This window comes from Bolinopsis microptera, chromosome 2, assembly GCF_026151205.1.
Source record: "Bolinopsis microptera isolate Bmic1 chromosome 2, MBARI_Bmic_1.0, whole genome shotgun sequence".
NCBI lineage: Eukaryota > Metazoa > Ctenophora > Tentaculata > Lobata > Bolinopsidae > Bolinopsis > Bolinopsis microptera.
Genome location: NC_087073.1, coordinates 3,232,391 through 3,376,569, shown reverse-complemented (window position 1 = coordinate 3,376,569; position 144,179 = coordinate 3,232,391). Strand labels below are relative to the sequence as shown.

Sequence of the window (144,179 nt, the reverse complement as noted above, 5' to 3'; positions counted from 1 at the left end):
GCTACCCGGTACTCCCGCCCTAGCTGCCCTTTCACCCTTTGTAGCATATCAGCCCACAACAAGCTTAGTAAGGATGTTAACAGGAAACTAACACCCCCTAAAAGTATAAATGTTGTTTATTTACAAATATACCAACCCTGTTCTGACAAAAGTCTTTAAAGACGGGGATAAACGCTTGTTTCATAGTTTTACTAAAGTGTAACCCTCTGTAAAGCAGTATCACACTCTCCCATCTAATAAACCATTCCCTCATCAGACATATCATCATTTAGTGCTGCTCCATACTTTACTAATACATATATCTACTACTATTGTTCTTGATGGTGTAACTTCAAAGACCGAATGTACTGGAACATATTATTTAAGAGGTCGAACTATCCATTTTCACACTGTTTTAAATGCGTTCAAACGTGACGAATGACGCAGTAATGAGCTTTGTCTAACGTTGTAGTGTCCGTTTAAATAGAGTACGGAACAAAGTATATTACATCATTACATCATTACTAGACATAAGAGTAGACACTGTCTCTTTACAATTCAGATATATTTGGATTTTGAACATATAGCATACTTAAAGTTGGAGCGAAATTCAGGTTAAGTAATTCATACTACAGAAAGAAACTGGCGAATAAAAATCGTCGCTAAGTCCCTGGCTTAAAGCAACTAACCTGTAAGATAAGAAGTAGTTGCTGAAGTATTCCTGGCCACTCCCAATATCATTTTTACAAATCCTGGCCACTCGGCTGTAGACCTGTTCCGTCCTCACTTCTATAGCAGTCTCGTAGAACAAGAAGTAGACATATTCACCCTCTTCAAACGAGTAAACGAAAGTGGGTCTGTTCAACCAGTCTGGAGGAGGATTAGGTGAAATCACGTGACTAACTACCGACCAACCACAGATCAGATAGAGTGGTGATAAGGAGGAGAGGGCTATAAAAGAGGTGAGAGTTTTAAACCTCATGAAAACCAGTGAGACCAGGTTTTGGTGAGCATGTCACTGGCCGGTGTGAAATATGAGGAACACGTACAGTAGTGAGGTTATGCGCTCTTCAAGTGGGGTTAAAGTTAGGAAAATGAGACGTATCTAATATTTATAGCTTATTGTAGTATCATAGAGCGGGATTTTGGAAGTTAAGTTTAACTTCGATTTTAATATTTTTAAGAATTTGATCTGAGAACAAATTTAGGAGGTTTTTCAAACTTTGGCCTGAATTTAACTGATCAGTGTTCTTGACTGTATTAGATATAGAGAAGTTGTCAGCTGCTTAGTAGTAAGCTAAAATACTGTCAGTGTTCGCAGTGAGTAAATACTCGAAACCACGTGATACACTCTCAACCAATCAGAGGACAGCACGAGCAAATCCTACCAATCAGAGATTGCATCAGTTAACACAGTTAACAAGGTTAGTGATTAACAATGATGCAATGTGTCCAATGACTGGTGGTCTACATGATTCAGTGTGAATTAGTACAGTGATCAATTTTTACCACATTCTTTTTAATACTGTGCCCGGTAGTAGTGCAGAAAAACCACGTATTTAAAGAATCTTGTTCGACAACAGAAGTTCTTGGCTTTCTAAAGATATTTTAAAAATTGTAGCTTTCCAAAGTCACGCCACATCTTATTTATCAGTAAAAAAAGTAAATTGATAGTGAAAGTGGAAGTAAAGAATAACGAAAGTGAAACTAACCAGTAGTTCTCATAGTCCTGCCGTTGAAAGATAAGGAGCCAGCAAGAAGGTTAATTCTGGAGATTTGGTAATCGTTACACTCGTCAATACACGTGGCGCTAAAGCCCACAGTCCGATCTGTGAGAGACACAGTTATTAGTGACATTGTCTGCTGAAATTGGGCTGAAAGTGGAGGTGATTTGTGGTTTTGTTTCGGCTAATTTGCTACGATCCTGGGCAGGAGCTCTGAGCATCTAGTTTACACTGTGCGTATAAAACTATGTGTTGTAATATAAAATATTATAAAACACTGAAACCATGAAACGCATGATGGTATTCCAAATATCTCATTTGGACGCTGTCAGACCTGACTAAAATTCCATTGCCACTAAAGGCACAGTGATTGGATTTTAATGGAAAACCACTCTGTTGTTTCTATAAATTTCATTAAACGCAGTTTTAATTAGGAACTTAAAGAGATCAAGGTGGTACATAATTTATGGGTTATTACGAAATAGCCTGAGGAGTTTTAAATTTAAATATGTTTACTTAAATATAGTCGGAGATGGATGGATTATTGCAAGATCAGCAACAAATCACGTCCCTTAAACCACCTTACAATATTATAATAACAGATACTGAAGGGCTATCAGTCGCTTCAAAATCACACCATTAAAATAGTAAGGCTTGACGGTATCTATTTTTGCTCAAAATAGAAGAGCAATTTCGTAATAAAATAAAACCACGTGAACTTGAAACACACCAGATTGGAGGACGATGACAGAGGTAGCGGTGTTTGGATCAGATGGGCAGATCGTGTCTCCTGACAACACGTGATCGCGTGACTTGTAGTTCAGATCGGACAGCTGAAAATATAAATAGTTACCAGGTTATTGGAATCTTTATAGTTTAATCATAAAACTCTGACGGTCGTTGCTTTGATATTTTGCGCGAACGTTTAAGTTACCATTTAACCAGAAGCCAAATCTGTGGTGCGTACTTAAATGCATTATGTAATCCCACATTGCAAAATTGAAATACTGGGATAAGATGGTTATAAGTTTCATTAAACTCTGATATGTGAGATCATTATTGAAGGTAGGCTCCCTCTCACGAGTGTGGTTAAACCTTGACACACACAGTGAAACACCACTAATAGCAATTACACTGCTACCACCATCTAACCAACCAGTGTTAAGACGCCAGCTTAGAGCTGTCATCCTGACCAAGCTAACCACCACCAAGTCCACCAACTCAACCATTATTTGTCATTAGGATCAGATCAGAGTCCAATACATTCTGATAACCAATATCAGGGGAAGTGGCACACATCAGGGGAACTAATGTGGGACAGTGTGTTTACTTGTTAAGCGGTGCTTGGGACAAACGGGAGGTCAAACCACGCGTGGTATGTCAGTGGTCGGAGATAATGGAGGCCCAGAACCGCGCCTCATTTTCTTGAGATTTGAGAAGTAGCTGTGAAATGAGCGAGACAGTGTGACATTGGCCGGATAGTAAGCAGAAACAAAGAGCTGTTGTGGTCATCTCCCACACCACATTTGAGAGGGAATGAGGGAATGAGGGAGGGGAGGCTTGCATGTATTTTAACAATTACATTTAGTAATTTCACATGAGTTGTACACAATAGAATTGAAAATTACAAAGTATTATAACAAAGTAGAACGAGAGGTGGTGGTTCTGTTTACTCTCACATCATATTAATTACATCATATTAATAATGTTATTATTAGGGGACCTGAAATTCGTGGTAGAAATCACCATGTGTAGGACTCAGTGATATTGAGAGAAATCTTAGCGGTTTTTGTAGTAAATATTTGAGAGTTGTGGTGGAGTGATAACTTGTATTTTGAAAAGAACGCTGATTGGCTCAAGGTGTCATGGTAGTTGCTCCTACAGTAATGCTACTAAACAAACAGTTGAGGAGGTGCGTGGTGTAATGTTTTGATAGACAGGGTAAACAGTACTGAATACCGATGTAGACTCTTTAGGGAGAGTAGATATTGAGGGGGGGGGAGATTGAGGGGGGGGGGGTTAGATATTGAGGGAGGAGGGGACCCGGGACAAGGTAAACTAACGGTACATTACCTACAAGGAACAGCATAATGTTCGGCTGAATTATTTTAAAGAATTCGACAAGAAAATACTCTCTAAAATGAGGAAGAATTATTTCGCCAGCAAGGGTGATTTCACCATATTAGCTGAACTGTCAAACAAAAGAAAGAGTTCTCTCTAGATTTAAGTTTGAGTGATAAAATGTGGTGAGTTATTCAGGGATAAAAAATGTGGAGGACTTACGTGTCTGATATCGCACATGGGTTGGAATGAGCTAGTTCCACACAACATCAGATCATTTTCTGTTATTTTAACCAGGACTTTGTAATAGTTCTGGCAGTCCTGTTCCGTCCTGCCACTGTCTATGCAGTTCTGGTACGCACTGTTACTGTTCACTGGTACCTGTATAGAGATATTGGTTATGAGATGTAGATATTATCCCTATTTTCCCTGTACGAGGGGATTGAAGATCCGGATACTAATAATTGTTATGGTGGAATTCCATCAGGCTTCTTGGATATTCTGCGGAAATTCCCGCTAAAAGTACAGTGTGTTTTGTGGTAGTTGGCAGTGTAGAGAAAATATGTACATACAAAATGGAGGGTACTACAGATGTTTGGTACTACAGATATGCGCGGCTTTTACAGATCCTGCTCTTTGAAGGAGCAAGTGCCGCTCGTTAACACAACAAGAGAACTGACCAATCAGAGCAGAGTATTCTCTGCACATGTTCAGTCAGGATATCACGTGGTTTGAGGTGAGAATTAACCAGTAGCCCAGGTAACGGATCAGCTGTGAACGCCGGGAATTGTGGGAGAAAGAGAGCTGACTGCCAAACATATCATTATCCCTCCCTAGTTCCTACCGAACAGAAATTAGAATTTAAAGATTGGTAGTTTTCTGGTAACTGTGCTCTCCGTTCACCACACATTTCACTAAGCAGGTTTTGCAGAGAAAGGCAGAAAGTTCCAGAACTCACTACGTAAAGTCACGTGCAGGACAACTAAAACAAGCAATGCTCACTCGCTCTCGTATACGCAGTGTCTGAAACTCGCTGAAGAATGTAAACATGCGTTTGTTTGGCGGGAAATGGCACTTCTTGGCGACAAATTAAAGAATGCGAGGAATGAGAAGAAGAACCCGGAAAGTACGGGTGAACCTGGCCGAGGTTTAGGAGTTACACGTGACATCCTGCACGCCATGTGTACGAGAAGTTAAGAAAGAGAAGGTTTACTGAGCGGAGGAGAGACTGTTTAACTTGTAACACAGATGGAGTGTATTCAAAATATATGTTCTTGCTAAATGTTGTATAGCTCGTGAGTGTGTGTAAAGAATTTTCCGGTGAGATATGGAGCATTTCAATCATGTAGCATCAGGAAATGTGGAAATTTCGAATTAAAGTACGTTAAATATAATCATATATAATCATGTATTTTATTGTAGACACTTTACTTAATTAACTGAATTAAGAATATGTCTCTCTAATTAGCCCAGAGGGTATAGTTTGGCTTGGTTCCATGTAAATTGCCAATAAATGGACTTTAAAAACTGCCGCGCGGTAGAGGAAAGACTCTACATCACCCTCTTGAATTGCGGTATCTTTGATGCTCTCAAAGAGGAAAATTGCTTTTTTCAAGAAAAATATCAAAGTCTGGCCATTATACATTATATTATACTCATGTCTAGTGAACCTACTTAGTTTTTATTTTGACAGTATTCGAACAGACGAGAGTTAGCACAGGTCTGAAGATTGATGAACTGTGTCTCGCACACTCTCTCAAGTAGAACAATGTCATTGTTCACTCTAATGGCACTACTAACGATACTAAGTTGGACATTATCGGATAAGTGAACAATTGTTAGAACACCTGCTGCCATGCTCCTGTACTCTGATCCCACCTCTAATAGTCCTGACTCTAATACCCCTGAAACAGGGCTCCTGTACTCTGATCCCACCTCTAATAGTCCTGACTCTGATACTCGCCCTGAAACAGGGCTCCTGTACTCTGATCCCACCTCTAAAAGTCCTGACTCTAATACCCCTGAAACAGGGCTCCTGTACTCTGATCCCACCTCTAATAGTCCTGACTCTGATACTCGCCCTGAAACAGGGCTCCTGTACTCTGATCCCACCTCTAATAGTCCTGACTCTGATACTCGCCCTGAAACAGGGCTCCTGTACTCTGATCCCACCTCTAATAGTCCTGACTCTGATACTCGCCCTGAAACAGGGCTCCTGTACTCTGATCCCACCTCTAATAGTCCTGACTCTGATACTCGCCCTGAAACAGGGCTCCTGTACTCTGATCCCACCTCTAATAGTCCTGACTCTGATACTCGCCCTGAAACAGGGCTCCTGTACTCTGATCCCACCTCTAATAGTCCTGACTCTGATACCCCTGAAACAGGGCTCCAGTACTCTGATCCCACCTCTAATAGTCCTGACTCTGATACTCGCCCTGAAACAGGGCTCCTGTACTCTGATCCCACCTCTAATAGTCCTGACTCTGATACTCGCCCTGAAACAGGGCTCCTGTACTCTGATCCCACCTCTAATAGTCCTGACTCTGATACTCGCCCTGAAACAGGGTTATCTAACCTGTTTCAACACCTTCAGGATCAGCCTGCAATCTTTACTATTGCGACAAGAGCTGAAGAGGCCCGCTTACATTTCCAGCTGTATCGAAGTGGAATTAAAGGAACTATAATTCTGATGAGGTTCTGTGGTTTAGAACGACTCTGCAATGTGCTAATTACTTAATACCTGAACGTTCATCTATCAAACCATTTAAATAACAAGACGAACGTTAAATCAAGTGTTAAACTCATTGGACCATGAAATAAATTGACCGGTATATTGTTCTTCGGTGTGTTCACTTCCCATATTCCAAGAGGAAGTCTTTTAAAGCGGAACGAACGACCAGTTCCTATGAGCCCTAGGGCATCGTAATTTGCAGACCAACTGACGACAGGACGGTCACAGTAGTGCTATTTTAATACAGCATGACTATTACAACTGGTTTGTTGGGTTGAGTGGTTTAGTATACAATTTAAAGACGCATTCTTCAGAATTTGAGCCCAGATTTCGACACCAGCAAAGATGAAATCTCTCGAATCACGTTGGTTAAATGGTTATCCTCACCAAGTAATAACAGTAAAACAAAATTTTAAGTAAAACAATAGTCTGTCAGAATGTATTGTAGAAGATAATGTAATTGTGGCGTTGGTCTTACCTCGTCGACAAAAGGAGTGACTTTCTGATACTCGAACTCTATCTTGTAAACTGTGTTTCTGAAAAATAATTAATGGTGAATGACGGAATTGCAGTCCACCACATGATCGTCTGGCGTTTTAATAACTTTTAGTGACGAAATGGTAAATTATATGCTTCAGTTCAGTTCAACAATGTTGTGAGAGCTTAGTGTTTAGTTAGCGTATGAGCGTGAACAAAACGTCAGAATTAGCAAAGTCGTATGTAGGAACGGTGGAATCCCTGCTGGAAAAATGCAAGAATGCAGAACATGTAAACAAACAATCATTAACTCATTCTAGTGAAACTGCAGATGTTGTCATGCAGATAAATACGCCGTAAAATCAGTTTAAGATGATTCATTAATAAATGATTATCAAATTGTTCTAGTATAATTAATATTATTACTAACTTGGCTCCGATGACGATTTCATCTTGTGAGACGGAGACAAGGGAGGAGAAATTAGCGTTATCGTAATCGTATCTAGAACATCTGTAGCAATCTGAAATACAGGAGTCAGCTAATAGCTAAAATACTGCAGCAATCTGAAATACAGGAGTCAGCTAATAGCTAAAATACTGTAGCAATCTGACATACAGGAGTCAGCTAATAGCTAAAATACTGTAGCAATCTGAAATACAGGAGTCAGCTAATAGCTAAAATACTGTAGCAATCTGAAATACAGGAGTCAGCTAATAGCTAAAATACTGGTCCTTTTAAACCCAAAAACAATATTTAAGAAGGTAATAAGAGGGAACAGTTTCTAGCTATGATCAGTAGAATAGTCATTGAGACCCAGTACCACTCCAAAGACCTCATAATTCTTTAATTCTCCAGACGCCCCCAGAATGACTGTTATACGCCACAACTTCAACATGCTCATTATTCATTGCACATAATTAAACACTCTCCCGATGGTTGACAGCCCAGTACAGTTATTGGCTCGTGACCCGGGACAGTGTTTTCATTGGCTAGCCAGGATTCCATCTGAGATCCTGATTGGAGGGATTTCGCAAAGGAGTGTAATATTGTCACTTTCTCAGCTAGAGGGTATATTGCCCCACAATGCGGGACTTTAGTAAGTCCTTCCAGCTTTACAAATACCAAGAAATGAGGATAGAGTGGTAGACTCACTAGATTACATTCCACTAAATACAATACTATGAAGGATTTTCATTCAAGGTTTAATTGAATAAGTGACAATAAGGATAATTTCCCATGGCAATACGTGCAATTATGTAATTGAGTAGTTCTATGGGATATGACAGATACAGGAATATTGTAATCGTTATTTTCGATAGTGTAATGATTATTATGAGAGAGGGAGGAAGGGAATTTCCAAAAGGAGCTTTGCCTCAGAATATTCCACTTTCGAACAAGTTTCGTTGGTCTGACAAGCAGAGACGACGATCTGAATATCATTCCGCTTACGTCAACCGTATTTTTAATTCCCAACTTCATAAACGATGATTTCGTTCGGCTCGGAAATCTTGTGACTCAAGGCGGTTAAATAAAATAAAGTTCGGTGAACCTTCAACTACTCACGCTATACTTTATACTCCTAAAATATTTAATATTTCACCGAAAATCAGTTTTAAAATTTAAAGAAAATGAGAGAAAATGTGACCGTCAAGCTGGTGCCAGTTTTCCCACGTAGTGGCCTGGAAAGAATATAAAAATAAGCTTGATACACACCACACACACACACACACACACACATACACACTTTGTCTTTGTGTGCGGTGAGCGCAACACTGGATGCTACATGTTAGTTGAGTGTGCATTAGCAACTGTAGTAGCCACACTCTTCACAGCGACAGGATATCACCTCGTCTTAACGTGTAACAGCGGAACTTGCTTTACATGGCACTAAAATACTGGCACACTCGCTGGCAAACTGGCACACTCACTATGAAGACTTTAGATCATTTTTATATGGAAAAAGATCCAAAATAAACGAAACACACTCCAGTATGGCTGATTCCCCCTCTGACTGATTTTTAGTCACTATACGAAGTTGGTGCCAACAAACTAGTCCCACCAATATTTCTAGATATAAACATCAGAAGAGCTCAATAGATTCTACGTAATGAGATGAGCCGTATCAATCAATTAGTGTCATAGTCTATAATATGCACGAATAGATTGAGGTTCTAGACAGTGCAAATTAACGTGAAACTACCTTTACATTCCTCAGCACATTACTCCACAGAACCCAAATTGATTTAATAAAATGGTGCTCTACTTCTCCAGAACCTGTTCCGGCAACAGAATGACATTTCCAGATTAAATCTAATGAAACGTAAATGTATAGTTTAATGTACTCATGAGTCAGGAGAAACCCCCTAATGAGTGTGGGAACGTTATATTTCAATTCTTTTAGCACTTTGATGTGTCCACCATAAAAACAACAAAAGGCCTAGTCATCAACGTATGTATTCAGTAGACAATAAGATGAAAGGATGACAGGTAAAACAAAAGGATGTAAAAGAAAGTACGCCAGTGAAGGGCTAGCATCTTGGCTGTCTAGACATTTGTATAAAAGGCTATGTAGACGTGTTGACTTGCAGAACAGTCTTAGTGAGAACGATTTCAATCAGCGCTAAATTTCGCCAACACAGTGACGATAGTTTTCTTACATCTTTTTTATTATCTCATAGGACATAAAGAAGGAATACTACTTACAAATCAGATGAAAGGTAAATCTGAACTAACATTGAAAATGAGAAATTTTAGTTACACAAAGACAATTTGTAAAAGTAACATACCTTTTTCTTTAAATTTGGAGACCCAATGATCTCCGACAACAACAGTTATCATCTGTAGCCATAATATTAACATATCTGAGATGTAATTGTTTATCAATTCAATTCTAGGTACAAACAATCCGGATGACATAAATTATCAATGAATAAAGTAACATCTCATAGGTGAATGCATCTCAAATTATCACAAATTCTATACAATTTTATCATTCATATCTTCAATTATTCATATAACTCATCGAACAGAGCTATCATGTCTTTCAAAAAGTACTCGAGCTCTTCAAGAAGTTTATTCATCTCATTTACATATGAAACTTTTGCTGTTTTCTGTGAAACACACACACAAGATGAAAGCTATGGTGATGGTGACAAACAGCTGGTGACAAACAGGGTCTAATCATGACAAGAAAATAATAATTGCACAATACGTGGTTGTGCTCAGAAGTCAAACATCTCATCCTTCTTTAACAGACCAGTCAACAAGAAGGAGAACGCTCTCTTGATATTTCAAGTTCAGAATGGTCCCTTTTAAAAATTCCTATGTGATTGCTATGTGATCATAATGCTCTTGTTTGTGAAAGGTGCGTCAACTACCAGCCAAAGGCACTATGGATATTCATATTTGGCCGGAATCACATTCTCAAGACAAATATCATAGTTTGAATACAGGAAACTAACAACAATGTTGGTCACAGTAACTCATGTGGACACCATAAAAACGGAGTATTGGAATAACTCCTTCTTAAAAGTAGGTTGTATGGCATACAAAGAAAGAGCTTTTATTTGGATCTTATGAATTGTTTATCTTAAGTATAATACAATATAAATACAAGAGTAAACATTTTCAGGTGCCACCCTGCCATACCCAGGAAAGCTTACCTGCTCGGGTCAATCTCCGGAAGTAAAAGAGATAGGAACATCCTATTTCAAAATGTCCGTCTCATAAAAATAGCATTTCCTCCCCGTGAGGAAAATTGGCGATTATAGAATCAGAGAACAGGAATCAGAGGAATATATCACATGTGCGATGAGTTACAAAATAATAGACGTAAATTTAGTTATGTGGAACAGAAGGGTAGAGGTAATATTGATAAAAGGTTAAAAAAATCAAGATGTAATTCCCATAATTCTTTCAGAATCAACGGCACTGTTTTAGAATAAATGATATTATTTTAGAATAATCAGAACTGTTATATGACGAAATCCCTTTGATGAATGAATGAAAACTTCCACGATAAGGTCATGAAGTGATAAGTGTATTTGTAGGGACGATGACAAATTATATCAGCAGGAGTGAACTTAGGTATGAAGGTGTACAGATAAAATAAGACACATGACTTGTTTGTAAAAGATACTCATGGTCGACTATGTTTATGAGTAAAACTATTGGTGGGTGTGAATTGCGTCTAAGATAGTTAATGACAGGTATGAAACCAGTGAACGACAATCAAGATTTAGCCGGGCCATAGCCGGGTTAACGGGTGATACTTGTAAAATAGTCTAACTCGGCGTGCGTCTTCATAGGTTATAAACCTACAATAGCCGGGATGACCTTTTTTTGGCCAGGAATGGTTGTTGGCCAGGGCCGGTATATTTTGCCGGGATTTCAAGTATTTCTGGAAACATTTAATCGAGTAAAACAATAATATCAAGTAAAATGATATCAAAATAACTGATATCAAGTTAAATGATCTAATGATCTAATAATATCAGTAAAAACAAATTTAAGGACCAAATCGATGGTAAGCATTAAAAATTGGACGGGTCCAGGATTAAAATTATGATTCCAGTTGCTACCTGCATGAAACTGTAGTAAGGAAAAAACTATCCCATGATTCTGTCAATTCAGACGTCCATACAATGACAGATTTTATAAACTATGTCTATATTATATGAGGAACTTTGTTCTGCAGTATTGTCTTGAATGGTTACTATCCACTAGGTTCAGTAAGCAGCATACCAAGTGCTTTGCCAAAATTACCATTATGCTGGGAACAACAATTTCTTTCAAATTCCGTGAACTTGTTACCAGCTACTTATATCACGAACTTGATTAAACTTGTATCACGTTGTGACACCCACGGTCGTTTCACTAGGTCGTCCAGACGATACAGGGGGAGCCGCGCACTCGTGCGTGGCGGGTCATGCAACGTATGACAAGATTAAACTCAGTTGTCAATAAAAGCCAAATAATAGTAAGTTGAAGTAGCAAGTATGCCGTATGGCATTTGGAAGACCACGATGCCGCAACTAATGAAGGAACCTTCGCGTGTCACATTTTTGAGATCCTAGAGGTCTCATTGCATATGCAAAAAAATGGTGCGGCTGCGGTGATGATAAGCATTATTTGATGACCTGTGCAGCTCAGTAGTCAATAGTGCTATATTGTATTCAGTATTGATATTTAGATTAATCAGTATTCGACATGCTATTTGATATATATGCAGCGCATTTCATATTTAAAAATTAGCCAAAGCAAAAGAATAAAATAATATAATATATGTAATTACTGAAACTGAAAAACTGGTTAAGAAGCTGGCCAGTAATATAAAATGGAGTACCACACTGGCCAGAGGTACTCGGATGCTGTAGGATACATTAGAAAGCGCCTTCGCTTTGAAATCCTAAGAACAACAGTGATTTCTCTCCGTGGAGACAGAGGTGCGAGAAAAAACATTGTTGATATAAACAGTCTAGATCTTAACTTGGAGCCACAAGGCCAAGGGTAATTTTTGATTGTTTAGGAAACTTTTTTAATTCTTAAAGGGTAGATTTTATATAGGGTCATTGCTATATTTTGACATACGTTGCATGCCACTTTTCGCGCGCGAAGCGCGCGCCGCCGAAGATCTCTGATATTTGGATACGAAACATGTATCAAGCTATATTATGTGTATATTGTTTGAATAATTTTTATTATATTTTTTTATATATGTTATTACGTTAAAAAAACCTGCTAGTCTAACATCTAAGCTACATTGTATGTTCAATGTTGCGTACACAGTACAGTGCGTCAGTGCAGTTTTATAATTTTTATAAATGCAAATGGTTTAGTAAAACTTATATTAAGTTTTTATGTTGAACCTTGCAGCAACTGTGTCAGCCCAATATACTCTAGAAGTATGATCACACTTATTTTAATGAACAAGAGACCCATAATTAATATAATCAGATACTCGTCAACTCAGCAGCAGTTTCCGTCCGTGTGATGTGTTGTTCCTCTCCTTTCTTATCTGTGTGCTGTGTCTCCGTCGTTTTGTTTTATAAACCCAGGAAAAGTTACCGGCTGGTGGTGGTACTAGAGTTGGTTTAATTTAAACAGACGGCTTGACCTCGCGCGCAACAACAAGCATGATTTGCACGCGTGGCGCTTTCCAATGTTCAAGCAGCTACCACGTGACACAATTCAGCCAACCAGAGTACAGGAATCCGCAAAGTTAAAGTTGCAAACTTTTGATCGGCCCGAAAGGGGACTTTTCTGGAGATTTTGAGATAACTCAACAATTACGTTGTCTTGAATTTTCCTCCTGGAGAGGTAACGTTACTTTTAAAAGAGGAACATGTTACAAAAAACCGGATAAGTCTCCAACTCTTTTACTTTCAAAGTTAAGCCCCATCCGGTCAGGGTTCCTGGGTGCAGCTGGTTGACGCCGAGTAGGGTGTTTTGGCCGTTCTAACTTAAGACTTTTAAGAATTAAAGCAGCCGTATTGATCTTCCAAACCTACAATTTTCAAGGGCTAGAATTCGCTGTATTTTGCCGTTAAAACACAACTTGTACTGTTTAACTTCATGATTGGGCCGTAATTCAAAAGCAAATTGGCAAGAAGTGGTGCTCACGGTCTCACTTAACGTCACTTACCGCTCAGTTAAGAGCGACCATGGTCTTAAGCGACAGACAGCCTGCAGGCATATGATCCGAATACGAAATATCCTTGTGTTCGGCACTTAGTAGCCCTAATTGGTTACTTCTTACCCAGGAAAAGTTACCGGCTGGTGGTGGTACTAGAGTTGGTTTAATTTAAACAGACGGCTTGACCTCGCGCGCAACAACAAGCATGATTTGCACGCGTGGCGCTTTCCAATGTTCAAGCAGCTACCACGTGACACAATTCAGCCAACCAGAGTACAGGAATCCGCAAAGTTAAAGTTGCAAACTTTTGATCGGCCCGAAAGGGGACTTTTCTGGAGATTTTGAGATAACTCAACAATTACGTTGTCTTGAATTTTCCTCCTGGAGAGGTAACGTTACTTTTAAAAGAGGAACATGTTACAAAAAACCGGAAGTCTCCAACTCTTTTACTTTCAAAGTTAAGCCCCATCCGGTCAGGGTTCCTGGGTGCAGCTGGTTGACGCCGAGTAGGGTGTTTTGGCCGTTCTAACTTAAGACTTTTAAGAATTAAAGCAGCCGTATTGATCTTCCAAACCTACAATTTTCAAGGGCTAGAATTCGCTGTATTTTGCCGTTAAAACACAACTTGTACTGTTTAACTTCATGATTGGGCCGTAATTCAAAAGCAAATTGGCAAGAAGTGGTGCTCACGGTCTCACTTAACGTCACTTACCGCTCAGTTAAGAGCGACCATGGTCTTAAGCGACAGACAGCCTGCAGGCATATGATCCGAATACGAAATATCCTTGTGTTCGGCACTTAGTAGCCCTAATTGGTTACTTCTTACCCAGGAAAAGTTACCGGCTGGTGGTGGTACTAGAGTTGGTTTAATTTAAACAGACGGCTTGACCTCGCGCGCAACAACAAGCATGATTTGCACGCGTGGCGCTTTCCAATGTTCAAGCAGCTACCACGTGACACAATTCAGCCAACCAGAGTACAGGAATCCGCAAAGTTAAAGTTGCAAACTTTTGATCGGCCCGAAAGGGGACTTTTCTGGAGATTTTGAGATAACTCAACAATTACGTTGTCTTGAATTTTCCTCCTGGAGAGGTAACGTTACTTTTAAAAGAGGAACATGTTACAAAAAACCGGAAGTCTCCAACTCTTTTACTTTCAAAGTTAAGCCCCATCCGGTCAGGGTTCCTGGGAATATTTAAAAACAACATTTAGTAGTGTTTTAAGCAAATATTTCAACCTAACGTAACTTAATTAATAGTTAATAATAACAATCAACACAAATACTACTAGCAGTTTGTAGCAGTCGCGCTCGTGTCTTTACTGCGCAACGCACGCCGCGCGCAACTGCTACAAACTGCCGCAAACTGGCACTAACTGCTACAAACTGGCACTGACTGCTATACTACAAACTGCTACTAACTGCTGCAAACGGCGCGCGAATGCTTGTAGGTTTATAACCTACCAGGACGTGCGCCGAGTTGGACTCGTCGACGGTTCCAATATATGGAACAGATCCCAGGAAAAGTTACCGGCTGGTGGTGGTACTAGAGTTGGTTTAATTTAAACAGACGGCTTGACCTCGCGCGCAACAACAAGCATGATTTGCACGCGTGGCGCTTTCCAATGTTCAAGCAGCTACCACGTGACACAATTCAGCCAACCAGAGTACAGGAATCCGCAAAGTTAAAGTTGCAAACTTTTGATCGGCCCGAAAGGGGACTTTTCTGGAGATTTTGAGATAACTCAACAATTACGTTGTCTTGAATTTTCCTCCTGGAGAGGTAACGTTACTTTTAAAAGAGGAACATGTTACAAAAAACCGGAAGTCTCCAACTCTTTTACTTTCAAAGTTAAGCCCCATCCGGTCAGGGTTCCTGGGTGCAGCTGGTTGACGCCGAGTAGGGTGTTTTGGCCGTTCTAACTTAAGACTTTTAAGAATTAAAGCAGCCGTATTGATCTTCCAAACCTACAACTTTCAAGGGCTAGAATTCGCTGTATTTTGCCGTTAAAACACAACTTGTACTGTTTAACTTCATGATTGGGCCGTAATTCAAAAGCAAATTGGCAAGAAGTGGTGCTCACGGTCTCACTTAACGTCACTTACCGCTCAGTTAAGAGCGACCATGGTCTTAAGCGACAGACAGCCTGCAGGCATATGATCCGAATACGAAATATCCTTGTGTTCGGCACTTAGTAGCTCTAATTGGTTACTTCTTACCCAGGAAAAGTTACCGGCTGGTGGTGGTACTAGAGTTGGTTTAATTTAAACAGACGGCTTGACCTCGCGCGCAACAACAAGCATGATTTGCACGCGTGGCGCTTTCCAATGTTCAAGCAGCTACCACGTGACACAATTCAGCCAACCAGAGTACAGGAATCCGCAAAGTTAAAGTTGCAAACTTTTGATCGGCCCGAAAGGGGACTTTTCTGGAGATTTTGAGATAACTCAACAATTACGTTGTCTTGAATTTTCCTCCTGGAGAGGTAACGTTACTTTTAAAAGAGGAACATGTTACAAAAAACCGGAAGTCTCCAACTCTTTTACTTTCAAAGTTAAGCCCCATCCGGTCAGGGTTCCTGGGTGCAGCTGGTTGACGCCGAGTAGGGTGTTTTGGCCGTTCTAACTTAAGACTTTTAAGAATTAAAGCAGCCGTATTGATCTTCCAAACCTACAATTTTCAAGGGCTAGAATTCGCTGTATTTTGCCGTTAAAACACAACTTGTACTGTTTAACTTCATGATTGGGCCGTAATTCAAAAGCAAATTGGCAAGAAGTGGTGCTCACGGTCTCACTTAACGTCACTTACCGCTCAGTTAAGAGCGACCATGGTCTTAAGCGACAGACAGCCTGCAGGCATATGATCCGAATACGAAATATCCTTGTGTTCGGCACTTAGTAGCCCTAATTGGTTACTTCTTACCCAGGAAAAGTTACCGGCTGGTGGTGGTACTAGAGTTGGTTTAATTTAAACAGACGGCTTGACCTCGCGCGCAACAACAAGCATGATTTGCACGCGTGGCGCTTTCCAATGTTCAAGCAGCTACCACGTGACACAATTCAGCCAACCAGAGTACAGGAATCCGCAAAGTTAAAGTTGCAAACTTTTGATCGGCCCGAAAGGGGACTTTTCTGGAGATTTTGAGATAACTCAACAATTACGTTGTCTTGAATTTTCCTCCTGGAGAGGTAACGTTACTTTTAAAAGAGGAACATGTTACAAAAAACCGGAAGTCTCCAACTCTTTTACTTTCAAAGTTAAGCCCCATCCGGTCAGGGTTCCTGGGTGCAGCTGGCTGACGCCGAGTAGGGTGTTTTGGCCGTTCTAACTTAAGACTTTTAAGAATTAAAGCAGCCGTATTGATCTTCCAAACCTACAACTTTCAAGGGCTAGAATTCGCTGTATTTTGCCGTTAAAACACAACTTGTACTGTTTAACTTCATGATTGGGCCGTAATTCAAAAGCAAATTGGCAAGAAGTGGTGCTCACGGTCTCACTTAACGTCACTTATCGCTCAGTTAAGAGCGACCATGGTCTTAAGCGACAGACAGCCTGCAGGCATATGATCCGAATACGAAATATCCTTGTGTTCGGCACTTAGTAGCCCTAATTGGTTACTTCTTACCCAGGAAAAGTTACCGGCTGGTGGTGGTACTAGAGTTGGTTTAATTTAAACAGACGGCTTGACCTCGCGCGCAACAACAAGCATGATTTGCACGCGTGGCGCTTTCCAATGTTCAAGCAGCTACCACGTGACACAATTCAGCCAACCAGAGTACAGGAATCCGCAAAGTTAAAGTTGCAAACTTTTGATCGGCCCGAAAGGGGACTTTTCTGGAGATTTTGAGATAACTCAACAATTACGTTGTCTTGAATTTTCCTCCTGGAGAGGTAACGTTACTTTTAAAAGAGGAACATGTTACAAAAAACCGGAAGTCTCCAACTCTTTTACTTTCAAAGTTAAGCCCCATCCGGTCAGGGTTCCTGGGTGCAGCTGGCTGACGCCGAGTAGGGTGTTTTGGCCGTTCTAACTTAAGACTTTTAAGAATTAAAGCAGCCGTATTGATCTTCCAAACCTACAACTTTCAAGGGCTAGAATTCGCTGTATTTTGCCGTTAAAACACAACTTGTACTGTTTAACTTCATGATTGGGCCGTAATTCAAAAGCAAATTGGCAAGAAGTGGTGCTCACGGTCTCACTTAACGTCACTTACCGCTCAGTTAAGAGCGACCATGGTCTTAAGCGACAGACAGCCTGCAGGCATATGATCCGAATACGAAATATCCTTGTGTTCGGCACTTAGTAGCCCTAATTGGTTACTTCTTACCCAGGAAAAGTTACCGGCTGGTGGTGGTACTAGAGTTGGTTTAATTTAAACAGACGGCTTGACCTCGCGCGCAACAACAAGCATGATTTGCACGCGTGGCGCTTTCCAATGTTCAAGCAGCTACCACGTGACACAATTCAGCCAACCAGAGTACAGGAATCCGCAAAGTTAAAGTTGCAAACTTTTGATCGGCCCGAAAGGGGACTTTTCTGGAGATTTTGAGATAACTCAACAATTACGTTGTCTTGAATTTTCCTCCTGGAGAGGTAACGTTACTTTTAAAAGAGGAACATGTTACAAAAAACCGGAAGTCTCCAACTCTTTTACTTTCAAAGTTAAGCCCCATCCGGTCAGGGTTCCTGGGTGCAGCTGGCTGACGCCGAGTAGGGTGTTTTGGCCGTTCTAACTTAAGACTTTTAAGAATTAAAGCAGCCGTATTGATCTTCCAAACCTACAACTTTCAAGGGCTAGAATTCGCTGTATTTTGCCGTTAAAACACAACTTGTACTGTTTAACTTCATGATTGGGCCGTAATTCAAAAGCAAATTGGCAAGAAGTGGTGCTCACGGTCTCACTTAACGTCACTTATCGCTCAGTTAAGAGCGACCATGGTCTTAAGCGACAGACAGCCTGCAGGCATATGATCCGAATACGAAATATCCTTGTGTTCGGCACTTAGTAGCCCTAATTGGTTACTTCTTACCCAGGAAAAGTTACCGGCTGGTGGTGGTACTAGAGTTGGTTTAATTTAAACAGACGGCTTGACCTCGCGCGCAACAACAAGCATGATTTGCACGCGTGGCGCTTTCCAATGTTCAAGCAGCTACCACGTGACACAATTCAGCCAACCAGAGTACAGGAATCCGCAAAGTTAAAGTTGCAAACTTTTGATCGGCCCGAAAGGGGACTTTTCTGGAGATTTTGAGATAACTCAACAATTACGTTGTCTTGAATTTTCCTCCTGGAGAGGTAACGTTACTTTTAAAAGAGGAACATGTTACAAAAAACCGGAAGTCTCCAACTCTTTTACTTTCAAAGTTAAGCCCCATCCGGTCAGGGTTCCTGGGGACGCCGAGTAGGGTGTTTTGGCCGTTCTAACTTAAGACTTTTAAGAATTAAAGCAGCCGTATTGATCTTCCAAACCTACAACTTTCAAGGGCTAGAATTCGCTGTATTTTGCCGTTAAAACACAACTTGTACTGTTTAACTTCATGATTGGGCCGTAATTCAAAAGCAAATTGGCAAGAAGTGGTGCTCACGGTCTCACTTAACGTCACTTACCGCTCAGTTAAGAGCGACCATGGTCTTAAGCGACAGACAGCCTGCAGGCATATGATCCGAATACGAAATATCCTTGTGTTCGGCACTTAGTAGCCCTAATTGGTTACTTCTTACCCAGGAAAAGTTACCGGCTGGTGGTGGTACTAGAGTTGGTTTAATTTAAACAGACGGCTTGACCTCGCGCGCAACAACAAGCATGATTTGCACGCGTGGCGCTTTCCAATGTTCAAGCAGCTACCACGTGACACAATTCAGCCAACCAGAGTACAGGAATCCGCAAAGTTAAAGTTGCAAACTTTTGATCGGCCCGAAAGGGGACTTTTCTGGAGATTTTGAGATAACTCAACAATTACGTTGTCTTGAATTTTCCTCCTGGAGAGGTAACGTTACTTTTAAAAGAGGAACATGTTACAAAAAACCGGAAGTCTCCAACTCTTTTACTTTCAAAGTTAAGCCCCATCCGGTCAGGGTTCCTGGGATATTTTACGAGTATCACCCGTTAAGCGAATGCGTGGGCGAGATTGCAGCAGTTAGTAGCAGTTTGTGGCAGTTAGTGCCAGTTTGTAGCAGTTAGTAGCAGTTTGTAGCAGTTTGTGGCAGTTTCTTTGCAATTTGCTCCTCGATCCTGTGTAGTACTAGCAAAATGCGCGTTTTGCTCTAAAATACACTCAAACAAATATTTTACAACCGTATTGTCTAAGCTAAAGTCTAAAATGAAGATATTTAAAAAAATTGAGGAGGGGGGCGTGGTTGACGGATGTTACTTGTTTAAATTTCATCGAATTATAGCGCGGCGCGCGCCGCTTTCTTCTCGAAATATTATAGGTAAGTGCTACGAAGTAGCGCGCGCTGAGTTATGATATTAAATATGGACACTGGACAGGGGGCTGCAAAAATATAGCGAGGGGCGGCCCACAGTTACGTACGTTTCGCTACTGCACTGTGCGCGAGCGGACTCGTTTACAAGTTACACACTTCCTCTTAATTAAATTTAAATTTCGTGACTGAAAATATGCCAATTATTGTTGCCAAACCAGTGTAGACCTGATAGGTCGCTACACTATATAAAAGTTAATATGTACTAGCGACCTTTTAGTTAGCTATGCATTGTAGCTCGATGCATTACTGTGCCGCGCCGCGCACTCAATGAGGCTTCTCTTGCTAGATCGGCGAGATGCGCTACTGTGCCGCGCCGAGCTGCGATGAATTGATCTTGTAAATTAAGCTATGTATAACATATAACACGCCATTATATTGTGAAATGTTTTTGCTCTTTTCACATTTGTTTCTCCATCGACACCTGTTCGTTTTCCTTAGATACTAATGGCAGTGCTAAGGTCAAAACACTTTACTGATCGTTATTTTTTAATCCGTGAGAAGGAACTCTGGTCAAAGATGTGGTATTTTGTAAGGGCATTCTTCAGTGCAGCTGCATGTATTGAAAACAGAATCATCATTGTTGTTGGTAGAGTTCATCTCGTTGGTCTTCTTGGATTGAGAATGTGTCAATATGAACACGAGCTATTGTTTCTTTTTATACAAACTATACAAACTGGCTCGTCATAACAAGGTTTTCGTTTCGGCAAGGACCATAACATCACTGACAAGGTTAATGAGATCCATTGTTTTTCTCAAGAAAAAATTGTCTTTTCTCATTGATTTCTCCACATCACTGACAAGGCCAGATTAATGAGATCAACATATGTTTAAGATGATCATGTGACACGTCAGAGGCGGCTCGTGGGAGCTGGCTGGCAGTTGTGTTTGGTGTCCAATCGACGGACTCAGGGGGCTTGGGGATGGCCCCCACTCCAAATGCCGACGGCTTTGTACCCGTTTGCAATTAACTGTGTGTTAAAACTGCGCGGCTGAGTTGTCCAAATAAGGATTGGACACCCAACAACACAATTGATCATGCGTGCGCTTACATTCGAACGTTTGAGTAGAATAAAGAGCTTTATATCGTGATTAGATATTTCCGAATACTATTACTAATTACTATTTCTATTTTCAAGCAAGGGCCACCGCCCACAGATACTAATTTTAGGGTTTCCACGGACGCCTGGAAGCAATAGCCGCCTCTGTGACAGGTCATGACTCATGTACTGTCTAGCTAGGATCAAAGACTGGCTCATGTTACGCGTCATGTCACATCTAGCTACAACAAATACTCAATCACGCAACGCATCATGTGACGCTCCACGTACTGTCTAGCTAGGGTCTTAGGATCTATTAGGGATTATGATATTCTTTAGCATGTCATTGTTTTTTAATTTGTTCAATGATTGTACTTTATATTTTTTAGGAAACTCCAATAATTTGAGTTTCAAAAAGATAATGATGTTAAAACTTGGAACTTTATTCTCTCATTATATACAACTGTTCTCTCTACAGTCTACTGTGAAATAAAATCAGTTTAATGATATTTTTAGAATGGTAGTTCTAGGTCAACGGGTTCAAGTGGGTGATTTCTATGCTGTGGTCAAATACATGGGCCCTGTAACAGGAACTGATGGTAAGTTCAAAATTTATATGATCTTGAAATATTAAACATTATGGTCATTAATATATTGATCATAACAATTATTATTATATGTATCTATAATTACACTAGTCTAGCCCTAAGGAATTGCATGTACCCTGTTCAACGGAAAGTTATGATAGAAATGAGTTGACAGGAATAGTAGAAAATTGGCCAAACAACCTCACATTCATCAACAAAATCGTTTTTTGTTTATGTATAATAACAAGTTTGAGTTAGAGTTAGAAAGCAACATCACAATCTAGGTAAACTATAGGTAAAAATATAATATTAATCATAAGCTAAAATGTACTAATCTTTGTATTCTAAATGGGGAAAAAGAAGAAACATTGTCAGTCAGTCGAGAAAATTGTCAGTCAGGCTATATGGCAGCTTTGTAGATGTTGTGACTATGCTAGTAGTGGTCCCAGGCTTGCGACTGGAATTGCGGTGTTAAATCGATTTAGTTGAAGTTGAAGTAACAGAACGTTTTAGTCAAAACATCATTTGCTATTCTTTCTGCATCAATGATGAAATAATTGGATTCACAGTTTCTACATTTAAAGATCTGTATTTATAAAAGAAAAATAGCAATTAATTGTCTCAACTGTCGATATATAGTACCTATCGTCCATAAGATTCAGTTTGATATAAAGCAAAAAATTGGCAAACCCATCTTTTATGTATCTTTTGATAATTGAAAACAAGCAATATTAGGTATTTTGGTTTATCAGATTTCAATTACTGCTGCAACATGATCTGGAGTTGTGGTGTACTGAAGTCTGACTATCTAACGTGATGCTACCATCTGAAGTTCCTGTCTTTGGCGGTCTTGGGATCGTCACCCCCATCAACTGAAATTTTTCTAATAAAAATTCTGTGATGAACTCTTTGAAATTTCACGATACTTTCAAAATAATCTTCAAGTTAGACATATGATCGAAAACACAACATAACTAACATGAATTTGTACCACTCACAATTTTTTCTACAAGCTGCATGCTCTGCTTAACTTGATAACCAGTTTTTGCGCTGACATGGAACACTTCAGTTGCTTTTATCGTATCTTTGAGAATGTCTAGATCCATGTCATCAACACAAGCTTTCCTTGGATTAGAGATGTCGTCAACTAGATCTTGCTGAAATACAATCTTTTAGATAATGACTTGTTCTGAATCTTGTTTGTATCTTTATTGGTTTCTAATATTATAGTGAATGATTGGTTTTTGCAATCCTACAAAACTTTCCTCGATACAATTTTTATCAACTGTTCTTTTATCAATTGTTCGAACTCCCTACCTTATTTGCAAGTACAATCGTAGGAATCTGTCCCAACTTAGTATCTACCTCAGCTTTCCACTCCTTAACATCTTCATACGACTTGGTATTAGTGATATCAAACACGATGATACAAGCGCTCGCTCCATTATAAAAGTTTCTTGACAACACTTTCTGCCGTTCTTGTCCTGCTATATCCCAAAACTGCATTCGCAATGTACAATGTTCGTACTTTATGACTTTCGGCTGAAAGTCCACTGAGGAATATAACTATAATTTGTATTAATTCCGAAAATTTAATTTAAAATGCTCCAGAAAATAATCATGGTAAAATGATATTTGACATTAATGTTCGATTAAATTCGGATTATTCATTTGTTTCCAAACCTCCTAGAGTGGTTTTATACTGAGCACTGAAGTTGTTGTTGATATATCTTTCTAGAAATGCTGTTTTCCCGACCCTGTTGTTTCCAAGTACCAAAACTTTGTACAAGTACTCTGTCATTACTTAGTTCTACTTAGACTGCAGAATATAATTGACTTGAAACAATTCGGAGCGTAATCTTACTTTTAATTTTCGAATGATAACGAAGATATGTATGAGTAGTTATCATAAATATTCCGAATAATGTTGGATCGTAGAATTCCAAATCGAGGTAAATGGGTGCAATCCAATTGCATCAAGAATCATGTCAACATGGTTTATAATAGGAAAAACATGTTTATTATAGATAACTCTGTACTAGGTTCAGTTAACGGATGCATGCCTTCTAAGTATGGTAGATTCTCACGTGATGGCACACCATTGGTCAATGATGTTGTACATCTCGGAAGAGAAGGCCTGAAAATATTTTGCATGAATATAAAACGATGTATTGTACAACGTGGTGGAAGTCAGTCCACGGAAAGATTTAAAGGTGGAAATGGTGACTATAGGAGTGCCATGCCCTAAGTAGGGGTAGTAGGGGTGATATCTTACCGATATGACCTCAATAAACTTTAATATTACAAGAGAGAGATGTCCAGGTTGTGATAGCAATGTACTAAGCCATCATAAAGTCATAATATGTGAGTGTTGCGATACAATATATCATGCCAAATGTTCTGAACAGAGCTTTAAATTTGACCATGTTAAACAAATGTGGCACTGCAGTCAATGTTTCGCCTTCAAATCCCAAAGGTACAATCCTTTCAACTCAATTATTTATGACAAATATGATCCCAACACTGTAGAAAGAGACGACGATATGGAGACTATTTCAAACATTCTAAAAGACTGTAGGTCTTATAACATGACAAATTTCAACCGGCTGTCAAAAAACATACTTAACCATAACAAGCCGTTTATATCTATTGTGTTTAACAACATTGATGGGAACGCATCTAACTTTGACAGCTTTATTACTGATATGAGTCAATATGATGAGAAATTTGCAGTTATTGCGCTAGCTGAAACAAACATTGATGAGGAAAATAAAGATTTATACAAAATTGATGGTTACAGCAGTGAGTACAACTCCAAAACTGATGGGAAAAAGAAAGGTAGTGGCCTTGGTGTATATATTGACAATAAGTACCAATACAGCCGAATCGAAAAGTTATGTAAATGCTCTGACAATCTTGAAACACTTTTTGTTGAGATCACTAACACAGAGGTTCCACAGATTGCTGGTGTTGTTTACAGGCCCCCTAGTGGTGATATTCTAGATGCACTTGCTGAGCTTGATGTGTTGATGAAATTCCTACCGTCTAATAATGTAGCCTTGACAGGTGACTCCAATGTTGATCTTTTGGCCCAGGGACGAAACATAGCTGAATTTGAACAAACTATCTACAGTAACAATTTAATCCCTTTGATATCGATTGCCAGCCATGCCAAGCCGGGTTGCAACGAAAGCTTAATTGATAATATTGTTTGCTGATGATACAAATATTTTTGTGATAGGTAGTTCAGCACAGGAAGCTTTTGAAAAAGCTAATCATGTAATGAAACAAGTCAGTAACTATATGGAATCTAACAAGTTACATATAAATGCAGGGAAAAGTTGTTATATGCATTTTCAGCCAGGTTTGTCAAGAGCAACACAGACCTGTGCCAGAACACGGCCCTTTAACAGAAATCTAACGATTTTAATAGATGGCAAAAAGCTAGAAAAAGTTCAATGTACAAAGTTTTTTGGGGTGATAATAGACGAACAGCTAAGCTGGGAACCACATCTTAATCATTTATCTTTAAAGCTGAACTCCAGTATTGTATCGATTAAGAGATTTTGCAAATTCATTCCCAAATCTGAATATTTGAAACTATACGATGCTCTTTTTATGTCACATCTTAGCTAAATTGTATAAGTTGCTGGGGTGGGATCCCTAAACATAAGCTGAATAAAATCTTTGCAATTCAAAAGCGATGTATAAGACTGCTATTTGGTAACATTCCCAATTTTGATCATAAAGAATACTATTTAACCTGTGCACGTTCAAGATCTTATAACGAACATATGGCTAGCAAGAACTACTGTCTTGAACACACTAAACCGCTATTCACCGAGCAGAAAATTATGAACCTGGAGAATCTGCACATGTACCATACATTTATGGAACTATTCAAAATTCTTAAATTTGATGTCCCCCAGTCGATTAAAGATCTTTTCAAGTTCTGTCCTAGAAATGAAAAAATTCGTCTGATTGTCCCATTACTGAGGTTAGATATCTCCCAACAGAACTTTTTGTACACCTCTACGAAAATTTGGAATGACCTCAGCCCCTATGTATTCGAAATATGTGATGCTAATGTAGATGGGATAATAATCCCGGGTTCTTCCAAGAATTCAGACTTATCAGCTTCGTCAGGTGTTATTAAATCTAACCTTAAAAAGCACTTGCTATCCCTCCAAAATCGAGATGACCCTAATACATGGTAACTAATCTATATTATATCTCAAACTCTACATCCGGTACGGCTATGCACACATGATATCTCTCTCTGCCATGAAACATGGCTAACCCTTTAAACTGTGATTCAAAACCTAAAGCTAAACTAAAACTCAACTGGGCTCTCCTTTGTCACCAAACTAAACCAATAAGTAATTTTAGATTATTATATTTTTCTATATTTGTATAATAAGTATATTGACGTAGTGGATGGTTGAGGGGGTTTCAAGCACAGGTCACTCTCAAATCCTAAAGATAAGCAGTGGCCTTCGGCACTTGAAACCTCTTCAAACCTCCCCTGATTTATTTATTATTGATATTGTTTGATTGTGCCGTAAAAATAAATATTTGTTTTATTAAATATTTGTTTTATTAAGAATCGTTTCACTTGTTATGGAAATTTCACGGTAGGGAAAGAAAGCAAAACTGAAAAGTGGTATGAAAGTCTAGAGCAATGTATGAAAATGAGTAACAAGTATCTGGACATTGCCTTAACAGTACGGAATCTTACTTATCTGAGGTAGGAGTATCGGGTTACTGCTGCTGTGATAACAAAATGTGAAGGAAGCTGAAAAGTTACCATGAAGTATGTCTGAAGTATGTCTGATCCGTCATGCTCACAATTATCTGTGAGAAACTGCGAGTACCTAACGGGCTAACATCAGTTGAAATAAAATCACTGCAATGACCGGGATTAGTTTCTTTTGTCGATGAGAATCTTATCAGTATAGTGATCTAATAGTATTTTCTAAGATTTCAGCACTTTAGCCATTATAAGTTAGCTGGATCTTTCCCAACTTGTAAGGCTGTAATCTAATATTAACTTTACCGGTGATAATGTGTTCAAAATGGAACACGAAAGTCAAAACTCAAAACTCTAACCGGGTCATGTGTAAACTTACGTCACTATTTGCCCAGTAAGTCTTGTCCTTTTACATTTATTTTAGTTTAAACAGTTTCAATTTAAGTGTTAAAGGCTTCAATTTTTAGATCAGAAAAAAAATTACAGAAAAACTATGGACTATAATTATAATTGATATACGAAAGGTTGGTAAAATAATCAAATACACGATTTTCTGTGAAATTCTTGAAATAAAATTTGTTTAAAGAAAAAACAAAAACAAACAAAAAGGTCTGGGCTCCAGTCAAACTCTTATAAGTTTGGTTTAACTATAAACATCTCATTAAACTGAGATTTAAATAACTAGGGCAAAAAACGAATTTTTTCAATTGCGTTCTGAAGATTAAGAGTCAGTTTCAGTTACAACAGAATCTAGAGGCTCCAAGTCCAGGAGGTGCAACGCTCCCTTTCCTCTGAACATTGATGTTTTTAGGAGGGCGTGGTTCAGTAGGGCGTGGTATCGTGACTCCCATCAACTGAAATGTTGGTCACTTAGAATTGAGGACCTGTGACTGATCTGCTAAATCATAATAGAGGAATGTTAGCTTGTAAAATCGAAGTAACTTTAAAGGCCGAGTAAGATAAGTACAAAGAATATATGTAAGTTAATTTGCTATCAGCCAAATTCAAGATTATTGCTTATCGAAGGACACTCAGTCACAATTCCTTCCGTTCTGAAAGTTCTATAAAAACTTACGATTTTCTCTAATAACTTCATGCTCGATTTCACTTGATAACCAGTCTTCGCGCTTACATGAAACACCTCGGTAGCTTGGATTGATGTTTTTAACGTTTCTAAGTCCATATCATCAACACACGCGTTCTTTGGTTCCAGTGAACTATTATCCACCAAATCGTGCTGTAAACAGAGTACACTAAGATCCTAAGTAGAATTGCCATGATGCAGCAAGCAACTTGGAAATTCAGTAATTCAGGACGAGAATGTTGTTATTGTTGCCGTTACCCACCTTATTCGCAATCTTATCATTAACTATTCAAACTCCCTACCTTATTTGCAAGTACAATCGTAGGAATCTGTCCCAACTTAGTATCTACCTCAGCTTTCCACTCCTTAACATCTTCATACGACTTGGTATTAGTGATATCAAACACGATGATACAAGCGCTTGCAGCATTATAGTAATTTCTAGTCAGGACCTTAGTGTACTCCTGACCAGCAATGTCCCAGAACTGCATGCGGAGGGTACACTTCTCCCACTGTATCACTTTCAGCTGGTAATCAACTGGTGGGGTTTAGTAGTTTAAGTAGTGTGAATATTACATATTAATCTTATTGATAGGGAGATCAGTTCATGGAATCTAAAATTAATTGTGACGTTGGTTCCATCCCAAAAATCTTGCACGAAACAAAAATTGAAATAAGATTTTTCCGGTAAGTAAACGCTCATCATTGTCGTGAAGATTGTTGAGCTTTTGTGAAAATGAAGTTTTACCTCCTAAAGTTTTTTTGTAATTTGCATTGAACGTATTGTTTACGTATCTGTCTAGGAAAGCTGTCTTGCCCACGTCTTGGTTTCCAATAACAATCACCTTGTACAAATACTCCGTCATCCCTCTTCTCTAGGATATAGGACTGAGTCAGACTCATATAATAATATATCATTTTCAAATAAGAGGAATCGGTGTAGTCAGTAAAAGTCAATAAGCCGGTAAAAAGGGACATGGTTAAGTTACTATTTTTTTTCAACACCGATATCCGATGTTATGTGTTGAAACTGTTGTAGCTAGCAAATACAATCCTCCTTAAAGTTAAGAGAACTGTCATAGAGTATGAACCTTCGTGTTGCATACTAATTACAACACTACAGATCTATTACATTTACTGAGAATTATGTAACGTGATGGAAATATTTTAAACGGGTAAAATCCTGTCCAAACCCAGGATACATAACATGAAGACTTTGTTGTAACTTGTATGAAAAGCATTAATACCAAATAAAATTTTTAAATTAGACTTTAAGCCAAATATCTTATCAGCAACTAGACCGCAAGGAACAAAATCGTATAATTGTAAAGTTAATTGCGAAACAAATAACTGAATGAATCATGAAATTGAAGTACGCTCGAGATTTAGATCATAACACCCTGAGAGAAGGTACCAAATGTTCTTTCAGAGTTGTAACGCGATATTTATGGATATTTATTATTTGTCTCGAGTTTCAATGGTGACAGTGGTTCTGTTATTAAGTTACTACTCAATGTCACGTTCTATGTATATTGTATAACACATATGGTACTAAATCTCCGTATACATGTTTGATGAGGTGTAGTTGTTGGAAACTGGACGGAAGGTATACTAAATATTATACTAAGTATTGCTGAGTATTGCTGAGTATTTCAATGTTTACTGAGTAGTAATACTGTTCCGAGAACTCCGTAACTCCTGTCTCTCCGAATTAAGTGTAACATGATATGATTCACTTGGCGAGTCCCCCCAACAGAACCCTAAGGGCGTGCCTTCAACAAGCATACAAAGTGGGCACATTTTGAACTCCTTCCATACTCTTTCATGACTAAATTGACGATTTAGAGAATTTTACTTGTTAAAAATTGGTGAAAAATATGGGCGTGGCCCAAGTCAATATTATCCGACACCGTAGAGTCAAAACTTTTTTTGGTTGTTGCTGACCCTATAGAGCAACTAATAAGATATGATCTCTAATTATTTGAACAGCTAATGGTAATTTGAACCGCTCTAAGCATGTATAAGATTATTTAACTTATATATTGGGAAAAAGTTTATTATATCAATAAAACAAACCTCAAATGTAACGAACTAATTGAACTGGGGAGACAAATGAAGAGTCCGAGATTAGACTATGCACTAGGAACTCAAATGAACCTACCTATAATTGAGCCTAATGTCAGAAAACAATTCTTCTTCCTAGTTTCTGTCCATGCGGCATGCAGTATAAACAGTCTGCTTCTTGTTCGACGATTTTAGCAATTGTTGAAATAGTATTTGATTTATTTATTATTTATTGTAAATTCTGTCTAATGATCGTTACTGTCGTGTCTTGTCTGTCAACAATTTACTTCCGCTTTTCTTCATAGATTCTGAGCCACAAAATTATGCACAACCTAAGGGAAAGCCCTGATAAAGGAAGCACTAATTAATGTACTAATCAAATGTATGAAAGAAGACCTGTACTCAGTAAATTAACTTATATGTAGCAGGTCAGTTTTCCTGCCAATTGATTTATTCTATTACCTTTAAAAATATAATCTTGTGTTTCAGGAGAGTGGTTGGGAGTAGAGTGGGAAGACGAGGGGCGTGGTAAACATGATGGTTCTTATAGAGACGTCAAGTGAGAAATTTGTATTTTTTGAACTCAGGTGTTGTTCAAATAGAGCTATTGCTTCTGATTAAGCTATTTTAAAAACTTCACAGTGTGATAGTTTCGAAAGTATTGTTGATAAAGGGCTATACCCTGATTTGCTGCATTCCCAAGAGTTTCTGACACAGTTATGTCCATTTCCAGGTACTTTGAAGCAAAGCCCCTACACGGTAGCTTTGTACGATCACACAAACTGAATCCTGGCTTGAGTTTTAGTGAAGTTCTCCGACAAAGATACGCTGACGTTACTGGTGTTGTGAGTAATACTTACCAGGAGGTGACCGGGAATCCCGGTACCGGGAATCCCGGTACCGGGATTGGCAATTTTGAGCTATCCCGGTCCCGGTCCCGGTCCCGGTCAACCGGGTCAAGTCACATTTTTCATCCCGGTCGCGGTCCCGGTCGCGGTCAAATGCTGATTTATGATCCCGGTCCCGGTCCCGGTTAATTCAGGATTCTTGGTCCCGGTCCCGGTCCCGGTCCCGGTCAATCACTCAAATTTGCCGGGATTTTGACCGGGATCTTTTACATAATTTCATTCACTGTGATTTTAAGTTTTTACTTTCATTCATTGTGAATTTCATCTTTAAACAACCTCTGAGCCAAATAAAACAATGTTTAAAATTGCTAAACAAGTTTAGGTAACTAATATCGTTACATAACTCATAAGTGCAAACTAACATCAAGTTTTCAACTCGGGCTACGCCCAATTGTCAATTGGAATTGGAGAATGAAACTGTTGAATAATTTGAGGGATCATTGATTGAGGAATGAGGAATGAGGGTGAACTTGAGTAATCAGTACATGAACATTATTGGTGTAGTACATTAGGCCCATGCCCCATATTGACGGTTTTTTAAAAGTTTTTTCTAATTTAATATTCTAGTTATTACTTATTCAAATTGTTCAATTATAATGTAAATGAAAGTTGCAGCTTTCAATATGAGAATACCAGTTTTGGTCCCGGTCATCCCGGTCATCCCGGTCAAATCCCGGTCATCCCGGTCAAATCCCGGTCATCCCGGTCATCCCGGTAAAATTGGATTGTTGGTCCCGGTCCCGGTCCCGGTAAGATAGAAATCCCAGAAATTATTGGTCCCGGTCCCGGTCCCGGTCACGGTAAATTGATAATCTCAGTCCCGGTCCCGGTCCCGGTCCCGGTCAAGTCACATTTTGTATCCCGGTCCCGGTCCCGGTCCCGGTCAGGCCTAAAATCATGTCCCGGTCACCTCCTGATACTTACCAATAAGTTTCTAGTAATGTTTATCTAAAAACCAGAAACACTGGCAGTTGGCACGTGTCCAAAGAAATTTGGTTCACCTTTTCACCAGTATCTAGATATATACGGCATTTTACGTTAATATAGTTCCAGTGGAGGACAGGACAACTGCTTTAGGTCCATTTAATTTTGTGGTGTTTTTCAGTTAGCTGAAAATAGAAGAGAAACAACTAAACTTATTAATTTCAGGGTGATGAAATGTCTATTGTAAACAAAGATAACTCCAAAACAAATGTTGAACTGGTCGGTTTATCAGATGCTGATATTAACAGAGCAGCTCAACTCACCAATCTTGTGATGAGGTAAGGATTTACTCGAATTCGAACTCAAACTTGAACTCAAACTCACAATCCCAATCTCCCAATCTCCCAATATTTCAATCTCCCAATCTTTCAATCTTTCAATCTTTGGATCCCCCAATCCCAATCTCCCAAATCCTATCTCACAATCTCACAATCTCACAATGAACTTGTTATCGGTTTTAAGAAGTGATTTAAATAGTAGAAATTTGCAAATGGACAACTTGTATGAATTGAACGAAATTAGAGATATAGCTGCATGCAACAGATGTTGGGAAAATCTTTTTCAAGGGTACAGTTTACCGCATTAAGGTATTTTTAAGAATCATTTTTGTCGGTAAGATCCTGTTTTATAATAATAATATAACCTAGAATGAAAAACTTTTGTAACTGTTTCAGAGAACAGAGTATAATATCAGTTGGTGATGATAGCTTCATAGAAGAGAAATGTGTAAATGCTGAAAACATGGATATGTCATTGAACTTATTCCACGATATTAATACCATACTTCAAATCTTACATCTCATGCCCAAATTGAGAAGCGTACATCTGAAAGGTAATTAATAATTATAAACTTGCTTGTCTTTGAATGAACTGAAAAAGTGCATTTATCTCCACTTCCAATTTCTGACTGAGAAACTTTATCCCAATAATCTTTCGAAATTGCCTCAAATGGCCGAAAAAAGCACCTTCGTAAGATGAATGTTTGCATCTCTAAATACTAACGCTTTATCAGGTAATGTACTGTTGAATAAAGATGTATCAGATGTCGAACAGCCCCACCCCTATTTGGAAAGGATTTATCTTGCCGGCACAGGTTAGACAAGAGTTAGTTCCAGTAGTCTGTTCGTTAAATTGCTCTTAAAATATTGTTCGGTATACGATACATTGTTCTACCTACCTATTGAACCTATTGATAGGTTTAGAAGTAGGCATCTTCACGGCCATCACGCAATCTGCGGACCACCTCCTTGACTGCACCAGTCTATTATCGAGTTAGAGTTTTCTGCACTGTATCCAGGAGTAGGGGGCTTGTCTGGAAGGGTGTCTAGGAAGTTTCCAAGAGATGTCTTGAAGCTTGTCAAAGTCCTTTGAGTATTGACAATTTTGGGGAGAACATTCCAGAGTCTTCCAGCTCTCACTGCGAATGAGTGGTCGTAGGTGGAGCGTGCAGCAGCTGATGCTTTTTTTGTGAGAGAAGGGAGTATAACTTTAACTCCCAGTCTGGCATTCTCTCTGAACTGTACATCTAGGTCATTTGGACATATACCCTGGAGAACTTTCCACAGATGTATGATGGTGTAGCGTTCTCGGCGTCTTTGCAGTGATGTAAGTTTCAGTTCCTTCAGTCTATTCCAATAATCGGTGTCTCTGAGCCCTAGAATTCGTCTAGTGAACTGGCGTTGTATGCTCTCGATAGACTGGATATCATAGATCTTGTTTGGATTCCAAAGCGGGCAGCAGTACTCCACTCTGGACCTTATCAGGGATTTGTAGAGCTGGAGCATAACAGGTGTTGTCCTGTCTTTGAATACTCCAAGAACCCAAGATGCCATCTGACGTGCCTTGTCAACCATGATATTGATATGTGGTGTCCAGGAGTAATCATCGGACATGTTGACTCCTAGGTCACGCACTAATGGGCTTCTTTCTATGACTGATCCATTTGGAGTGGTGTAGTTTGTGATGTCACTCATAAATGGCAGCTCCTCTGAAAGTGATTTAGAGGCCGGTGTTCTATAGCAAACAAGTTCAAACTTGTTTTCGTGCAGTTTCATGTTGTTGTCCTCGGACCAACGTATGATTCTGTTTAGATCTTCTTGAAGAAGATTGCAGTCGTTTAAGGTCGATATTTTTCTGCCTATTCGGGTATCATCGGCAAAGCTGCTCAGTTTGGAATCTTTCACGTACTGATCTAGATCGTTGACGTAAAGAAGAAAGAGGATTGGACCAAGTACAGTCCCCTGCGGTACTCCACTGATAACCGGCATTGGCCTAGAATGTTTTCCATCAACAATGACCGTTTGAGTCCTATCAAGGAGGAATTGCTCAATCCATTTGTACAGATTACCTTGTATTCCATACGACTTAACCTTTTTAAGAAGTAGGGAATGATCCACCTTGTCGAAGGCTTTAGCATAATCAAGGTATATCACGTCTGTTTCGGAGCTGTCTAGGTAGTTGTTTAGGATGTAGTCCATGTGTTGTAATAACTGTGTAAGACAGCTTCTACCTTTCCGGAAGCCGTGTTGCTTCTTAGAGAATATGTGATTCGACTCCAAGTGCTCTACCATGTTCTTTCTTAGTACTCTCTCAAACACTTTTATCATATGGGAAGTTAACGAGACAGGTCTATAATTTCCCGGGTCTGTTTTGTTTCCTTTTTTAAACACTGGTGTGATATATTGTTCCTTATAGACTGAAGGAACTTGACCATTTCTGAAGGAGTTCTCCCAAATGATCATCAGGGCTTCTGAAAGCGGTTGTTTGCAAGCTTTCAGTATCCTTGCTGGAATGTCCCCATCAGATGTTGCTGAGTCAGCATCAATTTCATCAATAGCTGTGATGAGGTCCTCTTTACTAAAGTTGAATGATGTTAACTTTTCTGAGGGCGATGTTATATTGCTGGTTGTGTCTTTTTTCTTCTCGTTGTCAGGGTCACTAAACACTGAAGAATATTGGTCTTGAAGGATTTCCGCCATTTTCTTAGCATCATGTTGTAGTGTTCCTGTGGAGCTGCTTCTTAGCGGACCGATATTTGATTTCAGCTTAGAAAATCTTTTTGCATAGCTGAAGAAATATTTCGGGTTTTTCTTAACGCATTGTACAGCTTTGCGCTCTCTTCCGTGAATCTCCATACTTATGTTTTGTTGAATTTCATAAGCCATCAGATTCACTTTATGTTCTAGGGTAGGTAAGGAGAGGGAGTCTGGGTTTAATATCTTAAGACATTTGATGCGTGCCTTGAGTTTTCTCTTTTTTCTGTATAATATCCTTCTGGGTCGGCTTATTTTGGGCCTGGCATTAGCTGCTGGAGTTTCCTTGAGAGGGGTATGGGCATAGCAGATCTGTAGTGTTGTCAGTCGGACGATTTCTGCAAACATCGATCCGTCATCTTCTTGTGGGCACAGATTATGAAGTGTGTTCCATTCAACATCTATGAGTTTTCTGTTTATGGCATCAAGATCTGCTTTGTGGAGGTTGAGGCTAAAGTATGTGAAATCCTCTGCTTCTTTCACATTGTGATAGTAGTTTTCATTTCTTCTGGCGTCGTAGCCTAGAACTACGGACACAAGATTATGGTCAGATAAACTAGTTTCTGTGGACTGTGTCTCACAAACATATTGCACACGGTTGGTTAAGACCAGGTCAATGGTGTTGTTACCACGTGTCGGCTGGTTAATGATTTGTGAGAGAAGATTTTTCGACATGAAGTCAAGTAGAAGGGTCGCCGACTCTGTTCCTCTCTTCCTAGAGAGCTGTCTGCAGTTAATATTTTCCAATCTATATTGGGTAAGTTGAAATCTCCTGTTACGTAGAGCTCCTGATTTTCTTCAGGTCTTGAGTCAATGAATAATTGAATCTGCTCTAATATATATCTGAACGAAGCCACCGGGCAGTCAGGTGGTCTATACACTGTTGCGGTAACACAGTTCAGTTCCTCTATCCTGAGGATTACACAATTACAGAATTTGTCGCCAAAACTTTTGTAGTCAGACACAATATACGAGCTGTGAACGTATAACAATGCACCTCCATTGTTTCTCAGGTCTCTATCTGATCTGAAGACTGAATAGTTTTTTACCTGTAATTGTGCATCGGTAATGTAGCTCTTCAGCCACGTTTCTGTTATCCCCATGAATGGCACGAAAGTATTTTTGTTGTTGAGAATGGTATCGGAAATGAAGGGTATTTTCCACTTTGTCGTGCTGGTGGCTTTAGGGGATAGACACTGCGCATTTAGTAGATGGAACACTGATTCTGGCCGTTGTTCCACGGGGCAGTTGGGGGTTGTACCATTTGGTTGGGTAGTTGGTACTGGTGGAATGTTGGTGGTTGGGGAAGGCTGAGTTGGTTGATGGAGCTCAGTTGTTTCCAGAGGGCTTCTATCTGTGTGTCTATGCCCTGTTTCATAATTCCTATCTCTGCTCGTTGTTGACTGAAGCCCTGCTTCATGTTCTCCATAAGTTTTTCTAAAAAATCATTTGGAGTGCAGTGGATCTCTGTTGGTCACTGTTCATTCGTCTTCTAGTGAAGGGGGTTCTGAATGCTTCACTACTATGGCTTTCCACAGATGTGGTGCTATCTCTTCTCAATCTAGATGGCCTTGTGTCCATCCTAGATGTGTCAGCTGTAGGGCGGAATCTTTGTGGGTTGTATTGACGGGTATCTTTATCTCTATCCTCGTCATAATTTTGTCTCTTTGTACCTACCAAGTGTGTATAGGTACAGTCTGGGTTCAGGCATTTGCCAGATTTGAGGGAAAACTTACACAGTACTGGGTGGTACTGTTTGCAGGAATTTCCTTTGGTGCAACCGCCTCTTCTTTTTCCAAAGCGACAGAACTTAACGCATCTTCTGGGGTGTGCATGCTCACAGGTCTTGCCTTGCACTTCGGTTTGACCACTTGCACCATAGGGGCATTGGTGCTTTTTGTACAGTGGACATATAATTTGTACTTGAGACTTCTCCTCACTCCTCGCTTCGTGTGTGTCTCGACGAGGGCTGGGTCTATCTTCTTCAGAAGTTAGATTATCGTTCTCAGTCTCAGTTTTCTGGACAACAACAAAATCATTTTTGTCGTTATCTTTTATCTCGCTAGTATCTTTTTCTTCTTCTTTTTCCTTTTCTTCTTCTTCGAAAGATACTGTTCGTCTTTGTAGTTTAGTAGAGCCCGACAGTTTGTTCTTAAGCCTACATCCCCTACAAAGCCAAACTGACCCAGTCAGGTGGGTGGTCGAATCTTGACTAAGTCTCTCAAACCTTGCAGAAACTGCTTCACAGTCGTGACTTCCTTGTATGCAGAGATAGCAAGATATATAGGGAATCTCTCCATCGAGCTTGTTCTGGTACTTCTCGTTACATTCGTCGCACTGTTCTGCAAAGTGTGATTCTATCTTCAGGATTATCCTGTCAGTAAGGATGTCTTTGTTCTTAAATATCTTTGTGTCGTCTTCATTCCTCACCTTCAATTTAAGGAAAACGGCACAATCTTCTAGCTCGGCCACAGGGAAAACTTTGATCTTCTTGAAGTTTGCCTGGTACTTTACGAAATAACTATAAGCACCGATGACTTTCTTTATGTTGGGTGTTTTAGCTAGTTCGAGTAGTTCTCCGATGGCTGATTTGTACATTTCGACATCTTCTGGGGAGTGTGTCAGTATACTCATTTTATGGCAGTGTTAAGTCTTACCAACCAATGAGGAGAACAGAAGATGAAGATATCAGTAACAGCGACACACAACACTTACAGCACGGTCTACCTGGTCTGATGATAGGAACGTTGATACCTGGTATACCGCGTGCATATTAGGGCTACTGAAATCTGATACATCTTAAACCCCATAAATGAGATACCTATATATTATGGTCTCTGGATTAATTTATAATCGATGATAGTTATCACCATTTATATGCGGCGTCGATCAGCTCACACTGTTTACGTCCGCTGTGGGCTATAGTTGTTCGAACCTTTTGATGCAATATGTTAGGGAGTAGGGACCTGCTTTTCATTTTCGTCATTCTCCCATTCCCTAAAACCCCTTGGCAACGCAATATTTCCCTTTTTCTGTTTATGAAACCTTTCAAGTGGATATGAGCGCGAACGACAAACGAATTTTATCGTGATATTCTGGCGCGAAAATTACGCGCACTCCGGCGCGCCAGTCGTTCAATTATGTAATTGATCGAGTTGGTTCTAATTATTGATAGTAGTTCAATTAAAGTTAGGTGGAGTTGACCGCACTCCAGGACCATCAGCCAGATCAGATCCGCGGCAGTGGGACCCCTAGTTCTGTTAGACCCAGTCACACGGCAGGATCTAGCAGAGTTATGAGGCTGGCACGAAGAGCAGGTCCTACGTTGCTCCCCCCACTGTGGCACAAGCACGACGTGTTGCTTGGCCGACTAAAGTCATTAAAATGGTTGCTAAAATCCGATTTGTGGTTACTAAAATCCGATTTGTAGCTTTAAAATCCGTTGTGTGGTTGTAAAATCACGTCTGTTGTAGTTCCGAGTTCCATCATCCAATCATTCCGTTTCCGTGAAGGGGTTTCCAAGATCTGTCAAGTCCATTGTAATCACCATGATGTGAGTCTCACTCATCGATGGGGATGACTACATCAGAGGAGAGTGCTGGTCGGACCAGCAGGGGTGGGAGGCTGCTTACTCGGCTCATATCTGCCTGGAGAGCTACATCCTGCTTTTCCATTTCTAGAACGACGTCCGTCTGTACTCCTTGTTCTGATATCCTGTGCGCGATTCTTTGGGCGAAAACTGTCTTTAGTTTCCTATTGATCATCATCTCGAACTCTTTGAACGTTCGATCGTTCACAATGTCCAATTCTCGTATCTTGATGATCGTAGATTGGAGTCGAGTACAAGCCTGACGGCTGTCCGCTCTCATAGTCTTTACTAAGTATATGAAGAGTCCTAGAAGAGCACTTCCTATCATGAGAATGAAAATCGCAATGATCAGGAGGCTCGATTCTTCCATTCTTGAAAATGTGATTTTCTTTGAAATGTGGGTTTGCTGGATCAAACGATCTAGCAGATTCAAGCGTAATGTAAAAGTTACTAACGAATCTGGGACGATCATCTGTCGCTAGGATATTTAAAGCAGCCCACGTGCAGGTTTTCAATTTTTGCTAAACTTCGTCGGATCTGTATTCCGCATGTGTAGTTTGTTGCGAGCCTTTGTTGCGAGCCTTGTTCGACTCTAGTGAAAATGTAAATAAATAGAATTCATCCAAAAATGTCAAATCAGTCGAATCAGTGTTTTGACATTTTTATTGAAATCTCGGATCTTTTTTATTACGTAGCGTGTGAAATATATTTTGATGCACGAATGGAATTGTGGTAACTTTGCATAATATTTGCACATTATCTAGCAATTCAACTATTTGTAATCATAAATAATAATAAACGATCATTTTTTAGAGCGTTTTGTTTTTGCTAATGAAAATTGAAAATGACTAATCAATAATATGCGACGAAACCTTCGGCACCTAGCTTCGGCACCTAGCTTTAAAATTTACTTACTTTGGTTACTTTGGTTGTGTTTATCCTCGTAGCAGGAAGGGTCATCAGATTTCTGACCACCTCGATGGCGAGTTAATAGGAACCGACCGGATTGGGGTTTTGGCTGCCGGACCGGATTCAGCCGGATTTGGATCTCAAATCCGGCAAGCCGGATTTTGCCGGACCGGAACCGGTGGTTTCAGAGTGAAATAAAAGGCAGCCGGATTTTGCCGGATTTTGCCGGATTTTGCCGGTTTTTGCCGGATGTTGCCGGAAAATTTCCTTCCTTTCCACGCCTAATCTTCATCGAGCACTTCTTGCAGCTTGCATAAGGGATCCCATTTTCTTCTGAGTAGAACAACCAGACGGACGATGTTTTAGATTTACTACTACTCGACTCGACTTAGGGCGGCTTCAACGTCCGAACAGATATAGTTTTTTTACAAATCTTCCTATCTACTACTAGACATTGCTTAAACAAGCAGTATGTAGCAGACATAATGTAACACGAGTCACGACACTAGACGAGTAATAATCAGAAATGATATCTAATTGGCATATGCTGCCAGACCCCTGATTGAGCGCGTTTGTGCGAATTCCCTTTTTTTCATGCAAGTCTGAGTATCATTGGGTCACGTGACTTACAACCAGAGGTGTTTAATAAGGTTGTTCGTAAGCAGGCACTGTCTAGTACAGTACTAATCACCGTCTGGCGTCTAGAGCGGAGTCACATGATTGCAGTAATGAGCTAATTAAGTAGCTACCCAGACCCTGAACACGTGACCTTCATATTTCGTATTTCATAATCAGAAGATTAAATACTGCCAATTTTGCGATTATAGCCGGGGGCTAGCCCAGGGAGGTGGCCCAAAATATTTTTCGGTTTTTTCTAAGTCCGCACCTACCCCTCGATACACTATTCTGTATTCTGGACTCAAGGTTTCCCCTGGTAATGTGATCTCGGAAGGCAGGCCTCCCCTTTGCAAAACGAGCTCGGAAGCGGGAGCTCTCGATACAGGAGGTACGTCTCGAGAACGACTCGGACCGAAAACTGTTAAGTTAATATTTTTCGAAGTTTTTCTGAAAACCACTTTTTTCCACGATTCAGGCTACCCTGTTCATTATTAGCTGAAAATATTTTTTCGGTTTTTCGAAGTCCCCACCTACCCCTCGATACACAATTCTGGACTCGAGGTTTCCCCTGGTAATGTGATCTCGAAAGGCAGGCCTCCCCTTTGCAATACGAGCTCGGAAGCGGGAGCTCTCGATACAGGAGGTACGTCTCGAGAACGACTCGGACCGAAAAACTTCTAAGTCAAAAATTTTCAAAGTTTTTCTGAAAACCAATTTTTTCCACGATTCAGGCTACCCTGTTCATTATTAGCCGTAAATATTTTTTCGGTTTTTCGAAGTCCGCACCTACCCATCGATACACAATTCTGGACTCGAGGTTTCCCCTGGTAATGTGATCTCGAAAGGCAGGCCTCCCCTTTGCAACACGAGCTCGGAAGCGGGAGCTCTCGATACAGGAGGTACGTCTCGAGAACGACTCGGACCGAAAAACTTCTAAGTCAAAATTTTTCAAAGTTTTTCTGAAAACCACTTTTTTCCACGATTCAGGCTACCCTGTTCATTATTAGCCGAAAATATTTTTTTGGTTTTTCGAAGTCCGCACCTACCCATCGATACACAATTCTGGACTCGAGGTTTCCCCTGGTAATGTGATCTCGAAAGGCAGGCCTCCCCTTTGCAATACGAGCTCGGAAGCGGGAGCTCTCGATACAGGAGGTACGTCTCGAGAACGACTCGGACCGAAAAACTTCTAAGTCAAAAATTTTCAAAGTTTTTCTGAAAACCAATTTTTTCCACGATTCAGGCTACCCTGTTCATTATTAGCCGTAAATATTTTTTCGGTTTTTCGAAGTCCGCACCTACCCATCGATACACAATTCTGGACTCGAGGTTTCCCCTGGTAATGTGATCTCGAAAGGCAGGCCTCCCCTTTGCAACACGAGCTCGGAAGCGGGAGCTCTCGATACAGGAGGTACGTCTCGAGAACAACTCGGACCGAAAAACTTCTAAGTCAAAATTTTTCAAAGTTTTCTGAAAACCACTTTTTTCCACGATTCAGGCTACCCTGTTCATTATTAGCCGAAAATATTTTTTTGGTTTTTCGAAGTCCGCACCTACCCATCGATACACAATTCTGGACTCGAGGTTTCCCCCGGTAATGTGATCTTGAAAGGCAGGCCTCCCCTTTGCAACACGAGCTCGGAAGCGGGAGCTCTTGATACAGGAGGTACGTCTCGAGAACGACTCGGACCGGAAAACTTCTAAGTCAAAATTTTTTTTTTTCTTAAAACCACTTATTTTCCACGATTCAGGCTACCCTGTTCATTATTAGCCGAAAATATTTTTTTGATTTTTTTTCGGTAAAAAAAACTGAAATCCGGCAAAAATCCGGCAAATTTTTTTCCAGCCGGAGCCGGAACCGGAACCGGATTTTGAAGCCGGATATCCGGCCGGAACCGGATTCAGCCGGATTTCCGGTCGGTTCCTAGGCGAGTAGTCTACCAGGGAATTAGACCAGCTGCAGCTATAACCGGAAGTCGGAGGGTTGTCCGGTATCAAAGCAATAAACTTGGACAAACTAACTTTAAACGACTCAAACGTAGCTTCAGCTTTAATATTATCAGGCACTTTGTTCCACAGTTTTGGTCCTCTTACAGCAAATGAGCTGTCATAGAGTGTCTGGTTGCTCGAGGATTTCAGGAAGTTAACGCAAATAAAATTTTCAGGATTATCGTGGGGAGAGTTCTGTAAACTAGCGGAACACTTTCCAAACATTCACGAAGTCTACATATCCGGCTCAACACTGAACATCTGCGACACTCCCGCACACATTCTACAGCAAATGACAGTGCTTGACGTCCAGCACTCTGACATAGTCAACTGGAGCACGCTAAACGATGTGTCCGCGTTACCGAACCTCCATACGCTGATATTATCGAACAACTCAATATCCAGCATCCAGATATCACCGGGCCAGTTCAGTAAACTCGAGGCGCTGTCATTGGACAACAACAAGCTGAACGATTGGTCGAGTGTGGCTGAACTCCGCAAGTTGCCGCTGTTAAAAACACTGAGAATCCGCCTTAACCCGCTTATAACTGGGCCAGGTCTTGACATGAGGCTTCTGGTTGTTGCCATGTTACCTGCCGTCAAGAAATTAAACGGGACTCCTATTTCTGACAACGAACGACTTCAAGCTGACATTTTCTATTTGAAACATTTCGCAACGGATTATTACAAGGGGGAGTCTGATTTCCACATTATGCACACTCGATACAAAGAGTTAGTTGTGGAGTATGGAGAGCCCGATACGGGAATGCCTAAGATCAAGTCAATCAAGGACAATTCCATCATCGTGAAAATTTTAAAACCAGACGGCAAAGAATTTGAAAAGAAGCTCTTAAAGACGACTCTCGTGAAACATCTCCACCTTATCGTTCAAAGGCAGTGCAAGATTCTTCCAAAGAATCAGAAATTATATTTGATCGATCCATCGAATGATAAGATCCATTTGGATGATCCAACAAGAGATTTGGCATATTTTAACATAGATCACGACTGCACAGTTCACGTTGAAACATAATTAAATCAGCTACAACAAATATGGTTCAAACATCCTAATTCGAAACATAGAATAATATTGACCTAGAATACTCGCATATTTGAGACAATCGTTAAATGTACAAAAGTTTAATCATTATATGTATATTTTTGTTGGTTTGTAGAAAAGTTTTCTAAAATATTCTACTTATTTGTTCTTAAATGTCATTATCATTATGTCCTATTAAAAACTTCTGGCTCCAATTAGCACTCTTAGTCCTGTTGAGCACCTTTCCACGTCGTAAGCAACAATCTGTTGCTGATCTCCTTATCTTTTTTCCCGAGTTTCCCCGGTCTGCTCTCTTTGCTCCCCGTTTTTCACTCCATCACACTCCATCGCCCTATCATCTGGCACATTTTCCTTATTCTTCGCGTTGCCGTTATTTCTGTGTTTCCTCCTAGGAGAGGCGTCCACATAAAAATTGTCCGGTATATCAGCAGATAAGGTCACCCGTGTTGCGGAACCGCGATCAGACTTTTGTACCCGAGCGTCTAAACTGTCCGGAGTCCTCACTGTTGGTGAGAGTCCGCGTGTTTGAATAGTAATCATCATATGAACACTTTCGTCATAATTATCATTGAGTCGAGGAGAGCCGGCCAATGCACCTGCAGAAGCTACAGTACTGCGCGGCGTGTTGAGAGGGGTGTTGGTTCCGGAGTGGCCGTATGACGTCCCTGGTCCCCCAGTGCTCGGTCTTGCTCTGTAAATTATCTTACTGTGGCAGTTCAGATTGGTTGTGGTTGACAGTTTTCGGTGCTCCTTCTGAAAAAGATGCTATTCGTAAAAGGGTTTTATTTTGATAATTTTAGGGTAAGGAATATTATTTCTTATCAGAATCAAGCACTCAGAATGCATGCAAATAATATTCAAACTCGATCCGACCATTGATCATGCATTTCATAAATCATCAGTATCAGGAATTTATATTGGTCGTTTCAACTAACACCCAGATGATTTAAATTAAGAAGTTACCGCGCGAACCGTATCAAGTCGAGGTATCTCAATCATATTGGAATCAAATGTGATACTTAAACATCATGTTCAATTCGAGCTAATGCTATGTATCTCAATCATATTAGAATCAAATGTGATACTTAAATATCATGTTCATTTTCATAATCAAGGTTGTCACCTGCTCCACTCTTAAGCATGATCATCATCGAATCAATCAAATTAGTGAGAAATCACGTTAAGTGTGAAACCAATCATGTCTAGCATGGCCTGTGACTTCAATCAGTGCGCCTTAAACTCACTGCACATTTAACAGCTAATTATTTAATTATTTGGTCCTCCTCTCATGGATCTAGGGCTGGTTGATTGCCTCTCCTTTATCCAGCGGGCACTTACAGCCGACTTCTAAAGATATTAGTTTATCACTTAGTTTTGAAAGCTTTCATTCCGCGGAGACTTGCAGTCTTCTAAAGATATTTGTTAGTCACTAAGTGTTAAAGTTCCCACAAGTTCGAGGATCTCACCCTCGACTGTCGGTGGTACTGTTCTCTTTTTGTAATGTTTCCAAATTATATCTATCTTTTCAGTTTTGATCAGTGATAAGAATTTCAAAGTAATATGCAAAATACTTACTTGTGCTATAACGTTCTTCCTCATTTCTTTGCCTCGTTTCAAGTAAGCTGGCATATCGATGATAAAGGGGTTAATTGAGGCACGGAGGTATATGATAAGTTGCTGTCCAAACATGTAGTTGAGGTACATTTCCGATCTCAAGCTGAACCTGGGAGAATGCTGGTCAGGCGAGAGTAGCTTACGTTACTTACATGAGCAGTTGGACAACTAAACGATCAATAGTGACACTTATACCTTCACTCATTTTGTAACCTAAATAATAATTTCTGTGTCATATTTTTTATCATTCTCAATAAAATATGTGGTTTAAACTCTCACTTACCAGTTTAAGTTATACGCCCAGTTACATTTGGTGTAGATAGAAAAAGCGAGCTGAGGTGTCACACAAATGAGCGTGAGAATGGTGACCCGTATTATCACCACCACGGCTGATCTCTTAGTCTCATTCTTAGCTTCAAGACCGATATACTTATTCCTACGTTTGAGGGTGTACAGTAGAATGGAGGCAGTGAATATTGCCACTAGGAAGGGAGCGAAGAAGACTGCCTCGATCAGTAGGGTGGAGACTAGTTTTAGCGAGTAGTTATCTTGAAAGTACACGAAGAACATGCAGAACCCAATCCACCTGAAAATGTATTGTTATTTTAGGAATAGTATCTTGTATCGAGTTTTTAATAATGTTGAGCTAACTTTTCAAAACACCATGCAGTATGCAGTGTATGGGTACTCGTTCAAGAAGTCAGTTTAAGTCTAGTCGACTGTATTTCTATTGTCTAGGCTCACATATCTCACACATCTCTCAGACTTAGAGCAATTACCAAGGGTTTGGTTTAAATTACTGGCGTCGTTTATTGTAGACATCTTGCACAGTGCAAGTAAAATCATTAACAATTAATAACCAATATGCATGGTACGAATACTAACTTGTAACTATTCTTGTGGCGCGCGGCGTGAGTGAGTGAGTGAGTGTGATTCGATCTAAACCATATTATTGGGAGGTCGTTCCAATAACCAAATGAGCAGCACTGATCATGAACAACAGCTGTTAGTTGTAGATTAAATTGGTGCTAGTGATCTTGGAAACCCGAGATCTTGTCCCCGAACCCCAGATCACTCGCACTTTCGCCGCCAAACTTTAAAAACCTTACTTGTGGTATCCGTATCGGGTAATTGATCCATTAGTTAGTTGACTGAAGAGGAAAGGGAGGGAGGAGTAGAAGGCTGCCATTAAGACACAGCCGCACACCATGGTGGAGAGGGCTCGCTTGTTGAGGAGTATCCGAGCTTTAATCGGCATAACTACCACTAAACACCTTGTTGGGGGACACGGGGTGAGTTAAGGGTCTCAGCTGTTTAACTCATTAAATATAACGCCACTGTCTAGTGTAGGATGTCTGGTGTAGAACACCTAGTGTAGGATGTCTGGTGTAGAAAACCTAGTGTAGGATGTCTAATGGACGTCTCACTGGCCGTGCCGGCTGTTATTTTGGGTAATAGTTTGTTCTCATCATTATAGAACTAATGAGAATCGCTAACAAAGCCTGCTATATGGAGTGACAGTAAGGACTCACCTGACTAAACAGATACATGTGGTGATAAAAGAGTTGAGCCTGTTATTGAAGTTCAGAGCAAACCCGGACACGTCACAGAAGCGCTGGTCCATGCCATTCCTCATTTGTAACAAAGTGATAACATTAGGTATCCCAGAAAGCAGTACCATCAGGATATCACTAATGCTCAGTGTCACTGCCAGTACAGTGAACGCGTTCGCACTGAAACAGAGATGTTGTTAGTTTACTGATGATATAGAACACGTTTTAATAATGTCCCAGCTAGGTTCCTAGTTCCAGCGACACTAGATTTGATAGGTACGGTATCCATGTAGATGTACAGTTTTTGCATGCCCTGTTCGAAAGTTTATGGCGATTCATGCCGTGTCTTCCTGTTTCGATGTTGTATTGAACAAGCTCGCATCAATACAACATCGAAACAGGAAGACACGGCATGAATCGCCATAAACTTTCGAATAGGATATGTAAACACTGTTCTACTACAAATGAGGAGTCACTCGACCTCCTTCTAGAGCTTCCTTTCCCTGATTTAATCATCGAAGATGAGCTTCATGTATTGATAAGCTTCATGTATTGATGAGCTTCATGTATTGCTCACTTGCCCTCTCTATGAAGATTTCCGTCACTTATGTCCCCACAAAGTAAAACATTACTCTTCTCTGATATTGGACAGATCTTCACACACCATACAACCATCGGAAACCTAGAAAGGTACCTTACCAAAGGAACGAAGATTCCCTAAAGCATCCTCTAAACGAATTCCTAATAATAACAATATTGCCTAATGTAAGACTCGGAACACTTTTAGAAGAGTTCATTTAATAGAAAAATGAAAAAAATCTCATTCTGAAGATTTGCCGGGATTATTTCTTTGTTTACTATTGTGTTTCCAATTTTATTTTCATTCTCTCGTGTATATACATACTTTTTGACTTTTGGGTAAATTTACTTTTTATATTGGGTCAGACATTTCCATTGTAATTTGACTTTTGAATCGTTTTATAGGTTTAATCGTTTAATCCGTTTAATCGTTTACGGCACTGTAAAATGTAGATGTACATTGTAGACTGTAGAATGTAGAATGTACATTGTATTTGTACGTGATAACAACTACGGGTCAAGGGATAGGTATAGAGATAGAGCACAAACGAGGCTTGCACATGCATCCTTCTCAGTCTATGTATTCTAATGTATTGTCCAGGTTAAACAGAAGGTAGCTTATTGTTAGTTTATTATACGGCCTCTACGATTTAACTTAGCCTGCTTCACCGTGACTGTTTGGGTGCAGTGTCACAAAAAGATTACATCCCAGTTTAGCTAGGGTTGGGACCAGATTTGGGTTTAACCATCTAAGACGCAGCAAAAAGGGACCTAATTGTATAAAAGGTCGTGTACTAATAATCACCTGATATAGGGTCTGTATCGTGTCAGGAGGAACAGAATGACAGCGTTACCTAGCAGCGCTTGCAGCAGACAAAGTGAGAAAAGTGCACCGAGTCCTATATCTATAGCCCAGACTGCTGGACCCTGCTCTGCGTCGTATATGCTGATGGTGGCGTTAGATGGGGGAAATTGTGTCGAGTTCATCGTGGAAATACGTGGGCTGTCTGTGTCAATCTTCGCTTTAATCCTTCCTAAATCCTACAAGAAATCAATTTAATATTCAGTATTGTGTATAGTATAGTCCGATAATATAAAGTATAGTCCGATAATATAAAGTATATAATGTATTCTTATTAACAAACACTAAACAGACAACAGTATACAAAATTTCGAGCACCGAACATGTGTCATGTATCTCTACGGGTGTTGCCTAAGATTTGTAGGCTAAAAACAGTCAATCATGAAAACTGAGTCCGATTCGAATAAAAATGATCTTTTTAGATGCACATCGAAAACTAGAGAGATGATATGATTATGACAACACCGTGTTTTCCCAAGTTATATTGGCGAAAATTTGGCCTAAATTATCTATTCTTGATGATTCTGATGAAAATTTCTGATGATTCCGTGTATAGATGTGGATTCGAACAGTTACTTACTATTAACAGGTACTTACTATTAAAGTAAACAAACATGTATCACCTCCCCACGAGAATCCACATCTATTGGAATACAAAGAGAGAATGCTCTATTCCAGGTCACGTACGGTACTAAGTGATCCCCCCTTGTATCGCAATACATGCGACTCATAAACATCCGGATATTACATTATTTAATCTTTTTGCAAAAGAAAAGACTCGTCAATAAACGTTACGCATAAACTTTAAACAAAGTAAGAATACGAATTCTCGTGAACAGTGACTGTCTCGGAAAAAATTAATATCGATGATATATATTAAAAATCTGTCTCAAAAGCTGACATACCTAGGTACTAATTAAATATTATCCGTAATAGCATCTAGTACCTCGATGAAAATGAAGTCGCATAAAAGGGCCCAAAATCGAAATCCTACCGATATTAACACGTCTGAATAATATTTTTCGGGACATTTTACATTTTAGAGGCTTCAATATAAAGCATATAGCTTTCGGGGATACACAGTTACAAGCTAAGTTATTGTCGAAGAAAACCAGTTGTTGTGGTTACAAGACAGGAAATCGCTCAATGACGCTCAAACTAGCACAAAAAAGAAGAGACTCCAAAAAAAGTTAAAAACTGCTATTGCAGCACGCAATAAGCAGTCTGAAACTTACTCTGTCACCCAAATTAATCTCAAACGCAAGTTCAATGCATGGAAAACCCTCCTTATCAACACTCACGGCCGGAGAAATCCAATCATTCTTGCAACAGAACCGTACTCTAATAACAAAAACCTAATACCACCCATCAATAAGGATCTCACCCAATATTACTACAAGGTCGGGGATAAAAGACCCCGTGCCGCTATTGTACTGCACAAAAACCTGACAGTAAAATGTTGGGAACTTACACAATTCACAACACCCGATCAAGTGGCCATTAAAATCCAACTCAGCTCGACAGAACTCATTCTGGCAGCTTCGTACATGGATATAAACGGACCGGTACCGCCACAAGAAACATCACCTCTAGCAAAATACGCAAATGATAACAACATCCCGCTCATTATAGGGTCGGACACCAATTCCCACCACACCCTTTGGGGGAACAAGGCATGCAATAAAAGGGGAGAGGAGCTTCTTGACTTTCTCTCCTCCCTAGGGCTGTCATGTGCCAACAAAGGATCATCCCCAACCTTCCTCAACTCTCGAGGCCACAACTCAATTATCGATCTCACAATAACAAACCAGTTGGGAGGAGATCTCATTAGTAACTGGCATGTTAGTGACCTTTACTCCAACTCTGACCATCGCTATATTATGTTCGATATAACTACAGGGCCAAAGAAGGAACCCAAACAGATCCGACTAGTCAAAAACACTGACTGGGACAGATTTGATGAGATCCTATCGAATAACCCCAACCTTAACAACACACAAATCAACAGTACGACTGAAATTGATCACAAAATAGACATAATCAATACTGCACTAAAGGAAGCCTTCGAGGAGGCATGCCCCATTACTTACATCTCAAGTTCCGTCCGCAAACCCCCCTGGCTAACTCAAGAAGTAGAGGAAGCACAGAGGGGAATAAGACAAAAACTGATTACTGCCCGCAAAAAGAAGACTGATGCCCTGTGGCTCGCTCTTAGAGAGAGCAACAAACAATACAACAGACTTATAACCAACTCCCAGCGTAATGCCTGGAGAACTTTTTGTCAGGAAACAGAGTCTGTTAAGGAATCCGGAAGGATGAATAAGATTCTGAAATCCTGTAACGACAACAAACATACACTAGAAGCCGTTTACAAACCAAACGGAGACATCACCAAAAATGCAGAGGAGACATTGGAGGTCATGACACGAACCCACTTCAAGGATAGTGTCACTGATCCGCCAGTGCCTCCACCTGGTCCTCTACCAATCACCACCACCTTACTCAATACCATCTACAGCCCAGACAGAATCGAGGAGGCTCTTAAATCCTTCGATCCGTTGAAAGCTGCTGGACCCGACACCCTCAAACCTATCATCATACAGAAAGCTTGGACACACATCAAAGACATCACCAGAACCATTATGACAAAAAATCATGAAACCCAACACATTCCAACTTTGTGGAAAGAATCCCTTGGAATCTTTCTCCCAAAGCCTGGAAAAACTGACTACAACCAACCAAAGTCATTTCGCACTATCACCCTTTCTCCAGTGATGTTAAAACTACAGGAGAAGGTGATACTGTGGCATATGCAACACGACCTTAATATCGCTAAAGACATCAACAAACGACAATTTGGCTTTAAGAAAGGATGTTCAACTGAAGCAGCCCTTCATAAAGTTACTCACACCATCGAGCGCAGGATAGCTAAGAAGGGATATGTCCTAGGCGTCTTTCTAGATATAGAGGGAGCTTTTGATAATGTCTCTTTCAAGGCTATTTCTGACGCTATCAAGACCACGAAAGTGGATCTGGCCACAGCACAATGGATTATCAACATGGTAACTAACAGATTCATCACATTAAATCATAAGGATAAGTCGACAAGGGTTCGGATCCGGAGAGGGTGCCCTCAAGGTGGCATCCTTTCCCCTTTCCTCTGGAACCTGGTAGTCGATGATCTCCTGGCCTACACCGCAAGAGACATACCAGGTTATCTGCAAGCTTTTGCAGACGATCTGCTCTCTCTAGCGGAGGGGAATGATTTAGACATCATCTGGAACAGAACACGCAAAACCATCAACACAATAGAAAAATGGTGCCAAACCAAAGATCTATCCATAAGCGCACTCAAAACACAAATAGTCATGTTTACCTGGAATAAGAAATGGACACTAAGACCTGTGGTGGTGGGTAACACCACTATAGGTCTATCCAAATCTGCCAAATTCCTAGGAGTGACCCTCGACAGCAAGCTCAATTTCAATGAACATATCACCAATACCACCAAAAAAGCTACGGCATCCCTTATGCAATGTAGAAGAGCTGTCGGCCCCACTTGGGGTATGAGCCCTAAAACATGCAAATGGATGTACACCGCTGTCATCAGACCTATTCTATCATACTGCTGTAGTATATGGATTAGAGCAACCCAAACAGACACCAACGCGAGGAAGTTCAAACGAGTTCAGGCATTGGCATTGAGAATGATGTCTGGTGCCATGCCTAGTACTCCCTTCATCGCACTGAACCACCTCACTAACACTCCAGATATCATACTTTTCCTGAGAGGTGAAGCAGCAAAGGGCACAGCCAGGCTTCAAGCTTATGGAAGCCTAACCCTCGAAACTATCGCCCCCAGAAAAGGTACAATCACAACTCACACCACTATCAACAAACAATTCATGGTAGATCTCAACATACCACCCAAAGCAGAGAGAGACCTATCTATACCAACCATGATGCTTGAACGACGCTTCACGGTCACCACTCCTGGAGCTGACAACATTGGATATAGAGGCTCACTCCAAAACACCATCGACAACATCCCCAGTGAAACCATCATCTGCTACACAGACGGGTCACGCACAGACTCAGGTAGCGGGGCTGGTTATATTATCACCACAGACAACAACAACACTACACTAGATGAAAGATCATTCAAGCTTCCCGATTATTGCACCGTTTATCAAACAGAACTCACTGCCATCATCGAAGCTTGTAAATATCTATCAACTTATACAAACACACACATCATCATATGGTCAGACAGTCTCTCCTCTATTCAAGCCATATCCTCACCTTCAACGAGGAGTAGGACTACTAGAGACTGTTACGACACCCTTAATACACTCGGATCCACTAACACCTTAGAGATCAGATGGATAGCTGCACACATTGGATTGTGGGGTAATGAAAAAGCAGACGAGCTGGCCAAAAATGGTACAACCAGTGAATCCACTTTGAATTGCCCAATTCCACAATCTTACATCAAACGCCTGATCAACGACAAAGTCACAAAACTTAATCAAGAATCATGGATTACTGATGGTCCCAGACACACTAAACTGACACTTGGACATAAAAACATCAACATCATCAAAAATCTCAACACTACACTCAGTAACAACAGACAAAATTATAGAACTGCAGTGCACCTCATCACGGGACATTGTGGCCTCAACAAACACCTACACACCATTCGCAAATCAGACACAAGTGCTTGTCCTAAATGCGGCGACAAAGAGGAGACTGTCTCACACTTTCTCGGACAGTGCCCGGCTATTGCCCAAATAAGAGGTCAATATTTCCGGGACTACTACCTCTCTGTCAATGACATATTCGACAACCAACACATCTCCACCATTGTCAACTTTACAAACCACACTAAACGCTTAGTGGTGCCAGAGGAGTTGGACCAGACAGGTGTAACATAGCGACTACTTTAACGCCGTCTTATTTCGCCTCTCTCTTCCACACTCAACCACTACTTAAGCGTTTATCTATGACACACCCCACAACACTTACCATCATCCTTGATTACACATCTTGATTCCACTGGCAACCTCCCACAGGACTGCCATACCCCAGAGGTAGGCAAAGCATTCATATGCTATCCTCTCGTGGGCCAACCAGGCCCAGCCTCTCTTAAAAAAAAAAGAAAAAAAAAAAGACAGGAAATTTAAAAACATGTTTATGATTAGAGTTTATTTAAAGATGTGACGTTATATTTCGCTCCAAACACAAGTAAATGCTTGGAAATGTTAGGTATTGGTAGAACTATTGAAGCCGCGTACCGACTACCGATGCCCCGTTGAGTTTGTTGCAACGTCTTTTTATGATTAAAAGAAATGTTTGTTCCATTACGAACAGTTAAAGCGGTAAAAACATCCAATTTAGCCGATTGCTCTTTTGCCTTTCATGTAATTACGTGGCCAACTGAGCCTGTGGCGATTTCATTGAAAAGATGATGGTTCTGCAGAAGTCTTCCAAGCTCCTTCTTCAAGGTGACGGTCACGTGCCCAGGAAATTGGCCAGGGAATCGGTTCAATGATGATTGGACCAATCTACCAAAATACGGTCGTATTGCACAAATATGCGAATATTTCAAGTTGCCAATGCAATGTTCAGTGTATAATTGGTGGCCTGAGAGTTATTGCAGACCACATTTATTTTAAACGATATCTTAGAATTGCATGAGCCATGAACGTGCCCAATGTGTGCAAAGTTATTACAATCTTAGACATTGTCGTCACAGTGAGGATGGTGAATATGAATGATGATCCGCTGAGGTGGTTGCTTCCCATAAGATCTCTCATAATTTTGGCCAAAGGATCTGGAAACATTCTAACCCGTACAGATATGTAAAACAATTGCACTCTTTTAATTCTGTAGGAAGTTTTTTTTGGGAATCCCTAAATACAAGTTTTTTTTGTAAGTCTGAAATTATGATAAGAAATTAACAAAAAATCGGTAATATATATAATTATAATGTAGGTATATAAGGTTTAATGTAGATTGTAGGGTTTTGAGGAAACGTTTAAACTTCAGAAATGGAGAAAAAGCAGCTAAAAGTTCAGCAACACGAGTTTTTCTGTTTATTAATATTAACGAATAGCGTTAAATTAATATACTAATGTTATGTTTAAACAATGAATATGTCTAACTTATAGCTTCACCACGAAACCTAATCGTTATAAGACTGGTCACGAATAGCGTAATGGTAGCAAACAAAGCCTGGTGATTAGACTTTAACGGTTTTAACGGCTCATAGAACTTAAACTTTACGCAAAGGATCGAGGTTATAGAAATTACTTGAGTAGGGTCGTTTAAATAATAGTTAACTACCCTTGTCCACGTTGAACGTCGGCAAAACGTCATAATTCATAACAGAGAGCCGAGAACATTTGTCACTTTCAGAAGCTAGCTTCATTTAATGAGTGATGGTCTTTATTGAAACCCTTTTAATTCAATGAGTATAATGGACACTACCGACTAATGGTGATTTTTGACACTTACAGCACACTACGGATGCATTGATGACACTTTCCGTCGTCAATATGTTTTAATCGTTTCAAAATTATAAAATTATGGGGAAAAAACGACGTCAATAGTGCCAACTACCAGGCAATAGTAGAGAATAAATCGAACTGATCAGCCACATTGCAAATCTACCTTTCAAAAAATCATGCTTATCAAACGTTCCCTGGGGGAAAGCATTATCGAAAAGGCCAAAGCTTATCCGCGGAATCTTTCCTAGACGCACAGTGTAGAGCAGGTTGTGACCACAGTAACTCTGTAGCGGACCTATGAACAATAAATATTGCCCAATTTAATCAAGGTGGTTTGCTAGTGGGTGTGGGTGCAGGTAATTGTATCGTCTTATATTATTACTATTAGTATAATAACTTTATAACTTGAGCACATCAAAATAAGATCTCATTTAATTACGGAGTCTGCATCAAGTTGTGACATGCTTCTTTAAGCGGAAATTTGACAAGGTTTTATTTGGATTAATGTCCCCTCAAATAGATTACGACATCATGGTGTCGCAATTGTATTACTATTGCACTTTTATTTCAGACAAATATGTAGGTTTATAACCTACTATAAGTATAACTATAAGTATAACGCGCCAAGTAGCTAACCAACTCATCGAAGATGTTTTAATGTTTCAAATAAATATTGTACCGATATTACCCGTTAAAAAAACAACGCAAATAGTGCCAACTGTATACAAATAGTGCCAACTGTATAGTAATAGTCGGGATTAGATTTAACTGATCAGCCACATTGCAAATCTGCCTTTCAAACGATCACATGCTTTATAACCGTTAGCGAATAAATAATGTACAGGTAGCACCCTTTAAAGAAAAATAGATAGAAATATAAAATGGTCCCAATAGGTGATCGAACCCTAAATGTTTGGTATTCTGGACTTGATACGAAGAGACACTGCTAGCACAAAAGTAGATTTCGGAGACCTATAATACAAAGTTTGAAAATGTTGACCTTAATCTACCAATACAGTAGAAAGTCATCAAATGTCGAAAGTATCTAGCATATTTTGCACAACATTCTCTTGTATGTTCTAAAATTTGGATCCCAAAGATGAAACAAATTACCAATATAACTTAATACTGAGCTGAGGAATACTCACGAACAAATTTAAATTTAATGACAGTAACTTTAATTATCTAAGTTATGGCCGACAAATTATAAAAGTAATTATAAGCAATCTTACAGACAGAGTATAATGAATTAATCATAATGACATGATTTTGAGTCCACCAGCCTTTCGATGGATCCTTTGAGTGTGTATCCGACATGGAAAGTCAAAGTCTGCTTTAACCTCGTCCAAAAATGTAGGTGATTTAATTTGGGAGAGTAAAGATAATGACAGACGAACAATGAAATGGACGTCATAATTATCCAATTAATATTATACGAAGCGCGATCTGATTATATTTTTATAAACGTTGAACTTTGTTACAGTTTACTTTAAAGAACAATCGTTTACATCCACAAAGTGCGCTCTCACCAGGTAGAGAAAATTAAAATGAGCTTCTGAGAAGCTGCGGCTTGGCAAAATTGGATTGACAGCGCAACTGCAGATCGTGTAGTCTCCATGGTTACAAAATTGCACCCAAAAATTGCACCCAGAGCACTTACAGGGTAGCATTTTGGTCACTAGTCACTGAGGCCCACTTTGACTAATTAGCCTCTTTTAATGGTCAGCTCAACCATCGACTATTTTAACGGTAACCAATATGATTTAGGCCACTAATTAATGAACAGGTTATTACCCAGAAAACGTAAAGTAAGGGTTGAAAAGGGTCCTCACAACTTGATTTGGAATATTATGATTTGATCCGGTGGTTATGACTACGGGCCGGACACATGCAGTTGTTTGAAGAATAACCGTTAAATATTCTTATAGTTCTCTGAGGAAAGCGACTGTTAGTTTTGTCTGTTCGAGAAGGGAGATGATAGAGAATATTTAGGTTTATATGGCTAGTTAAGTAGTTGCTGCAGTTTGGAATAAAATAAGTTACTACTAGATGAAGCGTTTGTAGGATATCACCTCAGCGCCAAAAACAAACTGCCAGACTTTATGTACTCACGAAACGTACCATGCATTGCAATATAATTAAGAAAGGTACTGCTAGTACTATTGATAATGATTATAATCAAAATCTGAAAACTTGTCGATAATTCATTTCCGACTTCCGAGGGATGTACGTGCTTTAAGAACAAGAAACTTCAACGTAGAAGGGAAAATTAACTAATCGGTACTACTACTGTAAATTCTGAGAATTTGAAGCAGGCAATTTTCAGATTAAACATGCCAAAAACATAAGTTAGTCCGCGACTAGAAACTATAAAGAGAATTTCTTTGGGTTCGACGCGAAGTTAACTACACTTTTAACTCTTGCCAACTAAACGTAACATGGTACCATCACCATGGTGACAGGGTGAAATCACTCCAAAGTCCAAAAGCTACCCATGATGAAGCTATGGAGAACCTGGCAGGTACGGTGTACGGTAGTGGAGGTGCCAGGACACACAGTCGGGAGTTTCCGATTATAAAATTAGATATACTTTCCCACGGCTCCTGCCATCTCCAGCTCTTTGTGCATGTCTGATTTAGCTCATCGACAGACGGGAATCCGGAGAAAAGACCGAAAATGTGTACCTAGTTGTAAGCGAAGAAATGAAGAGTAGCGCAATGTGGAAAACTGAGATGTGACCTGCAGGATTGCTTGCGGAGATGCAGGTCTGCAGGTATTCTTATAATAAAGTACCATGGTACAAACCATGACAGTAAATGTTATATAAACGTTCTCAAATCTCGTTACGAATCTCGTTACGGTTCCTTTGTAATCTGGTAACTGTCCTAGAAATGGCAAACGTAAGGAGTGGGTAAATAATCAACCACAAACGAGGCCGTCATTTGGACCCAAAATGTAAATTTGACTATTATCTGCAGCGTTATCAATATACAAGTAGGTTCGGATGTAATTATATCGTGGACTTATCCCCCCTGCATTGGTTCAAATTGTTATTTGGCTTCAATTGTAGTGTGTTGCAATTATTATGCATACGCATATACTTGAGGAATCAACATGTTCCATCACGCTAGCTTATTTAAAAAACCCGGTAATTTTTGTCTTTCTGGAATGATCTTTGTCTCTTTGAATTGATTTCCATCATTCTAAGTAATCTGGAAGCAAGAATCAACCAACGGAACCATACAACCATAATTATTTACGTGAATAAAATAACCATTTAATTGTAAAACTATGATTAAAATGGAATCAAATTCCTAGCTGTAACTACGATTCTGACGTCAAGCTTTATACAATTTGAAGTCATTTAATGACAATTTAACTTAGATTGAAAAGAGTTGAGAGTGGCACTTTATCAGTATATGGAAACTGGATCCTTCCCATGTGCGTGATTTTTGTTTTGACCTTAATTAAAAATTAAAATCTTTTCAAATAAGAAATACAGAAATACAGAATTTTTCATAAAAAAGGAGTGCTGATTTTTTGATTGACTCAGCTAGGTTCTCCAGAATTTATATGAAACTAAGAACAAATTGAAATCGTAAATACATGTAATAAAATGAGATTGTTCAGAATCAGATCAAACCGGCCACTCAAAGAAATAGAATCTATCTGTCGACACTTGCTAATGTAACTATCATTGCGGAGAGATAATCAAAAAATGTCTTATACTGTCTTATACAGGAACCATTCAATTATATACTTTTTACTTTTTACTGCATATGATTAGGCGACAAATCTGTTTGTCATAGACATATTATTATTATAAAGACTTGGTCGTTGGAAGCGATGCCTGTCTCACTATCTGAGATTCCTGAGGAGAACACCCGTTTTTGAAGAAGACATTTTTGAAAATTCTTGGAAATGCGGTAAATTGTCATTTCCCACGTCCAACGACTTTTTGTGTTGCATGATGCATCAGACCCCTGCAGCTTATTTAAGAAGCACACAAATATTAACAGTTCCCTTTTAACTAGTTCCAATACATTAAGCCTCTTCAAAATGTGCTTATAACAGTTTAACAAAACTGTCAAGATATTAACCGGGAAATATAATATAATTCTTTGTGGTGTTGCAGTTAACGCTTGGATCCACTGGTATTGAGCTCTTTGTGACCATTTGTGACCATTTGTGACCTTGTTCTATGGAACTCAGTAAGTTTGCATTGAACCTCCGCATACGTTCTCTGGAAAAAGCAACAGAGGCTGGTGAAACTATAATTTGAGGACAAGAGGACACTTCAAAACTTTGAACAAGCACGAGGAAATATGGACAGAACTAAACAAGGAAAAAAACCACAATATTCAAAGACTAAGGAATCAGGAGGACTCTGCAACCCAGGAATCAACTACTTAGCTATCATCGCTCAATAATCGGTTTGGTATCGACGTTACATACGTTGATTTTCCGACTTTAAAGTCGACTTAAGAAACCAGGGAATTAATTTTACTTTCCTAAAATTAAATCGCTGATTTTATTTCTATATCAATTTTTTCAAACATTAATGAAAATTTAAATCTCCAATTTAAATCTCCAACTTTCTGCACAATGTACTGGAATTCCAGTACATCGTGCAGAAAGTTGGAGATTTAAATTTTGGAAGCATGTTAGCCGTAGGGATAGAAATCTGATATCGATCGTAAATACTAAAAATACTCTAGCACAATTGAATTGTAACTGCAGTTTTACAGAACTCTAAATGCTTAATGAACACACTTGCAGGTCCACCCGTGTCCCGTATTCACACTCAGAATTGAGTTTAGTCATTTTCCAATACGAGATTGGGGATGGGTTCTATAAACAAACAAACAACTATAATAACTATTGACCTTAGGAAATGCAGATAAGCCTGAGATACCTATAATTTGATAATATTTTGTTTTTACGAACCAGACTACTATAATCAGGGTAACCTCATTGTATATTAACGCTTGCGGAGTGATCCCAATATAATCGCATTTGTTATTTGCAGAACTGTTCTGAGAAACTTAAAATTTAAAACAAAAACACAAATTCTTCGGCTACTGATTAAATCAACCAACCAAGACATGCAAGTAAGCACTAAGCTAGTATATACAAGAATGTAATATGCTGAAATTTCCTAGATGAAGATCATCAAGAGATTGATATACTGTTATGCAGTGGCGTAACGTTGCCTGTTGGCGCCCCCCTGCCGAAAAGGCGCCCCCCTGTTGGCGCCCCCTCCCCTTTTGGTGCCCCTCCCTAAAATAGAACAAATTAGGTGATTTCAGAGGATACGCCGGTAAAATCTCTAAAAAAGTGTGTATTTAGAACAAAACGCGCAGTTTTGCTAGTACTTTAGTTAAGTTTTCGAAATTGTCCCACATTCAAACGACGATTTGGCGCCCCCCTAAGACGGCGCCCCCCTGCACAGCGGGGTCAGCAGGGCCCTTCGTTACGCCACTGCTGTTATGAGTTTGCATATTGCACTGGTTATGATTATGAAGGAGGCGTTGCACATGATGAAAATCAGATGCCCTTATATTACTCCTTGAGGCTTTGTCTGCTATTACTATTACTACTAGATGTGGAAAGTGCATATAAGCCTGTGAGGCTATATTATTATTATGTTGTCGGTAGAAAAATACAAATGAATTGCATACTAGTACTACACAAAGAAACGCATGAGAACTGTTGTCTATTGGTTTGTAGTTATTGACGAAGATGATAATCACTAATTAGATGGTCATGAATTTAGCGCGTAGTATACAACATACCTTAATAGCTTAATCAGTATAGAACATACCTTAAATATACCTTAAACATACCTTTAAATCATTTTCACCTCACTAATCTTGATGCCCATCAGGTCATGATTTGTCGTAACCCAACAGAATGATGAAGAATTCAATTTCTATGATTATGACCGTTTTAAATTAAAATTAAACTGAACTCTAAAGCCGTCGTTGTAATTGATCGATGAAACAATGCTCTTCAAACTGGTTGTGGTCATTTCGGGACCTCTTTGACTCGGCTCATCAAATAGATGATAGAACTGGAGCAACTATGAAATATCACCGGTCGTTACGGCGACCTCCTTAAATGATTTTGCTAGTACACGTGAATCTTCTGAAATGCATGCCACTTCGTAGGTGGGTTTATCAAATATTTATTTAAAAAAACACTTCATGATAACACATCCAGCGAGCGCTTTTTGATTTATGTATTTATTATATAGTAAGAACCAATCGTTGCGTTATAACAAATAAAGTGAGATCTGAAACGTCTTAGTGATCAGACTCATCCGGTGCTGAACAGCTTGAACATTGAGCAGGATTAGGGTGCAGTCGAATCGTCCTGATATAATGTGTGACGGCGTAGGCCTGGTCGTGATATTACGCACCGTGGACAAGCTTGAAATGATGTGGTAGCGATTCATGTAAACTGTAAAGGTCCGTAGGAGACCTTTCAAAGCTGATCACTCGAGCAAGAAGACTTTATAAATAATGAATATTGGTCAGTACGGTCAAGTAATTGCTAGCTGGTACAGGCCAAGAACCAATCTAATCTACAATAAGGTAGGAATAGATAAAGCTTACTGCATAGAATATGTTAACATGGCCGCATGTTGTGAGCAAAATATGTTTAGTTTGCCGTAAATTAGTTAGGTACAAGGGCAACATTTGTTATGCTTTTAATCCCACAAGTATTCGATTGTTTGATAAGATTAAGAAAACTTCGCAAGGTCTTTATCTAGATACAATTTAAATTAAACTTCATTATCTTCAAATTAATTGGATGGTTTCTAATACTGGTTCTTTTGCGATAGTCAAAACGCGGAAACTAGCGCTGGATGGCGACAACTAGCGCTGGAAAGCGTTAGTTGTCGCCACCCAGCGCTAGTTGTCGCCATCCAGCGCTGATTAACGCTATCCAGCGCAAAATATAAATTTTCGATAACTAGCGCATCCCAGCGCTAGTTGTCGCCATCCAGCGCTAGTTGTCGCTATCCAGCACTAGTTGTCGCTATCCACCGCTGGATAACGCTGGCTATGCGACATTGTCGCATCCGACAGTTTGCGATGGCCAGCGCAACTGGCCATCGCAGAAAACAGTTCGATAACCAGCGCTGGATAGCGACAACTAGCGCTGGATAGCGACAACTATGCGCTGGATGGCGACAACTAGCGCTATCCAGCGTTAGCTGTCGCCATCCAGCGCTAGTTCAAGTTGTCGCGTTTTGACTATCGCAAAAAAATTTTCGTCAAAATCAGAACTCGTCACAAAACGTTTTCGCGGTAGAAAATATTCGCTACAATTTATGATACAGTATCATGGAAACGTGAAAGATTTAAAGAATCAGGTTATAAGCATATGCTTTATGGACATGAAAACAAAACAGCAGTGTATCATTATCAGCACAGATAACATAAAGCAGGGAACGTTCTAGGTCCTGTCTGGCGGTTCAAGATAGCTCAGCCTGGTAACGAAACGGCAATCAAGTTGAGTATATCCAAGAGATTGCCCAGAACGGTTTTCATGCGGAGTCCTGTCTCATAAGTATAAGTCACTGCTGATAACACGATTATTATTTTACTATTAGCAAAAGAGAAGCCCGAACTATGATCCTCATACCCAACTGTGATATAAACATCAAACGTCTTACTGTAAAACCGGGCCTTTCGTTTCCGAAGCACTTTTCGGAAACGAAAAGTGCTTGGTATAGAAAAAGACCCGGTATAAAGAGCTGTTCACATGATCCCAATCCACCGTATTTGTAGCCTCTTAAATAACTTGGCAAGCTTTTATAAGCTGCGGACCCCATTACGGCCTTGTATGCATTTATTGCGTCGTATTGTCATGGAATTCAGCTCGCGCTCGACGTGTACTCCAATCACCACCAAATGCAATATCAGATTTTCGACTGAAGAGTTAAGAGCTGAGAGCTTATAAAAACCATATAACTCAATGATTGGTAAAGTTCTAGAACTTCCTATAACAAAACAGCTAGCGACGAGTAAGCCTCATGGCACCATCCTGCTCGCTGCGTCTGTTGTAGTTGTACTAGTCCTCAAAGAGATCACGTGACCCAACTCAGCCCCTTAAAGAAAAGTGTTAGCTGGCCAGCCAATCGTTTCCCGGGACTCAAAATTTCTGGGTCACGTGATAAATCTTGTCAAGATCCTGCTATAAATCTAGCTAGTTTACCTGAATAATTCATTGGGATCGCTATTCATTCTCTTGACACACGCTGCAACCCCTTTTGATCTCGCGCGATCCCCCTTTGGCCGGCGTGCACGCTTCGCGTGCACGAGAGGTGTGCAACTTATTGTCATGGTAAAATACATAAGAAGGGCGACTAGGGGAGTCATGGGAGGAGTTTTAATTGAAATTTGGATAATTTAGTATTTGGTTTGTTAGTATGATAAATAAATTGGCTCCACCTTGAGCATGAAATTCGATTAAATGGTCCATCTGGACAGATGCCAAAAAGTCAAACGGTATTCCCTGAACACAGAAAGAGGGTGCAGGCTCAGTGAATCTCGGTTGAAACTTGAAAGTGACAAAATTATCCTCGACAGTGTGTCAGGATTCTAGAGTGGACCGTTGCCAGTGTTTCTCTTTCCCAAACAAAAGGAAATGATATCAATTTGAATAACTGTTCTCAAATGCAATATGATACCGAGAATGAAATCGGTCGCTCGCTTTTCACATTCATTTACAATTGATTTCAATTATAATACCTCATCGGACCTTATTTGAACGGACATTATGTGAACGGACATAATTTATAATGTTGTACGGACATTAAGATGAACGCTCGATGTAGTTCAAAACCATTAAAAATCCGAATTTATCCATCTTTTTTTCAATTTTAACAGATAATTTTTAAATCAATTTTTCATTCAGCAAGTAATAAAAGCAGTCGTTAGGCATTAAAAATGTTAAATGCTGTGCAGATGAGGTATGAAGGTACGTCGGCCATATCCCTGGCCTCGGAAGATATCCCGGTTTTCGAATTCTATATCATCGAGATGGTTGGTATGGTATAAAAGGTATCGTCGTTGACATGAACCACCGAAAAGTAGCCTATGCCAAGTGGGGGGCTAGAGATAAAGCTCAAGTTGTACTTCAGGCATTTTAGTACCTATGGTAGAGCAGTTGATATCGCTCATTACCCGGTACAGCTATACGATTTGGATAAACAACCAGTTGTAAGAGATCTAGAAGATGTAGAGGTAGATTAATAGTAACTCCGAAGAAATGAACGAGGAACTGTAAATTAAGAAAGTGCAGAAGTGCCATAATAAGATATTTAGAATATTTAAATTTTATAATAACTTGTTTTTCATTGATTCAATGATATAGTTTAGTCCGATGATAGAAATTGAAATAAATTTAAATTTAAAAATTGTCATATCCTGGACAGTAAATTCGCAGTGGAATAATTTTTGAAAAAAATTCAACGGACTTTAATTTGGACGGACCTTAAACGGACGGACGTTAAAATGAACGCTAGAGCCTCCAGCGTTCAATTAATGTCCGTTCAAATAAGGTCCGATAAGGTATATAAAAGAGCACTACCGGAGGCAGCTGTATTCTGTAACGATTCGATAAACATCAGCTAATTGGACACTAACTATCGACCTTATCCCACAGTATTAGGTATCGACCCTAAAGCAACCCAAAGAGATTTTTACAGAGTGTGATTAAGGGCGACGGTCGTGCTTGCCAGCACTGTGATATAGCAAATCACATTTCTGATTTCTTGCACAAATTGGCCAATAACAGGCTAATTGACTTAAAGTTTGGGGGAAAAGAAGATGCCCGATATCCGATATATATATCTATATACCGTATCCGGTATTATACAGAGAAGTATAAAGGTATTTGTAATTAGTATTACAAACACAAGTAACTAAAAGTCAATAAAATAAGAGGTTAAAGTGTAGACAAGAAAATAGGTTCTCTCAAATGTTCTGTCTGGAATATCTTGGAACATTCCACGATATTTATGTAGACCTTGAAGACAGCATCAACATCAACATCAACATCAACCGCAGAAATCCGCTGAATGATCGATAATTTCTCTTAACCTACAATCGTACAGTCGGAATCGATAACTGGCAACAGATAGGCCTATGACTATAAGCTTATAAGGAACATTTTGTCCTACAAAGAACATAGTGTATCTGGAGTTAAACCGTCTGGTAAATAATAACCCTAACTCTAGTTGTGGATTTGAACTTGTTCTCAACAAACGTCTACCGTCGTTGAAATGACACACACCTGACAAACAGCCCGGCCAAAAAGCCGTACAAAAGTTCGGGTTAATTCACATAACTGTTATCATAGCTGAACAAGACAGAAAGACATTAAACCAACACCGCAGGTTATATTAAAACTGTATTCACGCCATGCAGCAGCTGTATAAGTATTGACAGAGGTAGCAATTAAAATAGCAGAGCTCCTACTCAGCTATACCTAAGAAAGGAAAGAGAATTAACATAGAACAGTTATAATCGAGGGTAACTAGGATGATTGCCGGCCCTGATTTACATACACCATCTCGGTAGTCGGTACCTTTACCTCTGTCATGCAGATTTGAAAAGCTTTCGTGACGTTTACGTAGACACTAGACCCAAATAAAGACACAGACATTTATAATACGTGCTTTTATAAACATTCATAAATACACAATTATGTTTATAATTCGATTCATAAACACCCATAAACACGTGGACATGCATAATTATAAACTTGCATTTAAATTATGCAACTTTGATATGGGTGCACCGTGCACTAGGCAGTAAGATTGTAATAATGTTGACCATATTATACACTCCACTAATACCACGTGAGTCAAGGTATAAGCAGGTACTGGTCCATCCATTGAACTATTGAACATGTTACACGTGGCAGACAGGGGGTTAAATTCAGTAACATTAATTGTAAGTAAATATTGACCTGTTGTCATACCTTCAGTCTAACAAGAGTCAAGCCCTAATTAAACGGGATATTCTCTAGTTGACGTTAGGGTCTCGGTGCTATTCTATTATCCGAATGTTCTATATTCAGATGGTTACTGTTAGAAGGAGATAATTATATAAAACTCCTTTGTCCATGCACAGAAAGAAGTATAACGTTGCAGTACGTGAGTACGGGGTGCTGGAATAAAACTATGATTGAGGCTGGTTATCTTATTATTAACATTTAATTCTTAAACCCGGGTAGTGTTTGGTCTGAAATGTTATTTTTGAAGCACCTAGGAGGCCAAATAGACCGCGAAGTTAGTCATGGACTGCTGGACACTACACTGCTGGACAAAGCAGCGAGGCTGAACTATAATTATTTTAGTTGTACCAACTACTCAACTATATAGATCCAGAGACTGCAGACTCGGTAATAGTTGAGAACAGAGGTTAATCGACCAGCGAATGGAGAGACTGCAGACTCGGTAATAGTTGAGAACAAAGGTTAATCGACCAGCGAATGGAGCCATGGAGGGCACGTAAAACTCATTTAAGCTTCTGGACTACCTCTGACCAATAGGTTATACCGTAGTTGGAAATGGAAATATTAACAGGTACTTATAGAGGGCAGACTGGACCAGTAACCGTATAATATTAATAAGCTCTGCACCACAGGTGTATACAGTATTATAGGACTAAAGTGTAGGAGTATAGATCTGCACCGTTACCTTGACCTTTTTATTAAAAATGTTTCAACCTCCTTTGCGGTGAACATTAATTGGACCGCCTTATGTTTGGAGCTATCTTAACATATACCAATGCAGCTAAACGACGCAGATATAATTAGAAAGTTCGCTCAAAGGCTACCAAGATTAATAAAATGGTATCTAGCGGGTGAAGCAGATGAATTGAAGACGAGAGTCACACCTACACATGAACCAGCAGGACACCTTCAAAGCTTCATTGACAGTTTGAGTTAACTACCTATATTTAATTGTGCGCTATTTTCAATGCTAATTTTGATTAATATTATAGGGGGACCAGCTGTAAAATTGCAGTTATTGTTGGAGCTAAGAACACTACTCTAATTAAATGAAAGAGACTTGTTTCTAATTGAACTAATGAAAAGGACCGTGACAAAGCAAAGCATTCGGATAACGAAATTACCTGGGGACCTTTAGTGTTCATTAACAATGAAGATATGGCGAATATGAAGATATGGCGGAGTGACAGGCAGAGCGAATTAAAACGGTCGCTCTGTACTAATATTTCTAGCTATTGTACCGAGATCAGTAATCATCTTTGGTAATGAGCTTTTAAAAGAGTGGAACTGTGACGGCTCTATATATATATATATATAATTCCCTATATCTGATGGAATATTACGGGAGAAATAGTTTTTTAAATGATGAGAAATGGCTCATAAATGATAGATTTGTAATAGTTGGAGACGTTCAGACTGATTAGAAGCTGGTTACTGACCCAGTTAGCGACGCAATACGTATTACGTAATACGTAATACGTAATATGTATTGGAGTGGATAATATAAATCTGAGATATATATGTGACGGCGTGAAATGCAGCGGGTTAAACTTTACCTGGGGACCCCAGGCTATAATGTTCATAAAAATATGAACAGAATAGAGATTCGGCGGAATGACAGGCTGAGCGCCGCCCAGTAAACTAAACTGCACTCGTTCAAGGTATATAAACGCAGTACAGGGGTACAAGGGCCGATAGATTGATGTTCACTATTATAGTTATAGGCTAGCTGTGTTCAAAGCTGCACAGACTTCTGTAGCTGTATCGTTATAACTTTATAATGACATGGAAGCATAAATCGTGCTATTCCATTAGCATTATCGATATTAATATTATGCGTTCAGCTCTTTGAAATATGTCTGACAGGCTAGGGCCTCATTGCCATTTCATGCATTTACTGTTGCCATGACACGTTGCCATGACACATTGCCATTTACTGTTGCCACACGTTGCATGTTCCTTTCATCGTGCACGCCAGACTTCGAAAACTCTCCCACTAAATAATTCACCCAATTTTATTTTACAATCTGGTGAAAAGGACCCTGAGTCTGATGTATTTGTGGACGCTGATTTCGAATTTAGCAGAAACAATTCAAGAGCTAGAAGATTTACAAATTTAATGAAACACCGAACTCTAAACCAGGAAAGTTGATGTAACCGAGAAACTACCTTATAGTTATAGCTAAGCTTAATATGATATAACATATTAAATAGACACTTGGAAATGATCAAAGTTATAACAGATTTCATAATTCGAAACATCCACGTAAGCAGTAAGCAGTTACTATACATGCAATCTCCAGTGGCCACTGCTTATTTAAAGTTTCTTGTTCGCAAATAAATACCCGGTTAAATTATAATTTGGCACGTGTTGTCTCGTGTTGATATTTGAGTCTCGTCACACGTCAATAAGTATAGCCATAAGCAACCACCACTGGAAGCTTAACAAAATGTTAACAGTTAAAGATCAGAATACAGGATACAGATTAAATGAGAGATGCATCATCGGACGAGCAACAAAGTTCATTTCCATGACTCAATGAGCTGTAACCACATACGAAGGGTTACACATGATGACCAGATTGAGCAGCGACAGATCTCAATAACTGAGTGAGCTGAAACCTGCGACAGGTAGTTGCAATACTGTTCAGTTTACCGACCATATTTTAATATTTCCCTCTTGTTATCCTGCCTGATCCTTTGTCTATCTAATACCTAATCCTTACAGAATACTGGTTCGTCTGCATTAATAGATCTGATAGGATGAGTACTCAGCCTAAGCAATCCCTGATTCATGTTGAATGCTAGCACCGGTCAGGTCACATCGTCCTCATTTACCTGGTTCATAAGTAGTAGTACCTCATGGTTCATAAGTACCTAGTTCCTAAGTACCTGGTTCATAAGTACCTGGTTCCTAAGTACCTGGTTCCTAGGTACCTGGTTCATAAGTACCTGGTTCTTAAATGCCTGGTTCCTAAGTACCTGGTTCATAAGTACCTGGTTCCTAAGTACCTGGTTCCTAAGTACCGCTATGTTAATTAGAATGACTAAAATCAGGCCTACAGATGTAAATTGAGACATCACCTAATAAGCTGTAGCCTGTTTAAGAGGTATTCTAACTCCATGACAGATATATTAAGCAGTACAATTACACACAAGTAGGATCGGGATTGTAAACGTGATTCATGAATATTAAAAGGTTTGAATCAAATCATGATAGCATATTAATGATTGACGCTATTAAGTTTCATTTAATCCTTTATCAACGACTATAACTAACAATTCATAATACATTAAATCCATAATTATAATCCATAATTATAATCCATGGGTGTTCTACTGAAAATTAAATAAAAATAAATCCATTCGTTGGACTAAACATAGGTGTTAACAGAAGTTAATGAAAATTCATTCTCAGATCACCTGTGATTAGTATCAAATTAAACCAGAAGCAGGTTAAGTAGCCGTTTTATGAAGCACTGAGTCGCCCAGAAATTACTTTTTAATCATTATTATTAACATGATTAAGTGCCACTTTGTTTCAAAATTGTTCTGTTCATTTGTGCATACTACATATTATGCAATTGCATCACTATCAGGGAGTACGAGTAAGTGATATATATATATATATATAACTAAGAATTTCTTAGAATGTCTACATTTAGAGATAATCTCAGATCTTTTATTTATTGAGTCTGGGTAGACATTCTAGGAAATTCTTAGTTAGAAATTTTAGTTAGAAATTTTTAGTTAGAATTTATTAGTTATAGGCATTAAGAATTGATAAAGGAGCACTGTGTTGTATAATTTTTGCAATTTTATTTGTAATCATGTCACTGAAGATTGTTGTTCACACATCCATGAAACTTTTAGTTTGACGAAAACATCGTTTATTACTTTGTCACGCTTATAAACCTCCTATTCAATTAGTTGAGCACTTTGCTAAAAGGAGAGAGAAACACCGTTGTATACATATATATATATATTCTTGTTACGGATGAAGACAAAAGTATCTAGGCAATAGACAAGTACAACAAGTTCTAACTCCTAAAATACAAAAATACAGAATTATAGCAAAAATCCTGTTATCCTGACTAAGTCTAAAATTATGTTTTGAGGCACTGCAGACCGAGCTAGGTCATGAATTAAAAAGATAAAGTTTAATAAAAGTTAAGGTCGCCGGATAAGAGGTAACGCTGTAACGTGTAGCAAGTACTTCTTGATTTAAAGCCTGGGATAATTTCGTGGTTAAGTGAACCAACGTTAGCCGTACCTGAAATGCAGCATAATCCAGAATTCCTGAGCCGAAATAAGAATTCAGCATGACAGACTAGTCCTTGACAAGATTGACAATTTAACTTCTAGATTGGAATTCCAGTTATACTATTCAGTACTCTATCTTACGAGATCACGAGATTAAACCTGGGCTATTGAATTAGCTGATAATTTCAAGGAAGCTCCGTATCATTAAAGTTCTTCAGAAATGAGAATGTAACACGAGTATTTGAAAGACCCAACTGTCCGTCATTATATCCAAAAGATCAGACAAGGTTTGTGAAATGAGAGCTGCTCTACCAGTAAATCTGTGATTATATGAAGGTATAACTATCTGCAATAATGCACTTCAGCTTTAATTTCAGGTCTAGTGCTTCCACTAATTCAAATCAAAGCTGACTTGACGTACGAGTGACATTGTCAACGCACTGTTATTACCGGCAATAACCCCGGCAATAACCCTCTTACCGTGAAGGGTCCCAGCCTGGTTCACAATCTCAGTTGGTTCATACGGATGCAATACAACCGCTATTAAATTGAAACCGTGGAACATAACTATAAGCTTAAGGAACCACAAAAAACCAGAAAAATTCCCATTTCAAATGGTATAAATGGGCAATGGTAAAATTTCTTATAACCATTTTCCAGTCGATTTAATCAAAAAGGGCTTCGTGTCTAACTGTTTAAAAATTGTTATGAGATGATGTGGTTATCTATACCAAATATAAAACATATCTAAGAAGCAAGCCAACTGTAGAGTTAAGAGATCTAAGTAGAACCCGTACTCCAAAGGTCAAGGACAGCACCCGACTGAGCAACCAACGACTACACTATGAATTTAACCACCTCCTCAACAGTTAACCAAAGATGGAATCACGCGTACCAACAGCTATTAAGGTTTAAGGGTGGTCTGCAGTTTGCACCAATGGCATCTCTGTGAAGTTTTTATCTAATCTCGATCACTATCAGCCAATAAGAAAACTATGAAAATATTAAATAACTCGATCAAATAGCTATCATTGCCGAGTGCAACATAAACTAATACGAAGTTACTTATATATAGCTATCTGCTTATCTGGTCTCCCCAATCCCCCTCTCTCCCTGATACCCACCTCGATCAGCACATCACGTCGTACAGTCAACGATGTTCATTATTTAATAAAGTATACAAATTTGAAGCATCCTTAACTTGAGAAATTAATAATAATTTAATGATAACGAAGGACGAAGCAGCTGGTAGGATGCTGCACAGATGTAATCAGAATGGGTCGCTGTATGGGCACTGAGGAGTAGTGATATTGACCAGACGAGTGGTTTCTACAACGTTACGTAACATTGGCTCATCTGCCATGAAGTGCAGGGTCGCCACATGTTCTCAAGGTCACGGTTATTTACGAAATTTCAGACGCAACCTCATAACTTTAACTTAAAGATTCTATAACCTTCAAGAGTTGCTATGGTTATTAGAAGTATAATATAGGAGCACAAAGTCAAGAAACCCTGGTTTCCAATATTATAATGGTTACAATGATATATGGTACAAAGATACTTCTAGTTCTAGGAAGACACAGAAAACTTGATAACTCATCATGGTTGCTATCTAAATAAACGGGCAGAAAGGTCAAATTTAATCACAATTAAGGATTCAATCACTGCAGGACGCCAGTTCAATCAAATACGATTCATAAAGATCTGCACTTTCTCAGAACCACAAATTCATAAGCCGATCTTCATATTCAACATAATGATAAATATCAAAATCTATCAAAAAGTAATATGCACTTGATTGATTTCATCGTATGACTAGTTTCTGTATGCTGTAGAATTTACTAGGCTCCAAAATTCGGCCCCCTGATAGTGATTTGAAGCTGTTAAAAAATGTGTGCCTACGACGCTGCTAAAATAAAACGCCTATTTTAGTCGCGGAGCTATAATATAATATTGTAAAATTCCCACATTATCTCATGGATTCCCCGCCATTTGGCTGCATAGTCAATGACAATATGCAAATGGTATAAAATATTTGAGTAGAATTGAAATATAGGTGAAAGGAAGGATTTATATGTTTTTGTGATTAGCCTATTTATATATATTGGAGTATTTGATAAAAGTTTGCGTATAACTATAGCGGTAAGCAGATCGGTTGCTTTGGCAACAGGGATTTAGATTGTTCAACTTGATATAAACGAAAAAATTCCTAACTTGAAACTTCTTACGATAAACATGGGTGATCATGATCAATATCAAAGCATGAAGTAACAATGATAGGACTTGACTGACATGGACAACATCTGTGAATGTGGGTTTATTTACTACTACTACTAGTAGACAATGGTGTTTTTTTCTTTTTCTATATTTCATCTAATTTCTATATATTTAAATAGAAATTAGATGAAATATAGAAAAAGATTTACATATAAATCTAACGAAGCTCATTTCAAAACATCTTTCCGAGATGAAAACAAGGCTAAATAACCTACAATCCAAGTTCCCAAACTGAAAGTACAAACGCGAACATTACCACAGTCAGTGACTAAGTTAGCATTACTGATTACCTCCACTGTTGAAAGGTAGTCAGTTCATAGTGTTCGGACAAATGTCGAGTTACCGGCTGCAGGATTGTAAATATCAAACTAAACAATTAACGACCCTACAAAATCTATCACCTATGTTTATATAGCAACAGTTCACATAGCCATGTGTATACGCGTACTGCGTGACGCCTTCGGCGGTCGCGCGCTACTGCAAGCGAGAGGGCTCTGGTTAGAGCAATAGCAACAGTTCCACTTAATTAATAGATAGCGGGGTTCAATGAAGCTTATACAATGTACATGTTATAGTGACGCACAATATGAATATATGAACGATTTTACTTTTAATGTTTTAACTTTTAATTAAGTTAATTAATAAAACATTAAGAGCAAAATCCTTCATTAAAAGTAAAATCCGTCAGGTCAAATTGAGATGAGCAATTTGTATGAGAGGTCAGGGATATTTAAATTGGTAGGACTTTTTAACATAAATTGTAACTGGGGGAGGTTGCCCATATTAATATTAATATTATGAATATGATCGTGCACTTGAATTATTCATAATATCTATTCAATAAAACCCCATTACTGAGTCACGCGTTACTTGATTCAATGTCCTAATGGTACTATGCTCCATATAAATCAAAATGATAACCAGGTTTGTGTGAATAATTGGTTTCAAATTTCTGTTCAGAAATTTTCGTATTTGAAAATGGGACAGGATTTGGAAAATATGAATTTTTGTTTTGTAAAGCTCTCTGTAGTTAGCTTCCTCCGACCGGAATCGAACTTCCAGCACCTCAATTGTGTCATATGCCATCTATTGTTGACTGACTAATTGGTTTCTGGACAATAATTCGGTAAAAACTGTGAATTTTCGGTGCTGGAAGTTTCGTCTTCAAAAACTGAAAATGGGAAAATAAATGGGAGAATATGTTTTTTCCATTTTTTCGGGAATTTTGACTTCCAGTACCCCAATTTGGTCTCATACCATCCCTAATTAGCTAACTAACGTTGGCGCAGTTTATATCTCCGCCAAAGGCAAAAGCATATAAGTTTTGACCGAATTATTGTCCAGAAATTTTTTCAGGGATTTTGAGTTCCAGTACCCCAATTTGGTCTCATACCATCCTTAATTAGCTAACTAATTGGTCGTTGGGCAAAAAGTCCATCAAATCGGTCAAATTTCCGTTTAGAAAGTTTCATATTTGAAAATGGGACAGGATTTGGAAAATATGAATTTTTGTTTTGTAAGTTTCTGTAGTAAGCTTCCTCCGACCGGAATCAAACTTCCAGCACCTCAATTGTGCCATATATGCCATATATAGTTGACTGAGTAATTGGTTATTGGTGAGTAATTGTTGAATTTTCAGTCCTGGAAGTTTCGTCTTCAAAAACTGAAAATGGGACAATATGATTTTTTCTATTTTTTCTATTTTTTCGGGGATTTTGACTTCCAGAGTTCCAGTACGTCAATTTGGTCTCATACCATCCTCAATTAGCTATCAAATTTCCGTTCAGAAATTTTAAAAATATGAATTTTCATGATTTTCCTTTTATCAGCAAGTAGTAGAAGTATCGGGGTGGTTCACATATTACGTAATCACTAAGGGGGAGAGAGGGGGTTTCTAAATAATTACGCTTGCTTAATTTTTAACACAATTACTATTGGTAAAACTGATTAGTATTACGGAGGGGGAGCGAAAATTGACCGAAAATTGACCAAAAATTGATTAAGTAATTGCTTATAAACGACTCCATAGTTGATAAATAGTGACGTAGTACAGTAGTAAGTGGTACTTTCATTCAAACATTATAGTTCTGTAAGGTTGCACACGGCTCTTGATACGTTTTTATTTTCAGGCTTGAATAGTTGAAAGATCGACAAATGCAATACAGGCTTGTTATTTCCGTTCAATTAAAATGTAACATTTTGAGAATAAAAGTATATCATATGTACACATCATTATTAGTATTCATCTGGCATTAGGTCGCAAATTGGCCCAAATGATAACAATAATTCTACTGATCAAACAATAATTTCAAAACTATCGTTTAAACAACATTATAATTATAATGAACTTAGTTTTAGGTACTCTCAAAGTATTAATACACTGGTATCATATATTTAGTTTTTTAATATATTCGGTATTAATTTAGAATTTACCCTACCAGATAAAATGATTAGCAACAACATGAATCATCAAAAAATGTGCTCATCATCGAATCTGAATTTAAAAACTCAAAGAGAGAAGCTGAATCTGGATTTTACATTGTATATAATCTGACAACCGCAACAACATACCCGCACTCTCCCTTTCAATAAAAGTCTTTTCCAAAAATCAAAATTCTTTTAATAACATACAAAATTAGGATTTAGTCCACTGTCTTGACCCAGGATTTCGTTTTGTATGTACTTTCAACCTGAGTTGCTACCTGTAAAAATCTCTTATTCGATGTGGTTTGCAGCTTGATATCATCTTTTGGTTTGATGTAGTTCTTTGAGCTGGCTTCATTTCTTAAAATCCCGATATCGATCCATACGCTCAAGATACATCTTGGTCGGCTCTGAAACAGAAACTTTAGTGAAACAGAAACTTTAGTGAAACAGAAACTTTAGTGAAACAGAAACTTTAGTGGGTTAGGAAGTGAGAGGTAATCCTAGAATAATGCCAGTGTGTACTGACAAACTGGTTATGGGTCATACTCGTAGTATGGGGCAGAGAAACGTTATTATATTGTATATTGCCAAAGAAAATGCAGTCTCTTAGTTATTTACAACGATCACACTTTCACACATGATACTGTCACACAATTTGAAATATGCTTATTATCCTTAAGTCGATGCAGGGTAAGATAAGGTGTATTATCATAACAGATAATAATATGAACAATAATTATAAGCGGAACAGAGCAATGAGCATTGGGCGGAGTCCAACACTAATAACTTTTTATCTGCACCCTTCCAGGATAACAACCCTAACTTAATAATCTCCAACTTAATTGGTAACATTTCCAACCCATGCGGTCCCAACCAAGACATAGGACAGAGTACTAAAAACATATTTTATGGAGGGCGCGAAGATAAAACACTAGTGATCAGGGTATCATAGGAGTAGGAATATCAATGTTCCCTCATTTTCGACTTAGCATTTCTAAAACAAGCCGAGTTCGTTTATCAGTTTGTCATCATTCATCTTGCTACATGGTATTTTGCCTTAAACATTAGCTAGCAGGATCAGTAGCGTGACAAATTCTCCATTAGTGAAGAAAGTGAAAAAACAGTTAAGAATTAAATGATCCTCAAAAAGCATACAAATTTATGGAAAATAAAAACTTACTGTCATCGATAGGTGATCTGCACATAGGGCAGGTTTTCTTTCGTTTTAACCAGTTGTCCACACACCCAAAGTGATAAATATGACAGCACGGTAATAACCTATAATAATTAGTTATTAATAACCTATGATAATTACTTATGATAATTAGGTTATTAATTAATAATTTATTATTTTAGGTTATTAATCATATTATTATCACGAGTTAAATAACCAAACCTGCTGACAAAGGCTCTAACATGCAACTAGCTTGTGAAATATTGGATCAATATTACTAAGTGTTCAGTAATCTACAACAGGAGAGCGAAAATGCACTGACAAAACATAATTACAACCCTTACATACCTTAACAGAATTATCTTTTTAAACAAATTTACAGAAGTAAATTTAAACCCATGATATTCCACTAAAGTGGCACTGACCTGATTCCCTCGCTCTCTTCAAAGTCGGTGATACAAATAATACAACTATCGTTCTCATGATTATCGGACTTGTGGTACTGCTGAAGACTCGTTTTGTTGCTGATCATCTCTTTTGTAGCGCCTTGGTTCTTGGGCAGGAGCTCGTCCAGCATCAACAGTTGCTGAAGGTGACGTATACCAATCATTGCAGAATATAATAACCAAGCGTTCTAAACAATACGAACCAGGTGCAAAAATAAGGATCTGATATAAGGAAACGACTTCTGTAAGCTGGAGAGTACGGGATATTGATGTATTAGTTGGATAAATCATGCCGCTAACGTCAGCAGCCGAACTATCACTTCCCGCGGATAAATGCCAATGAAACACAAGAATAGGAATAGAGCTAAGAGTATACTCTGAGGTATAGCGACCTCCAGTTTAATTAGCAGATTTGTACCGCCTCCCCCTAATGTCAGCTAGCATGCCGACTCGTTATTAAAGGTGTCAAGGTGTCAAGGTGTCAAGATGTCACTACCCAGTACCTACCGTTGCAGTGCCGAGAAGTCCCAGTGGATCTGGAAACTGCATGATGGATGAAACCCTTGAGAAATAGTAACTTAAGAAGCTGGAACAAAATCAGAAATATAAGGATTGGAGGTCGAAGCCGTAACATACAAATTACAAAGTGGTACCATGTTCGAAGTCGGATAATGTGTGTAAAGCAGCTAACTTGTACATTTGTAGTCTGCGATAATTAAAATCCTGTTTACTAACTGTTTCAAATGTGTGACACTGTCATAATGTGTGACACTGTTTCAAATGTGTGACACTGTCATAATGTGTGACACTGTCTCAAATGTGTGACACAATCATAATGTGTGACACTGTTTCATAATGTGTGACACTGTTTCATAATGTGTGACACTGTCTCAAATGTGTGACACAATCATAATGTGTGACACAATCATAATGTGTGGTAATGTGTTTTGTACATTGTATATCGGTCAGCGTGTTGTTGTCAAGACCCTGTATGTAACAAGGAGGAGGTATGTACTGGTAATAGTAAAGTGTATTAGTAAAGTGTTATAAGTGACATTAGTAGAACAGCGGATTCACACCGCTATGTATTTTGATAGGGAACGTTTTAAACTTACTGTAATTAGACTTGTATAATTGATCCAGAGTAAACGAGAGACTGGTTCGTGATTATAAGTGACAGCTTTAGAACTGATGGTCGATGTTTTGTAGGAGTCAGGCGTGATTTTATTTCTCTATTACGACATTCAATATCCAATTGTGAGTCTTTGCATATTTCCACGTTTATTAGTATATTTCTACTATTAGTATTATGCTGAAGCCAACGAACAACAAAGCTTAAAATCTCGCCTTATTCTCTGTACAAGACAGCACTTCCTGGTTATGCAACACCGTTTAGTTAACACTGATACTTTAATAGTCCTACGCTATAAACCAAATATAATCCAAAACAAAGTTTATATTCTGGGTATAACACTATAACGGATATACTATTAGTATTTCCTGGAGATACCCGCTTTATCCTACAGTTCCATGGGCAAATTTTCACTCAAATATAATTTTCCCGACTTTTTACCTCTCTCTTTTCGATTCACTCAAATATTTGAGCTAATAAAAATTTGTGAACGTGCTCACGTATTAACAGGGGTCCGGACTCTACGGCGTGAGACTCTACGGCGGGTTAGGGGAAGGGTTAGTGTAAGGGTTAGGGTTAGAATCTTACGCCGTAGAGTCTTACGCCGTCGAGTCCCGGACCCGCGTATCGATTACTGTGTGCAAATTATTTGCCTATGGAACAGGTCACCCGTATAATTTTATTTCGCAAATAAAATTTGGGTAAATTTTTTCACTGAATTATTTGCCCATGGAACTAGAGGGTAAGATGGAGGTGAAATGTTGATCTCCGACATGTTTGAAATTATTGTTTATTTGATATTGTTTATTTGATTATATTATATTCTGGGCATGTTGATAACCCAACACTTTCAAGTTACAGCCAGGGTGACAAATATGTCAAATATGTCGAGACATTTCTGACACATATTTCGAAAATATCTGAGTCGCAAAATTTCATGATTAAATGTAGAATATCAGTAATATCCATATCGATATATTCTGATGCAGACAAATCTACCAGTAATAATGTAATATGCACAGAGTAATTCACTCAAAATAAAACAGTGCGTTAATTCTGCCCTTTTTAAGGATATCAAAAAGGCCTGAAATAGCTATTTGAAACGACTACGAGGCCCAATGCTCTGAAAGATAGGAAACAAAAGATGCAATGCTATTATTCCTCCAACAATGTGACAATAGCAGAAAAGGGAGTCCCTACAAGATCACCTCTGACATGCTGTCGGCATTTTGTAAACACTTCCCCACGTAATTTAAAACATTCCAGAAATATCACAAAATATATTTCCAGGGAGCAAAAATTATATAAAATCAGGGTCTCACCTCGTAGGTCATGTTGTCTGGATCTAGAGTTGCGAAGGCGAGTATCGTTCTTAGGCGTGGGTCATCTGTGGATGGGGCTTCATTAATGGTTAGATACCAATCTCAATACAATTTATAAAACTGACTGCTTCTATCTTTTCAAGAAGCATATCCTTACCTTCTATCCGTTCGTTCATTTGTGACAGAATGTGAAGATTATCGAGTAAACTTGAGATTCTCAGGAGGACTTCTTGGAGATACTGGGCCTGGAATAACAATTTCTTTTAAGGAAGGTGTAAAATATGCGAAACGAGCAACTTGACGCTTGAGATCATGTGCTTTTACACTCAAATACCGAAAAGTAGAAAACTTGACAAGGTCCCTCTAATTGCTAATTAACGGTTTGGTTTCAGCACTGAAAGGTGTGTTAATTTACATTCAATACGGCGATATTGTACACGACACTTTCTATGTCAGCTCAGAATAGTTTAAACACAATTATACTGGTTCACACACGCTTTATTCTATTCACCTAACAGGTAACAATGTCTAGATAATTAACACATGCCATGTAACTTTACAAAATTGATCCAGACATAACGCCCAATAATATAAGGAGAAAGGCAGATACATTGATTGGCGAATTTATGTGACTTAAGTTATGTGACTTAAGTTATGTGACTTAAGTTATGTGACTTAAGTTATGTGACTTAAGTTATGTGACTTAAGTTATCATAGGCCTATCGACATTTACAGCAGTTTTGATGGTTTTGGCCTGCCGGTTTGATCATTTTCCGGTCAATGTATGGGAGGATGGGTATATATTGATAAACAAAGGGAGTGGACGCATCCAAACAGGACCTCAAGTCACTGATTACAAGAAAGATGATCCAGAGAGCTTGGGTATGACCTAACAGTAACTGAGTCAGGCGTTACACGCGAACATCACACTCCACTTTATTAGATCACGAACGGAAATTAGGACAGCGTTGTCTCATAGGATTATCGACAAAGAGATAAGGCTGTGGCGCTCTTTATCCTTACGTCGCTGTTCCCATTGAACTGCCACAGAACGGACGGAGAGTGTCCGGTAAATCTTTCGTGTAAAGACACGACAGATCACTTCGCTGTGTACATTTCTGCCGTGTAGGTCGTACGATGTTTAAAGTATCATGTGAACAACATTGCGCGGCGTTCTACGCGCGCGTTCTCTCAGCATTGACAGCAATATTTTACTCAGCGTCACTTACGTTGGGCGGTCGCGCGCGCCGTCATCTCCATCTAAATATAGCTCTTATCAAACTTTTTCTTCGACTGACCTGTACAAGCGACATCCTTAACGAAGTCTCTGGCCTAATATCTTCCATGAGGATGGCCCCCTGGCCCGGTACTTCGAACATCCGTAGCCGTGTGGGGCCACTGGTCGAGGAACTCTCCTGAGAGGAAAGTTTACATAAGAATTGTGTGATATATTCTATTTAGAATATTCTGGCCCAGCGGAAAAGGAGCACTCTCTCAGACTCCTTGATGATCTATTACAGAAAAACGGTTACCAGAACCCAAGACGTTATTGTAACAGTAGTAATTCTAACAGGCGTCAGAGTGTTGAGGATGATTCCAGGACAGTTCTTAATTTAGATTTTATTTCGGACAGTACTAGCAATAAGATTAGAAATTATGTAAAGCAGAACAATTTACCTATTAAAGTAAACTTTAAACCTACTTCGAAATTGAGAAATATTTTATGTAGTAACAGACCGTATGATAAACGTGTGTGCAGTATTAATTCATGTAAAATTTGCCCTTTGATAGTTTGTAATAAAGATTGTGAAGTGAAGAATGTTGTATATAAGATTAAGTGTAAATTATGTGACCAGCTGTACATTGGAGAAACCAGTAGGAAAGTACATGCTCGTGTAGGAGAACACTTACGTTACGCTACCTACCCTGCTACCCCTTCTAATGTTAGTCAAGCCTTTGCCATACATTATTCGAGCTGTCACGAGGGGTTAAATCCCAGTTTAGAAGTAGATATTTTAAGAATTGAGCCCAATACTGTCAGAAGAAAGATTTTCGAAGCGATGTTTATTATTAATCTGAACCCTACAATTAACAAGAGAGAAGAACTGGATACTATTAAACGTTTTATCATAGCTAGTACTGAAGAATTTTAGATATTTTAGTTTCATTCCCTTTTTATTGCATACAGTTTCAGTTTTCTAGTAGTAGTAAGTTTTAATGTTTTGTCACATCTCGCTCACAATCAGTAACCACTCACTATAATTTCATTCACATTGTGTATACACCATCTCACATGTATTGTATCTTTTACCTTATCATCTGTTATCACTGTACATGTCATTCCATCACACGATCACAATCACGTACTTGCTGTTTAGTGGATGTTTTAAGTTTATTGAATAGCAGATCGAGTAGTGGTGTATATATATAGATTTTGATTCTAATTTTAGTCGAGTATTTGAACAATTTGTTGTCGTTTAGCCATTTTTGATTAATAAATTTTATGAGACAGTTTTCTCACATATTTACCAATTTTGTCAGCATGAATAAGAAGTTGTTACTTTGAAACGTCGTTTATCCTAACAGTGCAGTATCATTTGTCGCAGATCAGAATAACCAAAAACTATTTGGAACTCCCAAAAACTGTCTATTCTATTTAGAGATGAGAATTAAATACAGTCAGACACAAATAATAGAAAACAGGATATTACAATTATCAGAATAAAAGATAGCAGATACAATTATTTAAATGACACGAGCTGCCTTTTCCCATGTAATCAGGCTGGCAATAACACGACGTGAAATGTCAGTTTAAGCAACCCTGTCAGTTTAAATAACTTACTCCGCCAACCCCGGAGTTTTCTCCGCTACTTTCTCCACTACTTTCAGCAGTCTCTCTTCTCCGTAACAAGCCCGTGATAATCCTCTCCCTGGCTGTTACGTCTGTGGATTGCTCTGTCCGACTGAGTCGTAACAAACGCAGTCGCTGGAGTCGCTCATTTGCTGAAAAGGAATTTAACAATACAGCATGAGACCAGAGGAACAATGATACTGTAATGACAATGCAAATAGTCATTTGAATGGTGGCAGATTCATTAAAGTGAAATTTATTGACTCTTATTGCCTCTTAATGAGAAATGTAATATTTAATCGCAAGGGGAATGGTGGAGGTTTTTTTTTCCTGGCGAAAGGATACATCCTCGCTTTTAAACGTGAATGCTGATATTAGATATTGCCAAGAAGTATTTAGCTAGAAACAGAAACTGCTTACTTTGGCATACCGGTGAAGATTGGATTAGATTTAGCCGATCTAATGCCAAGAAATAAACGCTCTTTATTTGACAAGGCTGTATCAGTTGACAAGGAAAAATATTAGGTTAATAACCCTGGATAGGATCTCCGTTATTAGCGTGGAAACATTGGGTTCAGTCAGACATCCATTATCCTTGATATAAGATATTATATAGACTTGATATAAAAGCTATCGGACTGTGGTAGTTAATCATACTAAATTTGGAGAGAGTTTTACTATTGAACACCACGTCACCTGCCAAAAAAGAAATTCAAATTATCGAGAATTGGATCTTGACGCAGACCTAGCATCATGGGGGAAGCTATTTTAGGAATTTATTTCAGGTTCTTTTAATGACAAGAGTCAAGGCACCATTCAGGGACAATTTTTTTAATACGGTAATTTGTATAACTCCAAATTATTTTATTTCTTCTCTCTCTTCAATCTATATATTTGTTAGTAGACCACCAAATAAGATGTGAAATATTCGGTAAAATAATATTTGTGGATGAGAGCGGGTCTCAAGTCTGGATATTTCATTATGCTGTGTTAGATTGCATTTGTAAAGTGCATGTTAATGTACGGGCTGGTATATAGTGCTCTATGGGCTAGCTAATTTCTGTACATGTAGGGGAGAAAGCGCTAGATCTTCTTAACAATATTCAGCTGCATTTTGTGGTGCAGCAGTCGGTTTACAAATAATTTGAATACAAAATGCAACCGGAAATAGGCACAACCGGAAATAGGCACAACCGGAAAAATTGCGTTGGGAGAATTAGTAAATTATTTGAGAAAATATTCAAACAAACCAGTAACTGAAGTTGACATGATCATGTTGTTCAGGGCCTCGTGTTCAGCTCGCTCGAACAGTCTCCCACGTAACGCATCGTCGGGGGAAGAAGTAGAAGCTGTAGGGTGTTCTTCTTCAGTGCTCCGTAGCGCTGCAGCGCTAGCGCTTGCGCTCGAGCTACTGTGGCTGAATCTGATTTCTCGGAATTGGCGACTGCAGATTAACAGCGGTTAGGGGTCTTCGCTTTTTTCTCCTTATTTTGATTTGGCGAAAATCCGAATTGTAGTTAATAAAATAGCGAATGGTGTAAAAAAGGCTAGGCTACTATCAGGTTATTATTCTGTTTAATTAATTATAATATCGCTGATAACAGAGAGCTATTGTTTATCTGAAAATGTTTTACTTTTTTGAGCAAGAACACTTTTAAAAAGAAACGGAGAAGAAATATAACCGAACATACCGAGGCTGAGTAGGCGTTACTTCACCACTAGAATCAGACTCTGAAGAAAACACAATGTTTAAGTAAAGAGTGGTACGCATATATAACTAGTTCAGAAGTGCTCAAGTCCCTAGTAAAAACAATATAGACCTGTCAGAGTTGAAGGACCAAGTGCAACAGTGCAATAAAGAGAGAGAAAGAAGTTTAATAAAGGCGGACATGGGCTAATAATGGTAAGCTGATTGCAAAGTGTAGCCAGTAAACTGACGTGCTCTTCAACCAGAACAGTAGGTCAGGTTGTAAAGTGTAGCCAGTAAACTGACGTGCTCTTCAACCAGAACAGTAGGTCAGGTTGTAAAGTGTAGCCAGTAAACTGACGTGCTCTTCAACCAGAACAGTAGGTCAGGTTGTAAAGTGGAGCCAGTAAACTGACGTGCTCTTCAACCAGAACAGTAGGTCAGGTTGTAAAGTGTAGCCAGTAAACTGACGTGCTCTTCAACCAGAACAGTAGGTCAGGTTGTAAAGTGTAGCCAGTAAACTGACGTGCTCTTCAACCAGAACAGTAGGTCAGGTTGTAAAGTGTAGCCAGTAAACTGACGTGCTCTTCAACCAGAACAGTAGGTCAGGTTGTAAAGTGTAGCCAGTTAACTGACGTGCTCTTCAACCAGAACAGTAGGTCAGGTTGTAAAGTGGAGCCAGTAAACTGACGTGCTCTTCAACCAGAACAGTAGGTCAGGTTGCAAAGTGTAGCCAGTAAACTGACGTGCTCTTCAACCAGAACAGTAGGTCAGGTTGTAAAGTGTAGCCAGTAAACTGACGTGCTCTTCAACCAGACCTACTGTTCTGGTTGAAGATTGCAAGATTCTGGTTACAGGTTGCAAAGTGTAGCCAGTAAACTGACGTGCTCTTCAACCAGAACAGTAGGTCAGGTTGTAAAGTGTAGCCAGTAAACTGACGTGCTCTTCAACCAGAACAGTAGGTCAGGTTGTAAAGTGCAGCCAGTAAACTGACGTGCTCTTCAACCAGAACAGTAGGTCAGGTTGTAAAGTGGAGCCAGTAAACTGACGTGCTCTTCAACCAGAACAGTAGGTCAGGTTGTAAAGTGTAGCCAGTAAACTGACGTGCTCTTCAACCAGAACAGTAGGTCAGGTTGTAAAGTGTAGCCAGTAAACTGACGTGCTCTTCAACCAGAACAGTAGGTCAGGTTGTAAAGTGTAGCCAGTAAACTGACGTGCTCTTCAACCAGAACAGTAGGTCAGGTTGTAAAGTGTAGCCAGTTAACTGACGTGCTCTTCAACCAGAACAGTAGGTCAGGTTGTAAAGTGGAGCCAGTAAACTGACGTGCTCTTCAACCAGAACAGTAGGTCAGGTTGCAAAGTGTAGCCAGTAAACTGACGTGCTCTTCAACCAGAACAGTAGGTCAGGTTGTAAAGTGTAGCCAGTAAACTGACGTGCTCTTCAACCAGACCTACTGTTCTGGTTGAAGATTGCAAGATTCTGGTTACAGGTTGCAAAGTGTAGCCAGTAAACTGACGTGCTCTTCAACCAGAACAGTAGGTCAGGTTGTAAAGTGTAGCCAGTAAACTGACGTGCTCTTCAACCAGAACAGTAGGTCAGGTTGTAAAGTGTAGCCAGTAAACTGACGTGCTCTTCAACCAGAACAGTAGGTCAGGTTGTAACGATAGAAATATAACTATGTAGAAGTTTACTGTACCTGGAGGAGGATTGGCGATGCTGGTTGATGGTTCTGGTTCTGGTGTTGACGAACTTGTTGATTCACCTGTATGTTTTGTTGTACGGTTAAATTTTAGTCAATATTTAATGTCAGTGAAAATATCTATGACGGCCGTGATGAGTAATGTGTTTTAGCTCTAAATTCTAATGCTAGTAAGAGGGAAAATAAAGTGAACGTTTCACTAACGAAGGAGTCTGCGAGCTCGTCTGAGAACACCAGATCCGAGGGAAGACCGACCACTGGAGGGTCGGTACCGAGGAGGGGGTCTTGGCTCGAATGGTTCACTCTCTGGAATCTCGATAAGACGATGAGGGACAACACGGACGATCTCCACGGACTGTATATCAGTGTCAGGGGTGTCGTTTGTCGCTGCCTGGTGGTCAGTGTTAGGTTCTGGCTGTACGGAGGTAGGATGAGTGGCGGGAGGCGGTGTGGTTGTTGCAGTGGGAGGTGTCGTGGAGTGTGGTATTGGGGGTAGCGGGGTGCCGTGCTCTGATCTCCAGTCGACCACGGGCGAGTTTGTGAACTCGCGCCACTGCCACCCCTCCTGGGGGGATTCTTTCATATCAGGCGCTAACAGCTGTGCTTCACATGCTTACAGCTTAGTGCATTATGCTTATTTGCTTACAGCTTAGTGCACAATGCTTATTTGCTTAGTACAGCTTGCTGCTTACAGCTTAGTGCTTTTCTTGATCAAAAATATTTAAATAATTATCTGCTTCAACACTTAACAGCCAGTGTACCACTAGCAAACTGCCATCAGATACACACTGTTGACTGTTCCGTTCATGCTGAGTCCTAGTGCTTAGATCGGCTCATGTAATTATGCAAATAAGATCGTTAAGAGGCCACTGTAATTGTACATACAAATTAGGTAATTGCCTTGGTTCACCGGAGTCTATGCTTTGGATATTCATAAATTTACTGAAATACGATATTGGTATTAAATGTTCGCAAACACGGCAATTTTCAGTGTTCCAGAATGACAATGTGTGTTATATATTCCGAGTGGTGGGCTATGTAAGAGACTGTGTATGCCACTCTCTCTCACTCTCTCTCAAATGATATGCTATGAATGTATCAGTGCTCTCTGGATTGTATTATATATAACATATGTTGAATAATGCATATATAACATGCTAGAAATACATAAATAATGTTAGCAAGCAAATCAAATATGTATTAAAATTAATTGAAAATAGCGCACAATGTTGTAAAGAGCATGCGATGCTGTACCAGGTCACAGGACTGCGCAAGCTCCAGCACATTCTAATGTACAGAACACATGGTATTATATAGTAACCACACTTCGCACAGACTTGCATTTTAAAGTGCTACATAAAACGTGCTCTTCTCGAATAATCTCTAAGTATTCCTACCTCCATAGAGTCGGAGTTGTAAGCGGCGGAAGAAGGGCGACTAGCGCTGGATACCCGGCCGGAGACTGGCCGACTGGGCAGGGAAAAGGGGGACGATGTTACACTCGGCATCCCGGTGGGTGTGAGCTCCTCTGAGGCTGGGGATACAGGTTCTATGAGGTATTAGTTCTTTTAGTGTTATTCCTGATGGAGAGGGTTTAACACAAGTTAAACTAACATGGAGATGCTGTGTAGACAGCACCACCAAACGACGTATTATAACAAATGAAACAATCGAAATGGGCGCGGGCGGCAAAGAATTTGTTTCACAATAATGATAAAACAATACTGATAATCGGAGAACAACTCCTAAGTCAGATGTATAATATATAGAACAGGGTACAATACTCAAATTATGTAGTTTTAAACTCTTCGATTATATATATATATAAATTGAACGATTTCTGGCTCCAATATTTGAATGGCTGACTCACCGGAAGGGTTAGATATAGTGTTAGATAGAAGAGGAGAGGGTATAGTTGTGGACAATCTCCGTTCTATGAGCCGGGAACTTATTCTAGCTGATCTCCGGGGACCTGGTGTTTGATCAGGAGACTCTCTGACAGCACTTGTAGAACCTGTACAACAGTTAATTTTAAGTTAACATTTTGTGAGTTTACCCTGTACAACAGTTAATTTTAAGTTAACATTTTGTGAGTTTACCCTGTACAACAGTTAATTTTAAGTTAACATTTTGTGAGTTTACCCGTCGTTAAGAAATGTTTTAAAGATAGAAGCAAACCGGTACGGATAGCAAACATACGTACAAACACTGGACTAATTATACCAATTTCTGAACACAATCGATAAAATGAAACCTGCAAATTGATAAGCAGACTAACTTGAAGCAGTGGTAGTATGCCGCCTGCCCAGGCGATTGTACCGGGTAACCGAGGCAACTCTCTGTGGCTGGTTGAGGGAGCGACGTGAGTAACGAGTACTGTACACGTTAGAAACTCCTCCTGCACTGCTCCCCGGCTCTTGCTCACGGGACGTGGCCGCATTGCTCAGGGTGTTCCGTCTGCAAGGTTACGGATTTTAGTTTAATATTTCAGGAAATTATAAGTTATACAGATGTAGATTACCAGATGTATTATATAAACCAATAAAATAATATTTAAAGCTAATTTTATTAACCAGCAGGTACGGTTTATATTCCTGGTTCATTTTTAGCTTCAGGTTTAGATGACTATTCATGAATATTCCTACTGATATACTACTCCTACTGATATCCTACTGATATACCATTCTGTTTTACACATCTTAGCCATTTAAAGTAGTCTGGATGATTCACTTTATAGTTTCATAAGAAAAATCATCGTCTGCTCTTGAACTGTACTAAGATAAAAGTAGGGTGAAATTATGCCTAAAATAGTCACAGAAGTCATGAGTGTGTTCCAATAGGAGAGGTTCTCAACGTTAAATCGTTATATCTTAACCGTTTCGGCGTGTCAAGCTACAGTTGAATGAACTATTATCATGGATACTGGAGAACATAAATTGCAATATGATGTGGTAAAAGTGCAAAAAATCATCGATAAAGAATGTATTTATAGATAAAGCCAGGTAAAGACTCGCTCTCTCTTTTGATAAAAAACTATGATAAACTCGTCACAGGCATGACGCCAAGAGGCTAGTGGCAGCTCTTAGGCATAATGAATTTCACTATTGACAAAGCAAGTTCAAATCACAAAGGAAGAACCTAGGTGCCTCTGACTGGTACAAGTAAGGTTTAGCTACGGGTGAAGTTGCTGAGATGCTAAAGCAGTCAAGAATGACTGGACTAAATGTCATTTCTCAGGCCATCTAATTTGTTTTCTATACAGCATACATGTGGCATGACAGTTACAGAATTATTTATGTGTAACCAAAATAGAATGTATCGACATTTCTATCTAGGACAGGTTACTATCTATATAATTTACACTACAAACTGTAACACTGTACACAATACTTCAGAAAATACCTTGAAGATGAAAATGAAGAGCCCATCTGAGATCTCCGTCTTGCCACCGAATTTGGAACAGTTTCTGAGTCTGCAGTCCCTGATTTCATTTCGGTAAAAGTAGAAACTTTAGAAGTTACATGAAAGTACCATGAAGGACATTTTAATAAACAAAGTAAATTCAGGATATAAGAAGGTAGAATTTACTTGTTCAATATCTATGAACAAAGTAAACTGTCAGACTTACTGTTATTGGTGGAGTTTCTAAAATTAGGACTACTTTGTGTTGTCCCTCGTTTGTTAGTCATGTTGAGACCATTGCCTACAAATTATTGGATTAAATAACATGAGATGTATTATAGTTACTACTGTGTACTATACTATAGTAAACATTGCACTGATTTTAGATATAATGTGGCTGTGTTTTTGGAGTTTGAGATAAAAATTAATATTACAGTACTAGAACCCTGATTTACCAAAATATTTTCTTCCCCCAAACTGTGAGGTAAATCGTGGTTTTACTGTATTTGTCAATTAAGGAATCAAGTCACTGATCTCCAACCCAAATTCATCTGGATGTGCTCACTGACATCATTATTTGGTGTGTTTTGTGTTAAAGATATTTATGATTGATTATTAGTGGAGATTGAAACTCAGAATTCAAGTTTAAACCCATTTTAGTTTTCAAGGTTCATGGTTCAAGGATCATCCTGACTGAATGCAGTTTCAATCTTTCAGTGATTCAACCAATGAGCTAATGACATAATCCACTATCCAGGTTACCCTTTGATAATGATTGTAACGCATTATGGCACTGACAATGGAATATTGCTAAGTTATACCCTGATCAACATTATTCCTTATAAGGCTTTGTTTCGATAAGGTGAGGCTGTGGGTATGTGACTATGTTGGATTTGAGGGTTATATGGCACTTAATCTGCAATATGGGTGCTTAGTAGGTGTGGCGCACAAACTTCACAGTATACACTCTTTAAAATTAGCTTGCAGTTGAACTGTCAGAGGTTTTAAATTTAAAAATTAATAATTTTAAAATATAGAATAATCTGTTATCCATAGTCCCTACACAATACACATTAACATACTTTACTCTTTGAAAATTAATTCTGTAATGAATAAACACTAAACAGTGTACTACACATTATTATTCAACAGCAAATGCCAAGTAACCAAGAGGTCTAGGTCTGCCTAATGATTTCTTTATAATATCTGGAGCTGAGGAATGGAATGACCATTTTCTAATTCTTAGGATCACTTACATATTATAACAGAAGCTAGACGTTGGCCAATTTAGACCCACCCCCCCCCCCCCCCTCCTTCCCTGGCCCTCTGTAGTCTGTATAGTATAACACTTTGAAGAAGTAACACTGTTTTTTTTTCAAACCATGTACTTGAAGAAGCTTGTGTGAACAATTCATTATACCCTAAATGTATGTCATTCTTTTCCTTACGATTTTTTCGTAAAATGCCTAAAAACATGTATAGTGGGACACCCTTGATATGAATAAAACATATGCACTAAAAGTTCACTGTAGAGCAGATATGTCAATTCTTGCGCCTTCTGCACCTTTTAAGCCAAAGTCGTTGGGACTGACCAGTAGCAGACATACTGTTTTGACATCAAATCATTCTGCTTCTTAAGATTTGATGAGAAAGGAGATATGTGCCACTTATATTGCATTAGGGAATTCGTTCCCGACATGGCAGAAAACCAAACTATTTAAGCAAAATGGATTTCATACTTGACTAGCTAAAATAATGTACTTGATATCCATAAACTTCTTCCCAGCTTAAGTAGCTTTAATAGCAGAGTGACTCAAAAGATGTACTGTATTCCTGATTCTATGGCTTCGATTGATTTTCGAAGCTGTACTTAACTGCAATAAGGTCCAAGGGTGGTGCAAAGACATCAAGATGCTAGCTGATATTGTAGAATCTGAGCCTCAAGCAGCCTATTCAGCCTACATCTCTGGCATACAACACCGATGGAAGTTTGTTCAAAGGACTGTTCCTCATATCTCTGAAGCCATGGAGCCGCTAGAACATGAAATAAGACAAACGCTTCTGCCAAAGATGCTGGGCAGGGAGATTTCAGACTTAGAGAGGGACGTGTTAAGTCTACCAATAAGATTGGGAGGATTGGGCATTGGTAAACCCCACGAGGAATGCCAGTCTGAGTACACAGCTTCCAAGCTACTCACCACCGAGCTTACAAAGGCAATAGTGGACCAACAGGAAGTTTACACTGCATCCAGTAACCTCACCAAATCAGGGAAAGTGATGATAAAAAATTTGAAGAACTCCGAGCTCCAAGCCAAGTTTAACGCTATAGCTGAAAGATGTGGCACCTCCTCTAAGAGAGCACTACTAGCAGCAAGAGAAAAGGGAGCGTCCAGTTGGCTTAACACATTGCCACTTCAGCAGTATGGCTACACTCTGAACAAAGAGGAGTTTCGTGACAGTGTCTGCTTACGCTACAGCTGGTGGATACCAAACACTCCCATCACCTGTGGATGTGGGAAAACAAGTGATCTTGACCACCTTCTCACCTGTAAGCTAGGGGGTTATGTGATAATGACCCACAACAACATCAGAGACACATTAGCAAATCTCCTTCGTGAGGTATGTCATGATGTGAAAGTCGAACCCCAGCTACAGAAGGTAAATGAGGGTGACTGCCTCAACCCCAAGACTATAACAGGTGACCAAGCTCGGCTTGACGTATCTGCTAGAGGAGTTTGGACTCCATTTGATAAGACCTTTCTTGACATAAGGGTTTCACACCCCAATTGCTTATCAAACAGGACCAAAACTCTTCAAGAAGTATACGAAGAGAACGAAAAGGAGAAGAAGGATGAGTACTTGGAGAGAGTGTTGAACGTAGAGAAGGCCACTTTCACCCCAGCCGTATTTCTCACAACTGGAGGCATGTCCAAAGAATGTAAGCGTTTTCTAAATAGAGTGGCAGACCTCATCGCCAGGAAAAGAAAAGAGAGATATTGCGATGTGGTAAGACATGTAAGGACAAGAATAAGATTCGCTATGTTAAGAACCACACTCATAGCTCTACGAGGGTACAGAGGAAAAAAAATTGACAGCAAATATGAGACACCACTATCAGAAGTCTCTTATAACCTCATCCCTGCCCCTATGATGGAGTAGATGTGTATATATTATATCTGATTGTTGATATTTCATATTATATAATATTGGTAGCAGTGGACAGTTTCCGTTACCTCTGTATTGTGCTCTGCCAATTGCAACACTTGAATTACTTTATTGTATATATACTTAACTGCAAATGAAGTTTTTACCTGTACCAGGGGCTGGCCTTCGAATATATTCACCTTCTATGGAGCATTGTAGGTTTGTAACCTACCAGGACGCGCGCCGAGTTGGACTCGTCGACGGTCCTGGATAATATATGGAACAAATATTTTACGAGTATCACCCGTTAAATGGAGCACTGTGACCTTAACTTAAAGGAACCTGGCTTAATTCATAAATTAGCTATAGCCATGGCTTCCCAAAAGCGAAAGTCGTGGCTTTATACTGAATTTAATTAATTAATAACAGCCAGCCATTATGTTCAGTTGGGAAAAGTCCGTAGTTCGATATCCCTTGAATGCCGTCAAAATATGCCCTCTGAAGCATTCCAAATAGATCTTGCAGAAATGTCCATCCTATCTTGGTTCCCTAGGACTGTTCCCGGCCCTTCGTATTGGTAACTCCCTTCGTATTGGTAACAACATTTATCGGATAAATTGCATGTTCAATAATTGTATTTAAAAGTGTGCTGTTCGACTCAGCTTTGTCGTCTATTGCATTTTAACATATTTACTCATCTTTACGTTGACTGTAGCGCTCGATCTCATTACCACACTATCAATAATAAATTAAATGACATAACAACTATTTATCGCAAGTGGGGACCCCAGACCATAATGTTCATAAACATTAACATAAATCAAACAGAAATTTGGCGGAATGACAGGGTGAGCACCGCCCAGTAAGGTTGCGAGAAACATTATTTCATGCACGGCGCAGCCCAGTAGTAGTATTGCACTACAAACTTTTATTTAATTCTAACCCGGCCCCAACCGTAACTATAACTCCAAAACTATACTAGCTATTTATAATCCTGACCGCAACCTTAACCCTAACCTGAGCCCAACACAATAAAATTCGTGTTTAACTAGCGGTATGTCACGTGACTTGCTCTAACCAGAGCCCTCTCGCTTGCAGTAGCGCGCGACCGCCGTGAAACAAGCGCGTCACGCAGTACGCGTAGGCACATGGCTATGTGAATCACGTGACCAAAACAGTTTTTGCCGGCCATAACTTTTAAATTGCTTTAATATATCCAAAGCCCTCTCGCATGCAGTTCACATAGCCATGTGCCTACGCGTACTGCGTGACGCGCTTGTTTCACAAGTAGGATCTTTTGCCGCCTACGGCGGTCGCGCGCTACTGCAAGCGAGAGGGCTCTGGTTAGAGCAACGCATGCAGTAGCGCGTTCCACCGCCGAAGGCTAAGTGGAACTCTCCAACTAGGGAGGCATTTTAACGCTAAATGCTACGTTTTACGTATACGGATGATTTTTGTATCACGTTGTGACACCCACGGTCGTTTCACTAGGGGGAGCCGCGCACTCGTGCGCGGCGGGTCATACAACGTATGTGGTATGACAATTATATTATTGATATTTAAACATAATTCAAAATTTAGCATAATAATAATATTGACTTAGCTTGAGTTCCGCACAATTTATAAATGGCAATCAGTCAAATTATTTGTAGCGCGATGCGACTACTGGGTCGCGCGCGCATCCAATTCAATAATACTTCTCACAACCGGTAGATCGGCAAAATGCACCATTGTGCCTCACCGAGCTGCGAAGGATTGACATCGTGAATCAATCCAATTATTCACATTGCACAAGTTTTGAATAAAGCTGAATGATCGATTAGAACTGGTGAAATATTTTTTGTAGTATCTCAACTGATTCATAATACAAGGTCAAGATCAAATTAAATAGGTTCCCATACCATACGTCATGAACATTTATTTATATTACTACTATTGACATACGTTGCATGCCACTTTTCGCGGAAAAAGGCAGAAAAATAATATCTCTGATATTTGTGATACGTAACATGTATCAATACTACTACACACTGAAACTTTTCTTATTTATGTGAAAGTGTAATTTAGGTAAAGATCAACCATAATAATGTAAAGTCCTTGCGAGGCATGTTTAGGTCAAATGTTATTTGGAATATTTTAATTTGATATTTTACCATGATAAGCTTTCTGCTAGCTTTCTTTATTTTTGTAAGTCGCGTCGGCTGACATCTTGGGTTGTACTGGATGTAACAAGTTTATTATCGGATGTCTACTTATATTTATTATGATATTATTATTCATTGTAATGGCAATCAAATTTAAATTTTGTTTTACTTTTGTTTTACTTAAGGTATGGCGAATTCTGACTTTTGGAAGGTGTCGACCACCACAGTAACTACAGCTGGTGTGTTAGCAACCGAGACAAAAATCCTTTATCCGTATCTTTGTTACTCGATCTAGTAACTGCAGAAGATGCATCTGACCATTTTCAATAGTTCCTACTTTTCTGCATTGTTTATTTTTCCACAATTGGAATCATCTTTTATTTGTATCTACCCTCCATACATATATATATACATAAGTGTGTTCACTGCTCTTCACACAACAGATGAGCTTGATGTGATACATTTTCATCACTGCATCTACACTCAATTTGTCTGTATTTTTTATCACATCTTCAACTAGTTCTCTTGAGATGTGTTAAATTACACCAGAAAATTACCACTAACTGTTATTATAATTTCGTTTAAGGGGTCGTTCACATATTACGTAATCAATATTTTAGCAATTTTTACCCCCGTCCCCCCTTCCGTAATCAACCGTAATCAAGACCCAACCCCCCCTCCTGACAGCAATATTACACAATCATGGCCTGACCCCCCCCCCCCTTGACTTTTTCCTGTAAAACACTTTTCTCTACGTTTCATGCTACCCTGATCATGCTATGATGATGAGCCGAAATCATTGTTATGATATCCGGCCAAGCACCTTCTAAACTACTTACTATTATAAATCAAGAGGCTTGCATATAATGAACATATTGACATGGGTGCAGAGTTGAGTCTTTTGAGAACAAAAGCACTATTAATACAAGCACAGGCAGCTGACTTAAAAGATACTTGGACTCCAAACAATTTTAAATTGCAGTAATCAAGTCTAATTGCAGCGGCGCACACTTACTATTACTATCATGATTGTACTATAGACAGAAAATCTTTCAAATCGATTTTGGGCGCTTTTTAACCATCGGTTGTAATGTTTTTTAGATACTTAATATCTAAATTTATAAAATTTTTTATCGGAATGAATTAATTGATTGATATTTAATAATTTATTCGGTAGGTTTATCTGGTATTGATATTGATTATATTGATATTGTTATTATTGAACGAAGCTAACTCTAGACATAGTTAATACTACTTCTTTTAAGAAAGGGACTTGGAGTATAAACGACCAAGTTTGCATAAATTTCTATCCAACCAAGAACTCAGGAGGCAAAGGTGGGTGCGTAAACTTTTGGTCTGCACTCTCCGATCCTGTATCACCCTGGATTCTTCTCGACGTATCTTTGTAAAAGGTATATACCTTCTAGTCAATCTCTTGCTACTCCAAGTCCCCTAAGATATCTGATCTAAAGTTCGTGCTAGTTATATATATAGAAAATATATTTTTGTCTGCTTTAATTGATACTAAATAAAATTGTTGTTTTCTTGAAATTGTTGTTTTCTTGTCTGTACGGAACCTAGTAGTTTCAGTTCCTTGTTTAACTTGCCGTACAGCAAGGACATCCACTACTTTAGCCCGGCGAGGCACATAGCTCACTCTACAACTCCGTGTCAAATGTTTCATATATACTAGCCAAGTTCACAAGATATATCCTTGTGTTTGAGAAGCGCTCATATAGCCGGATATTCGATCAATTTCTAAATTTTATCACTATCAGAGTGAAATTGAGTGGAATTTGAATTAAAATAACACATTGTTATTATTCTAGAGGGTAAAAAAGAAAATTTTGATTACGTATAATCAACGACCGAAACCCCCCCCCCCTGTAATCAACCGTAAGCATTTGGAAACCCCCCTTCCCCCCTCGGCTAATTACGTAATATGTGAACGACCCCTAATTCATTTAATTCATAACAATAAGATATATCTTCTATCAGTTCAAGATGACTACCAGTTTACTTATCATCCGATTTCAGGGCATGAAATGACCTTGTCGTTGCAGGAAACTGTGGATACCTCATAACTGATTTGAGAAGATTGCATGGCAAAGGTAAACGTCCAGTTTAATCTTTCTGCACAGGATAAAGGTAATGACCATCCCACCTTCAATCTTGAAACTGGAGAAAAAGAAACTGAGAGGCCCCTATCTAGAATTTCAAAATTGTTCTCCGACTCTGGATCCATAAGTTCAGGTGAAGATGACGATTCTGATGATGAACTTGGCTTTACTCCTTTGAAAAGTAGCTATCTTAGTCATCAGTCTAGACCTGGGACAGCACTTGCCTCAAAAGAAAGGCCAAACTTGAATGCAACAACACAAGTGTTGAAAAAGAGATTGAAAGTTATCAGGACACTCAGGAAAGAACTGCAAGATAATGATATCATGTGGATCAGAGATACATTTATCAGGAAGGACTGTACCACATTTGTTGGGGAAAATGGTAAATGTCATTGTGGAAGAAGCAAGGAAGTGCATCAGAAACAAGATGGCAAGGATACACAGTGGAGCGCTGTCCAGCATTGTAATATGCTCCCAACTGATGCATTTGGTATTGTCAAACTGGTCAGCGGGAGTTTCAACACTGCACGGTATCTACGATTATCTGATGACTCAGAAAGTGATGACATACTCCAACTATTGAGGGATTTCTGGCATTTGAGCATGCCTGGCATCGTTTTGAGCATCATAGGATCAGGGAACACAGTTATTCCGCACAAACTCTACCAGACTATCCAACGTGACATAGCTAAAGTTGGGAAGCTAACAAGAGCCTGGGTTTTCACTAACGGTCTCTCCGGAGGATCATCCAGTGTTATCGGGCACATGCTGTCCACACATGGTTACCCTGTACCTGCCATTGCCTTTGGTAGCTGGGGTACTATTGATAACACTGATAGTTTAAGAAACCCTGAAGAAGATCCAACAACATTGGTGTATTATAATCCGGATACAAGCAATCCTGAGAACAACCTTGATCCAAATCATACTCATCTTCTGCTGATTGATGATGGCACAGTTAAAAACACTAAGTCTAATGATTCTGTCAGGAGAGATTTTGAGAAGTATCTGCTGACACAGTTCAATGTTCCATTGCTCTACAATATGATTGGAGGGACCGAGGAGGATGGAGTGAACTTGCACAGCATTCTTCTTGGTGGTTCCATAGTTGTTATGGTGAAAGGTAGTGGAGGATTTGCAGATGATTACTGTGATTTTCACAAGCACTATGAAGACCAGCAGGATCTTCCAGTTCAATGCTCTTGCTTTCAGGTATAATCTTAGGCACAGCCTTTGTTTTGAGAACTTTCTAAATATTGTACTTACAGTAGATATGGATTCTGGTGGGGAGGTGAAGCATAATTGTTTTGACACGTGACAGTGATTCTTGGAGATGATTGGTCAATGCTGAATGCTGATTGGTTAATTTCTGTCACATGTTAAGAAAGATATGTTTCATCTCCACCACATCTATATAAATAATTTAGCAACATCATATATATCAAACAATATATCAACATAGTATTAAATCTAACCTATTAGGATCTTCAGAAAAGACCCTGTAAAGTCATCATAGAAAAGATGGACCACGACTTTGACATCCACATCCTGCTTAATGTATGGGACAACAGAGAAAATGTTGCAATATACGATTACACCCAAGTCTCCGATTTCGATGCCTTTATCCTGAAACTTCTTGTTACGACAATCAAAGAACATGGTATAGACGATCAGCTCGACATGGCCTGTAAGTGGTCGAGAGTGGACGTGGCCGAGCACATTCTGTCTGAGCAACTTGACGCTACCACAGGGGCTAAATACAGCACAGGTCTTACTAAGACACTGTTCCATGCTCTTGTGTGGGGATACTCCGACTTCTGTGGGGTTCTCATTGAAAACGGAGCTGACATTTACGACATACAGGTAGCTTCAGTTGATTATTTTCAAAAGATGCTTTTTTTTCATGATATGAAAATTCTGTCAAATTATAAAATACATGCTTATTTCTGGGGAAGCGAATACGAAAACAATTCACCAATTGGTTTGCAACAGAGGCCAATCAAACATTTAATTCAAAATAGGAATATCTCGTCTCTCCGACAAAATTGAAGTTCTTTGTGATTAAATTCCTGCCTACAATTTTAAACAAAATCCTTTTTTGCAGGCAAATATTGTGAGTCTATACGAGTCAGCGTACTTCTCCCCTCGCTGTAACCACGTGATACAACTACTAGAGAAGTACACCACATTTGACGGCAACAGAAAGATACAAAGAAGTCAAGTTAACCAACTACTTGAGAAGCTGATGGATAAGGATTTTGTGGCCTGTACAGGTTACGAGGTAGACCCCTTCTTCGAACTGACTTTATGGGCTATTCTAATGTTGAGGGATGATCTGGCAGTTTTGTTGTGGAGGTACACTCAGGACCCCGTCAGATGCTGTCTGGTTTCTCTTCTTATGCTCTACAGGTTTCTTTATCACGTTTATTTTATATTCGTTTGTTTTTTTTTCTGCAGATTTTCGTTTGGAGTGTTGTACACTCTTATCACCGCCAAATGAATGCATGTGCCCTGTATTAACAATAAATTTATCCAGGGATCGATGAGAATTTCGTAATAACATTCCCATTCCTCAGTTTCAAACACCACGTCTACCTTGAGAAGGATGACGACAGACGGAGAGTGAAGATGATGTACGATGTATTTGAGGATCTCTCCCTCTCAGTCATGAACCAGGCCTGGCTGAGCGACCCTGATATCTGTAGACGGGCAATGCTCAGCAAGTGGCAGAGAGTCAGGTCCTACAACTACTTGGATTTAGCGTTCCACGCGCACGCGCGCGCTTTCATGGCGCACCCCGCATGTCAGGAGATAATATCTATGGGATGGAGGGGACAGTTTAAAAGAGATACAAGTGTTGGCAGGGTGGTGCTTATTATTCTCCTCCCATTCCTCTGTATTACTCCACTTGTTCCATTTGATAGAAGAGTCAGTTACAGAAAGGCTGTGCAGGGACGTTACAAGGTTTGTCTTCTATAATTCCTTTATAATCCTTTGCTGATAACTCATAATGGTGCAATGTGAAGTGTAAACTTTACACTTCACTATTGTGGAAATTATATATCCAAAATCAAAAAACTATTTTCAGATGATCTACATTGATAAGCTGACTGGCCTTGCCGCTTTGTATAATAGAGTTGTGGCTTTTTACTCGGCCCCGGTTACCAAGTTCTGGATGAATCTTTTGTTTTACACCATCTTTCTCATCTTCCACTCTTACAATCTGTTGGCCAAAATGGTCTACATTTCGCCTTTTGAGATCAGTCAGCTGGCTTGGACTGAGATTGTCATCTGGATATGGTTGGTTCATTGTTTTCTCATTTATTATTCAAATCTTGGTCACGTATCAAACGTTATATTGCAAGACAACTCTTGTGGAAGTGCAGCTCTAATTTCTACTCTTATATTTCTCCTTTTCAGGTTAGCTATGGCTATAGTATCGGAGTTTCAAGACTGGTTGCAGTCTTGTTTCAGTCCTAGCACCAAACTAAAGTACCTAACGGACAGTTGGAATCGGCTGGATATTATCATCGTTGTTTTCTATGTTGTTGGGCTAATCTTCAGAATGATGTAAGTTTTAAGGGTATGGAAATGTAGTCGAGATGAAAATGAGCTTAACTTATGACTTAAGACTTTAGGAACAAGAAATCAATGAAGTAAGTTAACCACATATTTTAACCCATTAAAACCAATGTTTTCAGACCCCAATTAGCGTACTTCCAGACGGGTAGAACTATCCTAGCTGTCGCCACAATCCCCATGTTTATCAAGCTGCTCATGCTGTTTGAGTACAAACCCACACTAGGACCTATACTACTAATGTTGCGTGAAATGTGTAAAGATCTGGGAGTTTTCCTCCTTCTCCTCCTCATCTTTCTCCTTGGCTTCGGAGTGTCTTACATGGCTATACTCATCCCACCGGCTCGCTTCAGTTGGCAGAGCATGTCCGCTCTTTTTATGTATCCTTTCTTTCAAATGTTCGGCGACTTTTATCTGGAAACTTTCGAACTTGCTGAGGTACGCCACTTTTTTTGGCTTTACTATACGTACCTATTCACATGTATATGACATATTAGAAATTAAGACATGAAATTTTAATTGTTTACGAAATTCATGACAACTATGTCTGTTCCTCATGTTCTTGTCCAAAAAGACAAGATTTTCAAGCCTTAACAATAACGACCTTCAGGCCAGCACTTACATTGACAGAGAATTTGACCCGGACGACCCAAATGCAATGATAACAAAAGCCCAGGGCATAGTTTCCGTTTCTCTCGTGATCTGCTGGATCATGATATCAACTGTTGTACTTGTTAACCTGCTTATAGCCATGTTCAGTGATACTTACAGGACTATTAAGGATAATCAGGTTTGCAATTTCTAATACATTTATAATTTATACTCGTCAAATCACCTTTTCTATGTAGGGGGTGGCCATGCACATGACATTTGGAAGGCCAATTTACAGACATCTGATTGGACAGCAGGAAATTTGATTGATTGATTCTGATAAGTGTCCTAAAACAGCCTCATCCCGTCTCTTAGTCCATAATATATAGCCCATCACTTTGTGTACTACTCCTGATAAGCATTATTTGAACCCAATACCCCCTTTTCAGCTGGTTATCTGGAAGTACCAGCGCTACAAGATGTTATCTCAATACCGAGCGAGTATGATCCCACCCCCCTTCAACCTCCTCCACTACCTTCTCCACTACCTGGTGAAGTGTTGTCGCCGGATATCCAGACCTAGTGTCAGACCACACCGCGATCCTGCTCCCAACTACTGGAAGGATTGCATGATCAGGACCTTTATGCAGGTATAATAGAAGGGTATTTTAAGGTTATCATGATCTGTATCTGTTGTATTGTTTTGTCAATTCTCTGGAGGATTATAACATTGTTTTACCTGAAATTTGGCCTTCGTTATCACCTTCAGTTGTCATGGCAACGATTTAGAGTACATGTTTAGTTCCTCAATAAATTAACCTATGCAAATGATGGATTTCTAATTCTAATCTGTGATACTGACTGGTTTGTTCCCTAACAAAAACATGTTTATACTTGATCACGTGACCGTTAATACCTGATCACGTGACTGTTAATACCTGATCACGTGACTGTTAATACCTGATCACGTGACTGTTAATACCTGATCACGTGACTGTTAATACCTGATCACGTGACTGTTAATACCTGATCACGTGACTGTTAATACCTGATCACGTGACTGTTAATACCTGATCACGTGACTGTTAATACCTGATCACGTGACTGTTAATACCTGATCACGTGACTGTTAATACCTGATCACGTGACTGTTAATACCTGATCACGTGACTGTTAATACCTGATCACGTGACTGTTAATACCTGATCACGTGACTGTTAATACCTGATCACGTGACTGTTAATACCTGATCACGTGACTGTTAATACCCGATCACGTGACTGTTTATACCTGATCACGTGACTGTTAATACCTGATCACGTGACATTTAATACCTGATCACGTGACTATTAATACCTGATCACGTGACTGTTAATACCTGATCACGTGACCGTTGATACCTGATCACGTGACTGTTAAAACCTGATCACGTGACTGTTTCCAGGATGCACGTGACGAGTATCTGAGTATGACAGACAGCAAGGTAGGGGACTCCAGCAGTGATATCCTCAGGAAACTACAGACTGTTGAGCACCATCTCTCTATTATCAGACGAGTGGGCAACAAGACTAGTTCTCTTTACGCTTGAGTGGTGTCTGCTCATTCGTCAAGTTAATTTAGATAAACTGCTTTAGTTTTTAATCCGAGGTTATATTATATCAGAAACCTTAGAAATTTTTATATTTTACGTATCTCTGAAGTTTAAGCTTTTACTATTTATGTTCCTGTGTCTAGGTCTTTATGTTATGTGAATTCTGAAGTCGATTTTGTAGAATGAATTAAATATGTACAATTTTAAGTCATTTTTAGTTTATAAGGTTGTTTCGAGTAAATATCATAGTTATTTTTTAATATATTTCAACATATTAACTACTTATTTCTTCTTCTTAGAAACTGCCCATAATTCGTTTTAATTTATGGATGAACACGTTATGTAACGTGCTATAAGTAATTCTTGTGAATTATACAAAGAATAACAGATTCTACTTGAAATTTATTGAAGCGAAAAAGCAATATTACATCTTGAAATGAAAAATTATTATTATTAAACAATTGCAATAAAAAGCTCAGCAGTGAACAACAAAACAAACAAGAATTGCGCCGGTTAGCGGACGCTAGATTTCCATCAACCGTAGGCATTTTCTTTTAAAATTTTAAATAAAAATCGTTTCATGTTACAGGTCAAAATATCAAATAATTCTTCTTCTGTCTTCATTCACAATTCACCGTAACTGTTATGAAAACTTCCAGTCAGCTTGGCGCCGCGCATTTGAAAGTGTAATTCAATCGTCGAATCGTGCAAACATATGCGGGGGGTAACCGTGGCGACGACACCATTACTGCTGCGCGCGCGGAGAAGATGCATTAAAATGGCTATGCGGAGGGTAGTGCATGTTTTCCTTTGTGACACGTGACACCGTACGAAAAACCTACCTACCTACCTCTACCCATCCTCAAATCCTACCACTTCTAACCATCTTATACTTTTTTGAGAAAAAGAAATCGATGGAAAAAATTATGACTATGGAACATAGTTCGGGGCGCTTAAGTTCGGGGCGCTTAAGTTCGGGGTCGGTGACCGGGGTCGAAGTTGGGCATCAGAGTCAGGAAAGTTTAGCATCTGTTGTTCAGTATCCTGGTATTATTGTCATCTCTGTAACCTAACCTTTCTACGCGTGTATCGATTTTGAATTGGCAGTGCAACTCTAACAATGGTTTGCAGAAACATCTGTATGGAGAGAATCTTCAGTGCACTGGTCGGAAGTTTATAAATACCTCCCAAGATTAAGGTAGCGCTAATTTCGCAATCAGAAGTCGCTCCATTAAGTAAGGAACCGAACATTAGTGCACCCTTATCCTGGATTTTATTCCAGAAAAGGTAGCAAATTATCCCCAAGTCAAAGCTTATCTCCACCGAACTCGTTAGAAAACACTGCTTGAGATTTCTTTTCTGGTTGCTGCCCACGTCTTTTGTAGAGTTGTGGTAGTAGCCCACTATGTAGATGATGCAGAGTATTGCTGACCCAGCATAGCCCAGAAGGAGCAGTGTTGTTTCTATCACGGACATAATGTTGATGTGCCATCCGAAGTCATCACAGCGCCCACCTGCCTTAAGGTAAACTGCTTCAAACTGCCAAATTGTTAAGGGTACATAAATCATAACCAGCTGAACGAAAACAGCAAAACATAAGATTTTTTCCATCCTTTTTTTGTGTTCCCTGAAAACGAATGGCTTGTATAGTATGAAGCATTGAAATGAGTAAACTGTTTCTTGATAAAACTTCAGGAAAGTCATCGTTGTCTGGTGCAAACGACCTGAAAAGCTGTAAAAAGCAAGAAAAAGATCATAAAAACTAGACACAACACCTCTTAGTATTAGATTTGCAGCGATTTCCTCGCTCAGAATAAACATTCCCATTATCATGTTCATGACAGGAAAAATACATCTCACCAATCTTACCATAATTTTCGACTCCTCCTTCAATTTAAATATAAAATCAATCAAAGCTAAGATAACGAAAACTGATCCAGCTATAAGAATTGCTACTGTTTTTTGTTCAAACGATTCGCTACTCATCAGGGTACCTCTCGTGTTAGACCAGTTTCCGGCTATGCTTCGGTTATTCATTACCTCTTGAAAGCCGGGCAGATCATTTAATGTCTCGTTTAAAGATAGGTGTATAAAATTGATAGCAACATCGACGTTAAGGGTCTCATTTTTTATCTCTAAATGAGCTACGCCATTTTCCTTCAACTCTTTAGTCAAGTCCCAGGTTTTAATCACTTTTCCATCCACCTCCAAATCAACCATAAAAATGTCCGCAATATTTGTGAGAGTTTGCTGCCCCGTTTCTTCTAATTTTTCTAGCACAGTTTGAAACCAATCGATGTCACCAGTCTTCATGACGATCGGACGATTATTTCTGCCTCGACCTATAATGAATGAACATATTTTGTTCATTTTGTAAGTGTATTTTTTTCTATGTCGTTTAAGCAATAAACAATTGAGTAAATTTAATATTTCTTATGTCGCATAGAACACATTGATTGTTAGAAAGCCCAAGAGCTCAAGAGAGCGTTGCTGCTTTATCGATTTATGGAGAGAATGATGATAAATTACTAAATAAATCCAAAATAATATTGCTAGAACTACTAATTACCTTCGATTAATTAAGATGAGGTTATAAAAATGAAGTTATTTATAATAACATGAAAGGAAACAAACTATTTTCCAGTTCAAAGAATATAACAAAATCAGGAAAGTCTTACATAAGTAGTGAGTACTCCAGACTTGTGTCTCCGCCGAAGCTCTGATCGACAATTCGGCGGAGAGAGAGAGAGAGAGAGCTTGTCCTTCTCATCGAGTTTAATATTCATGTGACGGTGGGCGCAGATTTATATTTATTTATTTTCATTTGCAGTATTAGTAAGCCGACAACTGTATTGGTCAGTCTCTACCTCTGAGGAACGCTAATTACAATATTACATGTCACCCAACAAACTACTCGTCTCGCTGTCACGTGATCCCACGTGCCCGTGCCCCGACTTACAGAATAGTAATTCAGTTAATTGTAATAGTCCGCCAAAAATACTTTACATCAAACATTGAGGGTCATTTTGTCTTACAATCGTCATCCAATACATAATTCATCACTCCTATAATCTGTTGTCCATATGTATCTCATATAACTATATTTGTACGGTATAACTATTATATTATTTGTATTTTATTTAAAACTAAAATCTACATGTCCATCTCAATATGTAAATCTGCCCTCACCCTCTTATTAATTTATTATAATTATATGGTAATTAAATCATTTGTATCAACAACTATTGCATTAATGATAAGCTTCACCACGTTCAACATCCGTGGGCTCGGTGTTCAGCAAGATGACAGTCATTAGTCAACATAGTAAACGTGAGTTACTAGGATTAGAGATTAGACTGTGAAAAGTACAATGTCGACAGTTGCGCTCTGCAGGAAACTAAAGTCACCGAATCAGACAGCCTTGTTTTGCGCAACGGTTTTAACTTGTTTTTGTTCGAGCTGTTGGACAGTCGCCATGGAGGCTTGGGTTTTATAATCAGTCCTCGCATGATGAACCATATGGTTTGCTGGAGGTACATCAGTGACCGGGTATGAGCTATGTCGTTATTTGCATCCCCTCACGTAGCGGTACACCCCTACGTTGCAGGGTGATCAATGCCTACTGTCCTGTGTCCACATCAGGGCCTAGTCCGTAAGAATCGAGTTGTTTTGGACAACTTTTATGGGCTTATATTGTGTCAGAAACTTTAGAAATTTGTATATTTTACGTATCTCTGAAGTTTAAGCTTTTACTATTTATGTTCCTGTGTCTAGCTCTTTATGTTATGTGAATTCTGAAGTCGATTTTGTAGAATGAATTAAATATGCACAAATTTAAGTCATTTTTAGTTTATAAGGTTGTTCCGAGTAAATATCACAGTTATTTTTAAATATATTTCTGCATATTAACCACTTAATTTTAGTTTTGTAAGTTAATATTTTAAAAACACATAGTTTTCCACACACAATTGTTTGAATGGTGAGAACTGAGAGGTCAGCACAAAAATCACTTTTATAATTTATAGTGTAGAAATCATGCAAAATCATCTAAAATCTGCTAATGCTTGGCAATGTAACAGTAACATGTATAGAGACGTGCTTTCTGGCACGCAATTGATATACAGTTTATGTGAAAGAAGCAAGACGAACGTAGCTTGTGATGAACTGCTACATTTTAACACAATTTATCAGAAATAGTGCTGATTTCTGAATTAAAAACTAAATGATAAAACGACTTTTCAAAGTACTTGCTCTATCATGAGTGCGACTCTCGAATTTTGCAAATCTATGATCTCAATGCAAATTTAGATGCAAATTTGAAACACTAACAATTCTCTACTCTTGTAGTAGCATGTACTGTGAGATGTAGGAATGGGTAAGAGGAGCGGAGGGAGGGGCAGAATAAACCCCGCCTTGACTGAGCTTGACAAACTGGAACTGGGCTTATCTGAGGAGAATACTCGCCGACCAGATAAAGTTATCAGCAACCGCTTAGTCGCGGACGTCAGGTACTATCGGACAATTGTGTCTCACTTTACTCCTTACTTTACACTCGTTGTTGGTTCCCTGGTTCGGTACTCTGGTTGCTATGGTTACTAGAACATCATCACTAGCTAAATCAATTACCACAATGTCCCTCTTACTTGCGCTCAAACACGAAGCTAATTCTGCTTGGTAGCACACAATTTAATTGTTCAGTATAGTGTGCGCACGAGTGTTTTTATTACGCGCATCGTTGATTTAGGGTGATTTGCTCGCGTATACTCTCAAATTTCCTAAACATTTGAGATTATGACGAATTATCTTATATTATTCTCCTCAGTGCTTACAAGAAGCTACACAAATGGAAGAAGACTGCAGAAGGTCGGGGCTTAGTCGAGCAGGACGGAGCTGCAGATCCTCTACTGGAGCTTTCTTGGGGTGCTCCCAAAAACAGAAATCTAGCCCTACTTTTCTATTTCTTTAAACTAGCGGAGGTGACTATTTTTCTGCAATATACAGTTTGTATCATCATTGGTATTCGGACAACTGTATTGGTCAGTCTCTACCTCTGAGGAACGCTAATTACAATATTACATGTCATCCAACAAACTGCTCATCTCGCTGTCACGTGATCCCACGTGCCCGTGCTCCGACTTACAGAATAGTAATTCAGTTAATTGTAATAGTCCGCCAAAAATACTTTACATCAAACGTTGAAGGTCATTTTGTCTTACAATCGTCATCCAATACATAATTCATCACTCCTATAATCTGTTGTCCATATGTATCTGTATAACTATATTTGTACGGTATAACTATTAGTAAACGTGAGTTACTAGGATTAGACTGTGAAAAGTACAATGTCGACATTTTCGCTCTGCAGGAAACTAAAGTCACCGAATCAGACAGCCTTGTTTTGCGCAACGGTTTTAACTTGTTTTTGTTCGAGCTGTTGGACAGTCGCCATGGAGGCTTGGGTTTTATAATCAGTCCTCGCATGATGAACCATATGGTTTGCTGGAAGTACATCAGTGACCAGGTATGCCATGTTGTTATTTGCATCCCCTCACGTAGCGGTACCCCCCTACGTTGCAGGGTGATCAATGCCTACTGTCCAGTGTCCTGTGTCCACATCAGGGCCTAGTCCGTAAGAATCCAGTTGTTTTGGACAACTTTTATGGGCTTATATTATGTCAGAAACTTTAGAAATTTTTATATTTTACGTATCTCTGAAGTTTAAGCTTTTACTATTTATGTTCCTGTGTCTAGCTCTTTATGTTATGTGAATTCTGAAGTCGATTTTGTAGAATGAATTAAATATGCACAATTTTAAGTCATTTTTAGTTTATAAGGTTGTTCCGAGTAAATATCACAGTTATTTTTAAATATATTTCTGCATATTAACCACTTAATTTTAGTTTTGTAAGTTAACACATAGTTTTCCACACACAATTGTTTGAATGGTGAGAACTGAGAGGTCAACACAAAAATCACTTTTATAATTTATAGTGTAGAAATCATGCAAAATCCTCTAAAATCTGTTAATGCTTGGCAATGTAACAGTAACATGTATAGAGACGTGCTTTCTGGCACGCAATTGATATACAGTTTATGTGAAAGAAGCAAGACGAACGTAGCTTGTGATGAACTGCTACATTTTAACACAATTTATCAGAAATAGTGCTGATTTCTGAATTAAAAACTAAAAGATAGAACGACTTTTCAAAGTACTTGCTCTATCATGAGTGCGACTCTCGAATTTTGCAAATCTATGATCTCAATGCAAATTTAGATGCAAATTTGAAACACTAACAATTCTCTACTCTTGTAGTAGCATGTACTGTGAGATGTAGGAATGGGTAAGAGGAGCGGAGGGAGGGGCAGAATAAACCCCGCCTTGACTGAGCTTGACAAACTGGAACTGGGCTTATCTGAGGAGAATACTCGCCGACCAGATAAAGTTATCAGCAACCGCTTAGTCGCGGACGTCAGGTACTATCGGACAATTGTGTCTCACTTTACTCCTTACTCTACACTCGTTGTTGGTTCCCTGGTTCGATACTCTGGTTGCTATGGTTATTAGAACATCATCACTAGCTAAATCAATTACCACAATGTCCCTCTTACTTACGCGCAAACGCGAAGCTAATTCTGCTTGGTAGGACACAATTTAATTGTTCAGTATAGTGTGCGCACGAGTGTTTTTATTACGCGCATCGGTGATTTAGGGTGGTTTGCTCGCGTATGCTCTCAAATTTCCTAAACATTTGAGATTATGACGAATTATCTTATATTATTCTTCTCAGCGCTTACAAGAAGCTACACAAATGGAAGAAGACTGCAGAAGGTCGGGGCTTAGTCGAGCAGGACGGAGCTGCAGATCCTCTCCTCGAGCTTTCTTGGGGTGCCCCTAAAAACAGAAATTTAGCCCTACTTTTCTATTTCTTTAAACTAGCGGAGGTGAGTATTTTTCTGCAATATACAGTTTGTATCATCATTGGTATTTCCGTTAGTGTAGACTTGTTATGAATAGTGGATTGAACTCCGAACAAAATAATCTTTTATTTAGTTATAAGAAGACATTATACATCAATATACATAAATTGTACATTTCTATCCCTCAGAATCCTACCACGATAGCAAGTTTTGAGTACATAGATCAGTTGATAGCGGCTGGGGCAGATGTTAATGCTCAGGACAGGATCGGACAGACTTTATTACACGAAGTAGCCAGGGATTGGAGTGATGATGTGGCAGATTATCTTTTATCCAAGGTTATTTATAAAATCCATAATCCTTCCTTCATTCTATGTACTACGAACTCCCTCGTCACACTCTGAACTACCTCAAAATTACTTTAAATAACAGCCGTATCTCTTTCAGGGAGCTCATGTAAACATTCCAGACTGCCAAGGCAGGACTCCACTCCACATAGCCTGCAGAACAGAGAATGATAGTGTAGTAAGGTGTCTCCTAAACCACGGAGCTGCTATGGAGGCACTGACTGCGGGCGAGTTACAAACACCCCTCCACTACGCTGCTAGACACGATGCTGCTCAGGTTATAGAGGTGCTGCATGAGTTTGGGGCGGGGTTGAACCCCCGGGATTACAAGGGGAGGACCCCCCTCTTGTTAGCTGCGGAGTTGGACCGCTCCGTTGCTGCTATCCAGCTGTTGGAGGCTGGAGCCAAGGCTGGGATCATCGATAAAACTGGTAATCAAGCATTGAGAAATTATCATATTTTGATAATATCGGTTTTAAAACTTAAACCAATAATATGTAATCAAAGTTCCAATACAACCTCAGAGCTATATGATAACAATTAATGATCTTATTATTCAATCTCAGGTCTACATACACTTTGTGCCATGGTAGAGAAGATGCCGGCTGTTGCTAACAAAGCTTTGGATCAGTTCCACGTGACCAACCGAGGAAGTAGACAACAGTTCTTCTTCCTTAACTATCTTGAACCTGATCCTGACATAGACGAGGTCTCTTTTCTTAACATGTCCGTTCTCGGTGCTGTGAGTGCGATTTAATGGTTATTTTTTGGCAACTTTTTTTCTACATTCAGTTGATATAAGACACAAATTTAAGTGGTGTCGAGAGTTTGGTGCAATTATAATATTTCGTGTTATTTCTAGAATTAAAGTAGATTATTTTATCTGTTGAATTGCGATTGTAAGCGGTGACTCTGATTCAGATTGTATCAGCAAAAGAACTAAAACTAATGAACCACCCGGCTATACGGGAGATCATCAAGATAAAATGGAGGAAATTCGGGCAGTCCCGGTGTCTTATAAACCTGCTGATTTACGGAGTTTACCTAGCCTCCTGGACTTGTGTTGTCTTCATCTACCAACCTTGGAGACTGGAGCAGATGAAAAGTGGAGACAGCACCGCCACCACTGACGGGGCCAACATTGCTTCCGTGTGTGTCGCTGTTATCCTCTTCCTTTACTTGGTAAGTCTCATTGCTTCCGTGTGTGTGTCGCTGTTATCCTCTTCCTTTACTTGGTAAGTCTCATTGCTTCCGTGTGTGTCGCTTTTATCCTCTTCCTTTACTTGGTAAGTCTTATTGCTTCCGTGTGTGTCGCTGTTATCCTCTTCCTTTACTTGGTAAGTCTTATTGCTTCCGTGTGTGTCGCTGTTATCCTCTTCCTTAACTTGGTAAGTCTCATTGCTTCCGTGTGTGTCGCTGTTATCCTCTTCCTTTACTTGGTAAGTCTTATTGCTTCCGTGTGTGTCGCTGTTATCCTCTTCCTTTACTTGGTAAGTCTCATTGCTTCCGTGTGTGTCGCTGTTATCCTCTTCCTTTACTTGGTAAGTTTCATTGCTTCCGTGTGTGTCGCTGTTATCCTCTTCCTTTACTTGGTAAGTCTTATTGCTTCCGTGTGTGTCGCTGTTATCCTCTTCCTTTACTTGGTAAGTCTATATTCTTATATGATTAACGCTAGAATACAATACATTTTTCACAAATCAAATAAGTAACTTATAAACCACATTCTTTCTCAGCTGATAGAAGAGTTCAGGGATGTTTACCAGAGCGAGACTACACACAGCAGATACAAAGAATGGAGGTCAAAACAAATCGAGCGAGATTTACAATACGTACCTGATAAGTTAACCGAGGAGAAGGAGTATCTTCAAAATCAAGCTGAAGTGAGTAGAGCTGAGTGAGAGGAAATGAATTACGCACTTTTAGATGGAATTAGATGTGAAATGTTTGGTAACTGAAAAGTCAGATCACTGACTAGAGTTACTTCTTCGCAGATAGTTCGAAGTTCAATCTCGAGATACCGGCAAGATCCGTGGAACTGGTTCGATTGGCTTGGCTACGTTTCCATGTTAATCACTTCAGTCTGCGTCCTGACATGTCTGTACGGAGAAAGTCTGAAAACGGGGCATCTTGAGAGTTACAAACAGTTTGCTTTATGGACGAGCAGATTCATGTGCATTACTATCGTCCTCATCTGGTTCAAACTTTTCAAGTAAATACAATTCCCAATGGATTTCTTAGACAACATTCTTCAATCTCCACAAATATCATAAAATTATCTGTGCCCTGTGGTAAGTTTCTGTTATATATATATATATATATATATATATATAACTAAACGTACGTATTGTATATATACGTTAGAATAGCAATAACTTAAGCAGCAATAATAATAAATAAAATGTGCAGGTACGTGAGAGTGTACTCTTTTCTGGGTCCATTTGTTGTGATCCTAGTAAACACGATACACGACATAATCAAGATCTGTTTTGTGTTTGTTGTCTTCTTCGTGCCTACAGTCGCCGTGTTTTATCAGTTTTACTCTCACAAAGACGGGGAGAGTTTTGGCGGCGTCAGAGAAACCATCTTCACCGTTTTCAGGTTCGTTTATGAAATGTAACATTGTTCTATATTGTTAACTAGTAAAGTAGTAAGTATTGATAATCCTAGCACGGCCACACCACACCACACCACACCACACCACACCACACCACACCACACCACACCACACCACACCACACCACACCACACCACACCACACCACACCACACCACACCACACCACACCACACCACACCACACCACACCACACCACACCACACCACGCCACGCCACACCACACCACATCACACCACACCACACCACACCACACCACACCACACCACACCACACCACACCACACCACACCACACCACACCACACCACACCACACCACACCACACCACACCACACCACACCACACCACAGTTGGTGTGATGTGGTGTTTTTATCCATCTAATAGTACATAAATAATATATGCAGGGTGTTTCAAAAATCTTGCAAGGATGTTCTTTTTTGGATAACTTTTAATCCCTTTTATTAATATTTGTCTGATCTTCATTCTGTAAAACTTTATTGGTAGTTCTAAGGTTTAATGGTGACTTCTCAAGTTTTTACGTTACCATGACCACCATAGCAACCGCAATCAGTCCTCTAGCAACCGAGGTAAATTTAGGTCATTTTTTCTCTTATCGACCAAATGATAGACCAATATTATCTACAAATAATATTGTATTATACTAATGATCATTCAGCTTTTCTGAAGAGGCATATTCAACTCTGTTCTAAAGTCCACCCTAAAGTCTACCATAAAATCTAACCTAAAATCTACCTTAAAATCTACCCTAAAGTCTAACCTCAGTGGTCCGGCTTCTTAGAAACTGCCCATAATTCGTTTTAATTTATGGATGAACACGTTATGTAACGTGCTATAAGTAATTCGAATTGTGAATTATTCAAAGAATAACAGATTCTACTTGAAATTTATTGAAGAGAAAAAGCAATATTACATCTTGAAATGAAAAATTATTATTATTAAACAATTGCAATAAAAAGCTCAGGAGTGAACAACAAAACGAACAAGAATTGCGCCGGTTAGCGGACGCTAGATTTCCATCAACCGTAGGCATTTCCTTTTAAAATTTTAAATAAAAATAGAAATTTATTGAAGCGAAAAAGCAATATTACAATTACATCTTGAAATGAAAAACTATTATTATTAAACAATTGCAATAAAAAGCTCAGCAGTGAACAACAAAACGAAAAAATTATAACTATGGAACATATAACAAATGTTCAAGTTCGGGGCGCTTATAAGTTCGGGGTCGGTGACCGGGGTCGAAGTTGGGCATCAGAGTTACGAAAGTTTGGCATCTGTTGTTCAGTATCCTGGTATTATTGTCATATCTGTAACCTAACCTTTCTACGCGTGTATCGATTTTGAATTGGCAGTGCGACTCTAACAATGGTTTGCAGAAACATCTGTATGGAGAGAATCTTCAGTGCACTGGTAGGAAGTTTATAAATACCTCCCAAGATTAAGGTAGCGCTAATTTCGCAATCAGAAGTAACTCCATTAAGTAAGGCACCGAACATTAGTGCACCCTTATCCTGGATTCTATTCCAGAAAAGGTAGCAAAGTATCCCCAAGTCAAAGCTTATCTCCACCGAACTCGTTAGAAGACACTGCTTGAGATTCCTTCTCTGGTTGCTGCCCACGTCTTTTGTAGAGTTGTGGTAGTAGCCCACTATGTAGATGATGCAGAGTATTGCTGACCCGGCATAGCCCAGAAGGAGCAGTGTTGTTTCTATCACGGACATAATGTTGAGGTGCCATCCGAAGTCATCACAGCGCCCACCTGCCTTAAGGTAAACTGCTTAAAACTGCCAAATTGTTAAGGGTACATAAATCATAACCAGCTGAACGAAAACAGCAAAACATAAGATTTTTTCAATCCTTTTTTTGTGTTCCCTGAAAACGAATGGCTTGTATAGTATGAAGCATTGAAATGAGTAAACTGTTTCTTGATAAAACTTCAGGAAAGTCATCGTTGTCTGGTGCAAACGACCTGAAAAGCTGTAAAAAGCAAGAAAAAGATCATAAAAACCAGACACAACACCTCTTAGTATTAGATTTGCAGCGATTTCCTCGCTCAGAATAAACATTCCCATTATCATGTTCATGACAGGAAAAATACATCTCACCAATCTTACCATAATTTTCGACTTCTCCTTCAATTTAAATATAAAATCAATCAAAGCTAAGATAACGAAAACTGATCCAGCTATAAGAATTGCTACTGTTCTTTGTTTAAACGCTTTGTTACTCATCAGGATACCTCTCGTTTTAGACCAGTTTCATTTGTTTCTGTTATTCATTACCTCTTGCAAGCCGGGCAGATCATTTAATGTCTCCTCTAAAGATTTGTGTATGAAACTGATAGCAATATCGATGTTAAGGGTCTCATTTTTGATCTCTAAATGAGCTACGCCATTTTCCTTCAACTCATTAGTCAAGTCCCAGGTTTTTTTTGATATGGTAGCTTTGCGAGCGTACGAGCGTGCGAGCGTGCGTGCTTGCGAGCTTCTCTTTGAAGTTATGGGAGAAAATGTGATTTTTTTGGCTTTGCAGATAAAAAATCAAATTTTCTCCCATAACTTCAAAGGGAAGCATTTTAGGGTGTTTTGTTGTTCATAACTCATATATATAAATGTGCTAGTTGCGGTTATTTTGCGCCCTTCACAAAGTCACTAGCACATTCCTATCAAAATTTTAGAAAAATCAGTAAATATTAAAAACGAAAAATGTGCCTAAATTTGTTGTTTGGCTTTGAGGTCCAATAGATCTGAAGATAAATGAGTAAAAACATTTTTGAGGGCACCAAAAACTGCGCCAGAATTCAAAGAACAATTTAATGTCAAGTATCAAATCAATCCGTTCTTCCCTGACTGACTTTTTGTTAAAATAAGCCTGAAAAGGACAATTTTAGCTTTTTGACTTTAAAAATTTATAACACACCAGCCTTTTTAGATACGATATCAAGATTTTACACACACCTTGAAATAGATGTGAATAAACGGCGAGCAAAATTTTAATCCGATACCGCAAGAAATGATTAACTTATAGCTTCTCCATGAAACAAATTGTGTTTTTCCGAAAATTCCACTCTTAACCAGGAAATGCTCGATTACAAAAATGGGTATTCTCAAAATAATGTTTTTTGATGTGGAAACGGTGCGCTAGATAGTCACTGAACTGCCTATGAGGTCATTTGGGTTGGACGGCACTAACCATTGTTTTGGTGTATGCCCGGCCCTTAAAACCTTTGCTTACTTAATCCTAGTCCATATTCAATAGACTGGACTTGGGTTGCCCACAAGAGTATAGAATATAAATGCTTTCCCTAGATTACTTATCTCGATTTCTGGTTCGATGCAGAGATTGAAATGAGTAAAATGAGTGCCGAAACTTGATCAATTTTTGTCCTCCGTGCACCTCTTAAAATAATGTAATATTATAATTAATATATAATATATAACACAGTTCAGAACAGTCATGTGAAACAGCTTCTCCCAAGCCGTGCTTTCATTCTTTATTCTAAGCAAAACACAACCTTCTTATACCTATCTGTATAACGCTCTCAATTCAACCACTTATAGACACTAGACATTTATTCTTCAACCAAAGACTCAAATTAAGAAGTTTCTCAATATAAATTAGAATGGATAAGGGGTCGTTCACATATTCCGTAATCAGCCGAGGGGGGGGGTTTTCAAATGCTTACGGTTGATTACGGGGGGGGGGGGGGGGGGAGGGGGGGTCAAACCTTGGTTACGTAATATAGGGGGGGGGGGGGGGTTCGGTCTTGATTACGGTTGATTACGGAGGGGGGGGGGGGATGATCCAAAATTTTTCAAGCGAGCGCCAAAAAAGTAGCAGTAATCAGCTTGCTCCGTATTACTAATACTACTGTAGGTTCCCAGCCAATTCTACTCCGCCAGTCGTTTTACAAATTTAATATTTCCTTGGAAATATTGTGGTGACTTACTGAAAAGTATCACCTGGTAACACCTGGTAACACATAGTAACACCTTGTATCACCTAGTAAACCTAATCTCCTTCAGGATGTTGCTAGTGGACGACTACGGTTACGAAGAAATGACGAATTTAAAATTCGACATACCCGTTGGTGAAACTACAGTAATAGTTAAGCCAGAAGTCAGCTGGACTGACTTTCTTGTTTGTTATTGGTTGCTAGTGGGAGCAATCATTATACTGAACTTGTTTATCGGTAAGTCACAGTACACACTGTAAGTCACGGTACACACTGTAAGTCACAATATCTACTTTTGGCCCCCTGCTCCACAGCTGTGCGAATAGAAGGCAAAAATCAAGAAATCAAGAATTTAAAATAAAAGGATAAAAAACGTCCCTAATTTCCAGCTCTGATGTCTGACACGTTCCAACGAGTGTTTGATAACGCAGCGGAGGTGGCTTTACTGGAGAGAGCCACTATCATCTGCAACATCGAGAGTAGCTTACCAGACAACAGGAAACGCAAGTTTCTCAGGTGATCACATGTACTCATTTCGCTGGTCACAATCATGGTATGTCCTTTTTTCAAAATTTAGATTTTTGCATTTTAGGGACCTCACCTCAGTTAAAAATGGATGAAATTGTTGGGACATTTTTGCATAATTTGTCACATTCGTTAACAAGTAATATAGGCTGAATGATAATTTTTAATGCGGATAATCTTATAATAAAAATATGACAAAATACGATATTTAAAAGCACGATATTTTATCGTCTACACGTTTAGTTAGTCCGAGTTTTAGGCCAACATCTAAGTTCTGATATTTTTCAAGTCCTATAATTTCCGAAGCGCCTCCTCTTTCCCTTTTTAGTCCATGTACTCCAGTTTGTCGATTGCATTTTTCAGATCTTTCTTCGGGGGCATTTGCTGCCAAATCTTCCAATCCAATGTTGACTTTCATCTTTAGGATATCTTTTGTGCTGTATGCTACTCCACTGACCTTTATACCAATTGCAGTTCTTACCACCGAAAATGTTCACTCTGACTGTGGAGCCACACTCCATTTCTAGGGGAACCTTCTCAAAGAGCTTTACGGCAGATATCCGGGTCTCCTGTCCAGTGCCACTTCTACTTTTGCTGGCCTTGAACTATCCGCCCAGAATAATTATATTTCACTTATAATAGCACAGATCTGCTTGAGATTAATCTCAAACCAGATATCTTCGCTGTTTCCGCTCCATAGGGTCGACAAAGAGAAAGTCTCCACTCAGTTTTTCCAACTATTTGTTTGAAAAACTGAGTGGAGACTCTCACTTTGTCCCAAAACATCAATTATATGATCGATCCACTCAAAAGAGCGAAAACAGGATGTTAATTTGCTTTTTGAATAATTCTTTATAATTAATTTAACAACGGATTTTAGCACAAAGGAACCTTTCATTACTTTAACAGTTTAACCGTGGTCACGGTCACCACGTACGATTAATTTTCCCTGTCACAAATAGAGAAAAGGAATGATCATATCCTTCTCAACTGGAGGCAACATTTAACTATCAGTGCGGCAAAACTCTGCAGCTCAAGTGCAGCGAATATTTGCGAAACGTTCGATTATCTCAAAACTATGTTTTTTGAACATACGATGTTTGGTTATGTGACCAGGGACTTGGCATTAAAAAGAATGTTGCAGACTGTTGCAGACTTTTAGAGACTTGGTAGAGATCATAAACTTGCACTTTATCATCGCGATCACCACTAATTATTTGTGTTATCCGAATCTTTCAGTTCATATTATTAAAGTTATCTCACTCAGGTATTTGAAAGAGAAGTGTGCCCCACTAGAAGCTTACTACGATGATGATGAAGATGAGGACGAGGAAGGGGAGGTCAAAAAATTCACAGAACAGGTACTTATTACCACTTATCTTATTACGAACTTGAGACAGCATATTTAGTCTTTTAGGTTTTAACATAGGCAGCACCTACAAACACTTTTAAAGCTTTACTTTATTTTCTTGGTATGAATCTTATATAATGATGTTAATACGACACGTGACATGAACATGTCACATGATTAATGTGTAATTAGACTTCATGTCAGACGTTCGAGTTAGTAAAGACGGTACAATCTGATCTGGACGGATGGAAAGAGGAAGTTATCCACGAGATGAAGTCCCTTGTAGCAGAACAGGTGGTCACTCAGCGGGAGGAAATCAGCAAACTCCAGGAAAGTGTCCGACAACTGACTCGAGTGCTGGAGGCTCAGAGTAACTTTAAAAAGGGATTGGGTCAGGGTAGTGGTAGTAGTGGGAAGAGGAGTGGGGGAAGGAGTAGAAGTGGTCCGAGATCATCGGGGGACGGGAAAAGGTGAGCTCAGTCATTGACAAAGGTCAATGACAGGAACTGTTGACTACGTTTGATTTTATTGCAGAGTGAAATATGATATTTGTGGTTTTGGGAATGAGAAGATATGGGCAGCAGAATTGCAATAGGCATGCACCTCGGTTGTTTGTACAAACGTTTATCTGACGGACAATTTTATTTGTTTATTTAATTTCATAAGTTTTGACGCTTTTTATAGAAGTGAGCTCGCATATCTTATTTGAGAAGAGAATATCATCATTATATTTTATCAATATCATGTCTGAATTTCTAAATATAAGTTGTTTTACTTTTATTCAACTCTTAAACGAAAAGTTGACATTCGTATAAAAATGGCATTCATAATTCAGTAAGAACCAGAAGTCTTCAAATGACGAATCACAAAAAAAGGCTGGAGCTCAATTTACAAGTCCGAGTCATCAGTCTTTATTCTTTTCGCATAATGAAACCTTGTTCTTCCCTGAATGGCTTCTTTCATCCTTTGAGCCTTTTAGCGCTCTAAACTTATCTCGGTTGATTGTCTTCAGTCGCATTGGTTGAGAGGCACTATGAAACTATCAAGAGCTCCCGGAGCTCTAGACACATTGAGTGGTTGAGACCCATTGGTATCACTGTGACTGTGAGTCTGCAGGTATCACTGTGAGTCTGCGGGTATCACTGTGACTGTGAGTCTGCAGGTATCACTGTGAGTCTGTAGGTATCACTGTGAGTCTGTAGGTATCACTGTGAGTCTGTAGGTATCACTGTGAGTCTGTAGGTATCACTGTGAGTCTGTAGGTATCACTGTGAGTCTGCAGGTATCACTGTGAGTCTGTGGGTATCACTGTGAGTCTGCGGGTATCACTGTGAGTCTGCGGGTATCACTGTGAGTCTGTAGGTATCACTGTGAGTCTGCGGGTATCACTGTGAGTCTGTAGGTATCACTGTGAGTCTGCAGGTATCACTGTGAGTCTGCGGGTATCACTGTGAGTCTGCGGGTATCACTGTGAGTCTGTAGGTATCACTGTGAGTCTGCGGGTATCACTGTGACTGTGAGTCTGCAGGTATCACTGTGAGTCTGCGGGTATCACTGTGACTGTGAGTCTGCAGGTATCACTGTGAGTCTGTAGGTATCACTGTGAGTCTGTTGGTATCACTGTGAGTCTGTAGGTATCACTGTGAGTCTGTAGGTATCACTGTGAGTCTGTAGGTATCACTGTGAGTCTGCAGGTATCACTGTGAGTCTGTGGGTATCACTGTGAGTCTGCGGGTATCACTGTGAGTCTGCGGGTATCACTGTGAGTCTGTAGGTATCACTGTGAGTCTGTAGGTATCACTGTGAGTCTGCGGGTATCACTGTGAGTCTGCGGGTATCACTGTGAGTCTGTGGGTATCACTGTGAGTCTGCGGGTATCACTGTGAGTCTGCGGGTATCACTGTGAGTCTGCGGGTATCACTGTGAGTCTGCAGGTATCACTGTGAGTCTGCAGGTATCACTGTGAGTCTGTAGGTATCACTGTGAGTCTGCAGGTATCACTGTGAGTCTGCAGGTATCACTGTGAGTCTGTAGGTATCACTGTGACTCTGCGGGTATCACTGTGAGTCTGCGGGTATCACTGTGAGTCTGCGGGTATCACTGTGAGTCTGTAGGTATCACTGTGAGTCTGCGGGTATCACTGTGAGTCTGCGGGTATCACTGTGAGTCTGCAGGTATCACTGTGAGTCTGTAGGTATCACTGTGAGTCTGCGGGTATCACTGTGAGTCTGCGGGTATCACTGTGAGTCTGCGGGTATCACTGTGAGTCTGCGGGTATCACTGTGAGTCTGCGGGTATCACTGTGAGTCTGCGGGTGCTTCGGGTATGTCCATTTCTCGTTCTGCCTCGTTTATCTGAGGAGGAGTTTTGTTAATGCTGTTAGAGAATTGATCATTAAATCAGTGAATAAAAGGTATAGCTGGACAACCTTAATTGTTATTTTATGCGTATCAACCGTGTAATAAAACAAAGTACAAATAACTTCTTGCTACTTAACAAAACCTTAATTATCCAGTTTCTCCACTTCTGAGACCTCAGTCTCTGGATAACCCGAGCAGGGAGGATGGAGACGAGTCTATCCATCCTGGGCACCCTCCTGCCGTGCCCAACACTCTCCTGGCTACTGGAGCTACTGGATGAGTTGCTGTCCGAGCTGCTGATCTCGTCGTAGTCCGTGTCCTCGCTGCTGCTGAAACTCTCACTAAGGGAGGGGTTTAGTGGCTGGGGTGGCTGGTATTAATGGGTGTGTGTGATAAGCTGCTGATAAAAGTTCGATCATTTTAAGATTATTGCTTAAAGTTAAGGTGGCTTACGAGAGGGTTAATAATTGTTCAAACGATCCCTTAGAGTTATTGAAGTAAATAAAAAGTAATTTGATAAAATGCTGATCACCCCCCCCCCCCCCCCAATCACACGCATACCCACCTAAAATCAGCAGCTCTTTCCACCTTCCTAATAGTAATCTTCATGGGAAAGCCGCTGGTAGCAGCAGTGCTCATCCTCCTTGCAAACACAGAACCCCTCCGGAGAGTGTTCCTGATGCCCTTCTCGCACTTTGCCAGGAAACTGAGCTCCTGACTTTGTTCCGTGTATCTCATCCGCAGGTATCGGCATCCGTTCAGGTCTCCTACCTCATTTTCTGCTATTTTTGCCATCGACCTGATGAAACGCTCTGTTAATAACTATGACGGAACACTTTTTAAACTGTACCATCTCTTTTGCATCGCAAATCCGCTACTCTATTACTATATAGTAAGTACAACTAAAATCAATGATTTAGCAGTGCATTGTAAGTAACATTTCTCGATTAATTTCAAATAAGAAAGACAAATATGTGTACTGTGTAGCTATGCTATTGTCCGTAGTAGAACCACGGGCAATTAAATAATCACCAGCACTTTCAATTTGCACATTAGGTTGGAATTTCACTTGGATGTACGTATTAAGTACCGTATTCTATGTATATAATTGTATGTACGTATTTGATCGGTTATACGTTCTAAACTGACGTTCCATGTCGTTCAGTTAGATTTCGCAATGGCAATAGAAACATTTTATTACTTAATGAGCTCATTATACCCATATTCGGTATGATTAAATAATGGCGGAGCAGTTGGGCGGGAGCCGCTACAGCTTAACCCACAATTCTGCAGCTGGTTCCATTACGAAGCTGTTCAGATTGTTGTATTTTGTAAGATAGTGGTATTGTATTCAGTTTCATACTGACTGTATAACTACATTTACGTCAACTAAATTCATATTGAGATCGTGATGTCAAACTACTTTGAAGACTGTTGTTGTGGAGTGTGGACGGCATTGTTAGTTAGTCAGAGCTAGTACTAGGAGTCGTAAGGCAAGTGTCTGTACACACTGCAATTATAATACAGCCTCTGCTCTCCAACTAGTAAGAGCTGTACTCCTTGGTGTACATGCTGCATATTCAGCAATGCTCTTCCCGTACTCTTAGCCTTTTCCTCATTTTATTGTACATTTATAACACTTAACACATAGAGTTGACACTTGAAAGGAGCTCATTTTGTATTACTATTCGTATTGATCCGTGTAGGTTCTCAGTGTTCTGTTACAGTTTTTGTGCCATTAGTTCCACCAAACGGTGCTGTCACTTTTCAGTTGGAATGATTGCAATACCAAGTGGCGAATACTCAATACTTGAACCTTTTTTGGTGCTTTAAAGTTTAACGCACAGTTTTTCTGTATAATTTCAACACAAAATGTAATTTCGCGACAATCTAGAACATTAATATGATCGTATCCCAGCTGGAAGCTGAAGTAGGAATGTTAGAGAGAGTAAGCAAAGGAGTGTGTGGTCACCACTGCACTGTTCTACCTCTCCACCGTCAAGTGTTCCTGGTGGCCAGCAGCATCCTCTACTGTGCTGACATCCTCACTGACATCTACGTAGCACTAGACACACTCTACCGGGGGAATGATCCTGATGTGGGAGCTCTCATGCTCTTCTTTGTGATCGTGCCCCTGATATACGGTAACTACATCACCCAGAGCAACCGGTTTGGAAGAGTACGGTTCGTAAACCCTGCTAAAAATATCTTCAGTTTGGATAAAAAAAGGATCACTGGGCGACCCTTCCTGCGAACAATCGCACCGTACTGCTGGGATTCTCCCGCGCACGTGATGTTCAATATTTTGTGTTTGTTGCAGATGGGGATCTTGATAGATGTGATGGAGATGCTGATGCACAGGAATCAGGAAATACCCAATATTGGACAGAAGTACTCTCACTATTGTTACGTCCGGCGCTTAGAGGTAGGTTTCTAGATTATAAAGTTTGCAGCCAGTCTGTTTTTAAGCACAACTTCGTCATTAATAATAATTTTTTGTCAATATTTTGGGTATAAAGTTAGTTTATTTGGTGATGCATTCTCCCTCATATCAATTGTTTGATTTCAGGTGATGTTGGAAAACTGTCCTCAGCTTATCCTCCAAGTATGCGCCCTAACAAAAGACCAAGGCTGGCTAATAAGGACAATAGGAACTGTGGGAAGCATCACTTGCACCACAGAGATAAGCCACAACAGTGTTACTCCAAATGATGTCATCAGACTTGTCTCCCTCATTTTCACTGTTGTTGCTCTACCTTTAGCTCTGTGTGCTGACGAAGAGGCCGGAAGGTACTGTTCTAGACCTAGCTACGATCTAGTGAGGGAGGTCAGGGTGTTCGGGGTGATCCCTATCAATCTCCAGCTTATGTTCCTCTACCTTGGGTTCCTCCTCACCATCATTTCTAGGTTAGCTCTCGTGGCCATGTTCTATGTCTACTGTTTGAAGAATAACATTACATTGAAACCATCGTCCTCAGAAAACTTTCCGAATTTGGTGACTCCTCTATGCGTGGAGGCTCACCATATGGTAATGTTTGTGATATATCTGATCAACCAACGATTAGCAGAGACAAACAAATCACTGATAATCATTGAAAAATTGAGGCGAATAAACATGCTCGTCTCCTTTTTCTTTTTTTCATTCAGTGAGGTGTTCTTGATCTTGCTACAGTTCCCTCAACGGTACAGACGGGCCATCAGATCTCGATCCAAAGAACGTGACACCGGAGACGAGAGGTACAAGACCTTCTACCTTCTCTACACATTTAACCTGTTGGAGTTCATTGCAGTCATCATTCTGTTCTCGAAAAACAACATCTTTGACGGCACCCAAGAAGAAGCCACCTGCCCAATTCCGACTCGGCTTGCTGTGATACGAGGTGTCTTTACTCACGATCGTATGATGCGAGGAGCTTATTTCAGCATCATCTGCTATCTCTTTTCTGCAGCCTTCTTCATGTTCTATCACAGCCCTCTCCTGCACCCAGACTCTCTCAAGCAGAGGGCCAATTACAAGACTTCAGACTTCACGATCTATGGAAGAGTCCCATATTGTGAGAGTACCTACACTAAGAAATGCAAGGTGTTAGAAGTTTGTTCATCAGAGGCTAGTGATGAGGATCTTCTGGACAAAACTGGTGGAATACAGGTGGCTGATGAACCAGTCAGTTAGGGATGTTCAACTTGCTGGCGGCTGGTGTAGAGGTGACGTCATAGTCACGTGACCTCAGTGTAGAGGTGACGTCATAGTAACGTGACCTCAGTGTAGAGGTGAAAGAGAGTGTGATTAGGGAGTAATTGATGATTATAGCATGAGCGAATGAAAATGGCCGTATGATGGTAAAAATATGAACGAATCTATACTGAAAAGATACCAAGGATTGTTTTGGTGGTTAAATTTGAGTATGATTCAGATTCATCGTTGTAAATATTTGCTGACTTGCTTCATTTTTTAATAATTTAAAAAACCGATTTTAGTTATAATTATATCTTTACTTGTAATGAGAAAGAGTTCCAACTTTTTAGATTTTTATAATTTTCTTTTTCGCTTTTAATTCTTGATTGATAAGTTGTCAAAATCAAAAAACATTTTATTTTGATTCAGTGGTTAATTCCGTAGCTTATATTGTTTGTTCATTTTCCCCACTGATTTTGTGGGCACTAACATAGAAAGTTCTTGATTTATCATAATCGTGATGCTGCGTGAGAACTTGCTTATTCATTTTTAATTTAATTCAACTTCTTGTAGCATAGATTCTGGAACAATCCTTCAAATAAGGAGCAAATTAACAGAAGTATTACTAACTTTCTTGTTGGATTTAAGAATTGTTGAGCAAAGAGCTGAGAGAAAGAAAGCTGCTCGGAGTCCCTTCGTGCTGGCTGAGCTTCGGCGTTTTTTTCTTCCTCTTTAATGGCGTCGACTCGACTGTTCCAATCCTGACACAAGAAAGAGTTACTTTTTATTCTGATCATGAACGCAAACAACGTCCCGTTTTTATTTTACAGTTTTGGAGTTTGATAGTGTGGTTGCCTACGGTCCGATCCGCAAGGACAGTGTGAGTTATTCAATAAATATTTTAACGAACAGTTTACAGAGGGTAGTGATTATGATATAGATATCGACTTTTCCAGTGACCGTGATTTTCAGGTCAATTTCGACACTTGTAAAATCAAAGGTTTACTTGAAAATATTGATCCAAGTAAAGCGCAAGGGGCCGACAATATCCATGGAAGAATTTTAAAGTACTGTTCAGTGAGCCTGTCTAAGCCTCTTGCTATCCTTTTTGAAGCCTCTTATAAAACTGGATGTATTCCAGCAGATTGGAAAATGGCAAACGTTGTTCCAGTTCATAAAAAAGGCTCTAAAATTGAAGTTAACAACTATAGGCCAATTTCTCTGACAAGCATTATTATGAAAGTTTACGAAAAAGTAATCCGGGATGAATTGCTCAATCGATGTGAACATCTTATTGATCAACGTCAACATGGTTTTATGAGTAGGAAATCATGTACAACTCAGCTAGTAAATTTCTGTGACAGCTTAGCCCTATCTCTCAATGACAATGTTCGCACTGACATAATATACTTTGATTTCCAAAAAGCTTTTGATTCTGTCAACCACGACATAATTCTGTTGAAGCTCAAAGAACAATATAACATTGATGCATCTCTACTGAGATTCTTCAAGTGCTACCTTGAAAACAGATACCAAAGGGTTGTCATTGGAAATAAAATGTCTGCTCCCTGTCAGGTTAGAGCAGGTGTCCCCCAGGGCTCAATTTTAGGGCCTACTTTATTTATACTTTTTCTTAATGACATTACAGAGGATTTGTCACCGGAAACAAATATAACCATGTATGCTGATGATACAAAAATATGGCGTAGAATCACGTCCCAGGATGACCATTGGCTGCTCCAGCGGGATATTAACAGTCTTCAAAATTGGGCTCATCATAATAAGATGGTGTTTCACCCTTCAAAAAGTCACGTTCTTTCTATTACCCGAGCATATTCTATGAATCGTAGTGTTAATTTTGTGTACTCAATGAATGAAACGGCTATCGAATACACAGACATTGAAAAAGATCTTGGAGTACATATCAATAGTAAGTTAGATTGGTCACATCACTGTGATATGATATACTCTAAGGCTAGTCAGAGGTTAGGCCTTCTAAAAAGAACATGTTACTTCACCAAGAACACTAAAAAACGTCGGGCCTTCTATCTATCTCAGGTTAGAAGTCATTTCGAACACTGCACAATTGTCTGGCGGCCTCATTCAGAAACCTCGGTGGAGAAACTTGAATCGATACAAAAAAGAGGTATCAAGTGGATCCTTAATGATATTTACTTGAGCCTTAGGGACAAAAAAAGGTATTTCATAGCGTGTAAGGAACTAAATATCCTTCCACTCTCGGTAAGGTTTGATTACAAGGATATATTATATTTTCATAATATTTTTTATGACATGTCAGTTGTGACATTTCCACCTTACTTACGACGTTTCACGGGAAGTAGGTTAAGGCGATCACATCTAGACGATCTCAGTATGATTAGTGACATTTCTCCTCAAGTTCCACAAAACCTTACGTCAAGCCAGACCAGATGTTCAGGCATATCTAAGTCTTACTTTTACAGAGCACACATTCTTTGGAATAAACTCCCTTATGAATTAAGGGAAATCTCAAGGCCATCCGTGTTTAAAACCCATTTAAACGACCATATAACATCCTCTGACAGTTAAACAATTTACCTTAATGTAACTATATTGTCTAAATATAAATTGATAAAAAGTATAATTAATAAAATATGTTAAATAAAGTGTGTTTATAATTATGATTTATGGTACATTGTTATTTATTATATTTATATTTTAGGCTGTAACCTTATTAGTTCAATGGAATAAACCTAGCATGCCTTGGTTGCAGCATCGCTTCACTTATAGGTGCATTTAGGGCCCGATGTAATTGCTATGATCAGTTTACTGGTCAACTGGTGTTTCGGTGTCCCTTATTTTGTTTACACTCGGTCACTTGTCAAGGCATGTAAGGTCATTCGGCGATATTTTCTTTGAAATAAAATGATGTATTTGTGTAACAATTTGAAAGTTTATTGATTAAAAAAAAATAGACTCATGGCAATTGTCAATCCACTTTCAACTCAAAGAACAAACACCAGCCATTTTAGAATACTCGAATACAAGTAGTCACCTGCAGTTTTTCGTTGAGTTTTTGATTAAGTTTTTCCAGATTAACCTTCAGCTTATCTTTCTTTACGTTACTTGAAGTCTGGAGTATGATGGAGCGGGTGACAGGGAACTTTATTTTGGTTCCCAGGAGAGCAATGACTCGTTCCCGGACTTTGTCGTCGTTAGGAATAACACATCTGTAACAGGATGTGCTGCGGGTTATAGGCGAGTTACCTAGACAAGATTGGTGAGTTACCTAGACAACATGAACTAGTTACCTAGACAAGATTGGTGAGTTACCTAGACAACATGACGTATTAGTTACCTAGACAAGATTGGTGAGTTACCTAGACAACATGAACTAGTTACCTAGACAAGATTAGCGAGTTACCTAGACAACATGACGTATTAGTTACCTAGACAAGATTGATGAGTTACCTAGACAACATGAACTAGTTACCTAGACAAGATTGGTGAGTTACCTAGACAACATGACGTATTAGTTACCTAGACAAGATTGGTGAGTTACCTAGACAAGATTGGTGAGTTACCTAGACAACACAAGCTTATTACCTTGGTAGCATCGGTAAGTAACCTTGTGAAAATAAGTGCATTTTTTCTCATTTACAAAAAAGGGGACAGGTAAGTTATCGTAATTTTCATTGGTGAATAACCCTGACAGAAATTTGAGTTTTAACTTCAGTAAGTATTGAGCGAAGTAATATTTAAAAAACTGATAAAACACAGAACTTAAGCGAGTTGTAACCTGGATCCAGCACAGAGCCCTCTACACTCGATATCCCTGATGCAGTGATACGCACAAACTGGTTTACAGCTACTCTTACAGTCCACCTCACAGGCTTTCAGTGCGGCGTCCTGCTGCTGGGCTGTGTAGTGCTCACACTTTGATAGGAAATCTGAACAGAAGGACCATCATGCTAGCAATAAAGGAGATTTGTTGTTGTTGTCTCATTATCCGAGAGTAATGGAACCATTTACACTTAAAGAGGGAACGTTTCAATGTTAAATGCTTGTAAGACTTGAATAGGTAATGGTGAGTAAACCGTAAAGAGGTTTTATTTATGAGCATATTTTAATATTCAGGCCCTTACTAGAATGTTTAACGATTCAGGGGACACTGGTCAGAAGAATGGGCTAGGAAATAATAAACACAATACAAATCAGCATCTTAAAATCTCTACCTGAAGTATCCAGATCAAGATCTAGAGATGTCATGAGCGTTTCCAGCTCCTCACTCGTGAACTCAGAAGAGTCTATAGTGATCGGGGCTGAATCATCCGCTCTTGTTATCATGCTCACCTTACCGTCCGAGGACGAGTCAACAGAATCAGGTTGGGGGCAGAGTGTGGCTACTTTTTGACCAGATAGACCTATCATGTCTGTCTGGTCTGATATTGAACGGTTAACCGGGGGTCTCTTTACTTTTTTACTGCTTTTTGTCCAGCTTTTGTTGGAGGAAGGGCGACAGTTTTCTTCAAAGTCTTTGACGTTTCCGTGGTAACTGACCTTGTTTTCAACTTTTGTTTTCCATTTCGTTACTTTTTTGCCGGAGTCCCCATGACTAAACTTCTCGACCAGTTCTATTGTGGTAGATTCCGCTAGATTATCATTGCAATGGCCAACCTAATAAAGGAGGGGTTCATCAATACTTAATACTCGTTCATGTTTCAAAACGATATCATATTAACCTGTTCAATAGTCCAACTAACTTAAGTACTAACAAAGTGTACCCCGGAATAATTTGGTAACTTATTAAATTTAATATTAAATAATCAAATAATTAATATCAATACAAATAAAATAAGTTCGAATCTTTAGCTTTAAGTTTGACTAATGACGATTATTATGTTAAAGATGAAATGCTACAAATACTTTTAGCTGTCAATAACTAACCTTGTTCCTCCCTGATTTTGATCTCAGATCTGCCAGTTTGTGAGTTTTCTTCTTGGCACTAGCTCTAGTAGTGGGAGGAGCAGAGCTGATGTAGTTGGCAGCACTCCTATTTGGAACAGGAGAAAGTCTGGAGGGAGGGGGACGTCCCGGGGTAAACAGCCCTTTTATTGAGAGCTTTCTGGTGTATTTAGCGATACTGCCCCGGGCCTTGGTGTAGTTACTGACCCGGATCCTTTTGTCTGTACGAACCTTGGGTGCTGACTTTAGACGAGCGATTGGTGGTGATTTAAACAGTTTCCTATCCATCTTAGCGGAGAGGGTGTCAAGCTGGAGATTTATCTGAGAGAGTCGAGGGTTTGACCGATTGTTGAGACGGCTACTGAAGTCTGGCAAAACCATCGGCACTGGCCGCGTTGAATGATGAAAGAATGCAGCCTTGCCAAGAGTTGTGACCTACTGACGTCTAAAGTACCACCGGCTGCGATCGTCACGCCAGCAGAGTCAACCAGTTTAAGTGTTATGTATCTAACTTTGATTGAATTAGTTTTAGAATGCATGACAACTGCGAGAGGAAGTTTGGGAGCGTGATTAATGAGGTGTGAGAAATCGGTAATTGGTTTTATTCATGAATTTTTGAGACATATCTATGAAAAGGATAAACTGCACGTCGAAAGCTAAACTGCAGCTTTCGGTCATTCATTTCAACTATCTTGGTCATTTCCAAAGAATTTACTCATTGTCGTAAATCATACTATCAACTATGTACGAAAACGTTTCGTTAAAGAGCATTTTTACATATGTTAACTCATACCATATTGCCGGAAAGATTCATTGTCATGAAACAACCATTACCAATATGCACCGTTACTAATACTGTATTCAAAAAGTGTCAACTTAATTTTGGCAATATCTTTCCTTCTTCAGGGCTGAAGTATGACTTAAAATATGCACTATGGGCAGAAACTAGCACCAGTGTTTGGCAGCTGTATTTCCTGGATGATGCTTGAACAAAGGGAGCATTCTAGCAACAAACAATGTAGTCATCAACTATCAGCAAACTCCAAACATTCGCCATTCAGGACACAGTTCTGTTGCAATTGTGCCAATCAGAGACTTTCTGAATATCACGAGGATAAATCTGCTGACTCTCCAAATATACCCGGTTTCAGTCATGCATTATAGTGCTCACTATTTCGGCCTGTATATCTTGACAAACCTTTAGATTACATTTCAACCCTATATGGTCTACGCTTCATCCTAAAATCGAATGCCTTTGACCCATTTTGTGGTAGGAATGCAATTTTTCATTCAACCGATTTTCCTTGTATTAGTTCTCACAAAACCGAGGTAATCTTATTTTTATAAGATTTAAAATTAAACTCGAAACAATTTCTCAAAACAGTATAGATTTAGTGATTACGCAATACATAACATCGATTAGATTCCTTAAATCTGTCACCGTCGATTTTAGAATCGCCCTAGCACTCTGAAATTTGACAAAACCAAGCCCTGAAAAAGTAACCTCCCATTAAATCGACTGTCGCAGCACGGGATCTCTGTTTGACCTGGACTGGGTGCAGAAAATAAACACGAGGACACGTGATGAAGGCGTGAGGATGCCGTTTAACCGAGTGGTAGAGCGAGGCCGGGACGGGCCCCGGGGGTGTGTCGATAAGATACCAACCTGTCACCACTTCATGGTGGATTACGATGCTTGTAGTGCTGACTCTAAATACTTTGAGTTTATTGAGCCCAATTGTATGGCTACATGTGGTCTTTGCTCTTACGATCAAGGTATATTATATAAGTTATAGTTAACAAGGTATATTATATAAGTTATAGTTAACAAGGTATATTATATAAGTTATAGTTAACAAGGTATATTATATAAGTTATAGTTAACAAGGTATATTATATAAGTTATAGTTAACAAGGTATATTATATAAGTTATAGTTAACAAGGTATATTATATAAGTTATAGTTAACAAGGTATATTATATAAGTTATAGTTAACAAGGTATATTATATAAGTTATAGTTAACAAGGTATATTATATCAGTTATAGTTAACAAGGTATATTATATCAGTTATAGTTAACAAGGTATATTATATAAGTTATAGTTAACAAGGTATATTATATAAGTTATAGTTAACAAGGTATATTATATAAGTTATAGTTAACAAGGTATATTATATAAGTTATAGTTAACAAGGTATATTATATCAGTTATAGTTAACAAGGTATATTATATAAGTTATAGTTAACAAGGTATATTATATAAGTTATAGTTAACAAGGTATATTATATAAGTTATAGTTAATAAGGTATATTATATCAGTTATAGTTAACAAGGTATATTATATCAGTTATAGTTAACAAGGTATATTATATAAGTTATAGTTAACAAGGTATATTATATAAGTTATAGTTAACAAGGTATATTATATAAGTTATAGTTAACAAGGTATATTATATAAGTTATAGTTAACAAGGTATATTATATAAGTTATAGTTAACAAGGTATATTATATAAGTTATAGTTAACAAGGTATATTATATAAGTTATAGTTAACAAGGTATATTATATCAGTTATAGTTAACAAGGTATATTATATAAGTTATAGTTAACAAGGTATATTATATAAGTTATAGTTAACAAGGTATATTATATAAGTTATAGTTAACAAGGTATATTATATCAGTTATAGTTAACAAGGTATATTATATCAGTTATAGTTAACAAGGTATATTATATAAGTTATAGTTAACAAGGTATATTATATAAGTTATAGTTAACAAGGTATATTATCTTCCTGGTGGATTACGATGCTTGTAGTGCTGACTCTAAATACTTTGAGTATATTGAGCCCAATTGCATGGCTACTTGTGGTCTTTGCTCTTACGATCAAGGTAGTTAGGGGGGGGGGGGGATCCAGGTATATTATATAAGTTATAGTTAACAAGGTTAAATTTATGTAGGGCCAAAACAATGCACCACTTTAAAACAATGAATGCTTTTTCTTTACCAGGAATTTTTTGTTGACTAGATCGGTAAAAGTTTTGAACGGTCCAAATTATGCAGAGTAAGAGAATTGTGCACGCTTCGTTGACTTGTGTGTACATTATAACCGAGAGAGAGTAGCTATGGGAGTGAGGGGTTGAGAGTGAGGGGTTGGGAGTGAGGGGTTGGGAGTGAGGAGTTGAGAGTGAGGGTTTGGGAGTGAGGGGTTGGGAGTGAGGAGTTTAGAGTGAGGGTTTGGGAGTGAGGGGTTGGGAGTGAGGGGTTGGGAGTGAGGGGCTGGGAGTGAGGAGTCGAGAGTGAGGGTTTGGGAGTGAGGGGTTGGGAGTGAGGGGTTGGGAGTGAGGGGTTGGGAGTGAGGGGTTGGGAGTGAGGGGTTGGGAGTGAGGGGTTGGGAGTGAGGGGTTGGGAGTGAGGGGTTGGGAGTGAGGGGTTGGGAGTGAGGGGTTGGGAGTGAGGGGTTGGGAGTGAGGAGTTGGGAGTGAGGGGGGTGAGGGGTTGGGAGTGAGGGTTTGTGAGTGAGGGGTTGGGAGTGAGGGGTTGGGAGTGAGGGGTTGGGAGTGAGCATCATGTTAATCGATATGAGTTAGTTAGATGGTTAATCAACCAGTTTAAGTCGACAAATACTTAATACATGTTTATTATATTGTATTGTATAACTATAAGTACCGAGTTAAAACCAGGTGTTCACAGTACTGCAGCAACTGTTGGCATGACAACAGCGACTGTTCATGGCATGATTCACAAAAACTCACAAAATCATAAATTACACATTTACTACTCACGCTAGTCAGGGGGCAAGACGGTTGGCCAAGCTATTCGCCATATTCACTGTTCATGACCACTGTACCGTTAAAACGTCCTAATTACAAAAACCGCTAACTTCAACTTGATCGTGGTTAACTCCAACCAAGTCACCTGCCCTCCGCATGCAATCCAATATCCTTCCCAGATTGTAGCAACAACATAGGCGAGCAGTACTGCCAGTTCTTTGACGAGAACTACTCCGCATGCAATCCAATATCCTCCTACTTCTACTATGTCAGTGCCAACTGTAAGTCCTACTGTCGCGTTTGTCCCTACCACGGATCTGTTGGTAAGTAACTTCATGCCCACTAACTGTCGACAGATCTTGTCCGGCAATCAGATTGAAAAATTTCCTAACCGATCGAAATAAACTTCAGTTTTATAATTTCCCAAGTTCGACAGATAATTTTAAAAAGATACGCCACAAAATACCGAAATTTTTAAAGAGTCTGTCTAACGCTTGGCTGTGTCCCACGTCAGAGTTTTGCGAGGATTTTGTCTCGAAAGAAGACTGTGAGTTTTTTAAAGAGCAGTACGATGGTTGCAATCCGGAGTCCACCTACCACAACTACGTATCCGCAAACTGCAAGAAGTTCTGCGGCATTTGCAGTCCAGAGGAAAATCCAGGTCGGTACAGGGATGGTAATCATGACACTTTCCATGGGTAAGGGAGCTGGTCAATCTAGCGAATTATCTTCTTAGACGTCTAGATTCGTTGTCGTCTACCAAAATCGAAGGTATAGTTTGTGTTCTATTCCATAAAATTTGACAAATAAATAATAATAATCGATGAGTTTTGCCCTTGAATTTCAGACGCCTATACCCCAACTCAAAATGTTTCAGTTTGTCTAGACACGTTGACGGACCCGGAGGATCCAGACAAAACCCCAGAGGAGGTGTGTGGCTCGATGGAAGAGCAGTGTGAATCTTGGGGACCTCTCGGTATTGTTATGAAGGACAAGTGTAGGGCTACCTGTGGGTCCTGCAGGGTAAGGGGACTCACTTCTCAGTGGAACTTATAAATAATGGGACTCACTTCTCAGTGGAACTTAGAAATAAGGGGACTCACTTCTCATTGGAACTTATAACTGTTCTGATGAGCCAACTTCAAGCACTCGATCAGGATATGATTGCATAGAGACAAGAGATAATGAATCGATGATTTTATCAAAAACTATTAAAAACATTGAGTATGCTGGTCTATGGATAAATCGGAGTCTTATGCAAGTAAAATGTTTTAAATAAAGTGTCTGCTATCCATGATGTATAGATGAGACGCCGTATCTTTATATTTATTTTTATCGTGTTTATCGGAACCCGGAAAATAGTTGTCAAAACTATTTACCATGAAAAAGTTACCTTGGGTTTGTTTGAAGATATCTAGCATGCACAGTTCAACAAATTATATAAAATGGGAAAACTGTCTTACTTTTGTTATGCAATATTTTAATGGGCCACGCGTTGTACTGAAGTACAAATAAGGAAATATAAATACACCAACAAATTCTACTTAGCAAATGAGTTTGAGGCACACGTACCGTTTAAAGGCCATGTTTAACATTTTGTTGCAGATAAATACTTACGAAAACTCTGCCTGATGCTAATAGTGGTATCACCAACGTTTATTTCAACGGACATTTACATCAAGCAGAGATTAGGGGAATTTAAACTCAGCAAGTAAAAACGATTAGCGCTAATAAGTATGGGTGCTAGACAGACAAGACGAGGAGGTTTGTAAACAGAGAAAAAGTGAGGGCTTTTACTGGACTGCTTGTTGATGGTTGAGATCTTATCACAATCATGGGCGAATTAAAGGGGCCCTTTATAAGGCCACGCGATTTGTTCTGATTGATTGAGTATGAGAAACGTTAGATGACTGAAAGGTCTCGATTTCCATGTCCAGTCGTTTTCAATTGAGTATAGTTGAAATCGTGGTCACGAAACTTTCAACATGCGTGTCATTTGAAATGGGCTGCTCGTTTTCGAGAACATTTAATTTGAAAATTGTTTGATTTTTTCCTGTTTCTGATTCTTGAGAATATTACGACTAGCTTTTTAATAGCAAAAATCTGCAGTCTTTCCAAACCGGAAACCACTAGATTAATCAATTTTCATTCCTACAACTCAACAACCAGAGCACTCAATGTGTCTTGATCTTTCACGCCACAAATTAACTGATTTACTGCTATGCCGAATAAATATATATTTGATACAGTGACTGATAGAGGGATCAACTCCGCGCTCCATTGGCTCCAGTGTGAGCGGGTCACGCGTGACCCTGACCTCCTGATTTCAGACTGCGTTATCTCCTGCGGCACACTTCTGTTCCTACTTTGACTAGTTGGTCACCCCAGACTCTGGTTGCTCGGTTGACTGATTGCTCTCAATCGCTGAATGTATGAACTTGCACCATTACTTATAGGGTAATTGCAGCCTCTAATGCATAATGATGGACCTAGCACATTCATGATGAAGTCTAAAACCATTAACCATTTTCGAGTGTACCGAATATTTAGCGCAATATTTACAATTTAGGATTTACGTCGAACTGGAAGATTGTTTTCCTTTGTCCAGACCATCGATTTCAACATTGATCATTAAATTTTCTTTGAATTTGTCACTGCAGAGAACTGCAGTATAAATTAAATTCGCAGTTAGCACATCAAAGGCCTACGCTGATCATCTTATCAATTTGTTGTTAAGCAAGAGGTCCACCTCTGATATCCCACCCCCAGAATGAACGGATCACCAACCACACTACCTAACGGGCTGGTCCTCCGACCGAGTACTCTGAAAGGAGAAGGAATGGGAGTTTGGACCACGAAGACGCTCCCCGCTGGACTGAGAATCGGACCTTTTGAAGGAAAGATTGTTCCTGTGGAGAAGATTGGGCAACTTGCCGACACCAGCTCTATCTGGGAGGTTTGTTCACGCTTTATCTATTTGTTAAATTGGATCTTCTGATCTTTTTTAGATTTAGGATTCATAAAATACTAATTGTCCGGCGTCTGATGGAAGCTGATCGTTTTGAATTAGCCGATAACATTTTGGAGTAGGGATTTTGTTACCAGCGAGCAATAATTTATTAAAATATAGTCTGCATAGACTGCTGAGTAATTTATCGGTGTGCACAATAACTTATCGGCAACTCAATAACAATGAAATTATTCTAACCACCCTATTTCTGTATTGAAGCCTATCAGAAATTCTTAAAGATCTTTCTAGGCTGCATGATTCTTCGCAAAACTTGGTTATACCTCAACCTGCCAAATTTATGTTAAGGCCTATAATCAATCAGTCTTAAACGTTCATTTTGTTTTTATAACATTTTTGCACTACTAAGCAATAAATTCTTAGACCTTTTATCGAAAACTAATAAAATGTAGTTTTATTTACATTGAATTTAACCCAAAAACAATTGCTGCATAAAATTTGTTAAATAAACTTGTCAAAGGTGAAGATTGGGCCATTTGAAAATTGGGTTCAACAAGATAAACGACTAAACGTTGTTCAAAACATTACAGCCATCTTGCCATCCCATCTAAATTTTAAGTCCATTGGCAGGCAATGATAATAAGATAATATAAATGGATATGTAAAGCATAACTATGCGGACGCTAAAAAACTTCCAATACATTTATAACACAGGCTGAGGTATATTAACGTTTTGTAAAGTTGAATCATAAGATTTATCAGCATTCAGCATCTCTGTAATCATAGTTATTTGCTTGCTTTGAGTTTATAGATGAGGTTCAAACAGTCTTAAGTGTCATTGAATTTATTATTTGTATTGTACGATCTTATCTATAGTTCATCTTGAATGTAAGACTGAGTACTGACTGTACAGTTTCTATTTCCAACGGTACCTGCTGATTAATCAGTGATCCGTTACGATCTATGACAAATACCAATTCGTATTATACTATCGAAACAATTGATCATCGTTGCACTTTGTACAAATATAAAAAATGTTAAATTCAATAACGGACCCACAAGTGATCAATTGAAGGTATGTTCTTTATCAGATCTAATAGGTAACTTTATAAACAGGACAATAGGTTCGCAATATTTGTCAGGGCCAATGTAAATGCCAATCGACTCAAGACTTTCGAACAGCAAAATCAAGGATTGATGTAGCAAACGCCGAAAAATATTCGCAAGTGCATTGTGCACTGGCTAGGTGGCATTGTGGTTAGAGCATCCGCCTTCTGCGCAGAAGGTTCAGGGTTCGAATCCCAGTGTCACCTAGTCTAGGGAGTAGCTAAGGATCCATTGGATCTATGCGATCTCCTCAGTCGACTCAGCCGAATGATAGGAAACTTGATTGAGGGTTAAATGAGGAGGGGTACCTGTTAAAAGTTCAAAAAACTTCCTAGGATACCCCTTCAGTGCATACTGTAAACTACTACTACTACTACTACTACTATTAACTATTGTGCATACTATTTGTGCATACTATTAAAATCTGCTGAACCATGACGATATATGGTCATTAAGTTGTAGACCAGTTTAGTCCATTATCATTATCATTATTATGCACATTTTAATTTCAAACATGATCAGTGACACCGGTTATCTTGTAGTTATTAGGAAAATCAATCACAATTTTTATAGTGAACATTTTTTATAGTTAACATAGCCTTCGTAAAGAATAAAGATACACTATTCTATTTAACTGCTGGTGTAAAACTAAAAGAAAGCATGGAAATAAATAATAATGATGGACGATAGGAATTGCAAGCTATTTATTATTCTCTGTAGTTCCTCTATAAACAATTGATAAGATATCGTATATTCATTTTCAAGAGTTTTTCAGAGAATGGTTCAGAAATCTCAGAGCCCATAAGCACTTCTTTGTAAGACTCGTTACACATTATGATGATACAGTTTCTAGTTTTGTAACATATTTACTGATTATGTGTATCTATAAAAAGTTTCCAGCCTTCAGTTTGATCGATCAATTCCTAATTCTTATATTTATTTCAAAATAAAATTCTTTTGATGCTAGACCACTAATAAGAAGCATTGCCAATTTTCGGCATGTGCATCATCAATATCTAGCTGATTCAGCTGAGTACGGTGCACAGGTCGTTGATCGGTATAAGCCTTGCTCTGAGAGGGTTCGGCTAAGCACCTGCAGTAGGAATACCAAATATCAGGAATTAAGGAAGTAAGGAATTGGCTTGACCCACACTTTAATAGAACTGCTGTGACATCTCACCTTACCCTACAACAAAACGTGGGGATGATTTAATTCATACTACAAAACATGGGGATGATTTAATTCAAGACCAACTTTGTGTCATATTTTCAAATTAAACTTGGGGTCAAGGCAATTCGCTTATAACCTGATTTTTGGTATCCAATCTGCAGGTGCTTAGCCAAACGGTCCAAGAGTAAGGTTACTTCTGGTCAACGACCTGTGCACCCATACTCAGAAATAGATAAATCAGTGCTATATTTCTAACTTCAGACCATGTTTATCGCTGCAATATAACCGATCATCGAGAGTGTCTGCCTCTCAGATTCCCAGCCTCTGGTGTTCTGAAGCTGGTTAATTAGCACCATTACCGGGTCCGGGGGACACCATCTTCCAGACCATGCTCAGCCAATGCAGTCATTCTCTAACACCCACCGTAATTAGAGGTCCTTCCTAAAACTTCTCCCCATTCAGCTGGATAGTTAGTGTCCCCCGGGGATTGATTTATCATAATAATCACAACAATTCCTAATCACATAAGGTCTGCCTTTAGAGCCCTAAAATTAGCGAGAACCAGGCTATGGCGACAGAGGCTTGGGTGAAGCGTCCACCGCTTACATTTTAATTTGCGGCTTTTGCTGTCTAACGTCAGGTCTGTAACGAGCCCAAAACTGAATGGAGACCGTCTGGATTGGTTAGACGTAGGGCTAGATCATCCCCGGTCCTAGGGTTCAACCTCGACCTCAACCAATGAGACTCACACGGCTGACATGTCGACCAGTCACGCCACTGGACACCCCGCAGCTTTACCCAGTACAATTTGTCAGGCCGGTAAATGTTAGTGTTCTGGTCTCGTGACAAATGGGCAGCTCTAATTCCATTGTTAACAGGGAAAAACTGAGTACTACGGCTAACAGAGCATAACTAATACGGCTGATCATTATTACAGACACGCGCGTCATAACAACGCTAAAACATGGGCTCGGGCAATTGGAATCAGTCCACTTGTTCGCTCTTGTCAGGTGAATCAAATAAAGGGGAGAGTATTAGGCACCAAACACCTTTAGGCACCTTGCTTCAATCCGTGTAACTTGTTATTTGGGGTTGCTAAATATGCCGTATTAGACGAGGTTAAATATGCCGAATTAGACTTTACGAGAAAAACAAACGGCATTTTAAGACAAAAGTGGTACTATGGAATGTAAGATTTTGACGGTGATCACGTTATTTGAGCCGTTCAATCTGTAAGCAACACCCTCTAATACAGTAGCTTGATTAATAGTTACAACAAGGGCAGTACCCTGTTTATGTTAACGAGGAAATAACATTGTCACTGCTACAAGAACACATTGTTACCACAAGAAGAACACAATGTTAGTGTAACCACAATACCAAGGTACTACTGTAACCACAATAACAACATGTTTTATTATGTAACCACGACAACAACACTCTGTAACCATAACAACCCCTTCAGGTACACGACAGGTTTGGGAAGGTGCTGTTTGCGGTTGACGGGAGGGAGAGTATACACTGGATGCGGTACGTGCGGTACGCCCGGCACGAGGGAGAGAAGAACCTGGTCGCTATCAGTACGAGCGAAACGTCTACTACAAAACTGTAAGTCTTTTCAACATTTTAACATTTTAACATGATTTTAACATGATTTTAACATGATTTTAACATGATTTTAAAATTTTAACATTTTATGACAATCATTTTAATTGGCTCACATTTTAATGTTTTTGGGGACACAAAGTTTTAGCTCTTATGATGTACATGATGCTGACACCATCACTTGGCAGGGAAAGGAAGTGGGACCCAACACTGAGTTGTTGGTATGGTACAGCACTAGCTACGCTCAAACCCTCAAAATACCGTCAGCTGGACAAATCACACCTGACGGTAAGATATATTGTTTATTGTAACTTTAGTTCGTAGAGCAACAACTTACATTGTACATTTTTACATTTAAGGGCCTTTTGTGCTTTCAAAATCCAGATCCATCGCCATATAATATTTTATATTTGTATTCGGCATTACTAGAAACACCTTCCTGGAAATCTAGATTTTACGAATATTTTCCATCAATTGTAGGATAAAAGCACCATTGCAATAAAGAGCCCATCATTTAGTGATAGTGAGTTAACAGTGTTAATAACAGTTAACACCCCTGTAAACATACACTGAAGTGCGGAACACAGACTTGCCAGCCACTAGTGGGTCCCTTAATGGACCGTAATGTGAAAGACACTGCAACTAATGCATGGTCAACACTGTTCTAATTGTGGACTGTTGACCCAGCAGTTCGGAATTAGAGTGCAGGTGGGGTGAGGGGAGGCTCTGTTGGGCTGGATTAATGGATCGATTAGATATGGAGATGGGTGGTATAATTCACAGTTATATTACTGCGTCCGACACCGTTAAATCAAATTTCACGGCTGAAGGGCCGCAAGGAAATATTGTAAGCAAATAGGTCGATTAAATAATGGGAAATTGTTGAGTAGTTATCTCCTTTTACGGTTGACTAAACTTGTTATTCTGTCGGGCAGGACAAAGTTAGACAGGCCAGTAAACTTGCTGTTGGGGGTCGTACAAGTATGAGGTCAGGTAGGGAGGGGATTCTCATTTATGGGATCTAACAAAAAGTTGAGATGCTGTAATATTGCTGTTACGGTGCTACTGCTAGCTTGATCTGAGAGTGATCAGTTGGAAAATGGTTGGAAAAGTGGTACCGTTAAAACGAACAGTGCAGATATCTGATATAATGCACTCTATATCGTATTGAAATTGGCAGATAAGTTACTGATCAGATCAAGTTAACAAGACCATTAACCAACTACTGTTTTCAGACAGCGGAGTGTACACGTGCAGACAGTGCAGCAGGAGTTTCTGCTACCCCCTCTCCCTTATAGCTCACTCCAAATACAGCAACTGCTCACCCAACAAAACCATGTTGTGGTGCGACGAGTGCGGCCGAGTGTTCGCCTGGCAGTTCACTCTCCGAGCGCACATTGCACTCGAACACACGGCTCACAGACCCTACGAGTGCGCTCAGTGTGGGATCAAGTTCACCCTTCCCTCCACGTTACAGGTCAGTTGGATTGTTAGGTGTTAAACACAGTGTGATAGTGTGTGTTAGATACAAGGTCCGTCGCGCGGTTAGACTTATACCGTATACGGTTAGAGGTTCAATAATGTAACTTAAGTCTGATCTAATTTCTATAATTTTATGTGGGTGCAAGAGTTTTACCTCGACAAATTTCGGGGGTAAAACTATAAAAGGAAGGTCCCAAAGAGTAAACCCCTCTATGATAAATAATAACCCGTATTTTAGGCTCACACTCGGAGTAAACACAGCCTGACGGAGAAGACCTACAGATGTACTGTGTGTGGCAAAACCTTCCCTCAGAGCTCCCAGCTCCGACGACATCTTCGGACTCACACTGGTAAGTGATCATGAGACTGGAATTGTCATGTTTAATTTAAAATTGCTAAAAAAGAAGAGTTTAAGTTAAATCCCAGCAGTTATACGCAAAATTCTGAACAGTAAAGTCTTTAAATCATTTCAATAATAACTCGAACTCTTACCACTACCAGCCTAAAATTTACACTTAATTTCCTCGTGAAAACAAAGGCATATTTCATCACAGTTTCCTTATAATTTCGATATCTGTGATATTTTTTTAGCTGTGATATATTATTAGCTTCAATGTAAGAATAACTTTTTTTAAAACATGCTTTTTGCAGGAGGTAAGCCGTACAAATGTGAAGAATGCGGAAAATGTTTTGCCGACAGCACCAACCTCCGCTCTCACAACCGCATTCACACAGGTACTACCCAACGATTGAAAGTGAACTTAGATCTAGATATTGACTTCCAAATTCAATGACTTTTTAAAACTTTCAAGATACATTCCTGTTCATATCTCCAGAAAATTATGAAATGCCCCTTTAACCCCAAAAATTTTTCCAGGAGAACGTCCGTTCAAGTGCGAGCACTGTTCACGAAGTTTTGCGGAGGGTAGTACCCTCAAGTCCCACATCCGTACCCACACAGGAGAAAAACCCTTCAAGTGTCAGCATTGTGGCAAAGCGTTCGCTCATCTCTCCTCACACCGTAAACACACCCTCACCCACGAACGACAGAAACGGAGGGAGTCAGGTTACCATGGCAACGACGCTGCAGTCCATGGCAACGTTGAGAATATTGTGGCCCAATATCAGCTCCCCCTGCAACAAGCTAGGAAAGTACCCATCACTCTGATATTTTGAGGAACAGTGGACTTATAAGAATAATAGGAATAGCTGAGTACTGATTAGATACCAGATAGGCAAAAGACTTAATAGGTTATTAGGACAAAACTTCATTAAATTTAATGATTATTATGTAGATTTTAGTACAAACTCTGGTAATCAATGCAAGTAAAGTAATAATAAACATAAATGGCGACTTATATTTTGTTCAGTTTTTTATTAATTTTCTTACAATTTATCAGGATTACCGCAAGAAATATATACAATCATGTTTTTTGTAAATTTAGGTTTAGCATATTTTGATTTCAATACAAAATGATGTACAGTGTGATTATTGTATAAAATTGAGCCAGCAAAGCCCTGGAGAATCCATTATCTGTCATGGATATTCACACACTGTGTGTATACTGTCAATAACCTTGGTGCAAATTTGATGATAGCATGCTAGACCTGAGCGTGACTAACGACCCCAGCTGCCTAAAAATAGTACCTCAAACAATAAGATCCTGGAGATCGTTCCTCATTAACACAATACATTCCTCAATTACAGTCAACATGGTAATTACAGCGCTCAGATAACATCGAGGTGAACATCCACAGTAGAATATGTGGAATGTGTCTCGATCAATGACAAAGGAAGAAACCGATGAAGGAAGATAGAAGAAGAGCTGATAGGGTAAACCTGGAAGAAGAAGAATCTTTATCTGAGACTGCCTCCTCTTTGGGGTCTATTTCTTCTTCTGTTTCCTTGTCTTTAGTATCATCTGGGGAGGTTATACTATTACAGAAGTTGGTACTATTAGGTGTAAATATTGATGAGTGGCAATAATTGATAGGTCGCCTTGGATGAGCGTGTTGAATAATGGAAATAAAGTCACAAATATACATAGAGTGTTATCACGAGGGGGGGGGGGGGGGGGTATCAATTATTGTTATTATGAACCAACCTGAGTCATCATCAACATCATAGTTCTTATTATCGTCTCCTTCGCTGGAGTCTGGGCTGTTGAACATAAGTGATTATGAAACTAAGAGTATAGCAAACTAGCAGTTCATTAATCATTAGCTGTTGAATATAAGTGATTATGAAACTAAGAGTATAGCAAACTAGCAGTTCATTAATCGAAACTATTGTTGTTCAGCCTACATAACAAAGTTAGAATAATGACTAGTGACACTCACCTCTTCCAGCTACTGTTACAGTCGTTATCAGGACAACACTGGATGTCTTTAGTTGGGTCTGTTATCCGGCATCCCGCTTGTTCGCACGTGCAACTGTTAGGATCTGCTATAGCGCAACCTGAACACCACAACATGATCAATCTTCTGTTTGATCAGATCACATGTACCAATATGCTAGCAATCAGGTAGTAAAACGAAAGTGAAAGTGAAAGTAGTACCTGACTGATAGTAAAGGGTACCGTCACCAAGTTTCTGTTTAGAAACGTAACAAGCGTTCTCACTCGGTCTTGTGCATTCCTGTAATGAGGTGGCTTTGTTGAAAACGAACTTGTCGTCTATTTCATTTTTACTAAACACAAATGATAACATCACAATGATGGCTAGTGGCTACTGGCTAGGGAGATCAATTAGAGATCAACGCCAAATTGCAGAAACTAAATTTATGACAAACGTAATTAATGTAAAATACGAGTTTAACTTAGAGCTCCTTAGTCCTTACGTTAATTGAGGAACATTTGCCGTCAAGTGCGAACTGACTGCAACTGTAGCATGTGACACTGCTGGCAACTGAAATAGATGTGAATTCATGTAGTGATCTGACTGATTCTAGTTTTTATTGCATTTAAAGTTACAACTGTTTCATACAATTGACATGAAAACTGGCAGAAAGGTGAGACAAATGTCAAAAGAAGAACAGTTTATATCGATAAGAAATATAAATTATAATAAAAAGCCTAAAGTTACAGTGTCTGACCTGGGATAAGATATGCGAGAGCTAAAATGGCGTATCGGAACATCGCTTCAACTGTTATACACCTGTTTACTGTTTAAGAACATGGTAAGTTGGCATTATCTAACTTTATCTTTCACTAATGTATGATTTCAAATGCTCTATATAATAGTATATAGATATTAAAGTAGTGTTCTTTGTGAATGTGATCAGGTGTGTCCCTCCCTGTGTGCTCTGTTTATTGCACAATCTACTGATGTATCACAATGCTGGCAAGCATGACCGTGCCTCTTATATTCACAATACTATTTACCCTCTTTACTATTTACCCCCTTTACTATTTACCCCCTTTACTATTTACCCCCTTTACTATTTACCCCCTTTACTATTTACCCCCTTTACTATTTACCCCCTTTACTATTTACCCCCTTTACTATTTACCCCCTTTACTATTTAACCCCTTTACTATTTACCCCCTTTACTAGTATACCCCTTTATTGTTTTTCAAGCATTAAGACTCATCGAAAGTAGTTCAGCAGGTATATTTAAGTTCAAAACATTCTAATTTAATTTTAAATATGACAGGAATAAGAAATAGTTATGTGAAGGTTTTTGAGAAATTTGCGCAAAATACGCGCCAGCATGTTATACGAAATTCGGTAAAAAACCCAAAATCGCCATATTCAGGTGCTTTAAAAACCATGTTAAAATTGTGTTAGAGATCTGAAATTTTGCAGGGCGTCTAGACGTTGACCAAATCGACTGTAAAAAAAGTTTCAAGTTTCAGGAGCATCGGGAAATGGGTTTTCTAGAACCCCTGTTTTACAACAGATTGTCGGGACATATACATACAGATATACATACATATATATTCAGGGATAGACGCTTTGCCAGTAAATTATAGCCTGTATTTAAGTGTCCATAGATTCAAAAGTATAAAAGATATAGCCATTTCCGACCACAGGTCTTGCGAATAATTATTTACACTTTAGTTTACATTGTATAAAAAAATTATTTGACGTCATAAACACCCCTTGATGACGTCATCAAGTTAACCGTTTTAAAAACTTGATTTTTGACAAAGTAATCACTTTTAAAATCGATTTTACACCATTAAGAATTAATTTTATTCAAGATTTGAGGACATATTGAAGTTAGATAATTGTTTAAGCATTCTGAAAATCTACCGGAAAGTTTTTCTACCTTGCTCCTTCATAAAGATATTCGTCATTGAAGTTTGTGCTTTTTTGAAGAATTATTTTATAAAAACGTCAATTTTGCGATTTAGTATTCTCTGGTGTTGGGCCATGCCTTGGGTTGTGGAGCTCAGTTCTGCTTCCTATAGGTATACATTGTGCATTAGGCTAGTTTTAAAGTTGAAAATCGAAAAGTTGCACACGTGGGGACACGCCCAAATTGATAGAAAATTGCTAAAATCACTGAAAATTGCTGTTTTCGTCATTTTCTGTCAACTATAGAGTGCCGTTGTGATTACAGTTCTTTTTGAAATACATTGAAACTTTGCAAGCTTATCAAACTATATATAAAACACCAACATGAAAAAATTTACGGCGATTC

At 39.1% G+C, this 144,179-nt stretch overlaps 10 protein-coding genes across 17 annotated transcripts in view; 4 read left to right on the top strand and 6 right to left on the bottom strand.

The window, feature by feature from the left end:
- The window catches only part of LOC134811619 (semaphorin-2A-like), a 27,565-nt gene extending 17,718 nt beyond the window's left edge, over positions 1 to 9,847 (bottom strand). Inside the window, exons 1-7 of the mRNA XM_063818607.1 lie at positions 9,763 to 9,847; positions 7,406 to 7,496; positions 6,977 to 7,034; positions 3,987 to 4,145; positions 2,434 to 2,536; positions 1,692 to 1,808; positions 669 to 849 (exon numbers count right to left, since the gene is read on the bottom strand). Of these exons, the coding sequence (XP_063674677.1) occupies positions 669 to 849; positions 1,692 to 1,808; positions 2,434 to 2,536; positions 3,987 to 4,145; positions 6,977 to 7,034; positions 7,406 to 7,496; positions 9,763 to 9,835 (782 nt within the window). The 5' untranslated portion in view covers positions 9,836 to 9,847. The remainder of the gene's footprint in view (positions 1 to 668; positions 850 to 1,691; positions 1,809 to 2,433; positions 2,537 to 3,986; positions 4,146 to 6,976; positions 7,035 to 7,405; positions 7,497 to 9,762) is intronic.
- An 11,799-nt stretch (positions 9,848 to 21,646) lies between these two features.
- LOC134811096 (tubulin-specific chaperone E-like) lies at positions 21,647 to 42,858 on the top strand. The gene is made up of 7 exons (XM_063817819.1): positions 21,647 to 21,733; positions 30,109 to 30,178; positions 30,353 to 30,464; positions 31,677 to 31,789; positions 32,186 to 32,343; positions 32,524 to 32,604; positions 41,825 to 42,858. Exons 1-7 carry the CDS (start codon positions 21,652 to 21,654, stop codon positions 42,679 to 42,681), a joined length of 1,473 nt encoding a protein of 490 aa, XP_063673889.1. The 5' UTR covers positions 21,647 to 21,651; the 3' UTR covers positions 42,682 to 42,858.
- Positions 22,211 to 29,678, bottom strand: LOC134811952 (uncharacterized). The gene is made up of 9 exons (XM_063819120.1): positions 29,632 to 29,678; positions 28,304 to 28,430; positions 27,858 to 28,093; positions 27,547 to 27,732; positions 27,214 to 27,325; positions 23,405 to 23,524; positions 23,039 to 23,274; positions 22,720 to 22,878; positions 22,211 to 22,593 (listed from the first exon to the last, which is right to left on the bottom strand). The coding sequence occupies exons 2-9, from the start codon at positions 28,419 to 28,421 to the stop codon at positions 22,477 to 22,479; spliced, it is 1,284 nt and encodes a 427-aa protein (XP_063675190.1). The 5' UTR covers positions 28,422 to 28,430; positions 29,632 to 29,678; the 3' UTR covers positions 22,211 to 22,476.
- Positions 42,684 to 47,517, bottom strand: LOC134811095 (type-1 angiotensin II receptor B-like). Its single transcript, XM_063817818.1, has 6 exons — positions 47,260 to 47,517; positions 45,855 to 46,055; positions 45,432 to 45,596; positions 44,606 to 44,908; positions 44,284 to 44,431; positions 42,684 to 43,461 (listed from the first exon to the last, which is right to left on the bottom strand). The coding sequence occupies exons 1-6, from the start codon at positions 47,439 to 47,441 to the stop codon at positions 42,967 to 42,969; spliced, it is 1,494 nt and encodes a 497-aa protein (XP_063673888.1). The 5' UTR covers positions 47,442 to 47,517; the 3' UTR covers positions 42,684 to 42,966.
- Positions 47,518 to 73,569: 26,052 nt separating this feature from the next.
- Positions 73,570 to 87,866, bottom strand: LOC134811987 (mucin-5AC-like). Of its 6 annotated transcripts, none has more exons than XM_063819159.1 (16): positions 87,770 to 87,866; positions 87,544 to 87,622; positions 86,420 to 86,598; positions 86,012 to 86,155; positions 85,539 to 85,675; positions 84,346 to 84,532; positions 84,139 to 84,204; positions 82,446 to 82,485; positions 82,005 to 82,198; positions 80,746 to 80,906; positions 79,202 to 79,318; positions 78,061 to 78,148; positions 77,904 to 77,980; positions 75,429 to 75,589; positions 75,010 to 75,107; positions 73,570 to 74,236 (listed from the first exon to the last, which is right to left on the bottom strand). In XM_063819159.1, the coding sequence occupies exons 1-16, from the start codon at positions 87,828 to 87,830 to the stop codon at positions 74,181 to 74,183; spliced, it is 1,845 nt and encodes a 614-aa protein (XP_063675229.1). In that variant the 5' UTR covers positions 87,831 to 87,866; the 3' UTR covers positions 73,570 to 74,180. The 6 variants fall into 6 exon arrangements, with proteins under 6 accessions (XP_063675229.1, XP_063675225.1, XP_063675226.1 ...); XM_063819155.1 differs by having other exon boundaries at positions 84,346 to 84,706; positions 85,539 to 85,690; positions 87,770 to 87,854; XM_063819156.1 differs by having other exon boundaries at positions 77,904 to 77,968; positions 84,346 to 84,706; positions 85,539 to 85,690; positions 87,770 to 87,854.
- Positions 87,867 to 94,770: 6,904 nt separating this feature from the next.
- LOC134826456 (transient receptor potential cation channel subfamily M member 1-like) lies at positions 94,771 to 101,014 on the top strand. Of its 2 annotated transcripts, none has more exons than XM_063838838.1 (10): positions 94,771 to 96,163; positions 96,443 to 96,814; positions 97,056 to 97,360; positions 97,528 to 97,915; positions 98,040 to 98,251; positions 98,372 to 98,521; positions 98,653 to 98,968; positions 99,141 to 99,320; positions 99,571 to 99,771; positions 100,566 to 101,014. In XM_063838838.1, the coding sequence occupies exons 1-10, from the start codon at positions 94,934 to 94,936 to the stop codon at positions 100,707 to 100,709; spliced, it is 3,498 nt and encodes a 1,165-aa protein (XP_063694908.1). In that variant the 5' UTR covers positions 94,771 to 94,933; the 3' UTR covers positions 100,710 to 101,014. The 2 variants fall into 2 exon arrangements, with proteins under 2 accessions (XP_063694908.1, XP_063694906.1); XM_063838836.1 differs by having other exon boundaries at positions 96,434 to 96,814.
- A 6,004-nt stretch (positions 101,015 to 107,018) lies between these two features.
- Positions 107,019 to 117,200, top strand: LOC134826692 (transient receptor potential cation channel subfamily V member 5-like). Of its 2 annotated transcripts, none has more exons than XM_063839179.1 (13): positions 107,019 to 107,186; positions 107,501 to 107,654; positions 107,819 to 107,968; positions 108,078 to 108,408; positions 108,544 to 108,719; positions 108,899 to 109,159; positions 109,711 to 109,857; positions 109,969 to 110,186; positions 110,384 to 110,575; positions 114,637 to 114,803; positions 114,956 to 115,082; positions 116,359 to 116,452; positions 116,647 to 117,200. In XM_063839179.1, exons 1-13 carry the CDS (start codon positions 107,050 to 107,052, stop codon positions 116,914 to 116,916), a joined length of 2,424 nt encoding a protein of 807 aa, XP_063695249.1. In that variant the 5' UTR covers positions 107,019 to 107,049; the 3' UTR covers positions 116,917 to 117,200. The 2 variants fall into 2 exon arrangements, with proteins under 2 accessions (XP_063695249.1, XP_063695248.1); XM_063839178.1 differs by having other exon boundaries at positions 107,024 to 107,186; positions 116,635 to 117,199.
- Positions 117,201 to 130,528: 13,328 nt separating this feature from the next.
- On the bottom strand, positions 130,529 to 130,996 carry LOC134826365 (uncharacterized). Its single transcript, XM_063838710.1, has one exon. It carries the CDS (start codon positions 130,994 to 130,996, stop codon positions 130,529 to 130,531), a length of 468 nt encoding a protein of 155 aa, XP_063694780.1.
- Positions 130,997 to 131,464: 468 nt separating this feature from the next.
- On the top strand, positions 131,465 to 140,713 carry LOC134826364 (zinc finger protein 43-like). The gene is given in 11 exon segments (XM_063838708.1): positions 131,465 to 131,521; positions 131,679 to 131,859; positions 132,076 to 132,193; positions 133,968 to 134,154; positions 137,910 to 138,018; positions 138,021 to 138,052; positions 138,238 to 138,337; positions 139,285 to 139,526; positions 139,770 to 139,881; positions 140,183 to 140,266; positions 140,409 to 140,713. Coding segments are annotated over 11 exon segments (1,521 nt in total). The 3' UTR covers positions 140,708 to 140,713.
- Positions 140,714 to 141,135: 422 nt separating this feature from the next.
- Positions 141,136 to 142,020, bottom strand: LOC134811407 (uncharacterized). Its single transcript, XM_063818202.1, has 3 exons — positions 141,872 to 142,020; positions 141,637 to 141,692; positions 141,136 to 141,453 (listed from the first exon to the last, which is right to left on the bottom strand). The coding sequence occupies exons 1-3, from the start codon at positions 142,003 to 142,005 to the stop codon at positions 141,314 to 141,316; spliced, it is 330 nt and encodes a 109-aa protein (XP_063674272.1). The 5' UTR covers positions 142,006 to 142,020; the 3' UTR covers positions 141,136 to 141,313.
- Positions 142,021 to 144,179: the final 2,159 nt, after the last annotated feature.

Excerpts from the sequence above, each read along its gene's own strand:
- LOC134811096 (XM_063817819.1), top strand. The coding sequence starts at position 21,652 with ATGGTAGTTCTAGGTCAACGGGTTCAAGTGGGTGATTTCTATGCTGTG. Across the intron at positions 30,179-30,352 it reads GGTTCTTATAGAGACGTCAA|GTACTTTGAAGCAAAGCCCC; the intron begins GTGAGAAATTTG and ends GTCCATTTCCAG. Across the intron at positions 32,344-32,523 it reads GAGAAGCGTACATCTGAAAG|GTAATGTACTGTTGAATAAA; the intron begins GTAATTAATAAT and ends ACGCTTTATCAG.
- LOC134811952 (XM_063819120.1), bottom strand. The coding sequence starts at position 28,421 with ATGACGGAGTATTTGTACAAGGTGATTGTTATTGGAAACCAAGACGTG. Across the intron at positions 23,525-27,213 it reads TGGAGCCTCTAGATTCTGTT|TAATGACAGAGTACTTGTAC; the intron begins GTAACTGAAACT and ends AGTAGAACTAAG. Across the intron at positions 23,275-23,404 it reads GTATAAAACCACTCTAGGAG|TGGACTTTCAGCCGAAAGTC; the intron begins GTTTGGAAACAA and ends TATATTCCTCAG.
- LOC134811095 (XM_063817818.1), bottom strand. The coding sequence starts at position 47,441 with ATGAACTCGACACAATTTCCCCCATCTAACGCCACCATCAGCATATAC. Across the intron at positions 46,056-47,259 it reads CGATACAGACCCTATATCAG|TGCGAACGCGTTCACTGTAC; the intron begins GTGATTATTAGT and ends TCTCTGTTTCAG. Across the intron at positions 44,909-45,431 it reads ACCCGATACGGATACCACAA|GTGGATTGGGTTCTGCATGT; the intron begins GTAAGGTTTTTA and ends ATACATTTTCAG.
- LOC134811987 (XM_063819155.1), bottom strand. The coding sequence starts at position 87,830 with ATGACTAACAAACGAGGGACAACACAAAGTAGTCCTAATTTTAGAAAC. Across the intron at positions 87,623-87,769 it reads TAGAAACTCCACCAATAACA|GGACTGCAGACTCAGAAACT; the intron begins GTAAGTCTGACA and ends AAATGAAATCAG. Across the intron at positions 74,237-75,009 it reads CAGATCACCTATCGATGACA|AGCCGACCAAGATGTATCTT; the intron begins GTAAGTTTTTAT and ends TTTCTGTTTCAG.
- LOC134826456 (XM_063838836.1), top strand. The coding sequence starts at position 94,934 with ATGGCAAAGGTAAACGTCCAGTTTAATCTTTCTGCACAGGATAAAGGT. Across the intron at positions 96,815-97,055 it reads CTGACATTTACGACATACAG|GCAAATATTGTGAGTCTATA; the intron begins GTAGCTTCAGTT and ends CCTTTTTTGCAG. Across the intron at positions 98,252-98,371 it reads GAGATTGTCATCTGGATATG|GTTAGCTATGGCTATAGTAT; the intron begins GTTGGTTCATTG and ends TCTCCTTTTCAG.
- LOC134826692 (XM_063839178.1), top strand. The coding sequence starts at position 107,050 with ATGGGTAAGAGGAGCGGAGGGAGGGGCAGAATAAACCCCGCCTTGACT. Across the intron at positions 108,720-108,898 it reads ACATGTCCGTTCTCGGTGCT|ATTGTATCAGCAAAAGAACT; the intron begins GTGAGTGCGATT and ends ACTCTGATTCAG. Across the intron at positions 116,453-116,634 it reads TCAAAAAATTCACAGAACAG|ACTTCATGTCAGACGTTCGA; the intron begins GTACTTATTACC and ends ATGTGTAATTAG.
- LOC134826365 (XM_063838710.1), bottom strand. The coding sequence starts at position 130,996 with ATGATGCTCACTCCCAACCCCTCACTCCCAACCCCTCACTCCCAACCC.
- LOC134811407 (XM_063818202.1), bottom strand. The coding sequence starts at position 142,005 with ATGTTGTGGTGTTCAGGTTGCGCTATAGCAGATCCTAACAGTTGCACG. Across the intron at positions 141,693-141,871 it reads TGTAACAGTAGCTGGAAGAG|CCCAGACTCCAGCGAAGGAG; the intron begins GTGAGTGTCACT and ends TATGTTCAACAG. Across the intron at positions 141,454-141,636 it reads TGATGTTGATGATGACTCAG|ATGATACTAAAGACAAGGAA; the intron begins GTTGGTTCATAA and ends TAACCTCCCCAG.